This window comes from Schistocerca americana, chromosome 1 (assembly GCF_021461395.2).
Source record: "Schistocerca americana isolate TAMUIC-IGC-003095 chromosome 1, iqSchAmer2.1, whole genome shotgun sequence".
NCBI classification, from domain to species: domain Eukaryota; kingdom Metazoa; phylum Arthropoda; class Insecta; order Orthoptera; family Acrididae; genus Schistocerca; species Schistocerca americana.
Window position 1 is genome coordinate 548,025,378 of NC_060119.1, and position 144,179 is coordinate 548,169,556.

Below are 144,179 nucleotides of genomic sequence, written 5' to 3' on the forward strand. Positions count from 1 at the left end.
ATGAAAATCTTCTTTATAAAAATCAACATGGATTCCATAAACAGAGATTCTGCGAAACTCAGCTCTTTCCTTCCTCCATGAGATCCACAGCACTGTAGACAACGGCGCTTAGGACGATGCGATGTTCCTTGACTTCAGGAAGGTATCTGACACCGTCCCGCACTGCCATATAATGAAAAAAAAAGAGCGTGTTGAGTATCGGACCAGATTTGCGACTGGATTCAAGACTTCTTTCCATATAAGATTGAACACGTCGCTCTTAACGGAACAAAATCTGCAGATGCAAGGTAATTTGCCTAGTTCCCCAAAGAAGTGTGACAGGCCCTTTATTATTTACGATGTATGCAAATGATCTAGCAGAGAGCGTCGGATGCTCTTTAAGATTGTTCACAGATGATGCGGTTATCTGTAACAAAATAGCAACGCCAGAAGAAAGTATCGATTTACACAATGACTTGCACAGGATTGATGAATAGCGCTGGCTCTGGCAGTTGGCCCTCAACTTAACTAAAGTAACCTATTGCCCATACACAGGAAAAGAAAGCCACTTTACTTCCGTAGAACCCCAATGTTGATGGACACTGCTGTAAGCAGCATCTGAAGTAGAATATCCAGGAGTAACTATCCGGAGCGACCTTACATGGAATGACCACAGAAGACAAATAGCAGGAGAAGCAAATGCCAAACTGAGATTCTTAGAAAGAATCATAAGAAAATGTGTTTCATCCACGAAGGAAGTGATTATAAGGTGCTTGTTCGACCGATTATTGAGTATTATTCATCAATATGGAATCCTTACTATGTAGGACTGATATAAGAGATAGAGAAGATCCAACGAAGAGCGACGCGTTTCGTCAAGGGATTGTTTAGTTGGCGCGAGAGCGTTACAGTAATGCTCAACAAATTCCAGTCGGAATTTTTAGAAGAGAGGCGTTGTGCATCACTGATAGATTTGATACTGAAGTTTCGAGTGGGTGCTTTCCAGGAAGAGTTGGCCAACGTATTACTTCCTACCACATACATCTCGCGTGATGACTACGAAGAGAAAATAAGAGAAATTAGAACCAATACAAAGGTTAGCCGGCAGTCATTCTTCCCACGCGACACTGGCGAATGGAACAGGGTAGGGGCGATCAGTTAGTGATACTCGAACTACCCTCCACCACACACCACTAGATGGCTTGCTGAGTGTGATGTTTTACGGACAGGATAGAAGGAAGACAGTTTGGATAGGTAGGGGATGCCAACAGAATGGAAGAAAATAATGGCTAAAGAAAGCACTTTTATGGCAACCTCCTGGAAGCGAAGAGGAAGACCACGAAAAGGATGGTTAAGGGTAATCCAAGAAGCGAATTAGTAGTGAAGGGGATGTGGAAGAATGATGAGATCGAGTCGTTTGACGACAGACATGCGGGATGCGGCGACCGCTGTAGGATCCCAGCGACAAGAAGAAGCAACGATTTTTGGGATTCCATTGTTAACGAATCCATGAAAACCGTGATAGCGATTACCAGTTGCATAATCATTTCCACGATTTGCTCCAATCGAGTAAACCTGGACAAAACATGCAATACCATAGGAATGGAAGATGGCTGTGATGTGCCCCATAACCAAAAACAAAGATAAATTGAAGGACTTATTTCAATAATGGTACAAATCCATTTTTGTTCATTCTGAGATACAGAGTCCTAAAGTTAAAAGAGCGCTGAAAAATCTGCAGTTGAGATACCAGAAATATTCAAGTATATATACTTGAATATGGAATGAACAAAATTGGATTTGTACCACTATTGAAATAAGCCCTTCAATTAATGTGACAGCTATAAGGGCTACTCAACATCTGCTACAAGATGTTCTCCAACTATCTACTAGAACGAGTCAAATCCTTGGCAACAGAAATAATTGGAGGGTACAAGTAATTCTCAAAAAAGGATAATCAACCACTCACCAGAGCTTTGTCTTAAAAAAAAGGTACGTGAGAAAATGTACGAATACTGCAGAGAATTACATCTTCTCTTCGTACACTTGAAGATGGCTTGTGATAGTATCCACAGACAGTCTGATTAAAGCCATCACAGAATTTGGCATACCAAAGACATTGGTGAAACTTGTAGAGACACACGGAGGTTAGATATCTTGTGATAGCAATTGTACATACACAGATGGCGGTATCGCTTATATAAGGTATAAAAGGGCAGTGTATGGCGGAGCTGTCATTTGTACTCAAACAATTGTGGTCGCACGACGGGAATTAACAGACTTTGAACGTAGAATGGTAGTTGGAGCTAGAGCATGGTACAGTCCATTTCGGAAGTCGTGGGGGAATTCAGTTCCGGAATATACAACGTCAAGAGTGTGCAGAGAATACCACACCAGGCATTATCTTTCGGGCAACACAGTGGCCGACGGCCTTCACTTAACGATCTAGAGCAGCGGCGTTTGCGTAGAGTTATTAGGGCTAGCAGACAACCAACACTGCGTGAAATAACCGCAGAAATCAATGTGGAACGTACGGCGAACGTATCCTTTAGAACAGTGCTGCAAACTTTGTTGTTTATGGGCTATTTATATTATTTAATGGGTTATTTATATAAATGATATGCCCTCTAGTATTATGGGTAACTCTAAAATATTTCTCTTTGCTGATGACACTAGCTTGGTAGTAAAGGATGTTGTGTGCAACACTGATTCGGTTTCAAATAGTGCAGTACATGACCTCAGTTCATGGCTTGTAGAAAATAAACTAACGTCAAATCACAGTAAGACTCAGTTTTTACGGTTTCTAACACACAATTCAACAAAACCTGACGTTCTAATCTCACATAACGGGCATATGATTAGTGAAACTGAACAGTTCAAATTACTAGGTGTTCAGATAGATAAATGCTGTCGTGGAAAGCCCACGTTCAGGATCTTGTTCAAAGACTTAATACTGCCACTTTTACTATTCGAACGGTATCAAAAGTGAGTGATACTTCGACACGTAAATTAGTCTACTTTGCTTATTTTCATTCACTTATGTCGTATGCTATTATGTTTTGGGCTAACTCTTCCCATTCTAGAATGATATTTTTGGCTCAGAAACGGGCGGTTCGGGCAATAAGTGGTATGAGTTCACGAACCTCTTGTCGACCTCTGTTCACGAGTCTGGGTATTTTGACATTGGCCTCTCAATATGTATATTCCTTATTGTCTTTTTTGTTACCAATATTAGTTTATTCCCAAGAATAAGCAGCTTTCACTCGGTTAATACTCGGCAGAAATCAAACCTCCATTTGGATCGGACTTCCTTAACTCTAGTGCAAAAAGGTGTGCAGTATACTGCTGCATCCATTTTCAATAAACTGCCACTCGAATTCAAAAATCTTAGCAGTAATCCACGCGCTTTCAAATCCAAACTGAAGAATTTCCTCATGAGTCACTCCTTTTATTCTGTCGAGGAGTTTCTTGAAAAATTAAGCTGATTCTTATTGTATTGCTGATAGCGTTTACTTAAACTTATGAACAGCCTTTTTTTCAGGTTCATGAACATTTATTTTTATGTCTTATTACTTCTACGTTGTAAGTTCATGTACTGACACGTTCCATGACCTTGGAGATTTGCTCCTCAATTTGGTCCTACGGAACTTGACGTGTAAATAAATAAATAAATAAAACGACCGACGCGAATGCCCTGGCTAACAGCACGATACTGCCTGTAGTGCCTCTCCTTTGCTCGTGACCATATATAGGTTGGACCCTAGGCGACTGGAAAACCGTAGTCTGGTCACATAAGTCCCGATTTCAGTTGGTAAGTGCTGATGGTAGGTTTCGAATGTGGCACAGACCCAACGAAACCCAAATTGTCAACACAAGGCACTTTGCAAGCTAGTGGTGGCCTATAATGGTTGGGGGGGGGGGGGGGAGGGAGGGAGGGGTGTATTTACATGGAATGTACTGCGCTCTCTGGTCCAGCTGAGCATATCATTGACTATAAATGGTTATGGTCGGCTACTTGGACATTATTTTCAGCTATTCATGGACTTCATGTTCTCAAACAAAGATGGAATTTTTATGTTCGAGAACGCTCCACGTCACCGGGTCGGAACTATTAACGGTTTGATTGCAGAACATTCTGGACAATGCGAGCGAATGATTTGGGCACCCAGATCGCCCGACATGAATCCCGTCGATCATCTATGGGACATAATCGAGAGGTCACTTTGGCACAAAATCTTGCATCGGCAACACTTTCCCAGTTATGGGAGCTATAGATGTATAATGGCTCATTATTTCTGCAGGGGACTTCCGACGATTTGTTGAGTTCATGCCACGTTCAGTTGCTGCACTAGACTGGGCAAAAGAAGGTCCGACACGATATTAGGAGGTATCCAATGACTCTCTTCATCTCAATCTATGCTTAAACGACGCGAAAGCTAAGGTTAAAGTAGGCTATAAAATGACAAAGCTGGCTAGTGGATATAAGATTAAGACAAGGAGATGGATTATCACAAGTTCTTTTCAGTTTTGCACTCGAAAAGTTAATGCAAGTGTTCAACAGAGAGAACTATCAGAGTATTCAAACCAAAAACGAATAGATTACCTATCTGGCCCATGCAGATGCAAGCACACAAGAAGAACTAAAAAGAAGTATTCAGCCGCTGGAATCAGTGGTAGCGATGTTTGTACCTGAAGGATGAGTACATGATGATAGTAAGAAATCTCCATAACTCCCAAGTTTGCAAGTGTACCAGTTACAGACGTGTGAAAGAATCCATGCATCATGGAACGATTTTTACTGCAGCAACACCAACTGAATGAGAGAGTAAGACAAGACTGCAGGATGGAAACAGAAGCTATTAATCGCTAAATGCGGTGTTAAAACGCAGAAGCATATCACAACAACTGAAATTGAGACTATGCTGGAGCACACGAAAAGAAGACCTCAACCGACTGCTTACATATGAAGGCCTCACAGTACAAGTGGTACAACTGATATTTCACAATAAAAAGATCTAAGTGCATATTGTTTAAACTATAAGCCAATCCATGGACTGCATTTAGAATACAACAGGTATAAATGAAAGGGCGGACATGATGAGAATTGTTGATATCTTGAGTGAAGGATAGACTACTATGCACATATTTAAGAGCACTGATGTAATGTGTAATCCATGTTTAAATAGATCATGTTTTGGAACAGCTTTGGTATATCTTCAGGCAAAATCCATATATTGGCAGAATACATAATAGGATTTTTGAACCTAGCCATACAAATAAACACTTCAAACATGTATTTGTTCCCCAAGGCAGAATGGAAGCTGTGAAGCGGGTCAGATGAACGTTTTCCGTAGTGGAGATGAAAACAGAAAACTTTCTTTCAGATAAAGTAATGCATGCCATAACAAAGAATAAACTTACTAAATACACGTAAGGAAACAAAATACAACGGAGGAATGCCAGGTGGATCTAAATCAGTAAAGAAAACCCTTTGACAAAGCAGTTGAAGTATTCACTAAACCGTGATCTTGAGTTTATAGAAGCGGATTTTAGGGGACCCAATATCTGTCCCGCACCAACACCTCTTCTGCAACCTTTGCATCAAGATGAGTTTGAAATAAAATGTGAGAAATGGAAAAATCTCCAGGAAATGAAGACCTGCATCCCTTCACTTTATCATGAGATATGTAACAATATATCCCATTCCCAAACGGCAGTTACTCTGTGTATAAGAAGAGGGAGTGGAGAAAGAAGAGGATTTGGTCAAGGGACGAGGAAAACAGAAGAATGTACAAAACATCGAGAAAGATGCACAACAACGAGTATTGCCCAGGAAGGACATTCTTCAAAAGATACTACACAAGGAAATGATTATGATTCATAGACATTAACTGTGCAGGGGTTATGGGAAGTGACTATGAATAATCTCTCATAGTGTTGGACCAACACCAATATATTTTCGTTTTAGTATTTTAATTTTATTTGCTATTTGTCGCTTTTTTCAGCTTGTTGTCTTAACTTCACTTTAATTGCTCACATATCCTTGTTTTATAATGAACATTACTGTACTTTGTACGTCATATGTGTTGCACCAGAAAATCTCCAAAATAGAGCACAGTAAATAAAATGTTTTTGCATTTTCACCTATTTTACTCTAAATAGGTGTAGGCTCAAGACTATAAGTATATTTAATATACAGGGTGTATCAAAAAGAAGCATCCGATTTGGCACGTCTATATTTCTGAAACTAATAAACATATAGGCCTACGATAAATTTTGTTTTTTGGTGAACGGGATATTCAAAAAGTTTGTTTCATACATTTTCATATGTGTTTAATATGCCCCCCCCCCCCCTTCTGAGATGCATGGCAGATGTCAATGCGGTATTTAAATTGTTCCCATAATGCAGTGAGCGTGCCTTGAGTTACAGCTTCCATTACTGTTGTTATGCGATTTCTTAGTTCATTCATTATTATTGGTTATGGACGCACATAAACAGAGTCTTTTATAAACTATTAGAGGAAATAATCACGCACAGTCAGGTCCGGTGACCTTGGAGGCCAGTAATGTAAGGTTGAATGATTTCGTCCAGCGAGACCGATCCATCGTTCAGTAATTCTTTGACTTAAAAATTCCCGCACTTCCAGACGGCAGTGTGGCGGTGCCCCATCCTATTGGTAAATGAAGTCTTTCGAATTAGTCTCCAACTGTGGGAAAATAAAGTTCTCAGGCGGATCGAGATATGTGCATCCTGTAACAGTGTTCTCGGAAAAGGAAAATGGACCATATACCTTTCCCAGTGAAACTGCACAAAACATATTAAATTTTGGAGAGACCCTCTCATGTTGTACCATGTAAAACTCGAGAATTTTCTCTTTCCAATAGTAAGTTGTTCACGCACATATCTCAAATAACATAATAGTTGTGATTTTTTAAAATCAGATGATTCTTTTTGATGCACCCCGTATTATAAAAAATAATGCTTTGGCATTATAATCTTCAACCGTAGCTACAAACACAGGATAAGTGACAATTAGGAAAGAGTATCTAATGTTTCGACAGTTAATCGTATAAGTAATAAATAGCCATTTAATTTTGGCAGTCATTTGCTCTGTTTGTTTCAGCAAGTGCTTATGTCAATTGTACTCTCAGCCATTCATTTCAAGGAAAGATCCTCAAGAAAATATTTGGACCGGTCTAGAACCCAACTACTGGAGAATGGAAAAGGCACTGCAATACAGAAATAGAAGAACTATGTAACGAGCCTAACATAGTTGGAGTGATAAAAACCAAAAAGATTACAATGGCTGGACACGGAATGAGAAAGGGAGAGACGAGATGGCCCAAAATTGCAATGTGCTGGGTCCCATCAGGCAGCAGACCAGTGGGAAGACCTAGGAAGAGATGTACGGATGGGCTAAGACAAGACTTGGTGCAGCTGGAAGACTTGGAGAACTGGAGACAAGCAGCAGAAGACAAAAGCAGGCAGAGAGAGCCCTAATTGTTTCGTCACGCAGTCCTCTGGGTCTGTTGGCGCTAAGGAAGATCTAGACAACAGAGCACGTCCATGGCCGGAAACCCAGAGGATTGTTGAGTTCCGTAATCCCACAGTATAGTGTGGTCAGTCTGTCATCAAGTAAACTGCGGAACACGAGAAGTTTCTGTCAGACTTCGATGACTCACCTGAAGATGATTGGCACTTGCCCGGTCGAAGTACAAGGACGACCGCCTGCAAGCTCCAATTTTTTTTTTTTTTTTTTTTTTTTTTTTTTTTTTTTTTTTTTTTTGGGTAAGGTAATTATACACAATCAGTATTACACGGATCAGAGGTGTGGTCACTGAAGAGCAGTTGTCCACAAGAAATTACCCACAGTTTTATAGATGCATTAAGTGGATTCTGAAAAATCGTTACACCAGAAATTAGCCAGCCAACAATGTAAATAGTAGCTCTTTTTTGCGTATGTGCATGACTTTCTTCTGATAGATAAACACTGTTTCGATAGACAGGTGATTTAATTTTCTGGTCTAGTAGAGCATATAATTTTGACTTGTCTTCTGCTCCATATCCTCTAGAGATTCTCCGGCACTTAATCTCACATTTGTCTGCCATGAAACGTAGCGCCGATTTTCATAAAATGAGAAAGACGCGTGGTGCAGTAGCTGAGCTCATTAGTATGTCTATTTGATAGTGTGCTGTACGTTTGGAAAAAGGTGATTTCCATCTGCACGTACTTTAACAATGAACTGAGGAGGGAATACCGATGGGTGAGATATGAATTTCCTGTTATCTGCGACGGGTTCCCTCTCATACACCCTCCAAGTGTGAACCATGCGTAATGTTGAGGCTGAGAGGCGTCGGGCTTATCTGCGATAATGGCGCCTTCATATAGCCGTTCTAACCAGCACCCGCTATCATTGTCCGCGGATCGCCATTGCGTGGTACCACCCCCGCTTCCGTCTAAAGGTAAGTCAAAGAACGCCACACTGCTCTAACCGTTATGTTACTGTTGACCTAATCGAGGGCAGCCATTCTGAAAACTACGTTTTTCAGTTATGTTTCTCAAACTAGATGTGCGCAAATCGAATCCAGCGGCAAACCGACTCACGCCATATATAAAGGAACGTTCCCAGCCGTAAAAAGAAACGATCTTGATGAAATTTGGCAGGTATATAGACTGGTCAAAACAATGCTACGCATGTTTTTTGTTTTTCTTTTTTTGCTCAGTTTCATTTCTAAGCGGAAAAGCACATCCCGAAAGACAATTTGGCATATTAAGCTTAGAGGGAATTCTTCGAAACGATGATATATAAGTCATGTGTTTCATATAAAAGTTAAAATGTAATTAACTTTCTTGAAAACTATATAATCAATTTCTCGATAAATTTGAAATTTTGCAAAAATGTTTTTGAAAAATGAAAACTGTTCTGTTAGAACGTAAAGATGTTCCCAAACCAATCCATCCATGAGTAATATTGCTATTTCCTGAAATACCATTTTAGGTAAATAAGCTGTACACAATGTGGTCGGAGTAGTTTCAGCAGACCTAATTAAAATATCTTAAAGTTCATTATTATTCTCATTACTTGTTGTTCTTAGTCTTGCATTCCCGTCAGACTACCGAAGTGAAACGCTTTCGGGCTTGGCTAGCACTTGGATGGGTCACCGTCTGGGTCTGCCGAGTGCTATTGGCAAGTGGGGTGCACTCAGCCCTTAGGAGGCGAATTAAGGAGCTACTTGACAGAAGTAGTGACACCGATCACGAAAACTGGCAACGGCCAGGAGAGCGTTGTGCTGACCACATGCCCCTCCGTATACGCAAGGGGTGACACCTAAGGTCTGACGATGACACGGCGGCCGGTCGGTACCGTTGGGGCTTCAAGGTCTGTTCGGACGGTGTTATTGTTACTTAGTTTTGCATAATGTGGGCGTGTGAAGAAACTGTTTTGAGCGTCGCACCTAAGTACAAGGAGTTTGTTCATCTGATGGTCCCAAAAGGCTGAAAGCGATTGGTACATCCGTCGGAAGTACTGGGTTTCAGTGTTAGAAGAACTTTATGAGAAGACTTTCAGGAATAATAGCGAATGATTAGATAATTTAAATAGGTATATTGAAAATACTCTAACAGCACAATGCGTACAGGTTACTTTCCAAAAATGGTATTTCAAAAACCAGGATTATTACACATACTTGGACGTGGCGTTAAAGCTTCTTTACGTTGTAAGGAAAGTTTTTAACTGTCTAAGTTAATGGTGGTTGGGTATTCTGAAAAATTAAAAAGTATTGCAAAAATTTATTACACAGTTTTTAAAAAAGTAAATTACATTTCAACTTTTATATGAAACATATTTGTACATCACAGTTCCGAAGATATTCCCTGTAAACTTAATATGGCAAATTACTTTCAGGGGTGCGTTTTGCCCATTACAATTGAAATTGGGCAATAACGTAGAAATACGTAATGCGTTATTTTACTTCTATACATACCCGACAGGTTTGAAGTTCGTCTATTTACACCTGGGAATAGTCCCTTGTTATTGATTCGCTATTTTTGCGAGTCTTTTGTAATTTCTTCATAGACGTCATCATTTCCACCAAGATTGTGTAATTGAAAGAATATTTTTAAAGCACTGTTGATTGATTTCGACAGTATAGCCATTTTCAAGTTAATATTTCGTCTAGAAAGGACGCCATCATGAGGGATGCGGCTCTTGATAAACACAAATAAAACCGTTTTCCACGTCAGTCGCGTATTCATTTTACCTCTATGTGTTTCGATGGTTCACGTCATCATCTTCTGTCGGATAACTGCTCAGTTACAAGGCTGGCATTAGTGAACAGCACATACACCTTTCCATAGCAACAGACCAAGTACAAGACAAGCTACGTTGCGTCTTTTGAAGTGAAGTAGAGACGAAAACAGACTGCATGCCGCTGCCTGTTGCGTATACTCTCTACCGTACATTAAGCTTACATCGTAACTTCAAAGACATTTAAGGTTATTTTAATAGACAAAACACAACCTTCGTTGCACTTGGTCTGCTGCTGTGAAAGGAGTCTGTGTTCTTCCCTGACGCAAGTTATGTAGCCAAACAATTATCCACCCAAAGATGTTGTTATGAATCAGCGAAACGCGCAGTGGCAAAATAAATAAGTGACTGACACAAGAAACTGTTTGATTTCCGTTTTCAAATGACGCTGAAAACATCGTATGGAGTATAAATCAGTTTTTTCATTGAAACTTCCTGGCAGATTCAAACTGTGTGTCGGACCGAGACTCGAACTCGGGACCTTTGCCTTTCGCGGGCAAGTGCTCTACCGACACATATATAATTTTTTTTTTACGGTCGCATGTTCGAATCCTGCCTCGGGCATGGATTTCCCGCTTAGCACCAGCGGTCGCCTTACCATTCTTTTTTTAAATATAGAAATAAAAATATTAGAACCTAGATAAGTATTGAACTCACGACCCTGATAGCAACAGTCCAATATGATAACAACAATACCACAGTTTTTTTTTGTTTCTTTTTTTTTTGTTAAGACTGAGCTACCCAAGCACGACTCACGCCCCGTCCTCACAGCTTTAATTCCACCAGTAGCTCGTCTCCTACCTTCCAAACTTCACAGAAGCTCTCCTTGCCCGCGAAAGGCAAAGGTCCTGAGTTCGAGTCTCGGTTCGGCACACAGTTTTAATCTGCCAGGAAGTTTCATATCAGGGCACACTCCGCTGTAGAGTGAAAATTACATTCTAGTTTTTTCATTGCTTTATAGTCGTCAGGAATTTAAAAGTTAAAAGAAAATTACTTGAATTATAAATCAACGTCAGTTTCTAGGAACTTGTCACTCAAGTCGGATATGGTAAAATATAGTCTTGTTTTATACGAAACGGACTGCTCAGTCCCATTATCATGATTTCTGGAATTTGATGGATTTCTTCTTTAAACCTTTTAGTGTTTTCGTCTAATGGTTCCATCTTATGATTCAGTTCACTTACCATTGTCATTTTCTAATCAAATGAATCAGAAACAAAAATCGCAAAGGGACATATTCATGAGACAAGTACCATATCTTTTTTTTAATTTGTGCAAAGTAACGATGAATACAACATTCGATAGCCTAATATTTATGAAGGTTGGGAAGAATGCTGAAATCCATATCGGGTGCTTTGTCTGCATAAGGGGCAGAGAACCACACTTGGAGATGTACGTATATTGACTGGGTAAAAACGAATATCACAGATCGCTTTATCTTCTTGTGGTGATAATTTAAGTTCATCACGAAGCACAAACATTTGGAAGCGTAAATTTATTTTGCCATTCACACTGGGAGCTCAATAGCCCCCAAAAACACGAAAAGATACTTGGGAGTCATTGACGCTAGACGGCGTCTCTTTATTTTGATAGTGACGAAGGAATTTTTGAGACAGTGCTACGAACTGATGTTGTTCGAAATAAAGTAACTGCCATTCAGCACTACTTGAACTTGATGTCACTATTTCGGGAACACGGTCTGAGAAAAGTGATAGGAAATATCTGAACGGCAGCAACATAAACTATCGAAATGTAAGTAAAATTAATAGCACTGAATGAGTATTGGGTTTATCTTTTCTTTCATTTTCAAATGTTTCATGTAACATTTATGTTATGAATGTTTGCCGGGATTTTGGGTTTCATATCTTCGCCTTTTCCCAGCTACTTCTGCTCGTCTGGATATTCTTCTCTGGTAATCGGGTCCATGTTACCCACGCTGATCGTCCTTTCAGCCATTACCTAGTCAAAAATTTTTAATCTTCTTCAGCAGCAATGATACTTAGCACATTAACTTGTTCTGTGTCAAAAATGTCATCACATTTTTGAAAGAAATCTATTTCTTCTCGTTTATGGACGTCAGACGAAAATCCAGTAAGTTTTTGTTGTTGCTTCGATTGTTCATGGGGAAACTTTTAATTTTGGTACGCAATTTCTCAGTTCCTGTGCCGGAATTCATCCATTCTTCCCAGTACATCATTTATTCCTGGATATTGTAGGCGCCCTGGTGGTCCCGGTCGCCTACGGTGAACTGGATGGCCGAGCGGTGACCTCTCCAGTTGTCAGGATGCTAGGAAATGGCTGTAGAAGCGTCAGAAACGCCAAAGAAACATTATTAATTCATAACACCTTTATTCCTGCCGAGTACAATGTGGCTTGGTGATATCAACGACCTTCCCCGAGTCCTCGCTGACTCGTAGCGATGACACCAAATCCGGGCCGCACCAGTCTTGCTAGCGCAGCGCCGTATGCTGTGACGTAGCGGAGGGAATGTCCATACTTCGGCCGCGCGTGGATGGCGGCGTCCGGCTGGCCGGTCGGCTCGGCGGCGGACGGCAAGAGGCTCCGGGTTTGAGTCCCGACGCTGTAGGCACGAGAAGCGTTCTCGTAGTGCGGAGTGTACTCTATCCCACCCCGTCTTCTTCCCTGCTCCTCCTGGTGGCTCATCCGCGGTGGAAGGGCGGAACGGGCTGCAGTCCCCGAGCGTCGTCGGCTCACCCGGTTGTGACGGCGGATGCACAGGGCCTAGGCCCCGCACGATCTCGACAATGGCTCACTGATGTGGTTAGCATTGGCTGCGAACGAGTCTGCCGCGATGTCTGCTAATCCTAGGTTGATGATTGACAGCGGCAGCAGAAAGGACCAGATCTGGTACTGTCCCCTCAGGTCTGCTGCTGGATGGGCCGCCCTTACCGCAACATCTCATCAATAAAGATTAACATGTCGATCACCGAGCTGAGCGCTACGCAGCTCCCCAGTACACATCTAACTGCAAGTCTATCTGCGAGTGCGAGTGCCTTGTTGCTATCAAAGCTGGCGTATTTAAAGGAAGCACGAGCGACGTCCTGACGTCATGCTCGTTTGTAATGAACGCATTTGTGCCACTTATACTGCTGACTTATCTGTCGTACTCGCCCCTTAGGTGTTCTTGCGACAGAGTTAAGTGTTGTTACGACAGACTTACGCGAAGTCTGCAGTACAGCTGACGCTATACCTCTGTCTTGCACTCTACGAAAGTCTCCGTCTAACACAAACCCGCGTGCTAAGCAAATCTCTCTCGCCTGCTGTGTGTAACCAGGCCATTGCCCCTGCGTGACGACACATTCCGATATATGTGCAATCCTCTTAGCTCTTGGCTAACCTACTGCCTCTGGCTCTCGGCATAGGCAACGAAACATTGACAATATTCCACGTTTCCAACTCTTTACTATTCCGCGACACTAAAATATTCACAGGGCGGTTTGAAGCACAGTTAACAAACATGCCCACAAACTGTAAAAGAATATCTGTAACGTTTGTTTTTCAGATGACATGTTGCTTGAACTTACTTCATGGGAGTAACACCCTAGTACATGAATTTTATTGACTCATACTGCCACAGGAGGAAGCAACAAGTTCACCGGCGCCATGCGATCCTCAGGGTCGACGATGCTGCTCCTGGTGGCGGTCGGCACACTCCTCTTGGTTGGTGGCGGCAGTGCCGCCGGATGCGACAGAGCAGCCGTGCAGTCTTTCGACGCTAATAAGGTGAGTGCGCCGACCTTGCTTACCGTTTCGTAAGGTTCGTACTTTTACACAATATTCTACACTAACATACATTTTAATAGAAATATCAAATATGGTCACAGTACTGTAGGTTTAAAACATATTGCGAGGAATGAAGTTAAACTAAGCCATGCCCTCAGGATCTATATCTGGTCTTGAGATTCATAAGAACGAAAACACAAAACTTATTGCAAGCTGCGACACTGTAGCGAATAAAACTGTGACCCGTTTATAGAACAAATTTCCTTTAATTTACGTCTATGGTCACAAACTTTTTGTCCATTGATTACCTCGGTACTGATTTGCTGCTCTACTTTGTGAGACTAGTTCCATGCCTGGCCTACGACAGAGTCAAAAGGCTCTGTAACGTGAAGCAGCAAATCAGTACCGAGATAATCTGTGAACAAAAAGTTTGTGACCATAGACGTAAATTAAAGGAAATTTATTCTATAATACGGTTCACTGTTTTATTCGCGACAATGTCGCAGCTTCTGAAAAATTAAACTTTAGTAGTTTCAAACTGATAATAATAATTATAAACGAAAAATTCAAAATTGTGCAAGCTCTACAGTAGTACTTTATTTCTTTAAGTGGTTATCGGCTTGCATCGCCATCATCAGACTTTAGTTGGCTGTAATTGTTGAAGGGGTTGCAGGACTGGTAAACAACACTGCAAAAGATATTACACACGAAGAGGTACAGACCCAGATTAAATATCATTTTTGCGAGTGCGATAGTAACTTAATTCTAAACGTTAAACAAGAAATAAATATGTAGTAAAAAACGAGAAAGAACATTTTGTGAAAAGCTATGTACGCATGTATTTATGTGAGTGAGTGAGTGACTGACTAAGTGAATGAGTGTATGTGTGTGAAGACGTGCCTTTACAGAGAAAAACCTCGAAGTAGTGATAAGCGCCTGAAGGAAGGCAACTGGCACTGTTGGTGTACCAAGTGGTTGCGTACGTACAGGCATCCAGCACTACTTCTAAGGTTTTCTTTGTAAAGGCACATTCTTAAAATTCTCAATAAATGGAAGATGGTGCCACTGAGGTTATTGCCAAACTCGAAGGTCTTTGAGGGGCTCTTTGCTGTTTTATTCACGCACATGACAATGTAGCACTCCCTCCTCCCCCTCCCCCCCCCCCCACACTGCACCCCCTTCCTCCCCCCCTCTTCCCCCCCGTGATCACGCCACAGGAGGAGGCGAACAGAAGCGCTGAAAAACCTCCCTGGTGCTTTGGATCACGTTCATATTTCATCCAATTGTTTTGAACGGTATGTAGAGGTACAAGCCGGAGCAAAAATTGCAGTCACACAATCGTTCGAAGGGATTACGTTCAATGCAGTTGCTGCCTCATGTTGTCCTTAGAGTAGAGTTGAAACGCCTAGGAAGTGGCAGCAGCGTCTATAGTTGTCAAGTACGTCATCCCGTTGCACATCGCATCGCACTACCAAATGTGTGGGAATCAACGTCTCAGTGGAAGAAGTCGTTTCATTGACACTCTTTATGCCACTCCAGAGGCCTCTTCGTGCGATTATGATCGGAGATGCGTCCCGCGTGACTTCAATGCTGGGAGTCGCTGTTCTGACCTCCATCGCAGAGCCGTCAAACGAAAGGGGTAAATAAAATGTGGTTAAGAGGGGGCTGAGACGACCTTCCGATCGTGTGACACGACCACGGTGGCATTGGGCAGAACTGTGGTGATATTTGGTGCCGATGGGACATCATTAACCCACTTTACACGTCACATGAACTTCTGAGCTCTGGCCTTTTTTCCGGATGTGTCGACACCCAAGACCTTGCTGCTTAAAGCGTCGTCGAGCCTGATGGTGACGTCGAAGGGCGCCACACTATTGCACAGAGGAAGGCACACGTTTGGCCAAAATTCAAACTTCTCTTTCGCAGTGGTCCTTTCTAATGGACAAACCGATGGACATATAATGCGTGTGAAATACCGGCCCTACTTTGCCAACTACTCAGCTATCTAGGTTTGTTGTTCAGGAACATTCCGGCTGGCTGGCGTGTTCCAGGTAACAGTAGCGGTAGATGACGATATTCCACGATTCAAGATTCATCTCATCTTGTGTACTCATACGAGAAGACGACCTGGGAAATCTGCATCGTCAGTTGCTGGAAGCTTTCTTTTACCTAGTTAGTATGGTCTTTACAATAATAAAAGAATGGACAGTACACTAGACTCCAGCCCTGCAGGTCACAGATTCAATTGTAGGTAGATATGGGTATTTTTCTGTTTTAGATCTCCATCACGGTCCCAAGCCCACTCAGCCTGCTGTCAAATAAGTACTGGGGACTTTTACGTGGGGTTAAAAAGGTGACTGTAGCAATTGTTTCACCATCCTCCCACTCCTAGTGCCACGTGGAAGAAAGGCTGTACTCTTCTCATAGTCAGGCATGTTGCCCGGCCACGGGTTGTGCGCGACAGATTATTTTTCACAAGAAGAAAGGATACCATGTAGCGCCACCATGTTAAACTGACCTTTCCTCAGGAAGCGTAAACAGAAGAAAACTGAAATTTTTTTCACAGACACTTGCAAACTAGCAGATTTTTTTTTTCAGAGTAAAATTTGAAAAATATTTTATAACGACCCTTTTTCGGGTAAATTTCTACCATAAAAAGGGTCGCGTCGTCCACCATAATGTAGCTAGAAAGCTAAAAAAATGTACTTCATGCACGTGTAATAACACAACTGACTTACAATTTCAATGCTCTGGTGTAAATTTTTTCAGAGGAAAGGTACATCAGTCAGTCTAGAAAAACAAAAGTGCCGGGACATTGAGTTTATAGCGTTATTGTACTTACAGTGTTTGTAACGCTTTTGAAACGAAAGTCGAGTCTCACAAACACAACATTTTAATTTACTGCTTCTTTATTACCAGCTCTATACGCAACATATTTTGCAGACAGTATTCACATACACTACTGAATGTAACTGCAAAATTATTATCATTGTGTGAAACGTAGATCGGGAGATACGACGTCCACGGCTACCTGCCAGTCCCCGAGAGCAACTCGAGGCCGACTCGAAAGGGTTAATACGCTCCTGCTATATCCTCACTCTTTTCATCTCCATACTTCGCTTCTCGCCTCTAGAGATCTGTTTATCCTTCTTGTAGAGATCATCTGCCTCCAAATCAGACTTCACGATGCAGTACCGGTCCATTTCTCTGAAAATTTACAGCGTGTTACTTCCTTGATGAATTCCTAGACCTTTCATTCTGGAAGCATGTCAGCATGCATTCCTGCATTCCTGCCGATGTCTGTTGTAACTTTGGGACATCCTCAGTTTGCGTTCCATGTTGGATAGTCTTCATGTGGATCCCACGCTTGAATGAACACTGCCAGAAAAAAAAAAATAGTACACCCGTTTAGAGGTTTCCAATTCACTCAAGATTTATTGTTGCAACAGGAAGTACATGAAATGATTACACTTACAGAACAATAGCACAAGCGGTTCTGAGATACCAGGTGTCGATCCATTCCGAAGCTCACATATTAGTACGTGGTGTAGCCTCCAAGGATGGCAATGAAAGCGCTGACTCTAACACCCAGTCGATCATACAGCTAGCAGATTGCACTGCGATACGTTATGCCAAGTCTGCTCGACCTGTTTAGGTAGATCTGTAAGAGTTGATGGTTGATGAGTGGCACGAGTCCCTTCTCATCCATCACATCCCACACGCGCTCGATTGGAGAAAAGTCTGGAGACCGTGCTGGCCAGGGAAGTTGCTGCACATCTTTCAGAGCACTTTGATGGTTCAAATGGCTCTGAGCACTATGGGACTTAACTTCTGCGGTTATCAGTCCCCTAGAACTTAGAACTACTTAAACCTAACTAACCTAAGGACAGCACACACATCCACGCCCGAGGCAGGATTCGAACCCGCCACCGTAGCAGCAGAGCGGGTCCGGACTGAAGCGCCTAGCGGCCACAGCGGTCGGCTCCGAGCACGGTGAATTTCGCTGACAGTGTGTGGGCGAGAATTATCCTGTTAGAACAACGCATCACCTACTTGTTGCAAGAACGGCAAGAGAACGTGTCTAACAACATTATGCATGCACCGAGTGCTGGTTATCGTCTCCTCCAGAAACACCAAAGGTGAACGAGAATTGTAGCTTATCGCATCCCAGACCACAAAGGCTTGGGGTGGGCCAGTGTGTCTTGGACGAATCCTGATATATCCGCCGTCCGCGGATAGGAAAATCTCAGAGTGTGAGTTATAGCGGTTTTATTTAAACTAAAGTCTTTCTTCAAAATTTACAAAACAATATTCGTGAGGTAGGACTGATCCTCAAAGCCTACCAATAACTAAATCAGAGATTCTTCCAAACATAAACTGTCTGTAGTAACCATAAAACTTCACGAAACCAAGCCCCGGGCGTCTCGTGAAGAGCGGTGCAGAGTCCACGTTGCCGTCACCTGAGTCAGAAGACGAGTAGGGGCCCTGCGAGGATGGCTCCGGTACGCTGGCGGCGGTGGACGATGACGCGGCGGCTACGATGACACCAGTGGGCTCGCTCGATGCGAACTGCCTCTCCAGGCTCCTGCGCCAGCCTAAATACTGCTTGGTATGGATATGGCTGGCTCTATTTGTAGTCACGTGTCGAGCGGAAGGAAAGAGGTCCGCGGCTGTAGCGACCTCTTGCGGCGCCGTGGACGCCTCCTGGTGGTCTCTGGGAAGCGTCTGTGCTTCCGGGACGACCGGTCAGGCTGACCCCTACTTGGTCCGGGGCCCGCTGTACCGGTCTGCTTCGCGGGAAGCGAGAGTTGCAGGCGCTTAGTCTGGACACAGTCAATCCACTCTTCATTGCTGTAGACCACGTGCACCATTATAAGTGATACTCTGACGGCACAAATCGATCCGTGATACGTCCACGATGTGGCGTGAGTGGAGCACGGGCTACACACGTGCGTGCCCGTAGCCCTACTGTCCCACTGTTAATTACCGGTTCGCAACAGTTCGTGTTGACATGCGTGGGCCCATATGCCCTCTTATCTGTGCTGTGGTTGCTGTACGATGTACCACTGGTGCCCGTACAATATGACTATCGTGGCGGGCGCCTGTGCTGCGTGGATCTCGTCTACAGTTGTTAGAATGTTCACTTGACACGTGATACCAGCACGGTTGCACAACCGACACAGCACGTCAAACTTATGTGGCAGTTCTCCGAAAGGACCATTCTGTCACTCGGAAGGCCACAATTTTTCCCTTTCAAACAGGCTCAGTTGGCTGTAGGAAGCACGAGTGGGTCTCCATGGCATGGTTGCCTGCTCGCTTCTCACGTTGGATCACACTGAGCATTTTGGCTGTGAGCATTCTCTAATAAAGGGTAGACACAGATGGCGCTTTGGTAGCTCTACGAGTTGGCGGACGACGCTGAAACCATTATCAGTACACTTACTATCCTACGGGTGGCATACGCCACCATCGGATCAAAATCGACGTCGTCTATCCAGGTATGCTGATTTTTTTTCCAGCAGTAAGTAAGCTTCCCGCTGTGTTCCCGCTATATGACCTCCATTTCCACTTATAACTTGACGTCACATCTCTAGTCTAATTACTACAGACAACACACTCCGACTGCGCTTTGGAAGCCACCGAGCGGATGCTACTGTGCTTGGTGGACCGCCAGAGGTGGTTCTACCTGGAGACAAAGTACGCAGGAAGCGATGAACGAAATACACATTAAGTTACTCTGAGTGTGGAATGCAAAGCCATGGATACATGGAAACGTAGAGAAAAATTTACTAGCTATGAATCGAAGGTCACACAACACCAAACACAAGCGCCTAGGGACCAACTCATTTGTTGATCTCAACATTTCTTTGCTCAGAAATAAAAACGCACGTGGTACGTTACGTTATTGCTATTGGAAACAACGGAATGGAAGGCAAGGAACAGTGTACCCAACAGCTCTGAGCAACGGAAAAATGTCTCTAGCCTTATGAATTCAAATATCATAACAAGAGAAGTCAGGGAGCAAAAGGGGACCATACCTCACTCTGCAAACTGCCATTAAAAGTGACATTAAGAAACTTCAAATATGGATTTGCTCTAAAATTCCTTCATATTCGCACAAAACAGACTTCAAATCATCATAATATCCAATAAAAAATTCATATTTTCATCGCTTTCAAGGTACATTCTGCTCCAGCTTAGGGCATGTAATCACTATCGATAACATTGGGTACAATATCGTAATAATTCGCAGTTGATCACAGTGGAAGGGAACAACAAAATAAAGCTCCTGTGCAAGCGTGTAATACATAAACTTTGGTTTCATGAAATGTGTTTACGGCGAATGTATTCTCGAAACGTTCGAAATTACACGCGATTCTATGTTGGCTATTGTTTCTAATGCTTGAAAAACACTGTACAATATTGTACACAAAATCCTGAACAGTGTTATTATTTTCATTTTAAAACTGTTAACGGTTAATTTTCACCAGAAAAAATAGGCACCGCAACGTGGAGTCCCTCATTAGACAGGGCCTTTGTCATGGGCTACATGTGCTGTACAGATAAACAGTCTCCGGCTGTGTTATCAAGTAACTCGAGCAATACTAGGTACAGAGGGAAAATTCCAACCTTGCTGGTATAGTCAGATTTAAAGTATTTGGTATTTGACTGCTCCCGTCAGAAATTCCCCAATGGGAGTTGTATGGCATTGTCAACTCCCACAGTGTTGCCACTTCTGTTGCTCCAAATACTGTGCCTGCCAGTTTGCAAGTAGGAAACATTTCCAAAACCGAAAATTTCCCATATTTCAAGAAAAAAACGGAACATCAGCCCCAATTAAAATTGAAAACAGCTTTTGACACGCTCTGAGACACTAGTGAGACCTGTACCATATGTGAACATCAGAGATTATTTAGCGACTTTTGTAGGATGCAGAGACTGAGCTGTTTTCCGAAGCTTATATATACAACCAAAATGCGTTATACTACTTTTCCAATGCGTTAAACCACTTCCGAAAGATCGATTGTCGATCGGAGTAGCTTGGTAATTAACACAAAAGAAATTGTTTCAGTGAGTTCAGTTGTCTTCGAGATATGCCATGAGAAGCTTTTGGCAGAGAACATATCACCTGTTTCAAAAAATAACATAGCTCTAGTTCTAATTAAAACTATGAACACAGCTTTAGCATGTTTAGTTGGATGCCACACGTTTATTTATGTGATTCTGGAAGCGATTTTCTACTGATGCATAGAGCGGAGCACTCTGGTGGCTGTTTGCAGCTAGTACTTACTGTGGCAACGCCGCAACATTGAACCTTAAACGTCAAATCCAAAGTCATTTAAATCAGACAGTAAGGCTTTAACCACGCTTTATTTAAGACGCACTTTTCGAAGACCAGTATTACGTCGTCTCCATTGTGCGTATAGTGGAGGAGGAATGGATGCAGACGACGCGGCCCTCGGATGCCATAGCAAACGTAGAAAAAAAAATGGCTCTGAGCACTATGGGACTTAACTTCTGAGGTCATCAGTCCCCTAGAACTTAGAACTACTTAAACTTAACTAACCCAAGGACATCACACACATCCATGCCCGAGGCAGGATTCGAACCTGCGACCGTAGCGGTCACGTGGTTCCAGACTGTAGCGCCTAGAACCGCTCGGCCACCACGGCCGGCCAAACGTAGAAAACTACGTAGAGTAAAAAACACTCAAGGAAAAAGAAAAGAGTAAGAAAAAGCATATGGCTCTAAAACATCGTATTACATCTACAGCACCAATATGAGCAGTACTTGGTACCACAGTGACACAATGAACTGTTTCAAATTGGGTACTTCAAGGACAGCCCTGAGCTAGATGCCCTGTAGTGTGCATACCACTGCCTCCAAACCACCGCCATTTGCAACTTCAGTGGTGTGCTTATTAAGGGAAAGATGGAAGTCTGTTATGTTTTCTAATGAAAGCTGGTTTCTTTCTGCCTCGACGCCAGTGTTGCCCACGTGTTGGTTGTAAGGATGCCAGTTGAGTGCCTGCAACCAGCCTCTCTGCGTGCTAGACACGCTGGATCTACACCTGGAGTTATGGTCTGGGCTGCGGTTTCGTATGTCAGTAAGAGCACTCTCGTGGTTGTCCTACGCAGCCTGACTACAAATCCGCACATCGATCTGACAATTCGACCTGTTGTGCTGCCATTCATGAACAGTGTTTCACAACAGTATAACGCTCGCTCACATACCGCTGTTATAACTCAACATGCTTTACGGAATGTCGACACGTTGCCTAGACCTTCTCGATCACCAGATCTGTCTCCAATTTGAACGTCATCGGATGACAACTTCAGCGACGTCAACGAACAGCATTAAACGCCCCTGCATTGGCAACAGGCATGGAACTCCATCCCACAAACTGACATCCGGCACCTGTACAACACAGTGCATGCACGTTTGCATGCTTGCATTCAACATTCTGGCAGTTACACCGATTATTAATGTACCAGCATTTAACATTTGTAATGGCTTATCTCGTGCTTACATTAACCTGCCATATTACAATGTTAATCACTTAAGTATATTACCTAGACAAATGTATTTTCGAAATTTCGTTACTCTACAGTAATTATTTTTTGGTGTGCAGCGTTTCTCCGTTAGTGTATATCAGAGCTAAACATAGTATAGCAGATTACAAAATTAAAATTATTCATAGGTCAGAAAATGGGAATCCACATCTCTTATGATACTATAGCATCTACGAATAACTAGGGCAACTGAAAATGATTATAGAGATTAGAAACGGCTGCTGCCTTGTTAAAGTATGTAAATTTGAAAAAAATGTTTACTTACTTTACAGGTGTTCTGTTTGATTACCATTAGTCACAAGGAGACCACCTAATCGATAATCATTTTATTATCATACATACCAAAGCATACTTGGAGTCACTGCTGCGAACATCTTTAGAAATGCGCATTTTCAGTTCTGGAATATTTTTCGACAAAGTAGGCACATACACTAAACTCGACATAAAATCTGTCTATGGGTGTCAGGCCCAGAGCTCTCGGTGGCCAAGAACAGAATACAGAGTCGTTCAGAACGATCGATCAAGCGATTTGAAAGATGTTAATTAGAAATGTACCATCTCAGTGTGCGGGTTCTCCATCTTATTGAAAGATGTAAGCCTAATGAAGCTCGGGCATGAGCCATTGCTAAGACATGTCTGGATAAATTTTTGTTCAGACAATTAATGAAAAAAAATGGACTGTTCACTTTTTGTGGTCACATTGCACAGAACACATTAACTTTCGGTGATTCTCACCCCGATTCAGCTCCATAGGAAGTACCTTCTATTTTTAAGTTGTGCCGATAATCCCTGTCACTTGGCGCATCACTAAAGAAGAGAGGTGCAGCAAAGTTTCTCTCCATATGGGTTCCAGCATTACCGTAGCGTAATTCAGTTTTCCTATATCTGCGAGTCACCGGATACCGTTGCACAAGTCAGTGAACAGACGAAGAACGATGACGGCGCAAAGCGGGAACACCACCTGCGGTCTCAAGTCCAGGCCGGAGTCGAGCAACAGGGGAGACGAACGCAGACGCTAAACAACAGGAGCGAGGCAATCTAGGGTACAAAGAAGTGCGACGGACCTTCGACACAACGCTGTCAACAGATCAAGTACAACCACAATCCAAAACGAGACCAGAGAGAAAACCAAATCAAAGCGAAGTCGTCGGCGGGTAGTCAGTAGCACTATGGAGATAGAAAGTGAACGTTATCGGACGAAGTATTTTTTTTTTTTTTTTTTTTTTGTGGGGCGCTCAACTGCACGGTCATCAGCGCACGTACAAAGTCCCAACTTGTACACAGTCCAATTTTTACACACTCCAATCTAGCCAGTGTCACGAATGAGGATGATGATGACGATGAAGTGATGAGGACAACACAAACACCAAGACCCAAGGTAGAGAAAATACCCATCCCTGACGGAAATCGAACGCGGAACCCCGTGATCCAATAGGACGAAATGCACGACTGACTAAGCAATCGGGACACGGCGGTGTTTATGCCGGCCGCGAGCAGCAGCACCTAGACTACAGGCCTGCGCGCATAATTGTGACGTCACATACTGATGGCAGGGTCTGTATCGGAACGCTCCTGTTAAGCACTCTGCAGCTATACGAACTTTACAAGTTTCAGAGCTGAGACCACATAGCAATTCTCGTGCTTTCCTCTTCTACATGTCCTTGTAATGAATGTATGGAAATTTATATAATTGCGTAAAGTAACTGAACAAAACCGCCCTATGTTGTGTCAAGATGTAAAATTATTTTGACGATTTGTCTTAAATACGTGTTTCTAGGCTTGAATACAAACTGCACTTTTAAATTTTGTCTTTTACCTCAGGAGCTACGCTTTCTTGCAGTAAAAAATCGGCAATATGCAACAACAAGCAGACGTTTTCGGTTTTAAATAAAGCAGCTGGAGCTCCTACAGAATTTCAGAATTTATTTCCTTCGTTACTTTCGTAAATTTTCCTCTCCACTTCAAAATTTGCTGACCTCACACGAAACTCAAATCATTCGACGAAATGGGGTTCCTCCTGACATAATGTTTAATAAATAAAAAAAAGGAAAAAATATTTTATTTCCCTGTTTCTCCAGAACTTGAGAACCTTAAACATGAAAAGATTGTTTCTCCTATATCCTTGATTGAAATTCGTGTCAGAGACTGCTGTTAATTTAATCATAATGCACTTACCTCGAAATTCTGCTTTCTTTACTGCTTAATCTGTCGAACGCTGAATTCATTTAAGCAATTTTCTAAGGTAGTTTACTCAAATTGAAATTATTTCCGAATAGTTGTATATGTAAATGGCTCAAAATGGCTCTGAGCACTATGGGACTTAACATCTGAGGTCATCAGTCCCCTGGAACTTAGAACTAATTAAACCAAACTAACCTAAGGACATCACACACATCCATGCCCGAGGCAGGATTCGAACCTGCGACCGTAGCAGTCGCGCGGTTCCGGACTGAAGCGCTTAGAACCGCTTGGCCACAACGGTCGGCTGTATATGTAAAACTGAACAAAATCATTCTGTAGCTCTTCCAAATAAAAGTACTGGAAACTCAATAATCTGGTAGGAATGATAAGGAATACTAAACATTTTCGAGTCACACTAATTAATATAACTGTTCTGTGTGACAATAGCTGCAAATATGAGAGACATTTCACAGCCAGCTTGGTATTAACCTCGCAGCAATGGTCCAGAATTAAGAAACAAATGATACCGATACATGATACATAACTGCTTTTAAAAACAACTGGCAAATGTGGTGCAATGGAAACCAATAACACGCTACAATTTTTTTGTTATTTACTTACCCTTGAATGATGCGTAGACACAGATTCCTGTCTGGGAATAGCTGCAATACAGCGATTTCTCAACTTCACACATTTTGGAAATCGAAACACGTGCACTTTCATGCCTTTTTGGGATTTATAATTTCCCTGGCAAAAGGGAACGCAGCACTTGTATCCCATACTTCGCAGAACTGTAGGCGAATACTGTATGAAAAATATATCACTTTCACGCGTCCCACACTTCCAACAAAACATACACGCCAACAGGACTGCCGACCGAAGATAAGATGGCCAACAGTTTGTGACGTCACGTGCCAATATGGCCGCTGTGCGTAGGCCTTGTATCTAGAAGGCTTGGCCGCGATGGACACTCATGCCCGGTGTATTCGCGTGGCGAGACGGTAGTGCAGTCTCTAGCCGGGTGTAGCGCTGCGATGGCACTGCCCTCTATCGCCCATCGAGATCCATTTGTTCCGGCGGGCATTCAACTTTTGTGTGGCCCGAAATGAGAAGTTTTCGATTCACTCGTCATGAGTAATGTCGAAATTACGAACTTTCTCTAGCACTCTCTGTAATTATTATCGATGTATCGCTAAGCGAAAAAGATACAGTTATTTTTAATCACTATATTCATTTTGATTCGTCCTGTATTTTCAACGCAATACTAACCACAGACACCCCTCAGGATCAACAACAGTGCGTTTGCGTAGTCCACAGATGAGATAAGCCTGCTGTGACCGATTTTGACGCTTGTAACACCGATGTAGTTAAGGCAGTTGCGGCCGTGGGATTGTGGCTGCTGAGCTGCTACTGACCATTATACCTCCTGTGCGTCTGTACAGTATCAGGGCGTGTGGTACGAGATCGCCAGGTTGGGAGAGGCTCCGTTCGAGGAGGGGGGCCAGTGCATCACGGCGGAGTACACAGTGGCTGGCGACAACAACGTGACCGTACACAACAGACTGTTCAGCACGGCTGCGGGGGCCTTCAACGACATCATCGGATGGGCCGAGTGGGACGACCCTGAATCCGGAGAGGCCAAATTCACGGTGCACTTCCCAGGCGTAACAGGTCAGTAGGGCGACTTTTACTCTAAAGACACGACAATATGCAACGACATCAAATAAATGAAGTAATGAAGAAGATGAAATACTTCTTTGTAGAAGACATTTATAATTACAGTTATGATTTGATGTCTTTTTTGAAGTGTCAATGGCTATGTTAATTAGGAACTTTAAGAAATTATTAATGCCGCTATTTGGTGTGTTGCAGGAGAGACTATGAGCACATAATACTGTATATACGATGAAATAACTTAATAGATATTACTTCCAATAACCCTTCAATTTAAATTGGCGCCAATGAAGTTTATTTCAGTATTGTAAGTTGTAGGAAAAATATGTACCATTCAGTATTCACACGTGCTTGGTTCTTTGTTTGTTGACAGGAACGGGTCCGTATTGGGTCCTGGATACTGACTACGAAAGCTATTCAATTGTCTGGGCTTGCAGAGAGCCTGCAGACGGATCCTCTGACATTACGGGTAAGAAGATGCTTTGATACATTTCGCCGTTCAGTAAAGCGCTATCTGACCCTCATCGACGCTTCGAGGTTACGTATTTTCTAACATTAGAGACTGCACAGTTTACGAGATCATATCAGGAGCGGGATTCAATTGCACATACAACCGCCCTTGTATGGGATGTCCGTTAGCTCCTTAAATATTTTCAGAGAGGTATGCAAATAGTTCCTGATGCCGCACACCGCAGCTTATTTCCCCAGTAATGTCGAAATGTGTTACTGAGTCCATAATAAGCAACTTCAATGCTTTCCCTTTAAACTGTTGTAGGTGAGTAACCCTGCTCTTTTTCGGACATGAGTGCCACAGCGAAGTGCCCTGTGAATATAAACAAGCTGGGAGATGGGGTCAGCACCTGTTTCCAACTGTTTGCATGTGAGCGACCGTAGAATGGTGAAGAATTACTGTGAAACAATTTCTATTTTGCGCGCTGAATTGCTGCTTGCTCTAAAGGTGACATATGCACTGCCGGAAAAAAATTAGTACATCTGGAAAGAGTCGATTTCGATCGGATGACAGCATATGCCACCTGGGGGTTAGTAGACGTACTGATAATGGTTTCACCGTCGTCCCCCAACAGGTAGTTCAAATGGTTCAAATGGCTCTGAGCACTATGGGACTTAACATCTGTGGTCATCAGTCCCCTAGACTTAGAACTACTTAAACCTAACTAACCTAAGGACATCACACACATCCATGCCCGAGGCAGGATTCGAACCTGCGACCGTGGCAGCTGCAAGGTTCCGGACTGAGGCGCCTAGAACCGCTCGGCCACAGCGACCGGCCCAACAGGTAGCGTAGCGGCATAGCTACCAGAGTGCCATCTCTGTCAACCTTTTGATAGGGGAAGCTCACAGCCAGAAGGCCAGTGTGGTGCAAACGTGTGAAGCAAACAGGCAACTATGCTACAGAGTCGCTCTCGTGCTTCCTACGGCGAACTAAGTGAGTTTGAAAGGGGTGGGATGGTCCTTCCGGAGAACTGCCACACAAACTGGATGTGTTGCATCATTTGTGCAACGATACTGTTATCTACATCTATATCCATAGTCTGCAAGCCACCTGACGGTGTGTATCGGAGGGCACTTTGAGTACCTCTATCGGTTCTCCCTTCTATACCAGTCTCGTATTGTTCGAGGAAAGAAAGATTGTCGGTATCCCTCTGTGTGGGATCTAATCTCTCTGATTTTATCCTCATGGTCTCTTCGCGAGATATACGTAGGAGGGAGCAATATACTGCTTGATTCCTCGGTGAAGGTATGTTCTCGAAACTTCAACAAAAGCCCGTAGCGAGCTACTGAGCGTCTCTCCTGCAGAGTCTTCCACTGGAGTTTATCTGTCATCTCCGTAACGCAATCAGGATTACTAAATGATCCTGTAACGAAGCGCGCTGCTTTCCGTTGGATCTTCTCCATCTCTTCTACCAACCCTATCTGGTACGGATCCCACACTGGTGAGCGATATTCAAGCAGTGAGCGAACAAGTGTACTGTAACCTACTTTCATTGTTTTTGGATTGAATTTCCTTAGGATTCTTCCAATGAATTTCAGTCTGGCATCTGCTTTACCGACGATCAACTTTATATGATCATTCCATTTTAAATCACTCCTAATGTGTACTCCCAGATAATTTATGGAATCAACTGCTTCAAATTGCTGACCTGCTATATTGTAGCTAAATGATAAAGGATCTTTCTTTCTATGTATTCGAAGCACATTACACTTGTCTACATTGAGATTCAATTGCCATTCCCTGCACCATGCGTCAATTCGTTGCAGATCCTCCCGAATTTCAGTACAATTTTCCATTGTTACCTCGATATCATGTGCAAAAAGCCTCAGTGAACTTCCGATGTTATCCACAATGTCATTTATGTATATTGTGAATAGCAACGGTCCTACGACACTCCCCTGCGGCACACCTGAAATCAGTTATCAATTGTCAGTGGACATGTAAAAATTCTCACACCTGTATACACGATTATGGAAGTCCAAGAAGCACAGATCCCCGCCAGGATCGTCGTATTGTAATGGCAGCAGTGGCAGATCGTACAGATACCACATCACAGATCAGAAAGGTTGTGAGCCCAGACGTACCAACACAAATTGTTGCCAACCAGTTATTAGTAGTGGGGCTACGGGTATGCTCACCTCTAGTCCGTATTCCACTCACACCACATCATCGACGTGCACGGCCCTACTGGTGCCAAGATAGGATCACTTAGAAGATGGAATGGTGCGCCTTGGTCTTCAGCGATAAAAGCAGATTCTGGGGTGCGATAAGTTATAATTCTCGCTCATCTTTCCGGAGGGGACGATAAATTGAACGCGCTCTGCAAGACTTGCAGCAACTTCCCTGGCCAGCACGACCTGCAATCCAGCGCATGTGGGATATAATGGAACGAGGTGTGAATCTTGTGACTCGTCAGGCACCAACTCTTACAGAAGTACGTGAACAGGTGGAGCAGGCGTGGCATAACGTACCCCAGGACAATATTTACTATCTGTGCGAACGCTGGCTATCAGAGGCAGCGCCTGCATTGCTGTCCACCGAGGCAAAACCACTTACTAATACAGGTATTTCAACATGCTTCGATACCTAGTACCGCAGAACCGCTTGTGCTATTGATCTGCAAATATAATCATTTCATGCACTCCATATGCACTGTTGCAACAATAAATTTTGAGTGAATTGGAAACCTCTAAAAGGGAGTACCAACGTTTTTTCCCGGCAGAGTATAATTTAAGCCAGATGAATAAGAAAAGCAATCCCGTACTGTTCGAATACAGTATTAGTGGGTGCTGCTTGACTCAGTAATGTCGATTACATATTTAGGTGCAATGTTACAAAGCGACTTGCAATGTAACCGTGTTTCAGTTGGGAACTGTAAAGAACACTTTGTGGAGGACAATTGTGCAAATATTCTTGAGCACTGTGCGGGATTTGTGGGTCCCCAGTGGATCTGATCAAAGGAAAACTTTCGAGATATTCAAGGCCTTGTTGCTAGGTTTGTTACTAGTTCGATCGATCGACACCCAAGTGTTATGGAAATGCCCCGTGAACTCAAATAGGAACTGCTGAAAATCAGAAGACGTTCCTCTCTCAAAACACTATCAGCATGGACGCGGTTTGGCATGAAGCACCTCCGCAGGACAGTAGTGTATAGGTCATTCAAATGTTGCAGCTAAGAAAATATCTCCTAAATCTTTGAGGTCTTGAGTATAAGATTTGTTTTCTCTCCATTTCACCTTGTTATTGTTTTATAATAGGCTAAATTCTGGCTGCCACTTTTAGTATAAAATGAGTGACAGATTACAAATAACAATGATTTATTGTAAGCGTACCAATATCTGCTGGGGGCGTTTCATTGCTGAAAAGGCGACTTTTTGATTCTGACGTTCGTGTGCCTTTCGAATCAGGGGAGGTGAATGAAATTTAGCGAAACGAAGCTGTATTAAGGACTAGTGAACATTGGAAGTGAGACGAACGCCGAAGAGAGCGAAGAAGTTGATCTCGGCTAAAAGAAAGCATTTTGATTAAATAAATCAGGGAAAAAGAGAATTTTACCAAATAACTAAAAAAGTTTCGCTTGGATTTATTGTGTCAAGTACATAAGTTTAACAGTCACATGGTTTTGATGAACAACAGCAATTATTGTGCAGCGTCTTAACTTTGTTAATTTCTATAGCTCTGATATAATTAATTTTCTTTGAGACGTATGATCCTTAACTTTATTACCATATTGATGACAACTAAAGAAAAGAATTTAAATGTCGTATTCATGATCTATGGAACAAGGATTAATGTATATATGTACGTAATGAGTGCCATGGGAGGACTTGAATCCATGTCTCCTTGCTTACTAGGCAGGTATTCTAGCCATTACACCACCATAGCAGTATATATTACACAGCTCCACGGACTACCCTACTCCAGTGTCTTTCCTTACATAAACTTCAATTCATGACTTCAGCTTATTTTCCCTTTCTCAAGGAAAATTAATTATATCAGACCTATAGGTCACCTACGCCTGAAGTACGGGCAGGATTTCCCCATTACGTCCAAAGCTGGAGTGCTACTCCGACACGAGAGAACTTCGGCAATTGTGACGGTTTAAGAAGGGGATAATAAGCTGAAGACATGAGTTGAAGTTTGTGTAGAGGAAGGCATTGGACTAGGGTAGAAAATGCAAATCCGTTACCTACACTGCTATGGTAAAAAATGAAATTCGTGTGGCTAAGGCCTCCCGTCGGGTAGACCGTTCACCTGGTGCAGGTCTTTCGATTTGACGCCACTTTGGCGACCTGCGCGTCGATGGGAATGAAATGATGATGATTAGGACGACACAACACCCAGTCCCTAAGCGGAGAAAATCTACGACCCAGCCGGGAATCGAACCCGGGACCTTAAGATTGACATTCCATCACGCTGACCACGCAGCTACCGCGGCCGGACAACTGCTATGGTGGTGTAATGGCAAACACACCGGCCTAGTAAGCAAGGAGCCCCGGCCATGACAAAAATTTTAATTCATTCCTTTGGCTTCCATTATTTGTTAATTTTGTGGTAAGATTTCTAGAATGGCACCAACTAAATGAAACAGTATTGTAAGGGTAATGACGAGTGTGAGCAAGCATTGTTAGGTTGAAATTACTGTACAATAAAAGGTGACCACAACTACAAGTGTGCTTCTTCAAAGGGCATCCCCCCAAATCCAGCTGTTTTAAAACTGAAACAGAGATGCAGGATTGGTGCCAGACACACTGCCTCAGTTCCTTTGTTTATGTGAGTATGAGTTCTTTACTCCCACCTACATAATATCCGACTCTTTAGTTAAATTTGAGTCCACTGTTACCGTCATAATATAGCGAAACCGGGTTCAGGCTCACATTAACGCAGTACTGATCACTACTTGAGTATTGCTCGTCAACCTGGGATCCGTACTAAATAGGACTGAATGAAGAGCAGCATCTTTCGTTACAGGCCTACTCAGTAAGCGCGAAAGCGTCATGGACATGAAAAGTGGCAAACGCTACAAAAAAGTTGTTGTGCACCACCGTGTAGTTTACTGTTAACATTCCGAGAGCGCACTTTTCCAGTACAGTCAGTAACTACGTAGCTTCCTTCTACGTATATATCGCAAGATTAATAAGAGAGTAAAATCAGAGATATTAGACTTCACACACAATCTTATCAGCAATTGTTCTTTCCTCGCGCCATTCGCGCTGTTTCAATAGAAACAATAATCCGTCCCTCCGTTAATTCCAGCATTCATTGTGGAGATAGACAGTGGAGAACTGGGGACTGTTGGGTTCCACCTTCTTTTCGCGCAGTGACGATCCAATTCCCAGCGTTTCCTAAGCTCAGTGGGCCTACTACGACACACCAGTGTAAGCTGATAGCAAAATACCGCTACTGCACCAGTATTACTCTGAGAACTAACAGAGATAAACTTAAGGTGACCAGTAGTGGTCGTTATCGACTTAGCTAGTATTGTACAAATTTTTTGCAAATCAGACATTTTCTGGCCTATGCGAGAACGACAATACGGAGCCGACTGGCAGCCGAATTACTACGTTCATATTTCAGAATGTTAAACCACAATTCTAAACTTGACTTTCGTTTTTACATGTTTTCATTCTCATAAACACAAAAGAGTCTAAAAATAATGTCTCTGGGGTACATGTACTAAAATTGGAACGATACAGAGAAGATTAGCATCGCCCTGCGCAAGGACGACACGCAAAATCGTGACGTGAAAATTGGGACTTTGTACGGGCGCTGATGACTGCGCAGTTGAGCGCCCGACAAACCAAATATCATCATCATAATCTGACTCAATTTAGAAAATGAAAATTATCATGAATAATTTCCACATTGAAAGATAAAATTAATTATGCGGCTTAATAGATTTTAATTTGTGATTGCATCACTGTCAATAATTCTGACTGCAGATGTCCTTACTTTACGTTCATCTAGACACAAACTAAACTCTTGTAGTTTTATCTCTGCTTTTGTTCGCATCTGACTGGCATTTAGAAAAATTAAAAGTCTTGCGTGTCTACGAGACGTCATCACCTTCTCTCATCAAAAATGGTTCAAATGGCTCTGAGCACTATGGGACTCAACTGCTGTGGTCATCAGTCCCCTAGAACTTAGAACTACTTAAACCTAACTAACCTAAGGACATCACACACATCCATGCGCGAGGCAGGATTCGAACCTGCGACCGTAGCAGTCGCACGGTTCCGGACTGCGCGCCTAGAACCGCGAGACCACCGCGGCCGGCCACTTCTCTCATCCCTTGACGTTTGGTGCCTCTCCAAAATGTGTTTCAAGACTTTCATCTCGCTACCAGTTTAACGGATGTGATGTCGCAATACGAAGTACGAGGGCCCTTAGATAAGTAATGCCCCATATTTTTTTTAAAAAAGGACATTAACATACAGAGGCAATAGTACTTGTTGGTGCTTCACATTTGATGTTTGTTCTCTGCGCCTGTGAACTTTCGAACCGTTCTAGCAGGTGGCAGAGTCGTAGTAAAGCGCCAAAATGGCGTCTACATACGACTCACGTTACAAGGAGCGTGATATCATTGAATTCTTGCGTGCAGAAAAAGAAATCGTGTTGAACATCCACAAACGTTTGTGTCCAGTGTGTAGCGATGATGCAGTTGATAGGAGTACAGTTGCACGACGGGTAAAGAAAGTTACAGCCTCAGGAAATGCAAAAGCAGAGCTCCACGATCAGCCACGCTCGGGACGTCCAGTCACAGCCACTGCTCCGGACATGCTGAATGGTGCGGGTGCTATTATTCGTGTCCACCGGCGCATCCCAACCCGACAATTAGCTCTACAGTTGTCGGTCAGCATTAGAAGTGCGTCTGCAACGATCGAGACTCTCGGATGATCAAGGAGGTGCTCACGATTAGGTCCATGGATACTCACAGGGGGGGATTCAAAGAAAGGCCATTTCACCTGAATTATTGGAGCGTTTTTGAGACCGACGGAGAGGCCTTTCTGTGATGCGGGGGACGAAAGCTGGGTGCACCACTTTGCGCCGCAAACAAAAGTCAGTCCATGGAGTGGCATTATCCTCATTTACCACAAAAGAAGAAATTCAAAACAACCCACTCTGCCAAAAACGTCATGGTGACAGTCTTCTGGGAATAAGATGGCGTCATTCTCGTGTATGTGATGCCAAGAGGGTCAACCATCACTTCAGAGGCATACCTGAAGAGTCTGAATAAACTCAAGAACCGTTTCCGACGTGTTAGATCGGACAAGAATCCAGCAGAAATCTTTCTCCACCATGATAATGCACGCCCACACCCAAGTCTGAGAACCCAGGAACAAGTCGCCAAATTGGGTTGGACATCATTGCCTCAAAAAAATGGTTCAAATGGCTCTGAACACTATGGGACAACATCTGATGTCATTAGTCCCCTAGAACCTACAACTACTGAAACATAACTAACCTAAGGACATCACACACATCCATTCCCTAGGCAGGATTCGAGCCTGCGACCATAGCGGTCGCGCGGTTCCAGACTGAAGCGCCTAGAACCGCTCGTTCACACCGGCCGGCATCATTGCCTCATCCGCCCTACAGTCCAGACCTGGCACTCTCCGACTTCCATGTATTTGTGCCACTTAAAGATTCTCTGCAGGGAACACACTTTGAAGATGATGAGAGTGTCAGTCATGCAGTGAAAACATGGCTACGCCTACAGGACAAGAGCTTTTATCAGCAGCGAATACATGCTCTTCCGCAACGATGGCGTACAGCCATAGAAAGTGACAGAGGCTACGTAGAAAAATAGGACATGGACAAGACATGTTAATGTATATTGTCTCCAAATTCTGGCTCTTAGCAACAGATATGTTCAGAGAAAAAAATTGGGGCATTACTTATTAAATGACCCTCGTACAGACATAATGAGCTGCCTGAAAGCTAGTGCCGTTTTCATTTATATTACTACTAACTTAAACAGTCTTTCTGTTGCACACTAAACTTTTTTGAATATATATTAATGCTTGAGAGCACAAATCTGTATTCCATCTTAGTTAAATAAAATAATTGAAATTTGTGAGAAATCTAAAACGACTGACAGGTTATGTGTAATGTTCTCATTTTAAAGGAATTTTCGTATTGATTCCAAAACTTGTCTTAGATTTTGCGAATATGTTGTATTTCTGAAGTTGTTAAGAATTTACTATTACGATTTATATATTAGTAATATTAATTCAGTGGCTGCATTTCGGTTCTAATAGTATGTTTAAAAAGTAAACGTAAAGCATTTGGCTCTGAACTCGCGAACAGGAGTCAGGTCTGGCTAAGGATTAAGTGCAACTTTTCAGCTGCCACGACACTAGGAGGGGGAAGCGGAAAGTTGGCGATTCATCGCCCCGTCCCACTTGTAGCCCGGGAAACATACCCAGTACCTACTCAGTTAGATAGCGGGCTAACTGGACCTGGGACCATCCTGAAAGGACTGGAACGAAGGTAAATCCTATCTCCTATCCAGGAATTGAAACCGGGACCTCCAGTTTCTAAGTGTAGCCCTCTACCTGCCAGTAAAACATGAAGTTTTCTCATTCAGCACCCCCTGAGTACGTGTTAGTTTTCGAAACACTATTTCAATTCCATTCAAATGTTTCACAACATCTTCGTTTGTTCAGATGTGATACAATTTCTGAATTTACAACGTGAGCTGTATTATCCAACTAAAGTCTGATTGATTTTCAGTTCATGATAGAAAAATGTGGGATAAGGTACTGAAGTGGTTTCAACATAAGAAATATGTATTTTTACAGGATTACTAAAACAAAGTTTCAGAGGAATTAGATGGTATCAACTGAAACAGTGAGTGATCAGCAATGTTAGGCTTTTGTCATAAATGTGTGTTATGTGTAATAAAAAAATGGAATTCACTTGATGAGAATTTTGGTTATGACCAAAGATTTCAGGTACTGCGATCGTCTTAGCTTTAATAATCGATTATGAAGTTATTGAACACAGTCTAGTTTTTTTTCTGAAGTTAAAGTTGTGGTTTTTTCTTTAATTTTTTTCTTCTGCTCAACAATCTTTCGTGGGGATAATTAATTTGCATGTGACATGTTAAGTTTATGACGTATTCTCTCGAAGTACCATTTTAAATCATTGAGCTCATTTATGTTCAAAATGGCATGTGTGTTTCAAAATCACAGACTACTCCCAATAAGTAATGATTGTTAAGCACTGATACTGACAAGCAGAATGAATTATTCTAAAAAAAAATTATATATAAAACAATCACACATACCACACTTTCATAACTTCAGGAAAACAGAAGGACCTGAGGGCCTGGATATCTAGACGTTGCTGGTAGTACATGAATGGATTACTTCGTAAGTGATATTGAACACTTTGAGCTTGTGTTACCCTTTCGCTTGTAGGGTCTAGCTGTGCAATGGGGTAGTGCCCACAGCCGTGTGTACATAAATGTGGAATACAGAAAATAGTTAATTACTGTAGGCAAAAAATCCTTTAACAAAAGTCTACCTCCCCGATGCACTTATTACTGTAACAAATCAGCGAGGCAGCACAACAACAAGTATCGTAAGAACGCCCAGCATTAAATCACACGAAACCATACTACTCTCGGTTCCTGTAACATTAAATAACATGCATACAGTTTCTGTTTTCTACTATTGTGCCTCATGCATAGCGTAGTAGCCATAGAGTTAGCTATCACAGTGACGGTGACTACCACTGTTAGTTTACATAAGAGAAAACATAATTAGAGCCAACCAGCATCGCATGTTCCAATGGACGGGATACAAATAATTATATGGTTCTCGATAAAATTGAATGGTGAGAAATGTGTTTAATCAGCTTACATTTTCAACCCTTTAGAACCTGTAAGGATATTTCAACCTACAATTGCAGCTGTTGCTTTGACAATCACATGTGAGATAATTAATAAAATACCCAATTCTAACTCTTTAGGATAATTACCTCTACGCTTCTGAGGAGGGTAGCATCTTCCAATTTACCACACCAGGAAATGAATAAAGTAATATATAATGCTATCACAAGCTTCCAAGCAATCCTTAATTGGCAAAGCATCTGCACCTATTGAAGTAGCGAAAATACGCGATCGAATACCTACGCGCGGAACCACACCAAAAAGCCTTACCAAGTTAACCCCACCCGCAAAGTTAAACATCGTCATTGAACATAATTCGGGTTGATCTTACTTGAGTCCTTGTACACGATAATGTTTGATGAGCGGCTAGTATCTCCAACAGATAAAGGCCTTCTCAGTACTGCGTAGCCACGAATGTAATTCAGAACTGCAACCAAACTAGAATAGTTAACACTCTTAAACACAGAAAACCTTATGGCCTGCAATCTGCGAACGACTGCTATTGGTCGAGGGCAAACCGACTTTACAAAGAGCTAAAGTGATACCGTGACTTTGCCAAGGGGTTGCTAAAGGGCTTGTATCGATATATTGAAACTGGTTTAGAGCAACAACACACAGAAAATAGTAAAATATGTATCGCAATTCAAAAAGAGAAAGAATATACTGTAAATGCTGGGTAACAGACTCTCATCAATATTTCAAATATAATCATAATATCGTTAACTGCTCACGAACCACATGTTTTTTGGGGGCCTTGTAGTTTCAATGGCAGCACGAGATATTCGCTGGAAAAAAAAGTGAAATATAGAAGTAAAAACTTCAGTAACCGAGATCGATAATTACAATTTTAGTTTCGATTACCTGTTTCGGCAATTCTAAATTACTATCATCGGATCTTTAAAGCATATAGATCGCAAATTACAACATAACCATATCAGATACGATAAGGTGGGGCGCATATTTTCATAAAATTGATGTATGCTACATACCTCATACAAATACCTCTCAATATATTCCATCATATGTACAATATATCGTGTCAAGTCATGGCACGACATTCTACGAACATGCAGAAAGTGATGCATGGGCATGTAAATAATAATACAAGATTTACATTAAATATTAGGCATGTTGAGGTTTCAATTTCTGCATGTCCCTGTAATGACGTGTCATTGCCTGACAAGATATATTGTATATATGATGGAGTTGTATTGAGATGTATTTGCATAAGGCATGTAGTATACATCCATTTTGGGAGAATATGTATGATCCAATTATGGCAACTTAGAATTGCCGAAACTGGTAATCAAAAATAAAATTATAATTGGTGAACTTGGCTGTTAACGTTTTTACTTCTATTTTACATATTACTGTAAATAACCTCCACACTTGAACGATGTATAATTTATTGTAAATATCGCTTACACCTGTGGCATAGTCTCCGAGGTTCTAAATTGGAATACAATTACCTGCAACCTGTACATCGATGATTACCTTGAAAAGAATAATTAAAAGAACTCTATATGAACGGATTCTTTTGTCCTGTAGGACAAAAATTACGTTTAGTCCATTGCAGGTACGACCTGGCTGCTCTACTCCTTCTCCAGGCTACAGAACTCTTCTCTGCAGATAAATAACTCAGGCGCTATCTAGTCATCTTACGGGAAAAAGAACAGTTATTTTCGAAATTTTACTACAATAGAAACAAAATGGTGACTTGCATGTCCATGAAGTAATTTCAGATGTGTATATTCTATAGAAAATGTGAATAAGGGTCTGATTCGAAGATATTCCGCTAACACTCTGTTTGATTAGGGAGAACAGTGTTGCGTCGACCGAAGTTTTATGGAAAAACCACAAGGCAGAACTGATGCTCATCCTCAAGGGGCTTACAAGTGATTTTGATAAAACGGATAAAATATTGCTGTACGAACTGTTCTCTCATCGACCAACTGATGCAACATGCTCGCAATTCGGCTCTGGATTCGATACAAATAAGTTCCCTTCTAAAGATCTCATAAGACTGCCATACTACTCGTTGCAGAATTGCACGAGTCTCATCACACAAATCAAATACACGGTCCAGTAACCGTCGCCTATGTTCGAACTCAACGTGCAACAACCAAAGACAGGCGATAGGTGCCAGCATTATCTGTGATGGATATATAAAGTGTGTCAGCTGGGAGGGGGGAGCGGCAGAGGGGGGGGGGGGGGGGGCCTACTGTAAACAGTTCACGGGCCGCCATGGTGAATGTATACAGAGCATGGCAATATGGTGTTATCCAAAACCAGAACAGAGGCAACTGTGGTGCATCACTTGCCACAGATGACGAGAGTGAACTACGGCTCCGGAGATATGTACGAACGTATAAACGTGTAACTGTTGAACAACTAACCGCCCAGGTGAACCAGCCGACTACTAACAGTGTCTACTCAAAGATAGTGCGCAGAACGTTGCTGCGTGTGGGACTCCACAACAGGCGCCTGGTACCCTCTCTCATCAGCGACGAAGGCTGGAATCCGCACGCCCATATCGCAACTGGACGTCTATTGCGTCGTTGCAGTTGGCCTTTTCAGACGAATCACGTTTCATGTTCGATCGGGAAGATGGCAAACACCCTGCACCAACCATCGAAGGAAGGCGTCATGTCCAGAGGAGGGAGTGTTATGGTCTGGGGAACGTTTTCGTGGTGTACCCTGGAAGGTAAAATGGAACAATACAAGTATGCATCTGCCCTTGGGAACGATGTCCACCAGTACATGTATTGCGTTCTTCCTCGGTACGATACCATCCACCAGCAGGACAATGCAACGTGTCACACGGCCTGCAGTGTACGTCTGTGGTTTACTGTAGTCCTCTGCCACCAAACTCTCAGGATTTAAACCCAGCAAAAGATCTGTGGGACCACCTCTATGGAACAGTTCGCATCGTGGATCCTCAACCGAGAAACATAGTGCAGCTGGCGGCGGTTCTGCAGTCGGTTTATCTGCACCTCTCTCTTGGTACCTTCCACAACTCTAATGAAACTTCCTGCATGACTCACAGCAGTCTACTCTGCAAAATCTGCTCATTCCGGCTTTTGAGAGGTTGTCACGTTAACAATACATTAGACTATGTTTTAACTGAGTGGGTTAACAAAAAAATGATAGTATGCAAATATCCGATCATAAAATTCATTTTAACATGACGAACCAAGATAGTATTTCTGCCACATGTAGAATGGGTGTAATGCTAATTTCATTCCGGTCGTAAGATGAGTGAACCGAGCGTGCTAGAGCAATGTACTATTCGTCGTCTATTTAGCTGTAAGTCGCTCCTCCAGAACGAACGGATAGTAGAAATTGGCCATCTACATTTTCGATTCTGAACTGGAAATTTGCAAAAATGGCAAAATGCAAACATAGCCATATCGTTTGTTTTGTAGAGAACTCATGGATCCTGTCACGGAGTGCCCCGCTGACAGCAGAGCAGGAGCAGCAGGTGAATGACAAGCTGGAGGTCCTGGGTCTGACACGGAGTCGCTACACAGACACCCCACAGGACCCACAACAGTGCACTGTCAGAGTCAGCACATGCGACAAGGCCACTGTCACCGAATTTGACACTTCTAAGGTAACACCTAATGTAGTTACGGCAGCTGCAGGAGTGAACTTCTGATTGTAGAGCTGCTTCTGACCATCGTGTAAATGTGTGTGTGTAGTACCAGGGCGTGTGGTACGAGATCGCCAGGTTCGGAGAAGCTCCCTTCGAGGAAGGCGGGCAATGTACCACAGCGGAGTACACAGTGGCTGGTGACAACAACGTGACTGTACACAACAGACTGTTCAGCGCGGCTTCTGGGGCCTTCAACGACATCATCGGCTGGGCCGAATTTGATGACCCTGACTCCGGAGAGGCCAAACTCACGGTGCATTTCCCAGGCGTGCCAGGTCAGTGTGGCATATGTGCGTGTCACAATGGATATGTAGGTTAGGGACCTCAACAAAGTATTTATTCCATTATAGGATGTGTAACAGAAGTTACTATGAGTATATAATATTACATTAGTGATAAAATATCTTAAAATGCATTATTTATAAGGAACTCTCTACTTAGGTGTAATTCAAGAAATGTTTTTTTGGATTTTAAATTGTAGGAAACTTATATGTACATTTCAGTGCTCACACTAGCTTGTTTCTTTGTGTGTTGCCAGTGACGGGTCCCTATTGGGTCCTGGATACTGACTACGACAGCTACTCAATTGTCTGGGCCTGCAGGGAGCCTACAGATGAAACCTCCAACATTACAGGTAAGAGTTTCTCCTGTAGCATCTGTTGTTATGTGTCTGTGCGAGAACTTGTTCCTCTTCTGTTATCAGTGTATCGTAGGTCGCTGGACACAAGAAGCATTCCCAATGTTGGGGAAAAAATTCAGGTTCGTCATTCTGATCGATAAAAGTATTAAACTATTGGCCTGTATTCCTATGTCGGTCTGTTGTAGAATTTTGAATTTTTCTTGCTGTTGTACTCTGATATCTATAGTGACTGACAATCGCCTTTGTAGTGATCAACACGGAGTGCTGCAACAGTGATCGTGTAAAACCAATTCATTCTGTTTGTCCAAGAGATGTAGGAAGCAGTAGATACTGGAACCCTGGCTGTTCCGTGTTCCTGGAAGTACATAATGGTTTCGGTAGAGTTATTCACTGCCACCAAAACGTGAGAGATGCAAATATCAGACTAGCTGTATGATTGTACTGAAGATTTCCTAATTCACAGAACGTAACTTGAGATTGTTAATGGACAAAAATTTGTAGGCATAACAGCAACTTGAAGTGTATCACAAGTGAGCGTTATACCATCATTAATTTCACTGTGTATATATATACCATACGTTACACTGTTTCACCGTTACGCCACAGTTTAGGAGTACGCAGATCTGTCCTGCAATGCCATTCGGATGCATCGATCTTCTCAGTGGGTGGTGTTGGTGGTGCGACCTGACTACCTCTTCGTGTTCTACGCGGCCTTCCGCGAACCATTCTGCACACACCGGCTGCACTGCCGACACATTTCGTCCCACACGAGCAGCAGTTTCCCGGATCGATGCATCACTTTTTTCTCATGCCAATATTGCTCAGTCTTTCAAAGCCACTGGTTGGACAGTACAGTTCGTGCATACGTCTGCGAGGCATCCTGTGCGTCTTCTAACATTCCCACTGATCCATTACCTTCGGTTCATAACGACAAAGCCATGATATCAGTGTTGACCTTGAGCCCGAGAGCCGGCATGGTTCAGATGCTAATCATTTCTGCAAAACATACTAATGTACATTTCCTGTGAATATGAACGTCCTATCTCAAGTCGTTCATGGAGTTCTCTTTTTTTATGGACACACACACAACATATATAAGATCGACACTTGGTGCTGGAATTGGCCGTTGACTCTCAGCAGAAACAGTTGCAACGCATTATGCATGAATATGGAGAAAGAGCTATCTTGGTCAGATAAATCGATTCCAGAACAACCACCAGATGCAGCCGCATTCATAAAATGCTAGCGGCCTGCCCCGACTTCGGGGGGAAACCACTGAGTATCTACAGCCGGAACGCTTTTCTAGCACAGTGGTAACTACGTATCTATGGCCTGACGACTTGTCTGGTGTCACTGCAAAGCGTTGTGATTAAAGTATAGATAACATAGTTAAGTAACTGAAAATTAACTCCAGATTATAGTATACCTTAAGCGACTGATGAAGCACACGTCAGAAGAGTTCCCATGAGGCACAACTTGATCGATAAAGGTCAATAAATTAAAACATCTGCACGAAATATTGATGTTTATGTTTACGATATGTAGGCAGATATAAGATAGAATCAGTGGAGGAATTCACTTGTTTTGTAATCCATTCACAAAGGAGGTAACTTATGAAACTACCCTTCGATAAGCATTTCCATACTCGTCGCGAGTCTGGGACTTGTACCAAACAGGATTCATAGAGTACCAAACAGGAGCCGTATGTTCCGTTTCTGCAGTAAATGTGAAAGCGTCATAGAGATGCGAAGCCAACTACAGGTGCAGACGGTACAACAGAGGCGCTGTGCGTCGCAGAGTTGTTAAATGTTAAAATTCCGAGAGCGTGCGTTGTATTGTATTGTACTGTATGGAACTAGAGACCTAGAAACGACGGAGAGGATTCGTCCCCACTGTAGCCCTCAGTGGTTCACAACACCACAACAGACTACAGCAGTCCACTCACCCCACCGCCGCCCCACACCGAACCCAGGGTTCTTGTGCGGTTCGGCCCACAGTGGACCCCCCGGGAACGTCTCACACCAGACGAGTGTAACCACAATGTTTACGTGCTAAAGTAATTATGGTTCACGCGTACGTAGAGCAATCGCCGACATAGTGTAACTGAGGCGGAATTCGCCGAGGCAGATGGAAAACCGCCTTAAAAGCCATCCACAGACTGGCCGGCACACCGGACCTGGACACTAATCCGCCGGGCGGATTCGTGCGGGGGACCGGCACGCCTTCCCACCCGGAAAGTATTGCTTTTGACCGAACGGCTAACGGGGCGGGCGGCGTACGTTACTAGAAGAGTCAACCAATACATTGCAGTCTCGCAAAAAAAACCATGGACGTAAAATTAGAGAGATTCTAGTTCACAAGGAGGCTTACTAACAACCATTGTTCTTCCCGCACAATCATTCGCGCCTGAAACGGGAAAAGCGGTAAGCGATAGTACACAAAGAAACTTTTGCCACTCACTATCACGTGGCTTGCGGAGTACAATTTAGGAAGTAGTCCTTATTCATGCACGGAAGTGTTTGTTGTACGTACATACAAAGCTCCATTCAATTAATTCTTGTATTCGCCTTTTGCAGTTATAAGGGAAAAAACCAATCTGTACTTGGGTGAATTATACAACACAGTGGTGAAAGGCAGTGGGTAACGAGCGACTATTCGCTCCCACCTCCTTTTTGCGCAGTGACAATCCAACATAACAAAATACCGCTAAAGCACCAATATTACTCGCTGGGTTAACCATGGTAGGCTCAAAGTGAACAGTGTTAGTGATTGGTAATTTTACTTCTAGAGTTCTTCGTAGTTGTCGTAGCCAATAGGTATAAATTTGTTACGAAAGCCGACATTTCCGGCGTGCTTGCAAACGAGAACACTGAGCGTACTGGGAACGAAGTTACTACACCCCATACATTCCAGCAGACACCAAGAATACGCATCAGTTGTAATATAATACAGTATCAGTATGTCCTGACCGTACAGCGCCGAGCGGCCTGGGTCATTCGGTTATTGTTGACCGCCTTCGGTCACGTCTGCACGTAAACGAGGTTTGGTTCCGTGTTCTGCCATCGGCAATTGTAAAATAAACAGGTACTATGCAGTTCGTAAATCCAATGAATGTTCTCTAATTTATAATAAACATCAGATTATAATCTTAAATTTTTAAAACTAATATGAATAAATAAACAAACTCACTAGTCAGCAAAGTTTGCGTCTGGCTGTGACGGCAGGAAACTCGTTGATCATATCTTCATAGCTCAGACGGTTATCAGTTAGGAGGTCGGCTTCGATGTGAAGAATGGACAAGGCGTTCAATCTCTCCTCAGACAACGTAGAACGCAGGTACGATTTCAGTCTTTTAAGAACCGTAAACGAGCGTTCTGCTGAACAATTTGTAAGTGCCATACATAAAAATATCCTAAGAGCAATGTAAAAATTCGGAAACACAGATTGTAACATCTCATTTCGTAAAAATTTACTCATTTAGACTGGTATATCATTAATCCCAGAGGATTTAAGAAGTTCCGCGAAATGTACACATTCACTAGGGAAGGAAGGCTCTAAATGTGTGTCGAATGACACTTGGAGTTTTGCTGCACGTTCAGCAATGTCGTCAGGTGAACTGTTCTTAAGGTTACTGAAAACTGTGAAGGAGTCCAACAGTGTTCTATAGCTTTCCTTCCTCCTCACTAATTCGGCGTACAAGTTGTGGTGTATTGGGAGAAATGTTTCGACTCTAAATTTTTCTCTTCTAGTTAAAAAAACTTCTTCAGAGTCTTCTTCTTCATCATCAAGAAGTTTGCGTTTTCGTGATCTTTTATAGGTGCATTCATACTCTATATTACTCACAATCTCCATGAATTTATTTTCATAATAGTCGAACATGCCACGAATAGATGTAATAAATCCTACAAGTGATTCATATAATTCATGTACTATTTTAGTATCAATACTTACACTTCGCAATTTCAGATTTATACTATTAAATCTCTGGAGTATGTCCTTCCAAACTGTCATCATGAATACTGTTTCTAGTCTGCTGAGTTGATTCAATAAAGCTGAAGCCCCACTTCGCACAAGTGGTTTTTCAAACGTATTATTGGCAAAATGTGTGAGGGCATTGATAATGTCCTCCCAGTTTTCAAATAGTCTTACACACGCTTCCTCTCTTGCTGAACAACGTGTTTATGATAAACTTTCCACCGTTTTGCTCCTTGGTTTCATGAAAGAAAGAAGTTCATCCCAGCACCGTGTCGAAGCAGAGAAAAAATTATTAAGGTTTTGCACTACACTAAAAAATGAACTTGCTTCCCGACAACAGCTTGCAGCACTAGTGCTGCACAAGGCACATAATGCGTTTTCGGATTTCGTTCCTTAACGCGTGCCTACAAACCACTGTAGGTTCCTGAATATTGCTTGCATTGTCATACAGAGTGTTTCAAAAATGACCGGTATATTTGAAACGGCAATAAAAACTAAACGAGCAGCGATAGAATTACACCGTTTGTTGCAATATGCTTGGGACAACAGTACATTTTCAGGCGGACAAACGTTCGAAATTACAGTAGTTACAATTTTCAACAACAGATGGCGCTGCGAGTGATGTGAAAGATATAGAAGACAACGCAGTCTGTGGGTGCGCCATTCTGTACGTCGTCTTTCTGCTGTAAGCGTGTGCTGTTCACAACGTGCACGTGTGCTGTGGACAACATAGTTTATTCCTTAGAACAGAGGACTTTTCTGGTGTTGGAATTCCACCGCCTTGAACACAGTGTTGTTGCAACAAGACGAAGTTTTCAACGGAGGTTTAATGTAACCAAAGGACCGAAAAGCGATACAATAAAGGATCTGTTTGAAAAATTTCAACGGACTGGGAACGTGACGGATGAACGTGCTGGAAAGGTAGGGCGACCGTGTACGGCAACCACAGAGGGCAACGCGCAGCTAGTGCAGCAGGTGATCCAACAGCGGCCTCGGGTTTCCGTTCGCCGTGTTGCAGCTGCGGTCCAAATGACGCCAACGTCCACGTATCGTCTCATGCGCCAGAGTTTACACCTCTATCCATACAAAATTCAAACGCGGCAACCCCTCAGCGCCGCTACCATTGCTGCACGAGAGACATTCGCTAACGATATAGTGCACAGGATTGATGACGGCGATATGCATGTGGGCAGCATTTGGTTTACTGACGAAGCTTATTTTTACCTGGACGGCTTCGTCAATAAGCAGAACTGGCGCATATGGGGAACCGAAAAGCCCCATGTTGCAGTCCCATCGTCCCTGCATCCTCAAAAAGTACTGGTCTGGGCCGCCATTTCTTCCAAAGGAATCATTGGCCCATTTTTCAGATCCGAAACGATTACTGCATCACGCTATCTGGACATTCTTCGTGAATTTGTGGCGGTACAAACTGACTCAGACGACACTGCGAACACCTCGTGGTTTATGCAAGATGGTGCCCGGCCACATCGCACGGCCGACGTCTTTAATTTCCTGAATGAATATTTCGATGATCGTGTGATTGCTTTGGGCTATCCGAAACATACAGGAGGCGGCGTGGATTGGCCTCCCTATTCGCCAGACATGAACCCCTGTGACTTCCTTCTGTGGGGACACTTGAAAGACCAGGTGTACCGCCAGAATCCAGAAACAATTGAACAGCTGAAGCAGTACATCTCATCTGCATGTGAAGCCATTCCGCCAGACACGTTGTCAAAGGTTTCGGGTAATTTCATTCAGAGACTACGCCATATTATTGCTACGCATGGTGGATATGTGGAAAATATCGTACTATAGAGTTTCCCAGACCGCCGCGCCATCTGTTGTTGAAAATTGTAACTACTGTAATTTCGAAAGTTTGTCTGCCTGAAAATGTACTGTTGTCCCAAGCATATTGCAACAAACGGTGTATTTCTATCGCTGCTCGTTTAGTTTTTATTGCTGTTTCAAATATACCGGTCATTTTTGAAACACCCTGTATGACTAGCCTCTACAGTCACTAATATCAATGAAATTTGTAGACAGGACTTTTGGTACGACCTCAGAAAAGTTTTCGTACTTGTGGCCCGGGTTCGGTAAAAACAAATGGAAACATTCAACAGGTTCACCATTCTCGTTCACATACCTTTATATGAAAGATAATTGATCAATATGTGAAATATCCGCAGTAGAACCTACTATTACAGAGAAATACTTGGCCTGTTTTATTTCACTTATGATAATTCTTTTTATTCATTAAGAAAGAAGCCCCATTACTTCATCACAGATTGTTGAAGAAAGATAACATCATTCATGAAATGACGACCTCAGCTGTAACAAAATGGTAAGGGTCAAGTAGGGTGTTTTGAGAAATAGCGCAGTAAAATTTCAATAAAATCTCATAAAGAAGATATTTTAGTAAATGCAATATGATTTTTTATTCAGATGGGAATTGTTTTCTGATACTCCCAGAGTAATGACACGTTTTTAAAATCGTAAATTCTACCCAAAATTTGATTGTTACAAATACCCCATTCTTTACTTAACATCGTTTACCTGCAAACTCTGTCCACTTAACATCACTTACCATTTATTTACCACTGTTTATGCGCTGGGAGAATTAATGGAATGTTGCTATGAAGCCGTTCAGAAATGCAGATTTAAAAAATCTGAACTGTTCAGTTTATGATACTAAAACTTGAACATGCGATATTTTGAAACATTTAAGCATATCAACCTCAAAAGTTAATCTATGGTACAGTACAATATAAAATCAGTTTTGTTGTCGCCACGTAAACAGAGCTAAGGATGTTCATTAACATTTCTACCATCTCACTGCTACGATCACTCATGTAAGCAACGGTGATGGACACGCCTTACTTGCTTAAAAAATTCCTCATATTTACTTGATTAGCAACAACCTTTGACTCTTATTTGCGTTCAGGTACTTGTTTAAGAATTTTATCTAAATCATAGTTACCTACATCAACCATAGATTTGTGCAAATCATTCCTGAGAAGCATTTTCTTTGCCTGAACATCGCACATGTTACTGCTACTACCAGCCGTGTTTTTGGCACTCTCTACTCTTTACATGCACATTTCGTGATAAAGTTACCATTAGTGAGAATCTGAAATTAGAGCCAGTTCAGCGATATCTCACTTTATCGTGGAACTATCAACTAACGTGAGTAACGCTCACCAACTACCATGTTTTATAAGTAGCAGTCAAAGGAAAACCGAACACCCACCACAAAGGGACCATCGAATTGTTCTAAGCAAAAGTAATCACTATACGCGTGAAGACATTTGTGTGACCGGGAGACAAGACGATCAGTTCCTGTTTATGACACGATCGGCCGCGGACTCCTTCACTTCCACGTCCGACTGAAACCGGCGTCTACGAATACCTATGTTTATGTCGCCATGATGTGCAATTTCACACGGTGAAAGATTCGGGCGGTATAGAGGATCTTGCAGTGTTTCCCAACCAAATCGCCGAATCGTAGCCATCGTCCGATTGGCAGTATGGGGACGGGCGTTATCGTCCAAGAGGGTGTCTGAGTGTCTGTGTTGTCCTCATCATTTCATTATCATTCATGAAAGTGGCGTGATTGGATTGAGCAAAGGTTGGGAATTTGTCCGGCGCTGATAATCACGCAGTTGAGCTTCCCACAAACCAAACATCATCATCATCATTATCATCATCATCGTCACCCTCTTCGCATAGAGTTCCTCGAGCATGGAACCACTATCAATGCACAGCGATATCAATACACTTTGTAGAAACTGCGACGCACCATTAAGTCGAAACGCCCAGGAACGCTGTCGGACGGAATCATCCTGTTGCATGATAACGTACATCCGTTCACTTTCAGTCGGACGAAGGCTAAGCGACATCGTCTATGGAGCCGGATCTTTCACCGTACGTATTCACATCTTAGGCGACCTGATGAAAGACATGCCTTGACGTAAATTTCAATATGACGAGGAAGTGCAAGAGTATAGCTACTAATGCATCAGCGGACGACCGCCTTCTACGACACGGGAACGGATCGTCTAATCTCCCAGTAGTATAAATGTCCTAACGCATGTGGTGATTGCTTTTGAATGGTACCGTTTCATGGTCCCATTCTGGCGGGCCTTGGTTTTCACTTGACTATCTCTCATATATGCAATAGATTACCTTCCCAACCAGTGCCCCTTACCATTGCTTACAGCCGAGGACTTCAAACTTGCAATTATAATTGTTCAAGGAAATAAACCTACACATTTCAGAAGCGGGGTCACGTCTTTCAATTTATCATACCAGGAAGTGAATAAAGTAATATATCTTGCTATCACCATCTTCCAGACTACACTGAATTAGCAGCTTATCGGCACCCATTTAAATGCGCGGAAACACGTAACCGAATACCTGAGCGTGGAATCATACCAATAAACATTCCCAAGCTAATCTCGCCTGAAAAATTAAACTTGGTCACCGAACATAAGTTGGACTGATCTTACATGATTCCATTTACGTGATAATTTCTGCTTAACAGCACGTATCTCCAACACATGAAAGACATCTCAACATTGCCTAGTCTTGAATGTAACTCAGAACTGGAACGTACTAGAAACGCTAATACTTTTCAAAAATAGAGATCCACATGGTTTGTAACCAACGAACAATCACTGTTTGTCTAGAAAAAACCAACTCTTCAAAGAGTTCAGAATGACATAGTGGCTTAGCAAAGGGATTGCATAAAAGCTTTTATCGATATACGAGAACAGGTTTAGAGCAACAACTCCCAGTATAAAGTGAAATATGCATCGCAATTCATAAAAGAAAGAATTACTATCAAGTACTGCGTAACAGGCAACTACCAATATTTCAAGTGCAACACGGATATCGAAAATTGCTCATAAACTTTATGCTTTTTGGGGACTTCTGTCGAAATAAGGATTTTCTTTCAAAAAATGTGTAAGTTACTCTACATATCGCTTAGATCTATAGCATAGTAACCAAGGCTGTGAGTCGGAATGTTATTAAATCAAGTCGATGATTCCCTTCAAAACAATAATTAAAACAAATCTATCTGAATGCGTTTCTTTTTTCCCGCAAAAAAATAAAAATTGTCTGTAATCTGTTCCAGGCGCGACATGGCTACTCTGTTCCCATACCGAAGCTACACCACTCTACAAATTAAATAAATTAGATACTATATATTCAAATTACAGAAGGAAAAGAGCTGTTAAGAGATTTTCCTGCAATACAATCAAAATAATAGATTATATAAGCATGAAGAAATTACCGATGTGAATGCGGTACTGAAAAAGTGACAAAGAGCGTAATACGATATATTCCGGTAATAGTGCATTCGATTAGTGAGAACAGTGTTGCGACAAACTACAAGGCGAAACCGACGACCATCTACAACAGGCGTACAAGACGTCTTGACAAAATGTTACTGATCATAATCACTGTCCAAACGACCAACCAAAGCAGCAATGTCGTAATTTCGCTCTGGATTGGATAAAAATCTTCCTTCCTACAGCTATCACATTGTTGCTGCACTTCTCGGTGCAGAACGGCGTGGGTCAGTATCCATACTATGGCCACTATTCAATCTGGCAATTTCCCACTGTAAACCATCAAACAAACATACAACTAGATGTAAGTATCATAGCAGGGAAATAACCAATTATAAAATTAAATTTATCATGACGAACCATTTCCATATTTCGTCCACATGTGAAAAAGGTGCAGTGCAGTAACTATATACAGATGAGTGAACCAAATGTGCTGTAGCGCTGTAGAACTCAACGTGTCATCAGTTATATGTCGTTCCCATAGGAAGAATCGACGGTCGAGAGTGAATCACTGAATTCTGGACTAGAAAGTAGCAAAAATGGCAAATGCAAACACGGCCTTATCTTTTGTTTTTCAGAGAACTCATGGATCCTATCACGGAGTGCCCAGCTGACAGCAGAGCAGAAGCAGCAGGTGAATGACAAGCTGGAGGCCCTGGGTCTGCCTCGGAGCCGCTACACAGACACCCCACAGGACCCACAACAGTGCACTGTCAGAGTCAGCACATGCGACAAGGCCGTTGTCACCGAATTTGATGCTTCTCAGGTAACACTCGAAGTAGTTACGGCAGTTGCGATTGTGGCTGTGAACAGCTACTGACCATTATACCACCTGTGCGTCTGTACAGTATCAGGGCGTGTGGCACGAGATCGCCAGGTTGGGAGAGGCTCCCTTCGAGGAGGGCGGGCAGTGCATCACGGCAGAGTACACAGTGGCTGGCGAGAACAACGTCACCATACACAACAGACTGTTCAGCACGGCTGCGGGGGCCTTCAACGATATCATCGGATGGGCCGAGTGGGACGACCCTGACTCTGGAGAGGCCAAATTCACGGTGCATCTCCCAGGCGTACCAGGTCAGCAAGGAGTAATTTGCGTGTGACCTCAAGAAAGTATTGGCCCCACTATTTCATGTGTCAAATAACTGAATGCGAGCGTATATAATATTTAATAATCAACGAAATATCCTAAAGGATTTTATATCTAAGGCCCATTCTACATAAATATACTCCAAATACACAAAAAAAGGTTTGCATCACCGAGAGTTCCGGAACCTGTAAAGAAAATTGGACTATAGATCAAGATAAACTTCATTTTCGCCCTTTCCATTGCTCTTGAAAACCACACATTGCATGTCGTACCACCATACAGCGAAACCTTCAGAGGTGGTGGTCCACACTGCTGTACACACCGGTACCTCTAATACCCAGTAGCATGTAATCTTGCACTGATGCATGCACATCAAGGCACCGTTGGTCCAGATTCTCCCACTCCTCAACGGCGATTCGGCGTAGATCCCTCAGAGTGGTTGGTGGGTCACGTCATCCGTATACAGCCCTTTTAAATCCATCCTAGGCATGTTCGGTAGGGTTCATGTCAGGAGAACATGCTGACACTCTACTCGAACGATGTCGTTATCCTGAAGGAAGTCTTTCACAAGATGTACACCATGGGGGCGCGAATTGTCGTCCATGAAGAAGAATGCCTCGCCAATATCCTGCCAATATGTTTGCACTCTCGGTCGGAGGATGGCATTCACGTATCGTACAGCCGTTAAGGCGCTTTCCATGACCACCAACGGCGTACGCCCGCCTCACATAATGCCACCCCAAAACATCAGGGAACCTCCAACTTGCTGCACTCACTGGACAGCATGTCTAAGGCGTTCAGCCTCACCAGCTTGCCTCCAAACACGTTTTCGACGTTTGTCTGGTTGAAGGCATATCCGACACTCATCGGTGAAGAGAACGTCATGTCAATCCTGAGCGGTCCATTCGGCATGTTGTTTTGCTCATCTGTACCGCGCTGCGTGGTGTTGTGGTTGCAAAGATGGACCTCGCCTTGGACGTCGGGAGTGAAGTTGCTCAACATGCAGCCTATTGCACACAGTCTGAGTTGTAGAACGACGTCCTGTGGCTGCACGAAAAACATTATTCGACATGGTGGCGTTGCTGTCAGGGTTCCTCCGAGCCATGATCCGTAGGTAGCGGTCATCCACTGCAGTTGCAGCCCTTGGGAGGCCTGAGCGAGGCATGTCATAGGCAGTTCCTGTCTCCATGTATCTCTTCCATGTCCGGACAACACTGGAACTGATCAGACTCCTCTGTCTAATAGGTGCTGCTCATGCATGGTTGTTTACATGTTTGGGCGGGTTTAGTGACATCTCTGAACAGTCAAATGGACTGTGTCTGTGATACAATATCCATAGTCAACGTCTATCTTCAGGCATTCTGGTAACTGGGGTGATGCAAAACCTTTATTGATGTGTGTATATTTCTTTTGGTTTGTAAGTTGTAGGAAACTTACAAGTACATTTCCGTGTTGAAATATGCTTGTTTCTTTGTATGTTGACAGTGACGGGTCCGTATTGGGTCTTGGACACTGACTACGACAGCTACTCAATTGTCTGGGCCTGCAGGGAGCCTACAGATGAAACCTCCAACATTACGGGTAAATATTTCTATTTTAGCGTCCATTGCTGCATGTTTGTGAAACATCTTGCTCCTCTTCTAGCGTTATTGTACCGCAGGCCGCTAAAGATACAAAGCATTCCCAGGGATTCGGGAGAGGTTGAGATCTCTCCCGTTTACAACAAGGGTCGTCGGTTTGAAGCCTATGCATGTGTCGTTGAACTGTAGTAGAATTTTGGAAATTTCGATTTGGTGAATTATATCATTTCTAACGACCGATAGTCTCCTCTGTAGAGATCGATATGGATTCCGAAAACAGACAGTGTGAAAACATTTTGCGCTGCTTCTCCACGAGGTAGAGAAAGCAGTAGATGCTGGCACGCAGGTATACGTAATGTTCCTTGACGTCCAGAAAGCATTGCGTGATTATATTGAAAATACAGCATGTCATTCTTAAGGGAGAGCGAACTTTAGTGGTATAAGTAACGTCGTAACTTATAAGTAATGTAGTGTACTGTATTAGCTGCGCGGATCTCTCTCTGTCTCTTTTTTTCTTTGGCCGTATTTGTATGTATTTACGGAATTTCCGTCGGTTGTTGGAGGAACATAGACATCTTAATATTTTGAATACACGCTGTTGATGTTCCAAAGTTGTTGATACACCCACTGCTCATGTGAAAATCTACACAGGGTCCAAACAGTGTATCTAGTCTATGCAAACTAACTTGCACACAGGGTTTTTAAATTTAATAAAGCAAATTTTCGTATAACATTTCGACACATTTTTTAAGGTTTTAACTGATGTAGGGAGAATCACCTAAAACATGCACCGCAAATATTGCGGAAATGGGAAGTGCTATTGATGTATCGTTTTCACAGAATGGATTGGTAGTCAGGGGCTCGCATTGTCAGCGAATAAACAGTTGTAATAACAGTTTTAAAGTGTATTTTTTGTGCAACATAGACTTTTTAAAATGGTTAATGCCTATGAACATTAACAAATTAAAATTAGTGTAAATAAGTAGTCAGTAGTATTTGTTGCAGGATTCTAGTGCGAGTCGGTCACGAGATATCGTGTTATGAAGAGCTCCCACATCGACATTTGTTTGTGCCATTCAAGCTCCACAGTTGCTAGGTACGATGTTCTTATGTTTGCGAGTGGACGATAGAATTTACCAGTGTAGAAAAAGCCGACATGCTCATAGTGTATGGAGACTATAGGCAGAATGCAGTTCGTTCTTGAACGGTGTATGCGCATGATATCCCAATAGACGTCAACCACCACTGCAGTTATTTATCAAACTCTTTAACCAGTTACGTGAAGATGGTAGTGTAACACGTAGACAACGTAACAGAAGGAAATAAGTGACGAGAGAAGAGGAGGAAATTAATGTCCTTTCTGCTGCTGCAGTTGCTCCGCACGTTAGCTGCCGCGCAATCGCACAAGGAAGTGTCACGAGTCAGGCAAGTGTCCTACGCATTCTCCATCGACATAGGTTCCATCCCTGTCACATCTCTCTCCATCAAGAGGTGCATGGGAACGCCTATGAGAACTTCTGTACGTCTGCTTCTACATCATACTCCGCAAGACACCTAATGGTGTGTGGCGGAGGGTACTTTTTCTACTGCTAAACGATCTCTCCAATCCTGTTCCACCCGTGAACAACCCATGGGAAGAAAACCTGTCGTTAAGCCTCTGTATTGATTCTAATTTCTCGAGACGTATGCAGAGGGAATTAATATGTTGTCCGACTCTTCCCGGAAAGTGCTCTCTAGAATCCAATACTAAATCTTTCCATGATGCACAATGCCTCTCTTGTAATGTCTGCCACTGGAATTTGGTGAGCACCACCGTAACGGTCTCGTGCCGACTAAACGACCCCGTGACGAAATGTGCCACTCTTCATTGGATGTTCTCCATCACTTCTACATCTACATCTACATCCATACTCCGCAAGCCACCTGACGGTGTGTGGGGGAGGGTACTTTGAGTACCTCTATCGGTTCTCCCTTCTATTCCAGTATCGTATTGTTCGTGGAAAGAAAGATTCTCGGTATGCCTCTGTGTGGGCCCTAATCTCTCTGATTTTATCCTCATAGTCTCTTCGCGAGATATGCGTAGGAGGGAGCAATATACTGCTTGACTCCCCGGTGAAGGTATGTTCTCGAAACTTGAACAAAAGCCCGTACCGAGCTACTGAGCGTCTCTCTTGCAGAGTCTTCCACTGGAGTTTATATATCATCTCGGTAACGCTATCGCGATTACTAAATGATCCCGTAACGAAACGCGCTCCTCTCCGTTGGATCTTCTCTGTCTCTTCTATCAACCCTATCTGGTATCGATCCCACACCGGTCAGCAGTATTCAAGCAATAGACGAACAAGTGATCTGTAACCTTCTTCCTTTGTTTTCGGATTGCATTCCTTAGAATTCTTCCAATGAATCTCAGTCTGGCATCTGCTTTACCGACGATTAATTTTATATGGTCATTCCATTTAAAATCACTCGTAATGCGTACTCCCAGACAATTTATCGAATTAACTGCTTCCTGTTGCTGACCTGCCATATTGTAGCTAAATGATAAAGGATCTTTTTTTCTATGTTTTCGCAGCACGTTACACTTGTCTACATTGAGATTCAATTGCCATTCCCTGCACCATGCGTCAATTCGTTGCAGATCCTCCTGCATTTTAGTAAAATTTTCCATATTTACAACCTCTCGATATACTACACCATCATACGCAAATATCCTCAGTGAACTTACGATGTTATCCACAAGGTTATTTATATATACACTACTGGCCATTAAAATTTCTACATCAAGAAGAAATGCAGATGATAAACGGGTGTTAATTGGACAAATATATTATACTACAACTGACATGTGATTACATTTTCATGCAATTTGGGTGCATAGATCCTGAGAAATCAGTACCCAGGACAACCACCTCTGGCCGTAATAAGGGCCTTGATACGCCTGGGCATTCAGTCAAACAGAACTTGGAAGGCGTGTACAGGTACAGTTGCCCATGCAGCTTCAACACGATACCACAGTTCATCAAGAGTAGTGACTGGCGTATTGAGACGATCCAGTAGCTCGGCCACCATTGACCAGACCTTTTCATTTGGTGAGAGATCTGGAGAATGTGCTGGCCAGGGCAGCAGTCAAACATTTTCTGTATCCAGGAAGGCCCGTACAGGACCTGCAACATGCGGCCGTGCATTATCCTGCTGAAACGTAGGGTTTCGCAGGGATAGAATGAAGGGTAGAGCCACGGGTCGTAACACATCTGAAATGTAACTCCCACTGTTCAAAGTGCCGTCAATGCGAACAAGAGGTGACCGAGACGTGTAACCAATAGCACCGCATACCATCACGCTGGGTGATACGCCAGTACGGCGATGACGAATACACGCTTCCAATGTGCGTTCACCGCGATGTTGCCAAACACGGATGCGACCATCATGATGCTGTAAAGAGAACCTTGATTCATCCGAAAAAATGACGTTTTGCCATTCGTGCACCCAGGTTCGTCGTTGAGTACACCATCGCAGGCGCTCCTGTCTGTGATGCAGAGTCAAGGGTAACCGCAACCATGGTCTCCGAGCTGATAGTCCATGCTGCTGCAAACGTCGTCGAACTGTTCGTGCAGGTGGTTGTTGTCTTGCAAACGTCGCCATCTGTTGACTCAGGGATCGAGATGTGGCTGCACGATCCGTTACAGCCATGCGGATACGATGCCTATCATCTCGACTTCTAGTGATACGAGGCCGTTGGGATTCAGCACGACGTTCCTGAACCCACCGATTCCACATTCTACTAACAGTAATAGGATGTCGACCAACGTGAACAGCAATGTCGCGATACGATAAACCGCAATCGCGATAGGCTACAATCCGACCTTTATCAAAGTCGGAAACGTGATGATACGCATTTCTCCTCCTTACACGAGGCGTCACAACGTTTCACGTGTGTAGCACGTCACCTTCATGGTGTAGCAATTTTAATGCCCACTAGTGTATTTTGAATAGCAACGGTCCTACGACACTCCCCTGCGGCACGTCTGAAATCAGTCTTACTTCGGAAGACTTCTCTCCATTGAGAATGACATTCTGCGTTCTGTTATCTAGGAACTCTTCAATCCAATCACACAATTGGTCTGAGAGTCCATATGGTCCATATGCTTTTACTTTGTTCATTAAACTACTGTGGGGAACTGTATCAAATGCCTTGCGGCAGTCAAGAAACACGGCATTTACCTGGGACCCCGTGTCTATGGCCCTCTGAGTCTCGTGGACGAATAGCGCCAGCTGGGTTTTACACGATCGTCTTTTTCGAATCAGTGTCACGCACCACACATTTACACTCCATGGACGCTGACATTTCACCTAAGAAAGAGGTCCCTTCTGGAACGGCTCCCAAGCAGATGAACAATACTCAAAAATGGGTCGAACAAGCGCCTTGTAAGCCATTTCCTTCGTGGGTGAGTTACGTTTCCTTAAGATTCTTCCTAGGAATCTTCGTCTTGCACCTGCTTTTCTCATTATTTGTTTTATATTATCATCCAATTTACGGTCGCTCCGGATACTTACTCCCACATATTTTACGAAAAATACTGTTTCCAGAGTTTTGTCATCAATAGTGTAGCTGTACAGAAGTGGATTTCTTTTCCTATGTATACGAAATATGTTACATTATTTACGTTCAGGGTCAACTGCCAGAGCCAGTACCATTCATCATTTCTCTGGGGGTCATACTGCAAATAGTTACTATCTTCTGTCGTTGCTAATTTGGTATAGACAACCACATCATCATCTTAGAGAGCATCCGACACTTTCTACTAGACAATTTACATATAATGTAAACAGTAGCGGTCATATCACATTACCTTGGGGTACACCGTAAATTAACATCTGTCGATTTTGTTCCATTAAGAGCGACGTGTTGAATTCTGCCCCCCGGTAAGTCTTGAATCCAGTCGCAGATATGCTCCGATACTCTATAAGCTCGTATTTTTTTTCACTAAATGGCAGTGGGGTTTCCTGAAGTCAAGAAACATGGCATCAACCTAAGCGCCATTGTCTACGGAGAAACAGAGCGAGCTGTTTCGCAGGATCTCTGTCTGCGGAATCCATGTTGATTTTCACAGAGGAGATTTTCCTTCTCCAAAAACGTCATAATTCTTGAGTAGAAAATATGTTCCATAATTCTACAACAGATTGACGTCAACAGTATAGGTCTATAATTGTGTGCATCTGCCCTACGGCCCTTCTTAAAAACGGGAATGATATGCGCCTTCTTCCAGTCGCTAGGTAACCTTCGTTGCTCAAGCGTTCTTCAGTAAATTACTGCTATAGAGGGAACAAGTTCTTTCGAGTAATCTTTATAAAATTTTATAAGTATCTCATCTGGCCCTGACACCTTCCCACTACTAAGCGATTGTAGTGGGCGTTAAGACAATACTCCAGATGTATCATGTCTTTTGTTTAGTGATTGAACCACCTTTACCAAGCACGGGTAGGTAAACCACCGAAACATGTTCTATTGATCGTAGACAATCACCATTTGCTTTGTTAGGCGAAATGTCAGCGTCCATGGACTGTAAATGTGTGGTGCGTGACAATGAACCATCAGCTCATAGGCCCGTCTTTCATAGTTGCAACACTGAACACGCAGAGATATTGCAGCCTCGTAACAGGCTATCTTCCATGGATGCTAGAAGACATTCCTCTGCATACTAGGAGGAACCTGTGATATCAACATGATGGCTGCCCTGCTCATAGCGCACGAAATCCTACAGCTTGTGTTCATGAATCGTTTCCAAATCGGCGGACTGGACGCGGAAGATTTCTACCTTGGCGGCTCGTTCCCGTATCCGATGGCTGTAGACTTTTTTCTGTGGGGAAAGCTGACAGACGCTGTCTACAATGACACATCAACTGCATTAGATTATATGTAACGACGTATTACTATAGCCTACTCGGACATCTCCGCTTAAAAGTTTGCACGTGTGCAGTAGTCATTCCATACCAGACTGGAAGCGCGTGTTACCGCTGCCGGTGGTCATTTTGAACCCAATTGGTGCAAGCACTTCCCTTGTTCTTTAGTGTGCGCTACCAAAGCTGTAGTACAAGTGCAGGAACTTTTCAAAATGCGATATCTCGTAAACGACTCGCACTAGAATCCTGCAATAAACACCACTGACGTTCTAATTTACCCTACTTTTAGTTTGTTACTGTCAATAGGCATCGTTCCATTTAAAAAACCATATGTCTGAACAAAATATATAATTTTTGAATATCATTATAATCTGCTTATTGGCTAACAATACGAGCCCCTGACTACCAATCCGTTCTGTGGAAACTGCACTTCAGTAGCACTTACCGTTCGTGCAATAGCTGTGGCGCAAGTTTTAGGTGATTCACCTTGTATATTCTTACACACATTGATCACGTACATATGAACAATATAGAAACAGTGTACCTTGTCGTCTCAAAAGGATATGGAATCACATTTAAACGTGGTATCTATTTTATCATCAGTATTGATTGGTTTGCGTAGTAATCACAACAAAATTATTTTATTAACGCATATTATGCCTAGTAAATACTACTATATTTAAGATCCGTTTCTTTTTCCATGTACTTCTGACAAAGCATGGAATGTCAGATCCCTTAACTCAGTAGGTAGGTTAGAAATTTTAACAAGGGAAATGGATCGGTTAAAGTTATGTATAATGGGAATTAGTGAAGTTCGGTATCAAGAGGAACAAGACTTCTGGTCAGGTGAATACAGAGTTATAAATCCAAAATCAAATATGGGTAATGCAGGAGTAGGTTTAATAATGAATAAAAAAATAGGAGCAAGGGTAAGCTACTACAAACATCATAGTGAACGCATTATTGTCAGCTGTGCTGCGTTTTGGCCCTGGAAGATCATTCTCAATAAATTGAATATTCTTACCTCATTGAAGTCGCCGGATAACGCGTATATATCTGCTCCTATAAGAAATTTTTCTGGCACATCCCAGTGCAATGCTGGCCGCTAGATTTGTCATGTATAAAAAGAAACAAGTGATTTTTCTTTATGATAATCGGGATGACCATGGATTGCAGAAATTAGTAAATTCTTTAAATTCAGATGAATGATTGTCAAAAAGTTAATTTTGTAAAAAAGATTATTATTAAAAGATTTTTTAAAACACTTACATGGGACTTGATGTAACAATAGTACAAATTTAGTTGTAACAAATTAGATATGCGCGCGTCTGTTTTTACTTTATACTACATCTCTCAGGCACGACGGCCCAACCGCCCGACTGGGAGCTAACACCACTACTGCCGACACTGCTCTTACTGCAGCCGACACTGCTCTCGGGTCTGAGATTCTCTTATAGCTTAGATATCGCAGGCATCGCGTGAACAATCCATCGAAATTACATCTGCTCGAGTGCGCTAGCAATAAATTCCTTAGTCATGGACCTCTTACAGTATGAATATCAAGAGCTCAAATGGAAAACCAGTTCTATGCAAAGAAGGGATAGCAGAAAGGTGGAAGGAATATATAGAGGGTCTATACAAGGGCGATGTACTTGAGGGCAATATTAAGGAAATGGAAGAGGACGTAGATGAAGATGAAATAGGAAATACGATACTGCGTGAAGAATTTGGCACAGCACAGAAAGACCTAAGTCGAAACAAGGCCCCGGGAGTGCATAACATTCCATTAAAACTACTGATAGCCTTAGGAGAGCCAACCCTGACAAAATTCTATCATCTGGTGACCAAGATGTATGAGACAGGTGAAATACCCTCAGACTTCAAGAATATAATAATCCCAAAGAACACAGGTGTTGACAGGTGTGAAAATTACCAAACTATCAGTTTAATAAGTCACGGTTGCAAAATGCTAACACGAATTCTTTACAGACGAATGGGAAAACTGGCAGAAGTCGACCTCGGGAAGATCAGTTTGGATTCCGTAGAAATGTTGGAACACGTGAGGCAATACTGACCTCAGGAATTATTTTAGAAGATAGGTTAAGGAACGGCAAACCTACGTTTCTAGCATTTGTAGACTTAGAGAAAGCTTTTGAGAATGTTGATTGTAATATTCTCTTTCAAATTCTGAAGGTGGCAGGGACCAAGTACAGGGAGCGAAGGTTATTTACAATTTGTACAGAAACTAAGTGACAGTTATAAGAGTCGAGGGGCATGAAAGGGAAGCAGTGGTTGGGAAGGGAGTGAGACAGCGTTGTTGCCTATCCCCGATGATATTCAATCTGTATATTGAGCAAGTAGTAAGGGAAACAAAAGAGGAATTTTAAGTAGGAATTAAAATCCATGGAGACGAAATAAAAACTTTGAAGTTTGCCGTTGACACTGTTATTTTGTCGGAGACAGCAAAGGACCTGGAAGAGCAGTTGAACGGAATGGACAGTGTCTTGAAAGGAGGATATAAGATGAACATCAAAACGTGGATAATGGAATGTAGTCAAATTCCATTAGGTGATGCTGAGGGAATTAGATTAGGAAATGAGTCACTTAAAGCAGTAAATGAGTTTTGCTATTTGGGAAGCAAAATAACTGGTGATAGTCGAAGTAGAGAGGATATAAACTGTAGACTGGCGATGGCAAGGAAAGCTTTTCTGTAGAAGAGGAATTTGTTAACATCGAGTATTGATTTTAAATCTTTTCTGAAAGTATTTGTATGGAGTGCACCCATGTACGGAAGTGAAACATGGTCGATAAATAGTTTAGGCAAGAGGAGAATAGAAGCTTTCGAAATGTAGTGCTACAGAAGAATGCTGAAGATTATATGTGTAGATCATGTAACTAATGAGGAGATACTGAACAGAATTGGGGAGAAGAGGATTTTGTGGCGCAACTTGACTAGAAGAAGGGGTCGGTTGATAGGACATGATCTGAGGCATCAAGGGATCACAAATTTAGAACTCGAGGGCATCGTGATGGGTAAAAATGGTAGAGAGAGACCAAGAGATGAATACACTTAGCAGATTTAGAAGGATGTAGGTCGAAGTAGTTACCTGGAGATGAAGAAACTTCCACAGGATATAGTAGCATGGAGAGCTGCATCAAACCAGCCTCTGGACTGAAGGCCACAACAACAACAACAACAACAGCATTGGTTGAATTCCCGAAAATATTGAGAGAAGTATTTTTTTTATTGCTAACGGTGACGTATGGAAGTGAAACATGGACGATAAATACACTCCTGGAAATTGAAATAAGAACACCGTGAATTCATTGTCCCAGGAAGGGGAAACTTTATTGACACATTCCTGGGGTCAGATACATCACATGATCACACTGACAGAACCACAGGCACATAGACACAGGCAACAGAGCATGCACAATGTCGGCACTAGTACAGTGTATATCCACCTTTCGCAGCAATGCAGGCTGCTATTCTCCCATGGAGACGATCGTAGAGATGCTGGATGTAGTCCTGTGGAACGGCTTGCCATGCCATTTCCACCTGACGCCTCAGTTGGACCAGCGTTCGTGCTGGACGTGCAGACCGCGTGAGACGACGCTTCATCCAGTCCCAAACATGCTCCATGGGGGACAGATCCGGAGATCTTGCTGGCCAGGGTAGTTGACTTACACCTTCTAGAGCACGTTGGGTGGCACGGGATACATGCGGACGTGCATTGTCCTGTTGGAACACCACGTTCCCTTGCCGGTCTAGGAATGGTAGAACGATGGGTTCGATGACGGTTTGGATGTACCGTGCACTATTCAGTGGCCCCTCTACGATCACCAGTGGTGTACGGCCAGTATAGGAGATCGCTCCCCACACCATGATGCCGGGTGTTGGCCCTGTGTGCCTCGGTCGTATGCACTCCTGATTGTGGCGCTCACCTGCACGGTGCCAAACACGCATACGACCATCATTGGCACCAAGGCAGAAGCGACTCTCATCGCTGAAGACGACACGTCTCCATTCGTCCCTCCATTCACGCCTGTCGCGACACCACTGGAGGCGGGCTGCACGATGTTGGGGCGTGAGCGGAAGACGGCCTAACGGTGTGCGGGACCGTAGCGCAGCTTCATGGAGACGGTTGCGAATGGTCCTCGCCGATACCCCAGGAGCAACAGTGTCCCTAATTTGCTGGGAAGTGGCGGTGCGGTCCCCTACGGCACTGTGTAGGATCCTACGGTCTTGGCGTGCATCCGTGCGTCGCTGCGGTCCGGTCCCAGGTCGACGGGCACGTGCACCTTCCGCCGACCACTGGCGACAACATCGATGTACTGTGGAGACCTCACGCCCCACGTGTTGAGCAATTCGGCGGTACGTCCACCCGGCCTCCCGCATGCCCACTATACGCCCTCGCTCAAAGTCCGTCAACTGCACATACGGTTCACGTCCACGCTGTCGCGGCATGCTACCAGTGTTAAAGACTGCGACGGAGCTCCGTATGCCACGGCAAACTGGCTGACACTGACGGCGGCGGTGCACAAATGCTGCGCAGCTAGCGCCATTCGACGGCCAACACCGCGGTTCCTGGTGTGTCCGCTGTGCCGTGCGTGTGATCATTGCTTGTACAGCCCTCTCGCAGTGTCCGGAGCAAGTATGGTGGGTCTGACACACCGGTGTCAATGTGTTCTTTTTTCCATTTCCAGGAGTGTAGTTTGGACAAGAAGAGAATAGAAGCTTTCGAAATGTGGTGCTACAGAAGAATGCTGAATATTAGATGGGTAGATCACATAACTAATGAGGAGGTATTGAATAGAATTGGGGAGAAGAGGAGTCTGTGGCACAACTTGACAAGAAGAAGGGACCGGTTGGTAGGACATGTTCTGAGGCATTAGGGGATCACGAATTTAGCATTGGAGGGCCGTGTGGAGGGTAAAAATCGAAGAGGGAGACCAAGAGATGAATACACTAAGCAGATTCAGAAGGATGTAGGTTGCAGTAAGTACTGGGAGATGAAGAAGTTTGCACAGGATGAAGTAGCATGGAGAGCTGCATCAAACCAGTCTCAGGACTGAAGACAACAACAAACAACAGTGACGCCAAATACAAGTTTTGATGGATTTAGCTTTAAAAATTCTTTCGTAATAAAATATTTTCATAAAACGTTTCAGTACCTATTTCTCCCCCTTAGGGGTTGAATTTCCAAAAACAGTGAACATGTTTTTTTTGTTTCCCACCTAGAACTCAAATACCAATTTTCATAGATACGGCTTAAAATGCACTAGTAGTTCTTTAATAATAATTTTTTTTATAAAAGCTTTCTCCCACTGTCTCCAATTTACAATAACGCTGAAACATTTATTTTTTTATGTCTGATGGAGAAACCAAATACCAATCATCATTGTTCTAGTTTCGAAATTGCCTTAACAGTGACATTCTTTCAAAAAACGTTTCATCCCCTATTTGACAAGCTAAGTAGTCGAATTTCGAAAAATCCCCTCTTAAACGATGACAAGATCAACACCCTCTCCAGATTTCAAGTTTCCACCCTTAGCGGTTTTTTCTGGTCGATGATGAGTGTCTGAATCTGCCAGGACAGTTTTTTTTTATATATATAAGTGACCTGGTGGATCACGTTGGAAGTTCCATGAGACTCTTCACAGATGGTGCTGTTGTCTACAGAGAAGTCACAAAGCTGGAAAACTGTATGGAAATACAGGAAGACATGCGAACGATCGACGCTTGGTGCAGGAACTTGCAGTTCACTCTTAACATAAAAAATGTTATGTATTATGAGCGAATGGGGAAAAGGAGGCATTATTTTATGATTACACGATTCCAGAACAATCGTTACACGCATTCACTTTAATAAAACACAGGCGGCTTACTACGGCTTCACAGGCGAGGCAGTAAGTATCTATGGTTGGAGGTCTTCTCTGGCAATTTTGTTTACGAGTCACTGCATAGCGTTATGGTTCAGAGACGAACGTTGAGTAACTGATTATCCTAGCATAACTTTAATGATTGAAACAGTGCAGGACACGAAAGTTCTCAGGGGACATGACTTCATCAACAAACGTTAACATACTGTACGTGGACTATTGGTAAAGTCTGTCAGCAGGTGGTGTCGCTTTGTCATCACCACTGGTCTTCTCTTCATGTGAATAAGTTCCAGGGAGTTAAACCTCTTCCCCTGGCTTGGCTGACCTCCTCTTGGCCCTCTCGCCGCGAGGAGATCCTTTCAGCTAGGCTACGTATTGGCTACTGTCTTTTAGGCATTGCCGTTTGTTAAGTGGTGATCCCTCACTACTTTGTTCTCATTGTCATCAACCTTTGACGGTTCGCCATTTACTGACCATATGCCCCTTTCTTAACCACTTGCCGTCTGAGTTATCGGCCCTTTTAGCGAACGACACGCGGGCTGTTGACGGAGTTTTATATTTCATCCGTCGTAGCAATATGGTGAAGGAGATCTTAGTCTTTAGTTCAGGACCTCCATTGTCTCTACTGCGTATTTTGAGGACTTTTCTCCAAGAGGAAGTCTTAATTTTTACGTGTTTTTCCTTCCATCTATCGGGATTAAAGGGTAGCCACTTTTAATTCCTTTTTTGTCTTCGTGTTATAAGGTTCTGACATGAGCGCATATGATCTTAGTTTCTTCAGCGCCATAAAAAGCCCTTCAGCTACTTCTCTACGTAGTAGCCGCTCCGACTTATACGTTTGTCGTAGCTTTGCGCCAACTTTCCAGACCCTCGTCATAGAAGGCCACGGCATGTACTTTCCGCCAATTCTTTACGCTGGTCTACAACTCGTTGTCCGTGTCAGAATGTTGTATTCATAGGCAGTGGCTCATTAGCGCAGACATGAAACACAGGGGAGCCAATTACCGGCTGTATTGTGGGTGATCAAACACTTCGCATCAAAAACGCTGAAGGAGCATCTTCATTGCCCCTGCAGAGCGCGGCCGAGAAGTCTAATGAAGAAGGAAACGCATGGCAGTTGTGTTATGTGGGCTGCATGACAGCAGGCGAAATCTCTCACCACCTCCTCATACTTGGCGGGAGGGTATATTTATCCAGGCATCTTCAAGTGCTCACTGTGCGCCCAGAACTGAAAAGAGCAACTAGACACGATCGATGGGCCTACAAGAGACACTGTCCAACAGATCTGTGCAAGTCTTCATTGGATTTTCACTGTGGTTTCCATTTCGCGGCAAATCAGGCCCTACTTTGCGATGAGGCGTAGTAGTTCAGCCATTTTGTTTATAAAATATATACACAAACCTTCCTCATCACCCTTTACACACAAACAGAAAATTACAACATATTTACAACATGTGTCTGCCCCTGTAGCGGAGGCCACATTGCAGCTGACTGGCGTCCGGAAGACACAGGTTCGATTCCTCCAACTGTCAGGGATTTTTCCTTGGTGAAAGGCTTGAACGGGTTGTACTTAGGCTTCCAATGCCAATTGTGGAGGTAGTTAAGCAAGTAGTTGCGGCTCCAGGTCACGAGAACTGACAATGGACAGGTGAGTGGTGTGCTGACCCCACAGCCCTTCACACCGCATCTAATGACGCCATTGGCAAAGGATGACACGATAATCAGTCGGTACCGACGCGCCCGCCAAGGCCTGCGCACGGTATTTATATTTACAAGTCTGGAAATTTGCGTACGATATGATTTAATATGATACGACCACATATAACTTATGGAAGGTAAGGCAGATGCGAGATTGAGAGAATTGTCAGCACATGTAGTCCATCCATGGAGGAGGCAGCTTAGAAAACTCTCGTTGGACCAGTATTGTAATACTGCTCACCAGTCTGGAAGCGCACTTTGTGGAGACAGGATTGACTGGTTAATCAGAGAAGGTCCAAAGAACAGCAGAATGTTTCGTTACAGGGTTACTGTTCAGTCTTTCAATGTTTACGCTCCTTACACGAAGCGAGACGTCGTTTGGCATTTACCGGCGTGATGTGTGGCTTATGAGCAGCCGCTCGACCCTGTTTAATCTACTCCAGAGCCAGAAGCTGCAAGAGAGGCTTTTTGAATCATGGTGCAGTTTACGCTTAAAATTCGGAGAGCATACATTCCTAGAGGAGTCATCCAATGTATTGCCTCCTCCTATGTACAACACATAGCCCATGAAGGTAAAATTAGGGGGAATCGAAGGAAAGAAGATACGGTTCAATGTGCTGTCAACGTCAACGCTGGTAGAGACGGTGCAGAAGTTGGAATTGCTTTGTTTGAGACTGGGGGAGGGATGTCGTCCGTGCCCCTTCCAAGGAACCATCCGTACATTTGCCTGGAGCGGTGTAGCGAAATCGTGAAAAACTTAAATCTGGATATTTGGAAATTGATTTAAACTGCCGTCCTAAAGAATGCGAGTCAAGTGTGTTAGCCACTGCGCCACCAGAGAGATATGAGTCCACACTGAGGCTTACCACCAATAGTTCCTCGCCACGCGGAGTGGCCGCGCGGTTTGAGGCGCCATGTACGGATGGCGCGTCCCCTTCCGCCGGAGGTTCGAGTCCTCCCTCGGACATGGGTGTGTATGTTGTTCTTATCATAAGTTAGTTTAAGTTAGTTTAAGCAGTGTGTAAGTCTAGAGACCGATGACCTCAGCAGTTTGGTCCCTCAGGAATTCACACACATTTGAACATTTGGACAATAGTTCTTCCCGTGGACCATTCGCGGCTAGAAAAGCAAAGGGGGAAGTGACAGCGATGCAAAAAGTATGCTTTGCCACAGACCACGAAATAGCTTGCGGAGTATAGACATAGATGTAGTTGTTGTTCATCCACGAAAGTGTTGTATGCACATTTAAAGCTCTAATCAATATTTTCACCTTTTTAATTTTAGCAGTTGCAAGAGAAAAACCTGATTTGTACTTCCGTAAATTAAGTTTAATTGTGGTGAAAGGCAATGAAGAACTGGCAGCTGTTGGGTCACATCTTCTTGAGCAAAGACAATTCAACAAGCCGCGTTTCCTAAGCTCAGTAAGCTTAGTGAGAGAGACAGATTATCGGAAAATACTGCCAATACACGTAGACTGAGGTGACAAAAGCCATGGGATTGCACACATGCAGATGGCGGAGGTGTCGCGCACACAAGGTATAAAAGGGAAGTGCACAGGCGGAGATGTATTTTGTACTCAGGCGATTTGTGTGAAAAGGCTTTCGACGTCATTATGGCCGCACGACAGGAATCAAAAGATCTTGAACGCGGGATGGTTAGAATGGCTGTGAGCACTATGGGACTTAACATCTGAGGTCATCAGTCACCTAGAACTTCGAACTACTCAAACCTAACTAACCTAAGAACATTACACACATCCATGCCCGAGACAGGATTCGAACCTGCGACCGTGGCGATCGCGTGTTTCAAGACTGAAGCCCCTAGAACCGCTCGGTCACAGCGGCCGGCTACGAAATGGTAGTTGGAGCTAGAAGCATAGGATATTCCATTTCAGAAATCGTCAGGGAATGCAATATTCTGAGATTCACGGTGTCAATAGTGTGCCGAGAATACCACATTTCAGGCATTACCTCTCATCAAGGACAACGCAGTGGCCGAAGGGCTTCACTTAACGACCGAGAGCAGCGGCGTTTACGTGAAGTTGTCATTGTTAATAGCATAGAAACACTGCGTGAAATAACCGCAGAAGCCGATTTGGGACGTACGACGAATGTATCCGCTAAGACAGTGCGGCGAAATGTGACGTTAGCGGGCTATGGCGGCAGATGACCGACGGGAGTGTCTTTGCTAACAGCACGACATCGCTTGCAGCGCCTCTCCTTGGCTCGTCACCATGTCGGTTGGACGCTAGACGACTGGTTAGCCGTGACCTGGTCAAATGAGTCACGATTTCAGTTGGTAAGAGCTGATGGGAGCGCGCGGGTGTGGCGCTCATCCACGAAGCCATGGACCCAAGTTCTCAACAAGGCACTGTGCAAACTGGTGGTGGCTCCATAATAGTGTGCACTGTCTTTACTTGGATTAGAATGGGTCCTCTGGTTCAACTGAAACGACCATTGACTGGAAACAGTCATGTTAGGCTGCTTGGAAAACATTTCATGTCCTCCTTGCTCCGTCCGTCATTGGTTATCTTGCCGCCTAGGTTGCACGAATTCCTTAACTTCATTTGCTTTGTGATAATCAGTCTTGATGTTAAGTTGCTCGCTGTTCTAATTTCTGCTAGTTATCGTTACTTTCGTCTTTCTTCCTCTCAATCCATATTCTTTAGTCATTAGACTGTTCATTCCATTCAGCAGATCATATAATTCTTCTTCACTTTCACTCGGGATAGCAATGTCGTCAGCGAATCGTGTCACTGATATCCTTTCACTTTGAATTTTAATTCCACTCCTGAACATTACTTTTATTTCCATGATTGCTTCTTCGATGCACAGATTGAACAGCAGGGGTGAAAGACTGTATCCTCGTCTTACAACGTTTTTAATCTGGGCACCTCGTTCTTGATCGTCCACTCTTATTATTCCCTCTTGGCACTTTTAAATATTGTACATTACCCGCCTCCCCCTATAACTTATCCCTATTTTTCTCAGAATTTCGAACATATTTTACACTGTCGTACTCTTTTCCAGGTCGACAAATCCTATGAACGTGTCTTCATTTTCCTCTAGTCTTGCTTCCATTATCAACCGCATCGTCATAATTGCCTCTCTGGTGCCTGTACCTTTCCTAGAGCCAAATTGATCGTCATCTAATACGTCCTCAATTTTCTTTTCCATTCTTCCTGTCCGTAACTTGGGTGCATGAGGTGTTAAGCTGATTGTGCGATAACTCTCGCACTTGTCAGCTCTCGCAGTCTTTGGAATTGTGTGAATGTTATTTTTCCGAAAGTCAGATGATATGTCGCCAGAGCCATACATTCTACAACAAAGTGAATAGTCTTTTTGTTGCCACTTCCCCAATAATTTTAGAAATTATGATGGAATTTTATCCATCCCTTCTGCCTTATTTGATCTTAACTCCTTCAAAGCTCTCTTAAATTCTGATTCCAATACTGGATCCCTTATCTCCTCTAAATCGACCCCTGCTTCTTCTTCTATCACTCAGACAAACCTTTACCCTCATAGAGGCCTTCAGTGTTATCTTTCCACCTACTCGCTCTCTCCTCTGCATTTAACAGTGGAATTCCCACTGCACTATTAATGTTACCGCCCTTGCTTTTAATTTCACGAAAGTTGTTTTGACTCCCCTGTACGTTGAGTCAGTTCTTCCGACCATCATTTCTTTATCGATTACTTCACTTTTCATGCAGCCATTTCGGTCTTAGCTTCCTTGCTCTTCCTATTTATTTTATTCATCACCGACTTTTATTTCTATATACCTGAATTTCCCTGAACATTTTTGTACTTCCTTCTTTCACTGATCAGCTGAAATATTTCTTCTGTTGCCCATGGCTTCATCGCATTATCATCTTTGTACCAATGTTTTTCTTCGCAACTTCTGTGATTATCCGTTTTAGAAATATCCATTCATCTTGAACTGTAGTGCCTACTGAGCTATTCCTTATTGCTGCATCTATAGCCTTAGAGAACTTCAAGTGCATCTCGTCATTCCATAGTACTTCCACGTCGTACCTCTTTGCGTACTGATTCTTCCTGACTAATCTCTTAAACTTCAGCCTACTCTTCGTGCTACTACATTGTGATCTGTCCACATCTGCTCCTCGGTACACCTTACATTAAAGTATCTTTTGCAATCTCTGTCTGATCATAATGTAATCTAACTGAGATCCTCGCGCATCAGCCAGCCTTGTCCAAGTACGCCTCCTCCTCTTGTGATTCTTGAACAGAATGTTCGCTGAAATTTATTACAACACTCAATTAGTTTTTCTCCTCTCTCATTCCTTGTCCCAAGCTCATACTCTCCTGTAATCTTTTCTTGTACTCCTTCCCCTTAAACTGCATTCCAGTTCCCCATGTCTGTTAGATTTTCATCTCAGTTTACATACTGTATGTCTCTTTCAATATCCTCATATAATTTCTCTATCTCATCTTCAGCTTACGACGTCGGCATGTATATCTGAACTATTGTTGTCGTCGTTAGGTTGCTGTCGATTTGATAAGAATAACCCTGTCATTGATCTGTTCACAGTAGTACACTCTCTGCCCTACCTTTTTATTCATAACGAATCCTACTCCAGTTATACCATTTTCTGGAACTGTTGTTATTACTATTGACTCATCTGACCAGAAATTTTTGTCTTTTTTCCATCTCAGGTCGATGATCCCTACCATATCTAAATCGAGCCTTTTTATTTCCCTTTTCAGATTTTCTAGCTTCCATACCACGCTCAAACTTCTGACATTGCACGCCCCACCTCATAAAACGTTATTCTTTCGTTGGTTATTCAATCTTTTTCTTATGGTCACCCACCTTTTGGCATCCCCTTCCCAGAGATCCGAATGCGGGAATATTCCGGAATCTTTTGCAATGGAGGGATAATCACGACAGTTTTTCACTTGCAGACTACATGTCCTGTGGATACACGTTATATGACTTTAATGCGGTGCTTTCCGTTGCCTTTTACATCCTGATGCCGCAGATCATTGCTGACGCAGGCAGATATCATCATTAAATTTAACTTGATGGATAATCTTCGGTTTTTCTTACACACGTAAAACAGGCGTACTGCAATAACAATGTATACAGGTGGGCGAACCAAGTGTGTTAGAGCACTGTAGACTTCACCATGTCATTCCTCCAGAAAGAAAAGACAGTCTAAGGTGGCCATAGAAATTTCCGAATTTTGACCTAGCTGCTACCAAAGATTTCAAATTCTAACACAGCCATATCGAACGTTTTGCAGAGAACTCGTGGATCCTGTCGCGGAGTGCCCAGCTGACAACAGAGCAGGAGCAGCAGGTGAATGACAAGCTGGAGGCCCTGGGTCTGCCGAGGAGCCGCTACACAGACACCCCACAGGATCCACAACAGTGCACTGTCAGAGTCAGCACATGCGACAAGCCGGCTGCCAAGGAATTTGACATTTCTAAGGTTAACACCCAATGTAGTTATGGCAGCTGCAGCCGTGAACTTCTGACTGTTGAGCTACTGCTGACCACTGTGCCTCCTGTATGTTTGTGCAGTATCAGGGCGTGTGGTACGAGATCGCCAAGTTGGGAGAGGCTCCGTTCGAGGAGGGCGGCCAGTGCATCACGGCGGAGTACACAGTGGCTGGCGACAACAACGTGACCGTACACAACAGACTGTTCAGCACATCTACTGGGACCTTTAACGACATCATCGGCTGGGCCGAGTTGGACGACCCTGACTCCGGAGAGGCCAAATTCACAGTGCACTTCCCAGGCGTACCAGGTCGGTATCGTGTATACTGACTACATCCGTTAACTACCTCAACGAAGTATTGAATCCATTATTGGATGTGTAACAGAAGTAATTAAGAGCATATAATATTAATGATGAAATAGCTTAAAATACAATAATTCTAAGAATGTTTCTACTTACAAGGGAAACTTCCCATCCTAGGCCCCTCAGATTTACTCATAAAGTTGCCCAGTGGTTGGCCCATCAAGAACTGGGCATAGATCATGCATGAAAACAAGAAGGAAGTGTACTGAGTTTTGAAGAAAGAAACAAAATAGGAACAGTGAACAGTCCAAGCTCAAGATGTATAACTTCGAGCAAATTGCGAGAACCGCGGCTTCGTGGTTGTGTGGTCCTGGTGTTGGACTGCAAAGCGAGAGATCCGCGTTCAAATCACATGCATGCCCTTTTCTTCCACAAAAATTAGTACTCTCTGTTCAGTCATTGACGTATCTGTTCTCCTCCTACACTCTTGGCAGTTGTCATATACTGGTTATAAAAAACGAGTCATGTGGTAATAATTTTTTGCATCGCAGGTGAGTATGATGAATAGTGACAGCAGGCGAGACATCGCATAGACCTCCCACAGAAGTGGAAACAACAAATAAACGGTTGTGAACTGTGTTATAAGAAAGAACGTCAAGAGTCAAAACTTCCAAAACGGAACACATGGGTCATAACATACGATACTTGTGTAGAACAAATAGGAGAAACGGACGACTGCCGGTTCCTACCTTGTATTTCGCTTTTCCAAACGGGTGTGACACCACAGCACAGACACAAATTTGAATATAGCGAAATGACCGGGCGGAAAATTCATAATTTTCTGACAAAAAGCAAACATGTGGCAGGAGGGAGATTCGAACACAGAATCCCGTTCTAGTTCAGGACCATGACCACAGGACCACGACACTGAACCGCGCGGGGTAACCGCGCGGTCTAGGGCGCTTGCCACGAGTTGCGCGGCCTCCCCTTTTGGGGGTTCGAGTCCTCCTTCGGGCATGGATGTGTGTGTTGTCCTTAGGGTAAGTTAGTTTAATTTAGATTAAGTAGTGTGTAAGCCTAGGGACGGATGACCTCTGTAGTTTGGTCCCATAGGAACTTACCACAAATTTCCAAATTTTTCCACGACGCCGTGGCTACCGAAGTTAGCTCGATGTTGCGCATCCTGAACGTGGATCGTTCATTGTTTCTATTTTGCTTCTTCTTTCACAGTTCAGTACGCCTTCTTCCTGTTTTCATGTGTGATCTGTGTTCAGTTTTAGACGGGCTATCCAGTGGACCATCTTACCACTAAATATGATGGGGTTATGGTGTGGAGTTTCCCTATTTTGCTTCATCTTTCACAGTTCAGTACGCCTTCTTCCTGTTTTCATGTGTGATCTGTGTTCAGTTTTAGACGGGCTATTCAATGGACCATCTTACCACTAAATATGATGGGGCTGTGGTGTGGAGTTCCCCTTGTTAGATGTAATTCAAGATATGACTTTTTGGGTTGTAAGTTGTAGAAAACTGATATGCCTATTTCCGTGTTCACACATGACTGTTTCTTCGTGTGTTGACAGTGACGGGCCCCTATTGGGTCCTGGATACAGACTACGAGACCTATTCGGTTGTCTGGGCCTGCAGGGAGCCTACAGATGAAACCTCCAACATTACGGGTACGTATTTCCTCTTTAGTGTCCATTGCTGCATGTATCCGAAACAACTTGTTCCTCTTCTAACAGTATTGTATCATCGGTCGCTTGTGACATAAAGTACTTGGGAAACATTGAGATCTCTCAAGTTTTCAAGAAAGGTAGTCGATTTGATGCGCAAAACACTAGACTTACTGACCCGACGATGGATATTTGGATATTTCATGGTGATGTATTATAGCGTTTCTGAAGATCGATAGTCTCATCTGTAGCGATCTACATTGATTCCGAAAACAGTGACATATGAAAAAATTTCGCTCCGTCTATCCAAGAGATCGAAAAAGCAGCAGATCATGGTCTGTTCCCGGACCTCCGCAAAGCATTCGTTACAGTTCCGAACTGTGGCCTAATGAACAAAATGTAAAACTGTGTTATTAGATTGAAAATTTTCTATGAAACAAAATACAGCATGTCATTCTTTAGGGACAGAAATCTTTAGAGACGTAAGTAATTTCGTATACGAAGAACCGCTATATACACTATGTGATCGAATGTATCAGGACACCTGGCTAAAAATGGCTTACAAGTTCGTGGCGCCCTCCATCAGTAATGCTGGAATTCAATCTGGTGTTGGCCCACCCTTAGCCTTGCTTCCACACTCGCAGGCGTGCGTTCAAACAGGTGCTGGAAGGTTCCTTGGGGAATGGCAGCCCATTCTTCACGGAGTGTTGCACTGAGGAGAGGTATCGATGTCGGTCGGTGAGGCCTGGCACGAAGTCGGCGTTCTAAAACATCCCAAAGGTGTTCTATAGGACTCAGGTCAGGACTCTGTGCAGGCCAGTCCATTACAGGGACGATATTGTCGTGTAACCACTCAGCCATAGACCGGTCATTATGAACAGGTTATCGATCGTGTTGCAGGATACAGTCGCCATCTCCGAATTTCTCTTCAACAGTGGGAAGCAAGAAGGTGCTTAAAACATCAATGTAGGCCTGTGCTGTGATAGTGCCACGCAAAAAAACAAGGGGTGCAAGCCCCCTCCATGATAAACTACACACGCTGGCAGATGAAGTTCACCGGGAATTCGCCATAACCACACCCTGCCATGGGGTCGCCCACATTGTGTACCGTGATTCGTCACTCCACACAACGTTTTTCCATTGTTCAATCGTCCAATGCTTACGCTCCTTACACCAAGCGAAGTGTCGTTTGGCATTACCCAGCGTGATGTGTGGCTTATGAGCAGCCGCTCGACTATGAAATCCAAGTTTTCTCACCTCCCGCCTAAGTGTCATATTGCTTGCGGCGGATCCTGATGGATGTTATGGTCTGGATTGAACTGCCCATTACACATTACGACCCTCTTCAACTGTCGGCGGTCTCTGTCAGTCAACAGACTAGATTGGCCTGTACGCTTTTATGGTGTACTTGTCCCTTCACGTGTCTATTTCACTATGACATCGGAAACAGTGGACCTAGGAATGTTTACGAGTTGGAAACCCCGCATACAAAAGTGTAAATAAGTGACACCCAATCACCTGACGACGTTCGAAGTCTGTGAGTTCCGCCGAGAGCCACCTAATATGAAAAACGAATGTCTTTGGGAGTGTCAGGATACTTTTTATCACATAGTGTAATTAAATTTCACTACATATAAAAATCAGCTTAATGCCTGCTGCTTCGCTCGCGTAGATTGTGTGGACTCCACAGATTTATGTCGTTTTTCCTTAATCGAAATTGTGTATTGTTATATCCACAGATCACGTGTAAATCTACACACTGTGAAAACGATATATCTTGTCTGCGCAAACTAAGTTGCAGACAAAGTTTTTAGATTTAAGAAAGCATTTTTTCATACGAGATTTGCACTTTTTTGAAAATTTAATTGAATTTATATACTCTTATGCTTATTGTTTATGGCGAAATCGACAACCTAGGAACAGTGTGCCTAGTTAACTCAAAAGGATATTCCTTATCATTTAATTGCATTTAATTGTCGTATCTATTTCATTATCAGTGACGATTAGTTTCCGTAGTAATCACAGAAAAGTTATTTGATGAACATATATTAGGCCTACTGGAAACTTAATGTGTTAAAGATCCAATTCTTTTTTTATGGAATTCTGACAGCGCCCATTTGTCTTGGTGCCTTTTACATAGCTTTCTTTGATTTAGTTCACAAGTCGTAACACCTTCTAAACTTATTACGCTAATTAAGACCATAGGAGCATGGTCTTTTCCAAATGTATTTCTCACCAAAAGCGCTTCTGGCAGCCGGAGTCGAAGGTTTTTACTAATCCTGCCTGTTTCATTCTCGCGATGATATTTCCACAGAAACTATCATCTCCTAACACATTTCCTTATTTCTAACCGAGAAGTCAAATAGCAATTTTCATAGATTTAGATTCAAAATGTTTTAATGAAACACTTTCACAAAAATTTTCATCCTCCATTTCAGACCATTAGGGGTGGAATTTTCAAAACACTGAAACACGTATTTTTTTCTAATCGAGGAGCCAGATACAAATTTTAATAGATTTACGTTCAAAGAAGCATTCTTAGTGAAATATTTCCATAAAAACCTAATTGCTAGTTCACCATTGCTACGTGTCTGTGTAAAAGATAATCTTTCATCTTCCAGCATCTGCTAAATGCATGTTAATTTGCAAAACAGTCTCTTAGTTCAATATGAAATTGAAGCAACATCTATCTTTGTTCAATTTCAATAAAATTTTGGAAACCGCCAAATGAGTATGTCTCCCATGAAATCTATTATACCACTAATGTCTGCAGTAGTAACCAATCGTCATTCCATGATAACAAAATATGCCATATCATGTTATAGTGATATTAAGATATGAATATGGGTTGTTTACATTCATCGTATAGTACAATTTGAGAAGGTCTGGACAGTATCAATGTAATCAATGAGCGATTAGCTGTTTTGTTCTATTCTCATAATGGCGCCTTATGTATAACAAAAATATGGACTCTCTTAATGTAAATTTTGGTTGGGATTAACGTGTTTGGTGCTAGGCGTCCTAAAACAGTCGGTTTTGATAATCGATTAGAAAATTATATCACGCATTTGAGTAATATAGGGGTGGTTTCTTCATTTAGTCATTCATTCTGCTCAGTATTCATACATGGAGATAATAAATTTAACTACCACTTGTTTAGTTTATGAAAGTCTCTGGATAAAACATCTTAAAACATTCAACTCATTAATTGTTCAGACAGGTCCAGGATGTCGTCAAAAATCCACACATTTTATATTTTGTTGGGGGGGGGGGCTTCTAACTGCAATACCATCACGAGATTTGCTTCCAAAATATATATAACATTTTGTACTATCTGTTATACCTATGGCATAGTGTCAAAAGTACTAAGTTAGAAAATAATTACCTGCAACCTTTTTATCGATGGTTCCCTAACACACAATAATCAAAATAAATTTCATGAAATGCATTGCAGGCGCCACATCACTACATTAACCCATCTCAAAGCTACGCAACTCTTCTCTGTAAATTAAACATGTTTGACGCTACCCACTTAACTTAAAGAAAAAGGAGTGCTCTTATTCACGAAATTTGACCGCAGTACAAAAAACTCATAACCTCTGTAAGCATGAAGTAATTTCTGATGAGCATATTGTATTAAGAAAACTGTGTAAGTGCGTAATTCGGAGACACGTCACGAACAGTTCACTTGATTAGCGGGATCAGGGTTCAATAGATCTAATTTTTATAGCTTAACTACAAGGCGGCAACGATGATCATTTTCAGAAGATTTATATTGCAGCTTGATAAAACATTACCGCAAAGATTATCTGTCCCATCAACCAATTGATACAGCGAAGTCTTAATTCGGCTCTGGATTCCGTAAAAAATGTGTTCCCTCTTAAAGCTCTAACAAAACTGGTACGCTACTCAAAGCATAATGGCGAGAGATTTTATTCAAAATACAGCCACTATCCTATCTGAGAAGTATCTGTAAATTTAGTATACTGTATTGCAACTGAAGAGGTCTAGACGTAAATACGACCATTAAGTTTAACGTGATTAGCAATCTACGTATTTATTCTACACGTAAAAAAGAGTAATGCAGTAGCTGTTTATACAGATGAGTGAACCAGCGTGCTAGAGCAGTGTAGAATACTTCACGTCATCAGCTTTACGTCATTCCTTCAGAAAGAACGGAAAGCCTAAGGTGGCCGTCGAAATTTCCGAATTATGAACTAGGTGATATCAAAGATAGCAAACGCTAACGCAGCCATATTGAACGTTTTTCAGAGAACTCGTGGATTCTGTCGCGGAGTGCCCAGCTGACAACAGAGCAGGAGCAGCAGGTGAATGAAAGGCTGGAGGCCCTGGGTCTACCACGGAGCCGCTACACGGACACCCCACAGGACTCACAACAGTGCAATGTTACAGTCAGCACATGCGACAAGCCGGCTGTCACAGAATTTGACACTTCTAAGGTAAGACTCGGTGTGGCTACGGCAGCTGCAGCGAACTTCTGACTGTTGAGCTGCTGCTGACCATGATGTATGTGCGTCTGTGCAGTATCAGGGCGTGTGGTACGAGATCGCCAGGTTGGGAGAGGCTCCGTTCGAGGAGGGCGGCCAGTGCATCACGGCGGAGTACACAGTGGCTGGCGACAACAACGTGACCGTACACAACAGACTGTTCAGCACAGCTGCGGGGGCCTTCAACGACATCATCGGCTGGGCCGAGTTGGACGACCCTGACTCTGGAGAGGCCAAATTGACAGTGCACTTCCCAGGTGTACCAGGTCAGTATCGTGTATTTTGTACGTGTCAATGGCTACATACATCAACGATATCAACAAGGTATTTTTTGAAACCTAACGGAAGTGACTGTCAGCACAGGATCTTGGATAAGCGATGAAAAAACATAATCCACATTATTTCTGAGAATCTTTCTGTTGAAATATACACCAGAGAAACTGCATTTTACATTACATGTTGCAGGAAACCCATATGTTCATTTTAGTGTCACACATGCTTGTTTTTGTGTGTGTTGACAGTGACGGGTCCTTATTGGGTCCTGGATACTGACTACGACAGCTACTCAATTGTCTGGGCCTGCAGGGAGCCTACAGATCAAACCTCCAACATTACTGGCAAGTATTTCTCTTTTAGTGTCCATTGCTGAATGTGTGAGGAACAATTTACTGACATCTTCAGACGCGAAAGTAACTTAGAGCATAAAGAAAAGGAGAGTTTCTCTATTTACGTGTCCTAATGGATAACGTCGGAAGTTGAATTATATTTTCGCAGATGATGCTGAGGTGTATAGTGAAGTCACAATGCGAGAAAATTCCAGCGAAATGGAGGTTGATGTACGCAAGATCCACACTTGGTGTAGGCATTGGCAGCTGTCTCGAAGTATCCAAAGTTAATAGATTGCTCATGAATATGCAGAAAGAGCCGTTATTTTATGATTACAGGACTTCGTAGGCACATTTATGGAGTACCAGTGGTCTGCCTGCATTTGCACCGGCAGTACTACGTAGTCATAGCCGGAAAACTTGCATCGAATAACGGTAATTTTGTTTACGGGTTACTGTGTTGAGTTTGATTAAAATTCAGAGAAGAACCGTAAGTAATTGCATACTAACTCCAAATTCTCAGGAGGCACAATGATATCGACAAAGATCATAGAAATTCCGCCAAGTTGCACGGGATATTGATAAATTATAAGCACAAACCTTCCACGTAAATCAGCCTACCTATCACTGAAAACTGTATAATAAGCCTAAACTAGTACCTGTGGTTGAACTTACATAGAGGCAGAACATCATTACATATTTACAATCCAATACAGTATGTTGTGATCTAAGACTGTTTAGACAGATCAATCTAATGTGAGACGAGCACATAAAATTATCTCAGGTAAGGCCTATGAGAGACTGCGATTTCGTGAGAGAATTTTCGGGATGTGTTATCCATCAGCAAAGGAGGTAGTTTACAAAACCTCCTTCTATCAATGCTTAAATATAGCTCTTGAGCCTGAAACCCAAACTGGGGCCGGCCGCGGTGGTCTCGCGGTTAAGGCGCTCAGTCCGGAGCCGCGCGACTGCTACGGTCGCAGGTTCGAATCCTGCCTCGGGCATGGATGTGTGTGATGTCCTTAGGTTAGTTAGGTTTAAGTAGTTCTAAGTTCTAGGGGACTGATGACCACAGAAGTTAAGTCCCATAGTGCTCAGAGCCATTTGAACCATTTTGAACCAAACTGGGCAGGTTAGAGTAAACACGGAAGATACAAAGAAGAGCAGCATGGTTCAAATGGCTCTGAGCACTATGGGACTTAACATCTGTGGTCATCAGTCCCCTAGAACTTAGAACTACTTAAACCTAACTAACCTAAGGACATCACACACATCCATGCCCGAGGCAGGATTCGAACCTGCGACTGTAGCAGTCTCGCGGTTCCGGACTGCGCGCCTAGAACCGCTAGACCACCGCGGCCGGCTTGCAGCATGTGTTGTCATAAATTTATTCAGTAAATGTGAAAGGCCTCGAAGATGCGAAGCCAACTTCAGTGGCACACGCTGTAAGATAATCGTTGTGCACCGTGGTGTACTTTGCTATTAAATTTCCGAGAGCTTATGTTTCTGGGAGCGTCACCCAACATCTTGTTTCCTCTTATGTATTTTTTGAAAAAAGTCATGAAGATAAAACTAGACACATTGGAATTTACACGGACGCTTATCAACAAGTGTTCTTTCTGCATACCTTTCGCAACTGTAACAGGAAGACTTAGTTGTAATGGTTGTTCATCCGTGGATGAGTTGTGTCTACATTAAAGTTCTACTCAAATAATTACACTATTTTACTTTAGCAGTTACACGAAAAAAAACTAATACGGACTTGTGGAAGTTCAATTTCCGCAGTGATGATCCTAAGCTCAGGGGGTTTATTACGACATACCTATCTATGTAACCTAATAACAAAATACCGCTACTGCACCAATATTATCTTCCTTGTTAGCAGTTATAGACTCAAAGTAACCAGTATTTGTCATAAATTATTTTGGCTTCTACATTTCTTGACAGTCGTCGTAGCTAGTACAGCATAAATTTGTTACGAACCAGAATTCATCTGGCGAGCGGACAAACGAGAATTATTAAGCGGACTGGGATCAAATTGCTACACGCTACATACGTGTTTCAGAATGTTAAATCAGCAATCCCAAACCTGACTCTCCCTTTTTCGTGTACATATTTTCATAAACCCGAAAGAGTCTAAAAACAATGCATGTGACTGAATTTCGAGAATGAAAATTATCATGCAAACTTCCTGCTAAGGAAAACAAAAGTGTTTCTGGTAGAGTGCGTTACGTGGGGATACAAAAATAAAAGAAAAAAATTCGGAATAACATTGCCGTGGGAGAGCTTGTGTAGTGCGCATTTCTGACGCTAGGCGGGAGTACCGTAACTCATTGCCAGTTGAGAGCCGGCTGTGTTGTCGACTTGGCTTGTTCTGTTCATCTGCAATGATTGTTTTTGCTAGGGCTGTTTTGTTCTTGTTTCGTTTTTCATGACGGTAAGTTTAAGTGAACAACGTGCTGCTGTGAAGTTTTGTTTTCTATTCGTTAAAAATGCTGCTGATACTGTTTTAATGTTGAAAACAGCTTACCAAGATGACGCTATGGAAGAAACTCAAGTGTCCAAGTGTTTTGCTCGATTTAAAAGTGGCGACATGTAGATTGCTGACAAACATCATTCAGGACGTTCAGCAACTGCCCGAATCGACGAAAACATTGAAAAAATTTGAGAGCTTGTGCTCACAGACCAATGACAGACAACAACTGTCATACCAGAATGAGATTTTCACTCTGCAGCGGAGTGTGCGCTGATATGAAACTTCCTGGCAGATTAAAACTGTGTGCCCGACCGAGACTCGAACTCGGGACCTTTGCCTTTCGTGGGCAAGTGCTCTACCATCTGAGCTACCGAAGCACGACTCACGCCTGGTACTCACAGCTTTACTTCTGCCAGTATCTCGTCTCCTACCTTCCAAACTTTACAGAAGCTCTCCTGCGCAGGAGGCCAAATGGTTTGGTGTTAGGTGTCGTGAACGACGCTGCTTAGATAATCTGTTATGAAATTGCATCATACACTCAAATAACATATTTTTTCTGAATTTGAGGGGTGGTTTCTTTTTTTATTCTTTTCTCCTGCTCCTCATTTAATTTTCTTATTCATTCCTAGGAATAATTAATTTACATATCCTTTTTTAGCTAATGAAAACTGTCATTTAACCATTTTAAACCATTCAACTGACAATTTATTCAAATAGACCAAGAATTTCGTCAGTTGCTCACATATTTTGTTTTCTGGGGGTTTTATAACTAGAAATGGCAAAAAAATGTACGATTTATTGTAATACAGGCCCATTAAAAAATAAGGAACAGACTTCAAACATTTATTGCTTCCAAATTACAAAAGATAGAAACACAATTCCAACGTTCCTGGAAAGAGAAAAGTTATTATTTATGCATTCAATGTGAGCACCATGTGTTACACGACATATATCAAAACAGTGGCTCATTTCCTGACACACACCAAGCAGCTTCAACAATGCGAGGTCGCAAACTTTAAAGAGCGTCAGGCATGGGGGGGGGGGGGGGGGGGTAAATATGGGTTCGTCTACGTAACGCCACACACAAAAGTCACAAGGTGTGAGCTCTGGAGACATGGGGGGCGATGGGAGGCGGCCGGCGATGAAGTTCATTTTCTGCTCCTCCTCCTCCTCCAGTCTAAAGTTCCGGAAATATGTCATTCAGGTAACGTCGGACGCGCTTAGAGAAATGAAGCGCAGCACCATCTAGTATGAAAATGAAGTCATCTGAATCGTCTTTAAGTGAGGAAATAATCAGTTTTGAAGTGTGCCTAATAGGTTAGTTCTGTCACAGTTTTCTCCATGAAGACGAAAACGACAGCGCCAATGCGGCCAACACTGGAACGTCTACCAGCACTGTCCCAATTTTAAACAGTTATCTGTCCAGGAACATTGGAATTATGGTGCTACCTTTTGTAATTTGGAAGATTTAAATGTTTGAAATCTGTTCCCTCTTTTTGAATAGCCTGTATTTCTTACACATCTGGCACAGTCTCCGAGAATCTAAATTCGAATACAATTTCCTGCAACCTTTATGTCGATAATTTTAATTGGATGAATTTCATTTGGTATGTTTCAGTCGCGACCTGAGTACGCTAATCTATTTCTAAGCTACGCATCCCTTCTCAACAAATAACTCACGCGCTGTCCACTCAACTTAAGGAAGAAAAAGCGCCGTTATTCTAGAAATTTTTCCGCAGTAACAGCACTATCATAACAGTGAGAAACATGAAGTAATTAATGATGCATACATTGTTCTGAAGAAGAGTGAGCGAGTCCTTGAAGCTGAGATACTCCTATAACAGTCCATTTGACTAGCGAGAGAGAATAGCTTTACACCTATAAAATTTGTATAGCGGAATCACAAGGAGAAACCACTGATCTTCAACAGCTTCACAAAATATCTTGATAAAATGTTACAGCGCAAACAGTCCAACTGATGCTGCAAGGTTGTAATTCAGCTCTGGATTCGGAACAAAGGTGTTCAGTCCTAAAGCTCCCACAGGTATGGTATACTAATAACGGAGAGTGGTGAGGTTCGAGTCCTCCCTCGGGCATGGGTGTGTGTGTTTGTCCTTAGGATAATTTACCTTAAGTAGTGTGTAAGCTTAGGGACTGATGACCTTAGCAGTTAAGTCCCATAAGATTTCACACATATTTGAACATTTTGAGAATGTTGACACACTTTATTCAAACTATAGTCACCATACGACAAATCCCATTTGTAGCCATCACAAAAATTGCTGTATCGTCCGAACAAGACACAGCCAGAGAAATAGCATCACAGGTGCAGAGATGAGAGCTGGCGCCAGTGCCATAGAGACTCGCCACTTGCGCGAGTTCCACCAGCGCCAAGGGCGGCGCTAACAATGAAGATATCGACTTCGCCTCGGTCAATTGCCAGCCGAGTACAATGCGCCAACGACCGGACCGCAACGGACAGAAGCATACTCGTAAGATAGACGAGTAGCTCTCGCCCACTTGGTTATGGATCATCGTCCAGAGGTGACTGAGACTGGGAACGTGGTTTAGTGAACTGTTAGAAGTGAACAGACAGTTGTTGTAAATTGAAGTCTGCCTACGATTATTTGCACTAAAGCACTGAGAGCATTTATTTTGTTATATTACAAGCAGTGTTACAGACTTCATATTTCAACCAGTCACAAAAATAAGTAAACCTTCTAACTCATTTCTGTGACTTTGTTACTGATTGGTTGGAGTGTTGTAGAACCTTCGTTCTCCTATCCTGTTACCTGACCCTGGGACATAGGTGTGTAATAGTGGCAGAGAGAAATTGTCTTAGCTGTGTACTGAACCAGAAGCCGTTCAACGAACTCACAAACTCGACCTCCACAGCAGTAGCGACGAGGCCTTTACAAAACTGGCGATGAGAGCTTACAAACAGAAATATATTGCAACTGAGGGAACTAGATGTAAATATCATTGCAGGGTAATATCGATCACAAAATTAAATGTAACATGACGAACCGTTTTCGTATTTTTTCCATATGCGAAATGGGAGTAATGGAAAAACTTTACCTTCAGAATTTCATTCAGCTCGACAAACGAGCGAACCAAATGGGCTAGAACACTCTGGTATTCATCATGTCGTCAGATATATATCCTTCCACGAGAAAGAACAGATAGTCGATAGTGGCCGTCAAAATCTCCAAATTCTGAATTAGAAAGTAGCAAAATTGGCAAACGTTAACACAGCCCTTTCGTACGTTTTGCAGAGAACTCGTGGATCCTGTCACGGAGTGCCCAGCTGACAGATGAGTTGGAGCAGCAGGTGAATGACAAGCTGGAGGCACTGGGTCTGACACGGAGCCGCTACACAGACACCACACAGGACCCACAACAGTGCAGTGTCAGAGTCAGCACGTGCGACAAGGCTGTAGTCACCGAATTTGATACTTCTCAGGTAACACCGGATGTAGTTATGGCAGTTGTGATTGTGGCTGTGAACAGCTACAGACCATTATACCTCCTGTGCGTCTGTACAGTATCAGGGCGTGTGGTACGAGATCGCCAGGTTGGGAGAGGCTCCGTTCGAGGAGGGCGGCCAGTGCATCACGGCGGAGTACACAGTGGCTGGCGAGAACAACGTGACCGTACACAACAGACTGTTCAGCACGGCTGCGGGGGCCTTCAACGACATCATCGGCTGGGCCGAGTGGGACGACCCTGAATCCGGAGAGGCCAAATTCACTGTGCACTTCCCAGGCGTACCAGGTCAGTATGGCGTGGTTTTTAAGTTACAATGGCTACATCCATTAACCACCTGAACAAGCTATTGATTCCACTACTAGATCTGTAACAGAAGTAACTGTGAGCATATTGTATTGAATAACGCTGATAGGATCTAACATACATTATTTCTGAGGATCACTCTATTTAAATGTAAAGAACGAAATTAATTTTTTTTGTACAGTTACTTATATGCTCATTTCAGTGCTCAAAAATCGTTGCTTCTTCGTGTGTTGTCAGTGACGGGTCCATATTGGGTTCTGGATACTGATTACGAGAGCTACTCAATTGTCTGGGCCTGCAGGGAGCCTACAGATGAAACCTCAAACATTACGGGTAAGTATTTCTCTTTTGGTGTCCATTGCTATATGTAGGCGAAATAACTTACTCCTCTTCTAGCAGAAGTGTAGCTTTGGTCGCAGGAAACCTGCAGCATTCCTAGTGATAAGAAAAAAGTTCAGGCCAGTCCTTGCTTCAAGGATTTTTAGATTTGACAAAGAAAACCAAGCCTATTGAAGAATTTTTGAAGTTTCATGCTCGAGTAATATGGCACTTCTGCGGATCGATAATCTGCTCTGTAGGGATCAGTACGGATTCCGAAAACAGATCTATTTCTCCATGAGATCGAGAAAGCACTAAGTACTGCCGCCCAAATAGATTCCGTGATCCTGAAGTTAAATATTGCTCTTCCTTCCGAAATCCGTACTAGACCGAACTGATACACAAACTAAGAAAGATCTAAAGAAGAGCAGCGTGTGTCGTTACAAGTTTATTCAGTAAATACGAAGATTTCACGGAGATGCGGAGCCAACTTTAGAGGCAGACGCTAAAAGTAGGCGCTGTGCACTTTTCTATCAAATTTTCGAGAGATAATGTTATTGCAAGCGTAAATCAACATCTTGGATCGTCCTACGTTTTTCTAGGAAAGGGTTATGAATATGAAATTAGAAACGTTCTAGATCACACGGAAGGTGACCAACAAAATTTCTTTCCGCACACCATTCGCGACTGGAACGGGAAGTGTTGCAATTGTTTGTGGTGCACAAAGTACCCTCCATAAAGTGGCTTGCGGAGTACGTATGTAGATGTTCACTGAACCGCCAAAGAAACTGGTATAGGGATGTGCATTCAAATACAGAGATGTACAAACAGGCAGAATACGGCACTGTGGTCGGCAACGCCTATATACACTATGTGATAAAAATTATCCGGACACCCCCAAAAAACATACGTTTTTCATATTAGGTGCCTGGTGCTGCCACCTACTGCCAGGTACTCCGTATCAGCGACCTCAGTAGTCATTAGACATCGTGAGAGCAGAATGGGACGCTCCGCGGAACTAACAGACTTCGAACTTGGACAGGTGATCGGGTGTCACTTGTGTCATACGTCTGTACGCGAGATTTCCACACTCCTCAACATCCTTAGGCCGACTATTTCCGATGTGATAGTGAAGTGGAAACGTGAAGGGACACGTACAGCACAAAAGCGTACAGGCCGATCTCGTCTGTTGACTGACAGAGACCGCCGACAGTTGAAGAGGGTCGTGATGTCTAATAGGCAGACATCTATCCAGACTATCAAAAAGGAGTTCCAAACTGCACTAGGATCCACTGCAAGTACTATGACAGTTAGGCGGGAGGTGAGAAAATTTGGATTTCGTGGTCGAGTGGCTGCTCATAAGCCACACTTCACGCCGATAAGTGCCAAACGACGCCTCGCTTGGTGTAAGGAAAGTAAACATTGGACGATTGAACTGCGGAAAAGGGTTGGGTGGAGTGAAGAATCACGGTACACAATGTGGCGATCCGATCATAGGGTGTGTGTATGCCGAATGCCCTGTGAACGTCATCTGCCAGCGCGTGCAGTGTCAACAGTAAAATTCGGAGGCGATGGTGTTATGGTGTGGTCGTGTCTTTCATGAAGGGGGCTTGCACTCCTTGTTTCCCATCGCATAGTCTCAGCACAGGAGCAGTGCGGGGTAGCCGAGCGGTATTAGGCCCCTTGCCACTGTCCGCGCGGCTCACCCGTCGGAGGTTCGTGTGTGTGTTGTCCTTAGCGTAAGTTAGTTTACGTTATATTAAGTGGTTTGTAAGCTCAGGGACCGATGACCTCAGCAGTTTTGTCCCATAAGACCTTACCACAAATTTCCAAAAAAATTTCCACCACAGGCCTACATTGAGTTTTACTTAACTTCTTGCTTCCCACTGTTGAAGAGCAATTGGGGGATGGCGACTGCATCTTTCAACACGATAGAGCTGTTGTTCATAATGCACGTCAGTGGCGGAATGATTACACGACAATAGCATCCCTGTAATGGATTGGCCCGCACAGAGTCCTGACCTGAATCCCTGAATCCTATAGAACATCTTTGGAATGTTTTGGAACGCCGACTTGGTGCCAGGCCTCACCGACCGACATCGATACTTCTCGTCAGTGCAGCACTCTGTGAAGAATGGGCTGCCATTCTCCAACAAACCTTCCTGCACCTGATTGAACGTATGCCTGCGAGAGTGGAAGCTGTCATCAAGGCTAAGGGTGGGCCAAAACCATATTGAATTCCAGCATTACCGATGGAGGGCGCCACTTCACCACTTCCACTGGCTACCAAACTCCCCAGACATGGACATTATTGAGCATATCTGGGATGCCTTGCAACGTGCTCTTCAGAAGGGGTCTCCACCTCCTGGTACTCTTACGGATTTATCGACAGCCCTGCAGGATTCATGGTGTCAGTTCCCTCGAGCACTACTTCAGACATTACTTGAGTCCATGCCACGTCTTGTTGTGGCACTCGCGGGGGCCCTATATGATACTAGGCTGGCGTACCACTTTCTTTGGCTCTTCAGCGTAGTTGTTCAAGCAGGGAATGATTGTACGCACAATTGAAGTTCTTTTCAAATAATTCCACTATTTCACTTTAGGAGTTACATGTCTGCACTTGTGTAAGTTCAGTTTCATTGTGGTGAAAGACTGTGCAGAACATTTCGCGCAGTGACACTTCAACACGCCGCGTTTCCTAAGCTCAGCGGTCTTACTGTGATAGATTAATATAAACTGATAAGAAAATATCGTTACTGCACCAATATTCACTTCTGAGTTAAAAGTGACACGCTGTAGATCCCCATTGCTGATCATTAATGATTTTGCCTTTTAGGCTTCTTGACAGTCGTCGTAGCTAATAAAGTTACGTCCTTGTTTCAGAATGTTAAACCAATGTTCCTTAACTTGGCTTTTACGCATATTTATTTTCACAAACCCAAAAGAGTAAGAAATAACGCATTTGCTTTTTCAAGTCACTCCTGATGTCCCTGTATAATGTTTTTACAGAGATTCACCTCCCTACTACTTTAAGATATTTGATGTCAGAAAACACAATACAAACATTTATTTACCAATACAATTAAGGAGCCTAAGGGCTGCGACTATTTGAATTTACACTGAAGGGCCAAAGAAACTGGTACACTTGCCTAATCGTGTAGGGCCCCAGCGAACGTGCAGAAGTGCCGCAACACGCCGTGACATGGACTCGAACAATGTCTGAAGTAGTGTTTGAGGGATTGACACCACGAATCCTGAAAGGCTCCCCATAAATCCGGAGGCGACGAGGGGTTGGAGATCACTTCTGAACAGCACGTTGCAATGCATCGCAGATATGCTTTAATGTTCATGTCTGGGAAATTTGATGGTCATCGGAAGCATTTAAACTCAGAAGAATGTTGCTGCAGCCAGTCTGTAGCAATTCTGGACGTGTGGGGTTTCGCATTATTCTGCTGGAATTGTCCAAGTCCTTCGAAATGAACAATGGAGTTGAATGGATGCAGGTGATCAGACAGGATGCTTATGTACGTGTCACCTGCCAGAGCCGTATCTCGACGTATCAGGTGTCCCATATCATACCAACTGCACACGCCCTACGTCATTACAGAGCCTCCACTAGCTTGAACAGTTCCCTCATGACATGCAGGGTCCATGGATTCATGAGGTTGTGCAGAAATCTGCACAAATAAGGCTACACACAAAAATACCTGAGGTGCAGAAAATTTGAAATAATCGCACAAGCGACTACCGATACAAGTTTACCTCTCCTTAAAATTACTATTATTCAGAAGTGAAAATACCAGCGCCTGCTGATGCAATAACTCAAGCATACTCATCTACAATGGTTGCTTTGCCTCCCACACAGATTATGTTATAATGCAATTCCATCTGTGGACCTTATAACAGGGAACACTCATACACTTGCATGGCATATAGCCCGGAACACAAATTGCAATCAGTAACACTCACCAATGATCATGCACTCAGTCACTCATAGTTGTGTTTACATAACTGATCCAGTTCTACATAACACAGAATGAAATGATAATTAAATCAAGACCCTAAGCTGTCGACAGGCGTTGATATACATGAATGGGGGCTCTAATGGCTCTGAGCACTATGGGACTTAACATCTATGGTCATCAGTCCCCTAGAACTTAGAACTACTTAAACCTAGCTAACCTAAGGACATCACACAACACCCAGTCATCACGAGGCAGAGAAAATCCCTGACCCCGCCGGGAATCGAACCCGGGAACCCGGGCGTGGGAAGCGAGAACGCTACCGCACGACCACGAGCTGCGGACATACGTGAATGGGAACAGTTGGAAATGTGTACCCTGACCGGGAATCGACCCCAGGACCTCCTGCTTACATGGCGGATGCTCTATCAGTCTGAATCACCGAGGGTACAAAGGATAGTGCGACTGCAGGGATTTATCCCTTGCACGCTCCACGTGAAACCCACATTCCAACTTAATGTCCACACACTATATTCGTAGTGCCCCTGCCCATTACACTCATTACTCAAGGCAGACAATTTTACCGAGTCTCGTAAGAGTTCGGGCAATGTGTGTGCATCCAGCACAGAAGGAGAAGGTCAATGGCCTGTTAGCCTTAACTATATATGAAGAAGGTATCTGTTTCTTTCGAACATGTCCAAAAGAACAGATACCATCTTCATACATAACACAGACGTGGCCTTACAATATCAACTACTCAGAAATAAGAAAACAACACTTAACTTCACTCATGTTCGAAGGAGCCGTGACTTGGCAAGCGTCCAGCCAGGGTGTTATTGCCTCCAATAGGTACAGGTGGTCGTCGAGGTGCCATAACATTTGAGCTTGCAGAGTATGCCTGGAACTTACTGAACAGCTTGCGTGTGACGTCCGTAGGTCTTGCTACAGCTCACCGCTACCAATCCTCAAGCGGTCCGGCATGGCTTGTCCCTGACCAATTTAACCATTCGCCGCTTCCAAACACGTGCCCTTCAGCCAACTCCCTCTCCAGGCCCCACCAAACCAACAACATACACACTTCGACCAAAGACCTTAGCTCGCGGCACACGATCAAATCGACATTGGCAACCAAAGTCGTTAGTGGCGCCAGTGAAATTGCATGCCGCCAAGATAGAAATAGCCACGGCTCAGCTGTATGTGCATCTCTGCTTTCTCGTCCTCAGTTGGCTTGTGAACAATACCTGCCATTCCTATCCTGTTTCGTTACTGGTGACGAGGCGTGGTGTCTTTACGCCAACAGAAGGAAAAGAAAGGAATCGATGAGCCCAAGCAAAGCAGAAATTCCACTTACAAAGACCTTCGCACATCCACAAAAGATAACATGGAACGGCGACGGTGTGTTGTACTACGAATTGCTTCCCCGAGATGTAGCCATCGCTGCTGATACGTACTGTCAACCATTGAGACGTCTTGCAGACTCAGTCAAAGAACAATGACCAGGAAGCCTGCGTAAAGTCATGGTACTCCATGATAATGCCCACTTGCATTCTGCTAGACTGTCAAGAAAGACACTATACTGAAACTGCGTTGGGAAGTCGTTCCGCACCCACCTTATTCACCTAATCTTGCGCCATCAGATTTTCATCTTTTCCGCTCTTTGTCGAACAACCTCCAACGAACATCATGCCAGATGAAAATATGCTCCGAACATGACTGGATGAGTTCTTTGCCTGAAAACCACGTGATTCCTACGGTCGCGGAATCGAAGAGTTACCCTAGCGTTGACAAACTGTTGTAAATACTGAAGAAAAATAGATTATTCATGACCAGAGTACCTTTTTATTCGTATCTGTTGTGAACTTTTGGGAAAACGCAACGAATATACACACCAACCTGATAGAACGGTAACATGGGATTTTATTTTGAAGAAGTACAATTTATTGCTAACTCGCTTATGCCCTTTGCATACAGTCTGAGGATTTAGGTCGGAACATAAATATTGCAGCATTTATGTCAAGGACTCCCTACAAACGAATAATTGATATAAATCTATTAGAATGCCTGTTCTTGCTTGTCCTAGCAAATAAAAATTGTATGCAATCTATTTCAGACGCGACTTGACTACGCTATTACCATCTATATGCTATAGAATTCTTTTACACAAATTAAATAACTCAGGTAATATCCAGTCAACATACGTAAAAAGCGCTGTTATCAGCGAAATTTTTGCGCAGTACAAGAAAAATGATAACTTGTTTAAGCATTAAATAGCTTCTGACGCGTATATTTTATTTAAAAAAGTGAATAACTGCGTGATTTGGAGATACTTTGATAACACTTCTATTGATTAACGAGAATAGTGTTGGATCGACCAATTTCTACAGCAGAATCACAAGGCGGCACCGATCGTTAACGTCAACAGGGTTACAATATATATTGATAAAATATTACTACAATGACTGACCGTCACAACGACAGACTGATGGAGCACTGTCGTGATTCTGCACGGGATTCAGTACAAACGTGTTCCTCCTAAAGCTCTCACGAGACTGCTACACTACTCGGTGAGGAATGGCGAGAGCCTTTATCGAAGCTATATCCACATTTATATGTGCAAACCATGACTGTAAATCATCACACATTGTAATGTATTGCACTATGTTTCAACTGAAGGGGGCTGGACGTAAATATCATAGTAGGGAAATGTCCACTCAAGAAATTTATTTTCACTTAACGAACCATTTCGTACATCGTCCATATGTGAATCAAGTGTAATGCAATAACTATGTTTATTGAATTTCTCTCAGGGCCAGATGAGTGAACAAAATATGCTAGAGCACACAGTAGTCATCAATTAGTCAGCTATATGTCGTTCGTCAAGAAAGAATAGACAGTCGAAAGTGACTGTCGAAATCTGCGAATCTGAATTTGAAAGTAGCAAAATTGGCAAATGCTAACAAACCATACGGTATGTTTTGCAGAGAACTCCTGGATCCTGTCACGGAGAGCCCAGCTGACAGAAGAGCAGGAGCAGCAGGTGAATGACAGGCTGGAGGCGCTGGATCTGCCACGGAGCCGCTACACAGACACCCCACAGGATCCACAACAGTGCACTGTCAGAGTCAGCACATGCGACAAGCCGGCTGCCAAGGAATTTGACATTTCTAAGGTTAACACCCAATGTAGTTATGGCGGTTGCAGCTGTGAACTTCTGACTACTGACATGCTACTGACCACTTTGCCTCCTATATGTTTGCGCAGTATCAGGGTGTGTGGTACGAGATCGCCAGGTTGGGAGAGGCTCCGTTCGAGGAGGGCGGCCAGTGCATCACTGCGGAGTACACAGTGGCTGGCGAGAACAACGTGACCGTACACAACAGGCTGTTCAGCGCATCTACTGGGACCTTTAACGACATCATCGGCTGGGCCGAGTTGGACGACCCTGACTCCGGAGAGGCCAAATTCACGGTGCACTTCCCAGGTGTGACAGGTCAGTATCATGTAATTTGCATGTGACGTCTGCTACATACACCAGCAACCTCAAGAAGGTATTGATTCCACTAGTGGATGTATAACGGAAGTGGCAGTGAGCATATAATATTGTTTAAAAGATGAAATGGTGCACTATTTCTAAATACCATTCGATTAAAGTGTACATCAAAGAAATTTCTTTTTACACTGGAAGATGTAGAAAACTTACATGTTACAAAAAGGTGCGGCCAAACTTTCAGGAAACATTCCTCACACACAAAGAAAGAAAATATGTTATGTGGACATGTGTCCAGAAGCGCTTACTTTCCATGTTAGAGCTCATTTATTACTTCTCTTCAAACCACATTAATCATGGAATGGAACACACAGCAACAGAACGTACCAGAGTGACTTCAAACACTTTGTTACAGGAAATGTTCAAAATGTCCTCCGTTAGCGAGGATACATGCATCCACCCTCCGTCGCATGGAATCCTTGATGCGCTGATGCAGCCCTGGAGAATGGCGAAGTGTGTCACAGCCGTCCACAATACGAGCACGAACAGTCTCTACATTTGGTACCGAGGTTGCGTAGACAAGAGCTTACAAATGCCCCCCATAAATGAAAGTCAAGAGGGTTGAGGTCAGGAGAGCGTGGAGGCCATGGAAATGTGCAGGAGCTCCATCGTGCGTGAACCACATGTAACGGCACATGTTATAGCAGCACAGGTAGAGTATCCCGTATGAAATCATGATAACGTGCTCCATTGAGCGTAGGTGGAAGAATATGGGGCCCAATCAAGACATCACCTACAATGCCTGCCCAAACGTTCACAGAAAATCTGTGTTGATGACGTGATTGCACAATTGCGTGAGTATTCTCGTCAGCCCACACATGTTGATTGTGAAAATTTACAATTTGATCACATTGGAATGAAGCCTCATCCGTAAAGAGAACATTTGCACTGAAATGAGGATTGACACATTGTTGGATGAACCACTCGCAGAAGTGTACCCGCGGAGGCCAATCAGCTGCTGATAGTGCCTGCACACACTCTACATGGTACGGAAAGAACTGGTTCTCCCGTAGCACTCTCCATACAGTGACGTGGTCAGTGTTACCTTGTACAGCAGCAACTTCTCTGACGCTGACATCAGGGTTATCGTCAACTGCACGAAGAATTGCCTCGTCCATTTCAGGTGTCCTCGTCGTTCTAGGGCTTCCCCAGTCGCGAGTCATAGGCTGGAATGTTCCGGGCTCCCTAAGACGCCGATCAATTGCTTCGAACGTCTTCCTGTCGGGACACCTTCGTTCTGGAAATATGTCTCGATACAAACGTACCGCGCCACGGCTATTGCCCCGTGCTAATCCATACATCAAATGGGCATCTGCCAACTCCGCATTTGTAAACATTGCACTGACTACTAAACCACGTTCGTGATGAACACTAACCTGTTGATGCTACGTACTGATGTGCTTGATGCTGGTACTGTAGAGCAATGAGTCGCATGTCAGCACAAGCACCGAAGTCAACATTACCTTCCTTCAATTGGGCCAACTGGCGGTGAATCGAGGAAGTACAGCACATACTGACGAAACTAAAATGAGCTCTAACATGGAAATTAAGGATTTCCGGACACATGTCCACATAACATCTTTTCTTTATTTGTGTGTGAGGAATGTTTCCTGAAAGTTTGGTAGTACCTTTTTGTAACACCCTGTATTTTTGTGTCCAGACTTGCTTATTTCATGTGTGTTGACAGTGACAGGTCCGTATTGGGTACTGGATACTGACTACGACAGCTACTCAATTGTCTGGGCCTGCAGGGAGTCTACAGATGAAACATCCAACATAACGGGTAAGTGTTTATCCTTTATTATCCAGTGCTGTTTACATATGAAACAAATTGCTTCTCTTCTAGCAGTAGTGTCGAGTAGATCGCTGGAGACCCAAAGCATTCTCTGTGATAGGAAAAACAAATCAGTCCCGTTTTCAAGGATGGTGGTTGACTTCACGCCTACTGCTCTGACGTCGTTCTGCAGTAGAGTTTCGGATGTTTCATGCTGTTGTTTTATGACTTTTCTGAACACTGACTGTCTCCCCTGAAGGGATGAACATGCTTTCCGAAAACAGCGATAGTGTGAAATCAGATTGCCGTGTTTGTCTTCATGTTCCTGAAAACAGTATATACCGATGCTCTGGGAGATATCATGTCCCCGGAGTTTAATACAGTTGCGCATTGCTGCCAAATGAACAAAGTGCTAGCGCATCAAACTAGCTACGTGACTGCACTGATGACTTCATAGAAAACAGAGCAGAGTATGTCATTCTTAACGGATAGAAATCTTTAGACATAAAACTAACGTAGAGTATAACGCAACGGAATGTTAGAGGGTAGTTAATTTTCACAATATTGATATTCATGTTCCAGTCACATAAATAAGACCACCTGTAAAAAGCCTGAATAACCATATTTTGCAGTGCAGTTGAGCACAAAGAGAGTCAGTAAAGTTCTGGAAGGTATCGCTATGGATGTGGAGCCATGCCGACTCCAGCGCTGTGGCCAACTGCGATAGGTTTCTCGGTTCAGATAAGAAGCAGGAACAGCCCAATCGAGGTGGTCCCAAAGATTCTCCATTCGGTTTAAATCCGGGGAGTTTGGTGGTCATGGGAGTATACTAAATTCATCCCGGTGCTCTTAGACTCAAGTACGTACACTGCGAGCTGTGCAACATGCTACATTGTCCTGCTGGTCGATGCCATCATGCCGAGGACAAATCAAACTGCATGTACTGAATAGACGTGGTCCCCAAAGATAGATACATACTTATGTTGACCCACTGTGCCTTCCTGAATGACCAGATCATGCAGGGAATGCCATGGAAACGTTCCCCAGACCAGAATGCTCCCTCCTCTGGTCTGGACACTTCCGACGATTGTTACAGGGCCGTGTACACCAACGACTGACTATCTGTCTGATGAGCATAAAATGTGAATCATACGGAAAGGTCACCTGTGGCCACTCAGTGGCCGTCCATTTTCAGTACTGACGTACAAATTCCAGTCCTTGTCGCTGATGAACAGCAGTCAGTGTGGTTGCATGATCCCCTACAGTAAGGAGACCCATGCACAGTAATGTTCGCTGTACGGTCGTTGAGGAGACACTGTTGGTAGCCCATAGGTTCATCTGGGATTGCCCAACAGTTAACATCTATTCACTCTTACACATTTCTGCAGCCATTAGTCACCACTGTTATCTATTACCCGTGGCCCACCACAGTTGCCTCAGCGCCAGCTCTGGGTAGCACCATTTTGTCATGCAAGATATACCTTAATCATGGCGGCACACGAATAGTTTACTAACTTTTCCGCTTCCAAAACGATTCGACCCTTCGCCTCAAGGCCAATAACCATGCCCTTTTGGACGTCAGAGAAATGGCTCCATTTCCGCATTACGATAACTAATGCAGTGTTTTCTGCGTCCTTCCGACATTCCTTATATAGCCTCCACTGCTGTCACTGTCACATGTGTCTGTGATACCTTATTCCACGTTGACGTTAGGCTGTAGTCGCACTAATGTGACTGGATCGTGTATACACTAGCTGTATGCAGCCACGTGTTACTGTGACCCAGTCTAGCTTAATGGAAAATAAATAAAAGAGAAAATACGGGCTTCTAATATATATGAAAATTGTATATACATCCTGATCTCCTTCTCCGTCCTGTCTCTGTCTCCTCCTCCCTCTCTCTATGCTTGTCTCCTCCTTCTTCTTCCTCTCTCTCCATCATCTCCTCCTCATCTCTTTGATCATCTTCTCCAACCCCCTGCCCTCCCCCCCCCCTCTCTCTCTATCTCTTCAGGTCTTCAGGTCCATCTCCTTCTTTCCCCTCTCTATGTCCATTTCCTCCCACCCCTCTGTCGATCTGCTATACTCCCTCTTGGCCCTGAGTGGAGTTTATTTTTATTGTAAATTCATCTGTAGTAATAGTCTAATCACAAGCCAGAGACACAACTTTCCTGGACGGGATGGCATGACTTCAGAAACGTTAAAAGTAGGAGGACGTGACCTTATAAGAAGAATTTATGCACTCTTAAAAGAAATATGGAAAACTGAAACGATTGCAAAGGACTGGAAGGAAGCTATTATACATCCGTTTTATAAAAGAGGTGATAGGGCAGACACCAACAAGAGGCCTATCTCCTCTACCATTTAAGTAAAGGATTTTATCCAAAGCTCTCTGTAACATGGTTGAACAGCAAGCAGATAATTTGATTGGTGAATACCGAGCAAATTTCAGTGAAGGTAGATGGTGTGCTGAGCAGATTTGGTATCTGAAGACAATGTTATGGATATGTGGAAGTGCGACACGTTTGTCACCTTTGTGGGCTTTAAGAAGGCATATGGCTCTGTTGACGGACAAACCATTCTGCACACTTCAGAATAACTCAGAGTAGGCAGCAAGACTAGGCGAATGATGTGACGGACTCTCATGCACGCATCATCTCAAGTGAAGTTCCTTGGTGAAATACTTGAGGCTTTTGAAGTACGCACAAAAGTTCGACAAGAAGATTCCCTCTCACCACTTCTGTTTAATATAGTTTTAAATAAAGACATCAAAGAATGGGAGAAAGGAATTGGGAGCTTAGGACAGAGAATCAAAGTAAAGTGCCTAGCTTCTGCAGACGATCTCGCTATCTTCACTCAGACCAGTGAAAAGAAAATAACAAGAATTCCATGGAGAAGTTACTTGCGATAGCATCAAATGAGAACACTAGAACATGCCCTGTACTGATGTTAGTATATGCAATTTATAAATCACCCCAGGCTCACCAGATGGAGCAATGTTGAAGCCCCATTCTGAGAGTATGCACATCCTACAAAGCTCATTAAGGCACATTAGAAGGAGCACTTGATGATCCTCATGCCTAGATTGGTATTCACATTCCACCGTGTACATGCCCAATAACACACATGAGGTGGAGCCCTAGGCAGCCCATACGGACAGCATACAGTCTATAAATCTCAGTAAGGCACAGGGAACGCCATCCTAAGTGAAGTACGCACAGTGTACAAGCTCAGTAGCGGACATGGGTTATAGCAATGTGGGTGTCCATTCCGAGACTCGTACATACAGTCTATAAACATTAATAAGGTACATAATATGATGAAATGGTGTCTGCATGCTTGGAGTAGTGGGTATGCTCAGTAAGGCATACAGTTGAATGAATGAGTGACCACCATGCCAAGAGTAGTATGTAATGTGCATGAAAGGTGGTATGGGACAGTTTCACTAGTAGGCACCGCGCGACTGCTACGGTCGCAGGTTCGAATCCTGCCTCGGGCATGGATGTGTGTGATGTCCTTAGGTTAGGTGGGTTTAAGTAGTTCTAAGTTCTAGGGGACTAATGACCACAGATGTTAAGTCCCATAGTGTTCACCATTTTTGAACCACTAGTAGGCCTTGATGCTATGCAGTTTTCGGCCTTCAGGTGTGCCACGACAGTTCATCTGACCTGATACTACTTTTTGAGGCTATTTTTCGGAGTGCATCTCTGTCTTTAGTCGTTATTTACAACACATCAACACATAGTATTCCCCAAGACCTATTAGGCAGTAGGCCACGTCTCTAGCCTCCTCAAAAGCATGGTGATGCACTCTTTTTCATTTCTAGAAAGTGACCTGCTGTGAAGGTATAGGCAATCCATGAACTGTAGCCTGTTTGCTACATGTCCGCTAAGAGAGAAGGGAATTCACTGAAACCAGTGAACAGATATCATTCCTCTACGACTGGGCGTTATTTCTGAAGTAATTCAGGTTGAGCTTTTGAGTCCCCACAAAACTCATTTCCTGGCATGACTTACTGAGGTTCATAATCCACTCTCGACGTGGTAGGCCTCCATTGATTTATCTGGTGTATGTTGATGTGCTAGCCCTCTACATAACACGCTGAGTATGTATGAGGATCCCTGATTGCTCCCTTTAATGTGCCTCCTTATTAAGACTATGCACTGTGCTTACCACTGTTGGCTTAATGTAATTTACTGACCTTTCCGATCAATCCATGCTACTCTTGGGATGGACAGCCCCTATGTCTCCATTTAGTGTGCCTTACTCAGCCCCTGTGTATACCATTCTCACTATGGGCGCCCTCATTCCTCCATCTCAAATGTGTCACTAAGATTTCTGGATTGCGGATACCACTATCAGCATGAGGCTCCCCCATTGCTCCAACTGATGTGCCTTACTGAGGTTTCTAGACTGTACATACCAATGTCATCAACATGGAGTCCCCATTTCATTACCTAGTGTCTCTTAGTGACCCTTCTCTCCATGCACTGCTATGAATACAGGTATGTATGAAGGTTTCACATTACTCCCCATGATGTGCCTAACAGGACTTATACATTGCTCTTACCATAATTGGAATACGGCGATTTACTGTTCTTTTTAGACATCACAGACCAATTTCAGCGTTGGGGTACCCTGTTTCTCTGTCATTAGTGACTTATTGAGGTTTATAAACAGTACACACTATTCTGAGCATTATAGGCTTGGGAACCCCACACCCCCTTGCACAGCCCCTTACACAGGTTACTTCACAGCTATGCCACTGGTAATTACACACCTGATATGCTAAAGTTTTCAAGTGATTGTCGTAACGCCACCTCGTACACTTTTTCAGAAAACTCGTGGCTGCTCTCACGGACGAGTGACATGTCTGAGGAGCTGACGCAGCAAGTGGATGCGAAGCTGGAGGAACTAGGACTCCCTCGCAGCCGGTACACAGACACGCCTCAGGACTCCAACGGCTGCCAAGTTGAAGAGGACAGCGACGATGGCGCCGCTGCACTGGGCCCTGCGGTCGCACTCATGCTGGCCACCACCGTCGCACTGTTCTTCTCCCTGTGACGATCGTTCGTGACGGACTCCTGCTTGCCAACACGCTGTGTTCCCTGCACAGAACGAGCCAACTCCCCATGTATTACAAGGTTCCATACACCAGAGATTAAAAGTGGTCAGAGACGTTTTTCTGATCCTTATTTATTTAAGATACAATGAAAATATGCCTTTAATTAATTTGTACAGTTTCTTTAAACAAATAAAAATTTTGAATAAAATTCGTAAGTTTTTATTAACTTGTTGTCAAAGTCATCAGTCCGAAAGTCAGATTGATGCTCACCATACAAGTATATTCTGTGTAACCTTTCCCATGTCTATCATAACTACGATTCCCTGCAACCGTTGGAACCTACTTACTGTTTCCATACCTTGATTTCTCCCTTCTACTTCTTTATGTATTGGGATGTGTGCTGTCACTCTATCCCTTCTTTCAGTCACATTGCGCCATTAACCTCATATCTCCCCAGTGCGATTCGGTACATCCACGTTAATTACTCAGTTTACTCGTCTAATCTTCAGCTCTCTTCTCTAGTTGTCAAATTTTGAAACTATCTTTTCTCTCCTTGTCTGTATTGTTTATCTTTCACATTTCACTTTCTTATGAAACTGCGTTACACAAAGATACTTTCAGGAAAGGTTTCCTGTCACTAATATACCGGGTGGAGAAAAAAAACTACTAAGATAGGCTACGTTCGGAAATTCATCGCTGTGCAGCTGTAGCTGTAAAATGATGGCCAATCAGAGACGAGTGGGTGGAAGTTTGTATCGTCAGTGAACGTGTTTGGATGTGTCCAGGAGAGTGGTTTGTCCAGTTAATGTACTGCTGTGTTCGACAAAGTACTCCAGTCATTTCTTCCACGACGTCAACTTTGTAGCGATGATGGAGCAGGGGATTTCAAGTATCGCAGTAAAAAAATTGAGAGTTGAGAAACAATTTCTTTTTTTCACCATTGTCTTACTCCACACTGATTTAATATACTTGTTAGAATAAGAGTTCATTCGTGCTCTTCGTACATTGTGTTGTTGTTATTGTGATCTTCAGTCTGAAGACTTTCCTGATGCAGCTCTCAATACTACTGTATCTTCTGCAAGCCTCTCCATATCCGAAAAACCTACATCCTTCTGAATCTACTTAATGTATTCATCTCTTAGTCTTCCTCTATGATTTATATCCTCCACACTTTCCTTCAGTATTAAACTGGTGATCCCTCAATGTCTTAGAATGCATTCTATCAACCGATTCTACTCAGGTTGTGCCATAAATTTCTTTTCTCCCCATTTCTGTTCAGTTTCTCCTCGTTAGTTACATGATCTACCCATCTAATGTTCACCATTCTTATGTAGCACCACATTTCAAAAGTTTCTATTCTCTTTGTGTCTAAACCGTTTATAGTCCAAGTTGCATTCTCATTTTCATGCCTGGCCTCACTCCAGGCAAATACTTCCTAATACTTACATCTACATTCGATCGTCTTCAGAAACACTTCAGAAACTTTTCTTGCCATTGCTAGTTTACACTTCATATCCTTTCTACTTCGGCCATCAGTTATTTTGCTGCCCAAATAGCAAAACCCATAAACCACTTTACATGTGTCATTTTCTAATATAATCCCTTCAGTATCACTTTATTTAATTCGCCTACGTTCCATTATTCTTGATTTGTTTTTGTGATCTCTTTTTCTTTTATCTCACAGTAGCACTTGCAAACTATGTACTCAGTTATTTTCCGGATGTATACCAATCTCTGTCTTTCTCTACGTTTTGTACTCTCTATCTGCCGCTCTGATTCAATGGCTGTTATTTCCTGATGTCTTAACAGATACCCGATCTTCCTCTCACTTCTTATTGTCAGTGTTTTCCTATATTCCTTTTCTCTCCGATTCTACAGCGAACTTCCTCATTACTTACCTTATTAGCTCACACAATTATCAACATTTTTCTGTAGCACTACATCTAAAACTCTTCTATTCTCCTCTGTTCCAGTTTCCTCAAAGTCCATGTCTCCTTACCATACAATTCCGTGCACCAGATGTACATTCTCAGAAATTTCTTCCTCACAGTGAGGCCTACGTATGACACCAGTAGACTTCTCTTGGCCAGGAATGCGCTTTCTCCCAGTGTTAGTTTGCTATTCATATCCGCTTTGCTCCGTCCGTCATGGCTTATTTTGTTGCCTAGATAATAAAATTCCTTAACTTCATTTACTTCGTCATCACCGATGTTAAGATTCTCACTGTCGTTTTCCATTCTCCTTGCGTATTACTCTTGGCAGCAACTTGGATGGAAGAATTATTGAGTGATTCTGCCATAATTCTTGCAGTTGTTGGCTGTTGCTATCTTGGAAATTGTGTGGTTGTTTTTTTTCCGGAAGTCTGTTAGTATATCCCCAGAGTCGTATGAAGACGTGAGAGGAAAACGGGCTAAACTTGAAATATAAGAACTTAGAGGTAAGTATTGCCATCTGTTGCAGGATGTTGGAACTATCAAAATTGACGTTGGTCTCATCCCTAAATGATATTTTGGGGTGAGACCAACGTCAATTTTGATAGTTACCGTACCGACTAACAGCTGGAAACACTTATCTCTAAGCTTTTACATTAGCTCATTTTTCCGCGCATGTCTTCATTTATTCCACACGCCAACGCGGATAATCGTTCGTTTGCCACTTCCCCTGATGATATTCCGATGGAAAATTATCTATCCCTATTGTTTTATTTGATTTTAAGTCTTCCAAAGCTCTTCTAAATTTTGATTCTAATACTGAATTCCCTAGAACTTCCCTATCAAGTCTTGTTTCTTCTTTTATCACTTCATCAGCTAAGTGATCTCCTTCATACAGGCCCTCGTTGAATTCCATAACGCTCGTAATGTTACTGTTATGTTATGTTATGTTAACCGGGTACCTAGAAACGACGGAGAGGCTCCTACCCCGCCGCAGCCACAGTGGACCACAACCCCATGACGACTACCGCAATCCACTTCACCCCTGCATCGCCCCACAACGAACCCAGGGTTATTGTGCGGTTCGGCCCCCTGTGGACCACCCAGGGAACGTCTCACACCAGATGAGTGTAACCCCTATGTTTGGTTGGTACAGTAATGGTGGTGTGCCCGTACTTAGAGAACTTTGCACAGAAATCGCCGACGTAGTGTAGCTGAGGCGGAATAAGGGGAACCAGTCCGCATTCGCCGAGGCAGGTGGTAAACCGCCTAAAAACCATCCACAGACTGGCCAGCTCACTGGACCCCCACACAAATCCACCGGGGAGCGGCGCTTCCTCCCACCTGGATAATGTTACTGTCATTGCTTTTAAGTTCACTGAAGTCTGTGTTGACTGTCTATATGCTGAGACAGTGCTTCCGACAATCATTTCATTTTCATATTAACAGAATCTTCCGTCGGTTCTTGGTTGAACAACATTATAATAAATGAAAAGCACCAGTTTGCTTTTGTTCTACAATATTACTTTTATTGCTAACCGGTTTTCGGCTTACAAGGCCATCTTCAGACATTTACGTGTCTGAAGATGGCCTTGTAAGCCGAAAACCGGTTAGCAATAAAAGTAATATTGTAGAACAAAAGCAAACTGGTGCTTTTCATTTATCATTTCATTTTCGATTTTTTCACATTTTTCATGTAGCCATTTCGCCTCAGCTTCGCTGCACTTCTTTCCTAAGTAATTTGTATTTCTGTATTTCTAAATTTTCCTGAACTTTTTTGTACTTCTTTCTTTCGTCGATCAGCTGAAGTATTTCTTCTGTTACCCATGGGTTCTCCGCAATTACCTTCCTTGTACCTGTCTTTCTCTCCAACTGCAGAGACTTTTTTTTAGAGATATTCATCCCTCTTCAACTGCACTGCCTCTTCAACTGAAGGGCCTACTGAGTTACTTTTTATCTCAGTAACTTCATTCCCTAGTACTTCCATATCCCACTTTTTTGCATAGTGATTCTTCATGAGTCGTCCCTTAACTTTCAGCGTAATCTTCATCATTACCAAATTGTAATCCGAGTCAATATCTGCACCTGGGTACGCCTTACAATTCAATATCTAATTTCGGAATCTCTTTCTGACCATGTAGTAAGCTAACTGAAATCTTCCTGTCTCTCCCTGCCTTTTCCAAATATACCTCTTCCTCTTGTGATTCTTCGGCAGAGTATTTGCTATTACCATCTGAAATTTACCGCAGAACTCAATTAGTCTTTTTCCTCCCGCATTCCTACTACAGAGCCCTTACTCTCCTGTACCATTTCTCCTACTCTTTCACCTACAACCGCATTCCAGTTCCCCCATGACTATCAAATTTCCATCTCCCTTTAGTTACTGAAATACCCGTTCAACATCCTCATATGCTTTCTCTGTCTCTTCATTTTCTGCTTGAGACGACAGCATGTGTACATGAACTTCTGTTGTCATTGCTGTTTAACTGTCAATTTGGTGGAAACAAGGCAAACCCTGAACTGTTCACAGTAACTCACCCACTCTCTGTCCTACCTCCCTATTTACAACAGATCCTATTCCCTTTACAGCATTTTATACTGCTTCTGATATTACCCCATACTCGTCTGATCAGAAATCCTTTCACTTCACTGACGCCCACTGTACCTAGCGCGAGTCATAGCATGTCCCTTTCCAGAAGTTTTATCTTCCCTACAACGTTCAAACTTCTGACATTCCACGCCCTAACTCATAGAACTTGTACAGACTGAATAGCATTGGAGATAGGCTACAACCCTGTCTCACCCTCTTCTCAACTACTGCTTCCCTTTCCTGACCATCAACTGTTACAATCAGCATCTGATTACTTTACAACTTGTAAATAGCCTTTCGAGTCCTGTATTTTACCCTAGGTACCTATAGAATACCAAGGAGAATCTTTCATTTAACATCAACAAAAGCTTTCTCTAAGTCTACGAAGTCTACAAAGGGAGGTTTTCTTTTCTTTAGCCTATCTTCTAAGATTAGTATTAGGGATAGTATTGCCTTCAGTGTCTGTCCATTTCTCCGGAGCCCAAATTGACCTCCTTCAAAGGTCACCTTCTACAGGGTTTTCCATTCCTCTGTACAGAATTTCTGTTAGTGTTTCACATCAATGACTTGTTAAACCGATAGTTCGGTAGTATTCACATCTATCAGTACCTTTTTTCTTTGGAATTATAATTATTAGATTCTTCGTGAAGTCTGAGGGTATTTCGCCTGTCTCATACATCTCGCACACCAGATGAAAGAGTTTTGTCATGGCTGGTTGCACCATGATTATCAACAGTTCTAACGGAGTGTTATCTACTCCAGGGGTCTTGATTCGACTTAGGTCTTTTAGTACTCTGTCAAATTCTTCTCGCATTACCATATCTCCCTTATCACCTTCATCTACGTCCTCTTCTATATCTATAATGTTGACTTCGACTTCCTGTCCCGTGAATTGACCCTTATATAGAATGAATCACCTAAAACTTGCTCTGCGAATATTGTGAAATGGGGAAGTGCTATTTTGAAAAGTTCCCGCACTGATCCTTGTACAATATCTGTGGTAACACACAGTAAAGAACAACACAAGTACATACACAAGTTATGTGGATTCTGACTAGTAGTGAGACAAACTGACCATCACAGTTTGTATTCAAAATAACCACCAATAGCGGCAGTACGTGCTTCCATTCCGGTATGGAACGACTGCCGCAAATGTGGTAGTATTTCAGTGGAGATGTCCGAGCAGGCTGCAGTAACATGTCTTTGCATATCATCGAGCGTAATTGGTGTATGATTGTAGCCAGCGTCTTTCAGCTTTCCTCACAGGAAAAAGTCCACAGGTGTCCAATCCGGGGAACGAGCTGGCCAAGGTTGTACCTTCTGCAACCAATCCAACAATTTTGAAAAATTTCGGGAAGACATGCTATAATATTTCGTGCACTATGGGCTGGGCAGCCATCAAGTTGGTACCACAGGTTCCTCCTATTCTGCAGAGGCACGTCTTCTAGGATCTGTGGTAGATGGTCTGTTAGAACGGTGTGATACTTCCGCGTGTTCAGTGTTCCGTCTGCGTAAAATGGGCCTATGAGCTGATGCTTCGAAATCCCACACGACACGTTTAAGCTCCACGGATGCTGATGTTCCACCTGGCGAAGCCAAAGAGGATTGTCAACAGATCAGCAGTGTATGTTTCGGTGGTTTACTTGGTCATGGTTGGTAAATGTGGGTTGATCACTAAACAAGATATATGATCCATCTGGAGTATGCTGTCTTCATGCCCATGTACAGAAGCTAATACGATTTTCCAAACGGTTTGCATGTAGAGTTTGATGGAGAGAGATGTGATAGGGATATAACCTACGTCGATGGAGAGTGTGTACGTCGCTTGCCTGGCTCATGCGAGTTAACGTGCAGATCAACTGCAACAGCAGAAAGAGCATTAATTGCCCCCTCTTCTGTCGTCTCTTGTTTCCTTATGTTATATTGTCTAGGCATTACACTACCACTCTCACGCAACTTGCAGAAGAGGCTGATAAATAACTGCCGAGATAACTGCCGAGATGGTTGACGTCTGTTGGGATATCTCACCACTTACTCCACATTCTATGGAACTGTATTCGTCCTACACTCTCCATCCACCATGAGCATGGCGGCTTTTTCTGCGTTGGTAAATCCCATCGTCCATTCACGACTTACTGTTTGGACTGTCACATACTAAACTGACTACCAACTCGCAGTGCACTCAACGAACACACAAGCATACTGTAAGCAAATATAACAACAATGGCCAGCAATACAAGCCCCTGACTACCATTTCATTCTATGAAAACCTCAGGGGATCAATAATCCCTTACATTTCCGCAACATTTATGAGAAGATAAAATATCTAGGTTCTAGGTCCTGCTGATTTTATATGCTGTCGTAAAAATTTCATGTCTAACCCACTTATTTTCATTGAAAAACGCATATTTTATTATAAATACATACAAAATTAATAGTAATGAATGATTTTTCTTATTACGTTCACTTATTATAAAAAAAACATTTCCTGTTGAACACCTTCCACTATTTCCAAGTTTCAGGCCTCTAACCCAGTGTACACGACGTGTCACGAAGACTAAGTTCAGAATTAACTGAACCACTTCATTTTGTAGGTAGTTATCAAGTACACATGTGCGGATAGATAACACTTTGTCAAATGGCGAGCTCTTATCACATTTGAAGCACTTATGATTTCATCTGATCTATGATCACCGTCCTTCAGTCTAAGTAGTCCTGCAGAGTTCGACAGAACACATAGGTCAGTAATTTGTATGTATAGTTGGTATTCGGGCAATAAAGTCGACTCTAATTCACCCATTTTCATCTGTTTATTTCACATTTAAAATAAATTATTTTCTTCACAATATTACATTTATTTGGAGAGACGAGTTGTGAACAACACAAAAATATCAATGACAACAAATAATTTGTTATTCAAAGAGAATAACTTACGTTTCAAAGCGAAGTATGTTCCCATATTAAAGTCAATGGAACTTACATCAGAGCGATCTGTTATTCATTAAAGAAATGACACATGAGAGAGAGAGAGAGAGAGAGAGAGAGAGAGAGAGAAGAGAGAGATACATTTGTGTTCGCATGAGAGAGATGGAGTAAACAGGAAACTATGGTTTGATGAAGTACTGTAGAAAGAACTCACATTGAGCTCGGTCAACTCGCACTGTGCTTAGTATATCGTCAGTCTTTGTAGAAGCAGAGCTACTATCTTGCCTCACACAGCCTTGGCCTTGAGCCAACAGATGGGTTTTAACATCCTTTACTGCTCATGCTGAGGAAACTGCTAATTCATGCAATAACTAACTAACCGATTTTAAAAATTCAAAATGCTGTCATAAACTATTAAAAACTCTCAGTTAAAATTCTGTTCTTTACATCATAAATCAAATTATTTTCACAATACAGTACTATGTATGCAAGTGTATCATCGGAATTTAATCATTAAAAGGTGTATACATTACTATATATAGCCGGCCGATGTGGCCGAGCGGTTCTAGGCGCTTCAGTCTGGAACCGCGCGACCACTGCGGTCGCAGTCTCGAATCCAGCCTTGGGCATGGTTGTGTGTGATGTCCTTAGGTTAGTTAGGTTTAAGTAGTTCTATGTTCTAGGGGACTGATGACCTCAGATGTTAAGTCCCATAGTGCTCAGAGCCATTTGAACCATTTTTTTTACTATATATACAAGTGTGTCATTCGGAATTTTGTCATTAAAAGTTGTAAAATTTTCATAATTGTCTTCTGAGCTGTAACAACATTTTTATATGAGTCATGTTATGATATAGAATAGTTCGTTATGAAATTATGTGGAATTATGTCTGTATCTGCTTTAAGTAATGTAACTCATTTATAATCTGGAAATGCATCATAAGCTTTCAGAAAGTTATTTGGACGATTAGTATTACACATTTCCTATGGGAAAATTTCGTTTATTCCATTTTCAGGTATATATTCTGTAACTTAATCTGATTGAATAATGAAGAGTCAAGTGACTGATTATTTTTACAATTTATCTGAAATTTAGCAAATATGAAATATCAAAATCTGTAGAGTTACAGAAATTTGTATCTAACTCAATAATCTTCTTACCACTTAATCCTGCAGCTTTTACAGTTTGAAGTTCATAACAAGATATTAGAATTTCGGATTTTTCAGTATATTTTCTCGTTTTTCAATTCAGCTTGGTTGAAATCAGACCTTCGTAAAATAGCATTTCCAGCACTTGAACTCCAAATAAAAAATACAATCAAATCACCTTCCTACATAATTCCATTATAATCCTTAAAAAATCCTCAAGTATTCCAAGTGGATAAAGTATTTCATTTTTCTTACTATGTATTTTCCCATTACTAAGAATATCACCTACCATACTTATCAGTGACAATTGAAGTCAAATTCAAGAGAACTATGAAGAAATAAAATTATGTTCAATTCTAGATAAAATATAATTTCCTTTCTGTATGGTTATAATATAAGTTTTGCCATATGATTATCGATTAATTTTTATTGGATTTTTCAATGTTGGTCGATAATCTGTACCACTAACACCAGTAATACCGAAACTCATGTGTAACGTAACTGTGCATGGTGAGGATGTAACGTCCTATCACCTATATTTACATTAATTTCTGTATTCTTGTTGGTTATGTTGAAATTAATTTTACTTTTCTCATTCACAGGGAATGAGTGAAACTGATAACTCTCGATTTTGTTCATGATTTGTTAAGGAAATTAATATTAAAATTAATGATTTCTACATTTATTCTAAAAGTTTAGATCAACCAAAATGCTGAGAATTTATAAAAAATGTTTGAAAAGCTGAAGATAAATCTAACCAAAAATTGCTACTTTTATCAGAAACAATGAAGAAATTATTCTTGAGATAAGTGTCAAAATAATTCAGTTGTAGTTTTTGATGACTTCCTTCTATTTTTCTAGAGATAACTATAAAGCAATAGATTGTTTTTACTTAGCTCAACCCCATTCTAAAATACCAAACCAATTAATTTGAAAAAATCTTAATTTTTAAAATATTTTCAGACGAGGTGACACAAATTTAAATCATATTCATTGTGAGATTGTTGGTGGAGTATAATAGAAGTTAGACAAATTTAAAAAAAATATGTAGTAAATGCTGGAATGATCAGTTTGGATATTTTACAACAGGTATGACCAGGAAACCAAATGAAAGCAACTTCAGAAATAAAATACGACATTTCAAAAATATTGAACAAGAAGGTTAAAAGTAACATAAACGTTAAACAAGAATGGCAAACATTTAAAAATAATTTATTAATGCATAGTTATTGTTTACAAACTATGACCCAGAGGTTTTTGAAAAAGCCAGATGAAATAGAAGAGTAAAAGAACAATTAAAAGAAGAGTATAAAAAATGGAAAAAACAGCCAAGAACAGAATATGAAAAATATAAAGAAATAGGTCAACATGTTATCATTGCAATCGAACAAGAAATCAAAGGTTTAGGAGATAATATTCTGAAAGCTATTGAAGAACATAGAGAAGCTGATAAATAGATGATTTCCTGTTGTCATCATACACAAGATTTTGGAGGTTTATCACCAATCAAACAACTGTGCAATTGGTCTGAAGATGATATTGGTAAGTATGACTATAGATTAACTGAATCAGGAATACAAGATGCATTGAATAAGTATGAAGAAGAAAGAAAAAAGATGTACCAAACTCAGGATGCAGTGAAAAAATAAAGGAGAGTGATGTTTGGAAAATAAAGGATGATGATTATTCTAAAAGGATAAATATACACAAGATACTGTTATAATCTATCAACATTTCTGAAGATACAACTTTTGGATTAAGACTTGTTGACCAGTTTAAATCTGTTAGTAGTTTACTACTTTAATGGTAAATGGTAAAATAACTATTGGCCATAAATAACCTGAAGCTATAGATGGATTAATGAATGTTTTAACTAAAAAACATATTACTATGGACGATGCGGATGGAAAATTTGATGGTGCTGATTTACGTAAGTATGCAGATATTTTGTACAATGAGGAGCATTACATTCTGATAATAATTCTAATAAAGTAAAATCAAGTAGAGGTAAAAAAGTATAAAGATTTGATGAAAGGAAAATGTTTGATAAAATAAGAAATAATTCTTGATTTGTTGATGATAATATATGAAAAGCACAGTAAATTATTTATGAAAAAGGACTTATATTAGAACATTGAAAGCTACAAAATATCAACTAATTTATTTGTGGTCCTTTATGTTTATTTGTTTTATAACTGTTGTCCAATAAATCGAATGTTAATGATATTTTAAGTTTAAGAATTGGAGGTTCTTGGAAATAAACTACATCTGTCTAAACTTAGAAAACATAAAAAAGTAATTAGAAGAAAAAATTGATCCCAAAATAAACAGGTTCATAAGAAATTATGTAACTTCTTTAAACTAACTGAGGGATGTATTTATTTTAAATGTAGAAGATTAGTAGATCTATAAGATCCTATAAGTGGTTATGATGCAGTTACAGGAAATCAGATGACCAACCTTTTTACAAAACCTGAATACATAAGTAATCTAACATTTCTCAGTAACTATTTCAGTACATTACATTTTATTGAAAATATTAATCAGCTTAATATAACTAATCCAACTAAATACTTTACAAAAAAGGAGGTAGCTAAAGCTTTTTCATATTACTTCTGATAGGGAGAATAACCCAAACATCATTTGAACAATCTTCAGAAAAGAATGAATCTATACCAAAATCTATACTAGAATCTACACCAAAAGAAATTTTTCTCACCAGTTTATGTAATTCATTAATTATTTCTTTATAACCTTTACCTTTAAAATTATTTTAGTTAACTTGCTTTTTTAAATTTTACATTTGTACAAAGAACTTCGATTCTTTGTCTTCGATTTTTTGTTTCTACTCTGTGATGATTGTGTGTTTATGAAACTTTTTACCCTTCAAACAGTAGATAAGATTTTCCATTTATATAGATAAAAATTTGCATTCCATCACTCCTAACAAAATGAAGTTCCAGTTTTTGTTTGTCACATATTTTAAACCAAGTGCCTAAAGTTAATTAATACTACTTTTTCTGAATAAATTCAAAAATATTGACACAGTCTGAAGGCTGCTGAAGTGGATTTTGGTGCAACTGAGCAACTGTCATATTATAATTGTTAAATGAACAAACCACCATTTTACTGTATTGTTCTTTATTTAATTATAATCCAGGTTTCAGACTTTTATGCCATTTTCAAGTGATTGAATTTAAGTAATTAAATAAACAACAAAACAGTCAAATAGCAGTGTGTTCATTCAAAAAGGCTGCTGAAGCAGTCGCTTCATCAAAGGAGATTCAGCATTAGATGTACTTAAAATAGCCTTCATTTAAAGAAAATAATGTTTATTAGATTTTTTTAACTTAATTTAATTTTATAAAACTAGGTGTCAGTGATTGAACACATCATAATTTGCTGTATATTTTTATATCCTGTTTTACTATTTAATATACAGTCAGCTTGAAACTCGGTTTACACAGATTTTTGAATTTTCATTTTTTACAAATCTAATAAAAAATATTTGTAATAAATAGTTTGAAAGTAAACAAATTAAAATTTGGAGCAAAAGAATAAGGGCGTAAAGGCTATTTGAAACTAAGAAAACAACAACTTATTGATCTTATTGATAACCATAATATTAGCAAAGAAGTGATCAATAAGATTAACAAAAAAGTTAACAATAATATTAATGATGAACTGAGTGAATTAAAAACTAAACAACGACAAATTATTCAAATGATTCGTCTTATGTATAAAAAGTAAAGTTTTAATCAATTATATGATTTGTATTTAATGAAACATACAATGAAATTGTTCTTGATTATATAATAAAGGAAAATCTATTTGTTGAATATGAATGGAAACATTTAATTTCAATATATTATAATATATCTGACAAAATTATGAGTTTACTTCGTGATAAATTAAATTGGCAATATGTACTAAAAAGTCGTGAAATATCTAAAGATTTTATAGGTGAATTTCAGCATCCATTAACTTAGAATAATACATCAAGGTATCAAAAAATTATCTCAAGATGTTATGAGAGAATTCCAGGATAATGTAAACTGGTATTATATGTCTGTGTTCCAAAAATTATCTGAGGATTTTATAAGAGAATATAAGTATAAAGCAAGCTTGTATAGAATACCACATAGATAAAAATTGTCTGAAAATTTTAAAAAAGAATTCATCATCATCATCATCATCATTTAAGACTGATTATGCCTTTCAGCGTTCAGTCTGGAACATAGCCCCCCTTATACAGTTCCTCCATGATCCCCTATTCAGTGCTAACATTGGTGCCTCTTCTGATGTTAAATCTATTACTTCAAAATCATTCTTAACCGAATCCAGGTACCTTCTCCTCGGTCTGCCCCGACTCCTCCTACCCTCTACTGCTGAATCCATGAGTCTCTTGGGTAACCTTGCTTCTCCCATGCGTGTAACATGACCCCACCATCTAAGCCTGTTCGCCCTGACTGCTACATCTATAGAGTTCTTTCCCAATTTTTCTTTGATTTCCTCATTGTGGACACCCTCCTGCCATTGTTCCCATCTACTAGTACCTGCAATCATCCTAGCTACTTTCATATCTGTAATCTCAACCTTGTTGATAAGGTAACCTGAATCCACCCAGCTTTCGCTCCCATACAACAAAGTTGGTCGAAAGATTGAATGGTGCACAGATAACTTAGTCTTGGTACTGACTTCCTTCTTGCAGAAGAGAGTAGATCGTAGCTGAGCGCTCACTGCATTAGCTTTGCTACACCTCGCTTCCAGTTCTTTCACTATGTTTCCATCCTGTGAGAATATGCATCCTAAGTACTTGAAACCATCCTCCTGTTCTAACTTTGTTCCTCCTATTTGGCACTCAATCCGTTTATATTTCTTTCCCACTGACATTACTTTCGTTTTGGAGATGCTAATCTTCATACCATAGTCCTTACATTTCTGATCTAGCTCTGAAATATTACTCTGCAAACGTTCAATCGAATCTCCCATCAAATATTACTCTGCAAACGTTCAATCGAATCTCCCATCACAACTAAGTCATCCGCATATGCAAGACTGCTTATTTTGTGTTCACATATCTTAATCTCACCCAGCCAGTCTATTGTTTTCAACATATGATCCATAAATAATATGAACAACAGTGAAGACAGGTTGCAGCATTGTCTTACCCCTGAAACTACTCTGAACCATGAACTCAACTTACCGTCAACTCTAACTGCTGCCTGACTATCCATGTAAAGAACTTTAATTGCTTGCAAAAGTTTGCCTCCTATTCCATAATCTTGTAGAACAGACAATAACTTCCTCCTAGGAACCCGGTCATATGCCTTTTATAGATCTATAAAACATAGATACAATTCCCTGTTCCACTCACAACACTTCTCCATTATTTGCCATAAGCTAAAGATCTGGTCCTGACAACCTCTAAGAGGCCTAAACCCACACTGATTTTCATCCAATTGGTCCTCAACTAACACTCGCACTTTCCTTTCAACAATACCTGAGAAGATTTTACCCACAATGCTGATTAAAGAGATACCTCTGTAGTTGTTACAATCTTTTCTGTTTTTAAAGATTGGTGTGATTACTGCTTTTGTCCAGTCTGATGGATGAGTTCTGACTTAATTTCTTCCACCCCAGACGCTTTATTGCACTGCAATCTATTGACCATTTTTTCCACTTCCTCAAATGTGATCCTATTTCCATCATCATTCCTATCCCATTCTACCTCGAAATCTGAAACATTACTGATCGCATTTTCACCTACATTGAGCAACTCTTCAAAGTATTCCCTCCATCTGCCCAAGGCATCCACAGGATTCACCAGCAGTTTTCCTGACCTGTCCAAAATACTTGTCATTTCCTTCTTACCTCCCTTTCGAAGACTGCTAATTACACTCCAGAATGGTTCTCCAGCAGCTTGACCCATAGTCTCCAACCTGTTTCCAAAGTCTTCCCACGATTTCTTCTTGGATGCTGCAATTATCTGTTTGGCTTTGTTTCTTTCTTCAACATAATTTTCTCTGTCTACCTGGGTTCTGGTATGTAGCCATTTTTGATACGCCTTCTTTTTCCTTTTACAGGCTGCCTTGACTGTATCATTCCACCAAGCTGTTTGCTTCATCCTACTTTTACACACTACTGTTCCAAGACATTCTTTATCCACTTCTAGTACTGTGTCCCTGTACCTTGTCCATTCCTTTTCCAATGACTGTAATTGACTACATTCAACTAACTGGTACCTTTTTGAGATCGCTGTTATGTACTTGTGCCTGATTTCCTTATCCTGAAGTTTCTCCACTCTTATCCTCCTACATATGGACCTGACCTCCTGCACTTTCAGCCTCACAATCCCAATTTCACTGCAGATTAAATAATGATCAGTGTCATCAAAGAATCCCCTGAATACCCGTGTGTCCCTCACAGCCTTCCTGAATTCCTGATCTGTTATTATATAGTCAATGACAGATCTGGTTCCCCTGCCTTCCCAAGTATACCGGTGAATGGTTCAAATGGTTCTGAGCACTATGGGACTCAACTGCTGAGGTCATTAGTCCCCTAGAACTTAGAACTAGTTAAACCTAACTAACCTAAGGACATCACAAACATCCATGCCCGAGGCAGGATTCGAACCTGCGACCATAGCAGTCATGCGGTTCCAGACTGCAGCGCCTTTAACCGCACGGCCACTTCGGCCGGCATACCGGTGAATGTTCTTATGTTTAAAAAAGGAGTTTGTGATCACTAAGCCCATACTGGCACAGAAATCCAAGAGTTGTTTCCCGCTCCTGTTGGCCTCCATATCCTCTCCAAATTTACCCATAACATTTTCATACCCTTCTGTTCGATTTCCAATCCTGGCGTTAAAATCACCTATGAGCAGAACACTGTCCGTGTCCTTTACTCTAACAACTACATCACTGAGTGCCCCATAAAAACTATCCATCTTATCTTGATCTGTCCCTTCACAATGCGAATATACTGACACAATCCTAATTTTCTTGCTAGACACTGTCAATCTACCCACATCAGTCGTTCGTTTACATACCTTATTGCAACTACACTGGGTTCCATTTCTTTCCTGATGTAAAGCCCTACACCCCATTGAGCTATTCCTGCTTTGACTCCTGACAGGTAGACCTTGAATTCTCCCACTTCCTCTTCTTTCTCACCCCTTACCCGAATGTCACTAACAGCTAAAACGTCCAGCCCCATCTTACTTGCAGCCTCTGTCAGCTCTACCTTCTTCCCAGAGTAGCCCCCATTGACATTAATAACTCCCCATCTCTTTACCATTTGTTTGCCAAGTCGTATCTTAGGAGTCCCTGGTTTGTCAGTTAGAGGTGGGACTCCGTCACCTCCAAAGGTCCGAGGCATTTTGCTCTGATTGTTGCCAGCATCATATTTAAAGTACCGGGGAAGCAGGTTGCTAGCCTTACTTGCCCTGAGTCCCATTGGGCTTTACCCCTAATGGCTGAGGGACTAACTGGTGGATTTGGTAGTCTTTGCCGAATGAGCACAAAGGTGACCACGACTCAGAATATGTCCGAGATGCCCAGCCTTATTCCAAAGTAACTGGTATCCCGACTGTCGGGAGCACTTACTTGGCCGCTCATACGTTGCCTGTGGTTCATGAACTAGGACATGACTACAGGAACCCACACCATGACATGACTACAGGAACCCACACCATGAATCACTAAAAAAGAATTTCGAGACAAAATAGATTTCGAAGAAATATCAAGTTATCAAGAATTGACTGAATATATTATACGAGAATTTCGAGATAAAGTAGATTGGGATGGAATATCAAGTGATTAAGAATTGTCTGAATATTTTCTTAGAGAATTCAAAGATAATTAAATTGTGATCTTATTTCAATCTGTCTGAAATTATCTGAGGTTTTTATAAAAGAATTTGAAGATAAAGTTAGTTGGGATGGAATATCTAGTAATCAAAACTTATCCGAAGAATTTATTGGAGAATTTAAAAATAAAGTTCATTGGGAATGTATTTTAAGTTGTCAAAGTTTATCAGAATCCTTCATACAAGATGTAATGACATCTAATAGATCCCTCAGAATGTATTGGATGTTGTTCTATGTGTTTAAACAACGAAAATCATCAATTTATAAAAATGAAACGTAATCACTTTTTTCAAAGAGAATGTGTTGATGAATGGTTAGAGGAAAATAATGAAATATAAACTCAATTTTGGTGAAGAGTTATTACAGCATTAATCAATTGTTCTTGCATACAGTCATTTAAAATATTTAAATAATCATGCCAACAAATAATTCTTGAAGTTTCCTGCTTTCTTTTGTATAAATTTACTGTTTTAGAAATGTAATTAAGTCTTAACATTTCTTCACAAATTGGATCTCTATCTTCATTCTGTATAACTGTTTCTGTAAATTTTTTCTTTGTACCCTGAAACTTAGACTATGGACCAATGGAAAAAAATTGTTTGGTCAGATAAGTCTTGTTGCACACTGTTTCCAACTTCTGGCCGAGTTTACATCTCAAGAGTGAAACGTGGCAGGGGTTCAGTGATGATTTGGGCAGCCACATCATGGTATTCCTTGGATCCCATGGCTGCATTGTATGGTCGAGTTACTTTCAATATTATGTGACTATTTTGGCTATCAGGTCCATCTCATGGTACCACGTTTGCTCCCCAATGGTGATGCTGTGTTCTAAGACAACAGCGCCCCTGTTCACACAGCTCGCATCAGCCAGGCCTGCTTTTTGTGAGCATGAGGATGAATTGTCACATCTCCCCTTGGCACTGCAAACAGCACATCAGGATACTGTTGAACCTCAGTGGTCTACTTTCGAGAAAAGTGTGTGTGATAGCTGTCCAGGTAGAGTTGCACTCTACAAAAGCTGCGGTTCGGAAATTTTGGTTCGAGACATAAACGATTGGTAGAGAAAGAAACAGAAATCAATGTGTGAGAAAAACTTGGAGCTGGAGACTTCTATTAGAACTTCTTTTTTTTTGCTTTCTATGTTCTATATCCGCACAAAACTGAAATTGCATGTTATAACCAATGACAATTAGCTGATCATATAACTTCTGTGCTCTTATGTAATCAAAGAAATTAATTTCGATGCACATACAGTTTACATGGGCAGTTTATTGTTGTTGTCCTTAGAAAGTTCTTGATGATGACTGAAGGCAAGAGTTTCCAGTTATTACTGATGAGTGCAAAACTTGTTTATGAACATGAGAAACCTCTTTTATACAAAATGTTTTTATGTAAGCCCGACAAAGTACTGAAAAGGTGTTTGATTTTTTTATATTTCATGCTTTTTTGAGGTAATTGCATTTTCTAGCACTTTGTGACAAATCTGTTTTGGTTTTTTATTTGTGGTACAGCATTCTTGTCTTTCACATTGCAAGTTAATAACTTTCGAATAAAAGCTGAATTAAATATTGATAGTTTCAATTTTACTATAAACACTGTTCGTTTTTAAGCAACAGACAGGAGGATGACTATGTAGAACAAATATGGTCTGTTGGTTAAGCGGTGCTTCAAATACCTTCGCTCAGTTGCTAGACTGTTCACCGCTTCCGGTTTCTAGGGGAACCTAGTTAGACACTTAACCTAACCTAACCCAAACAGCGATGGAAATGATGTACCGCATAATAGGTATGCAACAAACCTAATGTACAGGTAATACGGTTATGATCTTAACTGACCAGATCTATTAGGGAAACTGCTGTAGTCTACGCTTACTTGTGATAATCTACGGTAGCCTACGGTATTTTTACAGGTCTATATTCAATTCAATCATCGTTACCTGAACTTCACAATATTTTGCGAAAGAATCGAATAAGATTCCCTCGAAAATCATACCGGATCTGTATTTATCCATTCTGAGACGACTGGAAATTGTTTTGAATGTCAACAGCTTGGGTACACCATGTTTCCATATTTTTGTCCAACGCATTTGCAGCTAAAGTCAGCTACCAAGAAAAGTTATTGATAACCTTTCGCTCCTATGTATTTTCGCAATTATAACTTCATAATTACAAATAATCCACTTTCGATATGTCAAATGCTTAGTGTGCTAAACACTTGACAGTTTTATTCTTTTTATTTTAAAGAGATTGTTTTGCACGAAATGTTCAAGTAAAGGCATCTACATAGACACGCAAGCACACGCGTTACAATAATCCCATCATCGTTACCAGGTGACTGCGTGTTACCGCTTCACACAACCAAGGTGCTGAAAGGCAGTAAATTACAGAAAAGTTTTACATTTAGAGTGTTACAATGTCAGTATAATACGGAACTTCCTTCAAAACAGCGTGCTTCAAAAAGATCCATACAATTTCATGAAACTATATGTTCTACATGAACGAAGATAGAAACTCGTCAAAAGTACAAGCTTAGATTAGCACCAGTTGTAACTTCTTGTTGCCGACAGGTGTCTGCCTGATGCACATAAGGTGCTCACTCGTTCATTATACGAAGTACGCGAATTCAGATGGCGATAACTCACCAACGTAATATGTTTTGGAATCTCCGTTTCAACAAATCCAATTCTTTTACAATTGTACTCGGTGATTTTCGGCTGGAATATGGCCCTGCGCTTACCACAGCTCAAAGCATTCGACGATGGCATCGGCGGTGTCAAGGCACTGGTTGTCTATATCGTGTGCTCTTTCAAGATGCAGGAGCGCATTCAACATCGTTTTGTGAGTAGTCCTCAGAAATAAACTGGTCGTGTCAGAAGAGAGATAGCTGTTCCTCATACGTCAGTCTCCCTTGTTGTGCAACGCCGTTTCTATCTCAAACCACACAGGGTTCAAACGCTGAAAGCCCTTTGTGAAGCCCTTTCTGTTGAATATTCATCCAATTTTTCTGAAACTGTAATCATTTGTTTGTCCGTATATATACATCACATCATTCCGACCTACGTGGTGCATATTTTTTTTCTTAGACTTGTGATATTATTGGATTTCAGACATTTTGCATATGAGAAAAGGACAGCCACCGAGCTGTAGTTTGTAGTGATACTAAGCATGACAACACGAGAGTAAAGAAACGAAATCTGTTTATAACGTGCGCCTACACCAAGACGCGCGGCCAGCGTTTAAAAGGTACTTTTAAACACTATGACTCGCTGGGCGCAGATATTCAAAATCATTGCCGCAGCGCTTGATAGCAAGAAGCTGCGAAACAGAAGAAAGAACAATTTATCATTTGTTAGGAAAATTCTAGAGTCTTTATAGTGAGTTGTACTTCTGGTCGCCGATATGTTAACATGTACTTCATTACCTTTGATGTTCGGTCGCCGACTTGTTAAGACGTGTTGTGTAGCACCGCTACAAGTTATATTTCATTTAGTGTGAAAAACCACGTTATCATCAAGAAAGAAAACGCTCTTGTAAACCTTGTGACGATAAAAAATACTTACGCGCACGCCAGGACATTTAATTTTTACAAAATATCACACATACAAAAGCAGCGATTGTTGGGCTGCTCCATGTATGAGAAAAACATAAAAAAGTAAGTTTTGTATTCATTGTAAATTTGTTAATGTTTGTAGTTTAAAGCCTTTGTTCTTTGAGAACATATTGATGCTTCACTGTACAGAAAATCTATGCTTATTCTTTTCTTTAAATTAACCACAAATAATGTTTATGTTTAAATGAACTTTGTTACAGGTTCGCTCTTTATCGCGGTGTCTCGATTGTATTTGGGAGACCATTAATGTGTTCAGTTTCCGATCTGACAACTTTTTTTTACAAAATTTCACTGTATTGCATTTTTTTTTTTATTATTCAAATAGGTCCCTTAGGTAATTTCATTGAAGAGTCTGATTGCGCGAAAGCAATCCGGGTTAAGAGGTCATTTGAGAAACTATTTTCACGCAGTCAATCTGTACGTCTCCTGAACACAATCGAGAACCGACGCATCGTCGATCATTCATTAATTTTTCTCTCTTTCCAAGTCGTACAAAAAAAAAACGGCCAAGGAGAACTGCCGTGAGTACGCAATCTACTGTTAAAAGGTTGCATTCTTTATCTTGTCGGCAAACATTGCCATAAATTATCATCATCAATGTTATATTTGGTTAAATACGAAAAGCCAAAAAACCTTTTAACGCTAGATGTGGCGCCCGAACAGGGACCTAACTAAAAAAACTAATTTGTTCTTTTTATTTTCATGCTACCATCTGGAGAAAATTGGAAGCCAAAACCAGGGATTAAAAAAAAAAAAAAGGGACGCATATGCAGAAAATCGCAGTAAGAATCCACAACAGCAATAAATAGCAGCGCGCAAGACAACTAATGTGAGTACGATTTTTCATTACGTTTGAAGCTTTGCGTACCGAGCATTCAGTCGGCTCGTGACATTCACTCTCTACGCTTTTTTTCCTTTTCCTCAAGCAATTTAATTTCCAAATTTCTGTTTCCTTTTGCTATTAGATCCGCCTCTATCTCATCATTTCGCTTACAATAGTTAGAAATAGTTAGCAAGAATTTCCATTGTTGTGCATTTTAGTGAATCACAATGGCCGCTATCTGTGCCAGTTTCAGTGCTCTATAAGTGTTTTTCATTTATTTTATCACTCCCGTTCAACTGTTTATTACGCGCAAGCAATATCTGTGAAATCAGGACGCGAAATCCTTGGCGCACCTGACAAGTGAAAATCGTAATGTAAAAAAAAAAAATTATCTTTTCTAGCTCGTGCAGTGTAACTACTTTAAATTTACGATGGCTCATGAGCAACCAAGGCAACTTAGACCGCGCGCGGGTATAAACAAACCTGAATCTCGTAGTGAGGGAACAACAGACGACGAAGCGACACGTGAGCTGTCGGCGCCACAGACCGCGTCGCAGTCACGTGACTGCTCGCTGTCAGATATACTAAAATTGTTTGCTGATATGAAAACCAGTTTTGAAGCAAACACGGCACAGTTAACAAACCAAAGTGACAATATTGAAACGCAAATCAGTCAGTTAACAAACAAAGTGACAATATTGAAACGCAAATCAGTCAGTTAGCAAATCAAAGTGACAGCAGGTTCAACAGTTTAGAATCAAAGATAGAGGACACTCAAGTGCGAATGAACAATATAAATTCTGTTATTACCGACATCCAAGCACAAATCAAAAATTCGAATGACACCATGGAGGAAAAAATTAAAGCCATTACCACTGCTTACGCAAGCGAGCTAAACTTAAGCGTACACGCAAATATTGATAGTGTTCTTTCGATGGTGGAATCCGCTGAGACCAATATTGGTAGCAAGTTCATAGATATGCAGGCCCAAATAGATGTGTGTAAATCAACTGCGAGTGACTCTTTGAAACATTACAGTGATGTTTCAAAGAGAGTAAGCCAATTGACAGAAAGTGTCAACCACGTTGGCGAGCGAGTCGAAGACCTTGCTCAGCAAATATCCGATGTCAATATTGACAAAAAGATCGCAGATGTCAACACCGGTATAAGCAATACACTTAGTAGGGAATTTGAAGAGTGGATGAAATCCAAAGAACAGTACATTGTCAGCAAGGTACACGCTGAACTAAAGGGTACGGTTAAATCTGCTACAGCAGAAATCTTAACCGCTCCCGGTACTTCTGGTGACACTTTAACCAGTGAATTAGGTGAAATCAGACGAGCATTTAGCCACGATCTTCCGGAATGGAAACGTCAGCTAAGCAATGATATACACTCCTGGAAATTGAAAAAAGAACACCGTGAATTCATTGTCCCAGGAAGGGGAAACTTTATTGACACATTCCTGGGGTCAGATACATCACATGATCACACTGACAGAACCACAGGCACATAGACACAGGCAACAGAGCATGCACAATGTCGGCACTAGTACAGTGTATATCCACCTTTCGCAGCAATGCAGGCTGCTATTCTCCCATGGAGACGATCGTAGAGATGCTGGATGTAGTCCTGTGGAACGGCTTGCCATGCCATTTCCACCTGGCGCCTCAGTTGGACCAGCGTTCGTGCTGGACGTGCAGACCGCGTGAGACGACGCTTCATCCAGTCCCAAACATGCTCAATGGGGGACAGATCCGGAGATCTTGCTGGCCAGGGTAGTTGACTTACACCTTCTAGAGCACGTTGGGTGGCACGGGATACATGCGGACGTGCATTGTCCTGTTGGAACAGCAAGTTCCCTTGCCGGTCTAGGAATGGTAGAACGATGGGTTCGATGACGGTTTGGATGTACCGTGCACTATTCAGTGTCCCCTCGACGATCACCAGTGTAGGAGATCGCTCCCCACACCATGATGCCGGGTGTTGGCCCTGTGTGCCTCGGTCGTATGCAGTCCTGATTGTGGCGTTCACCTGCACGGCGCCAAACACGCATACGACCATCATTGGCACCAAGGCAGAAGCGACTCTCATCGCTGAAGACGACACGTCTCCATTCGTCCCTCCATTCACGCCTGTCGCGACACCACTGGAGGCGGGCTGCACGATGTTGGGGCGTGAGCGGAAGACGGCCTAACGGTGTGCGGGACCGTAGCCCAGCTTCATGGAGACGGTTGCGAATGGTCCTCGCCGATACCCCAGGAGCAACAGTGTCCCTAATTTGCTGGGAAGTGGCGGTGCGGTCCCCTACGGCACTGCGTAGGATCCTACGGTCTTGGCGTGCATCCGTGCGTCGCTGCGGTCCGGTCCCAGGTCGACGGGCACGTGCACCTTCCGCCGACCACTGGCGACAACATCGATGTACTGTGGAGACCTCACGCCCCACGTGTTGAGCAATTCGGCGGTACGTCCACCCGGCCTCCCGCATGCCCACTATATGCCCTCGCTCAAAGTACGTCAACTGCACATACGGTTCACGTCCACGCTGTCGCGGCATGCTACCAGTGTTAAAGACTGCGATGGAGCTCCGTATGCCACGGCAAACTGGCTGACACTGACGGCGGCGGTGCACAAATGCTGCGCAGCTAGCGCCATTCGACGGCCAACACCGCGGTTCCTGGTGTGTCCGCTGTGCCGTGCGTGTGATCATTGCTTGTACAGCCCTCTCGCAGTGTCCGGAGCAAGTATGGTGGGTCTGACACACCGGTGTCAATGTGTTCTTTTTTCCATTTCCAGGAGTGTAGATCAACTGAAACGACAAGTTACGGAATTGCAAGGTGACAATCAAAGTGAGTATTCGCTACCGCCAGAACACGATAATCGTCAATATCCCGAGTGTCAGGTACAATTCTCACCAACAGTAAACAATACGCGTGGCGAAACTTCTACGTCACGTAGTCATGCCGATCAACTAACACTCGTTGAACTAATGCAAGACGAGAGTGTGCTAAAATACAGAGCTTTTCAAACTTTTATACCTGAAAAACGAAATATATATCCCATGGTATTTCTAAAATCATCCACAGGTGCTTTTCCAGAATCATGGAACGACAGGCAGCGGATACAGTTCATCTTAGGCTATGTACACGGTGAAGGATCAATTTGGGGTACAGAAATAATAGACAAATGTCACACCTATGCAGATTTTGAAAAGCATTTTTTGAATATATTCTGGAGTTCAGGTATACAACAAAGACTCCGAAAGGAGGTTTACAACGCCGAAACTTTCAACACCGAAGGAGGAGGTTTGAGACGTTATTTTGAAAAATATCTACGTAAAATTCAGTATTGGGACACGCCCATTTCAACCAAAGATGTAATTATGATCTTAAAGTCAAAACTTCCTGTGTCAATAAGAGAAAAACTAGTTATTGTGAGTGAAGAAGACCTAGAAGCCTTTCTTTCTGTTCTTGACAATTTGGATATGATCTATGAGGATGTGCGTGCGAGCGCGCGGAATAATTATAATAATGGACCGCCCGCTCCGCAGCAGTACATAACAAATTGCGTCAATGGAATGTCGTACCAACATAACACGGGACAACTAAACGCTCAGCCGTACGGCAATCATAACAGTTTCAACCGCCGTAGTGGAAAACAATATAACAAATATCCACACCAGAATATATACAATCCGATTTATCAAAACACACAGCAACAATACGGTAATTCACCGATAAATCACAACGGTAATTACCAGTACCAGAACAACAAGACGAATAATGGAAATCGTCACAAGGGAAAGAAATGGAACAATTATAACAGACCACAACAGTACAGTCAGCCGAGTCACTTCACTCCCTCTCAGCAAATAAATTTTTCACAGCCGAAAAATGCGACATTTTCTCACCAACCCAACCAACAGTTCAGGAACAATAGTCAGGGCAATTCGTCGGATGCTTTTCCTGACACCACCGGTCATAATAGCCAAGGAAATCCGACTATTTTCTACACACAGGCGAACCAAGCACCAAACACGATGTCAAACAACACGATATCAAGAGATGCACAAGTCGTACGGGACACGAACGCAAATTTTCGACCTGGTATGTCGCAAAATACTAGTCAAGTAAAAATATCTGACATTTCAGCTCCACCCCAGTCGGAAAACCATTAGCAGCTTATTTAGGCCTCCACGGGGAAGCTGAGGAACCGATAAGCTCTCATATCTTTAACCACTCATGCCAACCTAAGAAAAAAGGCGCATGACAAACACATTAGTAAAGTCTTATCGTATCGTATAAATGAACGAGTGCTATTAAAGACCCACTTCAAACCATCTTTGATTCATCATAAGAATCGCAAGTGGCAGCACTTGTATGAAGGACCATATACTATATTAAGAAAGCCGCACATTGGTTGCTATCTATTAGCTGACCCTGTATCTGGACGAATAAAAGGATTGTTTCATCACGCAGACTTGAAGAAATACAGAGTCAACCATTGAAAATATCTGTTAAGTTAAGCTACTAAAATAAAATATACACACACTGTAAGTTGCCATACTATGTGTGTAGTACCAACGTATGTAAGAGTAATGCACAGGACTAACACCCTGTTGACCTGCCACAGCAAGATAAGTAATTTATATGAGCACCTTAAGTAAAACACATTTATTGTAGGAGAGCAAGATTTGCCTTAGATGTAAGTTAGTTTTAAGTTAATTGAGCCATGAACGGCCACAGCCGAAAGAGCTGACAAATATTATAGTAGGGACGTGCTAAGTGTCACCTGCTATCACTAGTTTTAAGTATAGCAAAGCTCTCTCCTCTTGAATGAAATAAATTAAAATGATCATTCAGACCAGAATGATTGCTCGTAGGTTAAAAAAAAATATTTATTAAGGTCGCTTACTCTAATGAGGTAAATGTTATGTTATGCATAAGGAGTGTGTGACAACAAATTTTATGAGACCACCTATGAAACGCAGCAGGCAAAAAGCAGCAGCTTAGCATATAAGAATCAAGTAAGTCAATAACGATCCAGGTAGCAGGAATGAAGTGCGCAACTCAATTATTTTATTATAACACGGAGAAAACCGTATACTCTCATAACAATTTTACGGCACAGTGCAGCTGAAATACTTACAAAAATCATTTATAAATAAACTAATTTAGTACTAGAAATATCTATTTCAGGTCCTCGAGATACGATTTTTTTTTTAGAAAACCAATTTTACGATACATGGAACAGAAGATAGTTAACAGACACGGTTCACTGCTAATGCATGGTTTAAGTAATTTTAGAAATGCATAGAAAATTGTTTAGAGAGCTGGATCAGACGACACTGAAACTACTGTATCGATTTAATTATACTATTTGTTATGAAAAACTAAGGTGATAATAATTTATGTTAAGCTCATTATATCATACGTCATTAACACTGTGTCTTCAAATCTCTTCACTCCATAAAAGTCTTTTGTGTTTTCCTCTAACCAGTATCCTTACCATCCTACCTTATCCAGTAGAGAAGTGAATTTTACGGGCTGGTTGCATGATTGATACATACAGGCTATACGAATGGATAGTCGTGACACATTGGTTGTCGACGGGCTATGGTTATTCTCCGCAAATTACGAGTTCAGTTATGATTTGTTATGTGCAATTGCACGACAGGGAACACCAAGCTTCCCAGTTTCCCTAATGGTAGTTTGAACACGAACTGTTCATCACGTAAACGAAGCCACATTGACTATGTCTTCAAACTAACGACGTAATAGAGAGAAAATAAAAGAGCTGAACTTGAGAAAAGAGTAACTATTCTAAAAAGAAAAGAATAACAAGATTTCGAACAAAGTGTAATCCTAAAGTGCCTAGGAAGCACAAACTACGAACAAGAGACACGCTTTTCGTCAGGCCTTGTAGTCACAGAGACTAAATATTTCTTTGTAAATAATTTTTAGACATGATATATATACTAAATGTTAATTGTACTTTGTAGTAATAATGCAGTCAGTAGTAAATGGACACGTATATGCTGCTGCGTGTGAACCGACTATAGACAAGTAATTAATGGACACGTATAAAAGTGGTGCGTGTGAACCTTAACATGACGACCAAACAAATGTGAACACGAATTAACAATAACGTGTGAACTGAAAAGGTGATAACTCCAAGGACACGTGTGAAATACCGCGTGTGAAGTAAAGTTATAAGTACTTGTACCACGAAACCGCGATGTAGAAAGCCGAAGAGTGAAAGTGAATAAGTGTTGTACTTACCACAAACGGTACTGTACGCCTTTCCACGGACACATTCTTCGAAACAGCTGCGGGAGTCGCCGCATCTGGCTGCTTCCGTAATCCAGAGTCGACGAAAAACTGTGTAAAAACTGACACCACGGCTAGTACACACCAAACGCTCTGCTTCTCGCAGAATACTGCTGCTAGCGTTGTGGGACTGTCAAGTTATTATCACGTGATTGTGACCAACGGACGTAACACTGTGTACGCTGAGCGCTCAACAATCAATTTTTCTTTGCACAACGAGCGCGGATGCTAAATGTGTTTGAAATGCATTCAAAATAAAATATGATATAGCAATGAATTAAGCACTCATATACCTTGTGAAATTATAAAGACACTAATCGAATGAGTCTTAAGCTCGATTTTGACAATTGCTACCGAATTTACCGACCAGGCTGAGTAATGACGAAAACGTGTCGAACCAAATAAAACCAGAAAAATAGATAAATGTGAGAATTAAGCATTCCTAAGAGAATGAGACCTTATGTACATAAACAATTGTTATCCTTACCTAATCCAATTTTCTTATAGACTAAGTTATTAGTAAGTAAGCACATTCTAATACAGATTTTTTTCTGTATTTTTCATGTACGAAAACATAAATGGAAGCACGGACATGTGTCAAGTGAAATAGAGACCGCCACCATACGGCTCAACATGTTGCAGAACCAATCTTCCAGTTCCTGACCCACGACGTATTTCCAACGCAACATCACACCCCGACAACTACTCCAACTTCCACAGTGAAAGTGATGCCCTACTTTTCCTCCACTGTGAAAGTGTAATCAATTTCCCCACTCAAGTACAGTGCTATCATTTATACCCGAAGTTCTACCACTCCCAGTGCAACTCATACCGACCCAAGTGTAGTGAAACATTTTTTTTGCAGGTCATGAAAGCCACAAATAAGTAAAGTGCTACGTATTTACTGCAAGAAATCTTCGACGAAAAAACGACAAAAATATTCCTGTAATATGTCATTGAAAAACAAGAATGTCAATTTTTTGTAACATTTTTTCCATGAGTGCACACGGCACCCAGACTTCCTGCGAAGTCAAGTAATTTATTTCTTTGTTATTTTTTAATTTTATTATGCCATGTATAATGTATCTATGCATGTGTATCTTCATCTTAATTTCATTATCTTTTACCGAGAAATGAACATTTGTTATCCTTGTACAATACATTAGAAAGAGCACAGTTCAATTGTCATGTAGTTACTCTATGAACAAATTACTATCAATTTCAGTCGTACGAATATATTTACCTGATACTCTGTATGTTAACCACTTTGCCTGATGTAGTGTGTAAAATCTATTGTAAACAATTTTTGCAAGTAATACTAACTTGTTTCACGAAAGCAATATCACGACTACACGTGAGTCGCGATGATCCTGACGGAGTCATCGCTCCTCACGCGGGAAGCAATGTGATATTATTGGATTTCAGACATTTTGCATATGAGAAAAGGACAGCCACCGAGCTGTAGTTTGTAGTGATACTAAGCATGACAACACGAGAGTAAAGAAACGAAATCTGTTTATAACGTGCGCCTACACCAAGACGCGCGGCCAGCGTTTAAAAGGTACTTTTAAACACTATGACTCGCTGGGCGCAGATATTCAACATCATTGCCGCAGCGCTTGATAGCAAGAAGCTGCGAAACAGAAGAAAGAACAATTTATCATTTGTTAGGAAAATTCTAGAGTCTTTATAGTGAGTTGTACTTCTGGTCGCCGATATATTAACATGTACTTCATTACCTTTGATGTTTGGTCGCCGACTTGTTAAGACGTGTTGTGTAGCACCGCTACAAGTTATATTTCATTTAGTGTGAAAAACCACGTTATCATCAAGAAAGAAAACGCTCTTGTAAACCTTGTGACGATAAAAAATACTTACGCGCACGCCAGGACATTTAATTTTTACAAAATATCACACATACAAAAGCAGCGATTGTTGGACTGCTCCATGTATGAGGAAAACATAAAAAAGTAAGTTTTGTATTCATTGTAAATTTGTTAATGTTTATAGTTTAAAGTCTTTGTTCTTTGAGAATATATTGATGCTTCACTGTACAGAAAATCTATGCTTATTCTTTTCTTTAAATTAACCACAAATAATGTTTATGTTTAAATGAACTTTGTTACAGGTTCGCTCTTTATCGCGGTGTCTCGATTGTATTTGGGAGACCATTAATGTGTTTAGTTTCCGATCTGACAACTTTTTTTACAAAATTTCACTGTATTGCATTTTTTTTATTATTGAAATAGGTCCCTTAGGTAATTTCATTGAAGAGTCTGATTGCGTGAAAGCAATCAGGGTTAAGAGGTCATTTGAGAAACTATTTTCACGCAGTCAATCTGTACGTCTCCTGAACACAATCGGGAACCGACGCATCGTCGATCATTCATTAATTTTTCTCTCTTTCCAAGTCGTACCAAAAAAAAAAAACGGCCAAGGAGAACTGCCGTGAGTACGCAGTCTAGTGTTAAAAGGTTGCATTCTTTATCTTGTCGGCAAATATTGCCATAAATTATCATCATCAATGTTATATTTGGTTAAATACGAAAAGCCAAAAAACCTTTTAACGCTAGAGACTGTATTACTCAGTGAATATATAGAAAAAAAATATTTTTCAGTCCTGCTATCCTGGAACACACCTGTAATTCGCGCTTCCTGCTCGGTCCTGATTTATCCATTCTAGGTTTAATTTTAGACCCTCTCGAAGGGGCGGTAGTAAATCTCCGCAAAGGAGCCTATGAAGAGAGAAACAAAAATGTTCGTACCCAAACCTAAGTTACTGCAGAAAATTTTCTTATATGTTGTTGATCGATGATTGTGAAGTAAATGCTGTTTAACAGAGATACATGAAACTGTTTCTTACCTTCGTCGCAGAAAGTTCAACACACAAATTTGTAGGCTGATAAACTCACTGACGTAGGTTATGCACTGCAGAACACACAAAGCACTGACAACTATCAATATTGTTTCCTGCAGGCTGACACCCGGCTCTGGTTGCCGCGAGTGCATTATTGAGCAAGTGTGCAAGATCAAAAATAACGTGCCGTGACACAAGTTATTATTCCGCATTGGAATCACGCTACCCCAGTGCCCCAGTTATACTCGCGTGGGACGAAAGAACTAAGCTCTTCAAGGGAACGCCATCTCCTTTCCGGGAGGAAATGAAAAGACGAGCAAAAAAGAAAAAAAGGCGGCCCGCTATGAGATCAATGGCGTGACGCGGTCTTTGCATCCCTGATTTAGAAGATAGACCATCCGTTCAAAAAGTTGTGAGAATGCTTTTACTTTTCGCATACAAGCGACGTCAGCGCAAGTAATTACGTTGGCAGCTTGGACTAACAACTGTAGCCAACATATGTCCATTCGACCATTCACTTCTAAGGAGGCATTGCTAAGTAGTGGACTTGCTTTAAATGCAAAGCGCGCACATTTCTTTCCTTAAAAAAAATCGTTACGAGTGACTGTTGTCAATACCGACCTACCACAAAACGAGGGAGTGCTGCATCCACATAAATGGTCAAAGCTTTGACGTCGTAGCCCAAACTTAAACCAATGTGACGTACGAGTTGAACAGTACCCAGAAGGAGGACTTTGGAGCACTTTTCAGACGATTCTGAACGTTCTGTGCGTTATACTGAACTTAGGGGTGACTATGTTGAACACATGAAGCATTAAATACACCATCTTAACGTTTCTCTCTCTCTCTCTCTCTCTCTCTCTGTCTGTCTCTCTCTCTCTCTCTTTTTTAATTTTTTAAATTTTTTTTTTAAATCCAGTTTCAAAGCTGTTGGACTGAAGGGCTATAGTCTTACCGTACTGGATGAGTCGTTTTGAGTCACCGTATATTATCGCAGCCTCTACGTTCTAAGTAAGCTCCCACTAAGTTCATATAGAGGTCTCTTGTTATTTTCGACACTTCCTCCAGCAACTTAGATAGTCCTTTTGATGGTGGGACTGGCAGTCACACAGTACTACTGAAACACATATGAGTGATTGAGTGGCATTCTTTTTCGCAACGTATTACTTAACGTGCTTTGGAATGGCCCAGTGGCAGCCTCTGAGCTAAATGGAGATTTTCCTGCGTGTTGAGAAGTGACTGTGAAGCATTTGGTTGCTAATATGCCGTAACATGTAATGCACCTGTAATCAGTACTGTAGGTAACACAACACATCATTAATAAAAATTAGGAGGTCACAAATGATGGCGCGTAAGTTCTTCCCAACGATAGCGTGGACTATGGGATAGTCATCACACCCCCTCTTACCCACATTTCATCCTTTCTTTCGCCGCCTCTACGATGGAGATCAGAACTGTGACACGCAGCACTGAAATCACGAGGTTTTCTTGTGGGTATCCGAGGAAAACATTTCGGACTCACCGATGCTCAGAATCGACACGAAAGTGCCTAGTGGTGTGGCATAAATGGAGTAAATGAAACCACCCCTTCACTTGGTGTGTTGATTCCCACGCAATTCGTGGTGGAAAACGACTGTTCGCAGTGCGATGAGCAACAGAACAACGTTCTTGAAGACATATTGGGTATTAATAACCGCTTCAACTGTATTTTGGTCCTTTATTACTTACCACTACCGTTTTCGAGGCGTTAAAGCCACTTCTTCTGATGTTATATGATCAAAACATTAGGGCGGAATAGCTAGGAATCTTTTTTCCCAACATTCGTTGCCCATCAAATACAAGACACCGCTAAAAGACGGTATGTCATGGATTAAAAAGTGCCAAATTCCAATGTTTTAATCATATGTCACCTGAAGACGTGGCTTTAACGCCACGAAACCACTAGTGTTACGGTAATAAAAGACCAAAATACAGCTGGACCGGTTATTAATACTCAAGATGAATACTCATAGCTGTGGTTGCCCCCTCTACAAGGTTCTTGACGACGTTCGGGACTGCAGCCATCCCCTGGGTATGGGTATTTCAGCCTTACTCTAAGAACAACGTAGTGTAAGAACAGCACAGGGTTTCAAAGCCATTAAAAGTGATCTGACCCTTTGGGAGGGTTGTGCGACCGCAATCTTTGCTCTTGTATTCATGGTGGGAAAACTATGAGACGTTCAAAAGGATTCGACGAAAGGTATTGTGTCTTTTTAAGCGCTTCTTTTTCGCGCCCTCATGTGTTATGATCACGGGAAGGGGGAGGGGGGAAGTTGCAACGTTAACATGTGGGTGCATAAAACTGCAAATGAAGGGCAGAGATCCTTCTAAGACTCCCCACTTCACCAATAACCTAGGCAGTACCCGTCCCCATTTATTGAGATTGGGGCTGCGCAATGTAGTAAACAAACTTAGCATACTTAGCATATTTTTTTCAACTGTTCCTTCTGCCCAGATTTTTACAACAAATTCTTAGTCGTCAGCATCAAAACAGGAACGGGTTAATACCCAATAAGCAGTGACATAGTGCATGTTAGGTGGTACTTCTTGCACGAAAAAATGGAGGCAACGAAAAAAACAAACTGTAGCAAAATATGAGCTGTACTGCAAATGACAGGCTGACACATAAACATCGATATGTGGTACTAAGAAAATAAATGATCTCACTGTTATAAACTCTGCCGGCCGGTGTGGCCGTGCGGTTCTAGGCGCTTCAGTCAGGAACCGCGTGACCGCTACGGTCGCAGGTTCGAATCCTACCTCGGGCATGGATGTGTGTGATGTCCTTAGGTTAGTTAGGTTTAAGTAGTTCTAAGTTCTAGGGGACTGACGACCACAGATGTTAAGTCCCATAGTGCTCAGACCCATTTTGAACCATTTGTTATAAACTCTACCGAAATTTGTTTAGAAGTTGTTTGCTCAAAGTAGAACCGTATTTCGGGAACTATACATTTGAGAGCGAACACAGACTAAAAGTGAGCTTCAACCATAAGCAATACACAAGACTTACCAATTGGAAAGGAAAGTGAATCACTTTGGAAATGTTGACTATAAGACAGCAGCATGTACCTATAAAACGTAAGGTGCATTCATAAAGAAACGAGCCGGAGCCTGTAAAATTAAAACCGTTAAAGGGACCTTAATCCCATTGTCTACGAAAGAAGATGTGGTCCCTACAAAAGCGCTGAGGTAGCGAACTCGCCGCTAGAGAGACACGGGCGTACACCCACGTGACGACAGAGGGAGCACGTGGACATCTAGACCGTCCACTGCACTGCACGTGCTGAAAACAGAGAAATGGAGACTTCAGAAGAAGTGGAAAGGGATGTAGTGCATTTGCTTACAACCGAAGGAGTGCTGATAACGGAAATCCATCGAAGAATGGCACAAGTGTGCGGTGCGGAGAGCAGTGCATGTCCGTTGCAAGTCAGTGCGACCCATGGCTCACATTGTATCCCACCATTATTGAAGGCATCCACCTGTGGGACAATGATGTTGGTAATGCGGTGTGGTGCTCCAGATCGTGCATCATTATTAACGGCATCCGTCCTTCATTGAATCGCTTGTACCACGCCTTGGCCCCTAGCAACGGACACGAGTGCTCTTTGTACAGTTGTGTCAGTCTTTGATGAATTTCCGTTCCCAACACTTTTACGGCTCACTGGAAACCAACTACACCCGTTGGATCTTCTTCCGAAGCCCTCATTTTTCTGTTTCCAGCGCGACTGAGTGTAGTGGACTGTCGACGTGTGCAGGTGCTCACTCTGTGACCACGTGGGCGTGCGATCGTGGCCCTCTAGTGGTGAGTTTGGGGCCTCAACACTCTTACGGAACCCACATATTCTTCCATAGGCAATGGCGTTACGATCCCTTCACAGGTTTTCTTTTTCAATATGATACAAACAGCCACCTAAGTCTCGTGAACGCCTCTACCAGGAGCAGGAGGAATAGGTTGGTCATGTTTAGTTCTCCCAAGGACCATTATAATTCTGAGGCAATGTCGTCAACTTAGGTCTTTCACTGTTCTGAAATACATCTCAAAGTGTCGCATCCATTACCCCTCTTCATACACATCCTCTTCTCTAGTCGTTTATGGTGCCTTGCCAAAAATGGTTCAAATGGCTCTGAGCACTATGGGACTCAACTTCTGAGGTCATTAGTCCCCTAGAACTTAGAACTAGTTAAACCTAACCAACCTAAGGACATCACACACACCCATGCCCGAAGCAGGATTCGAACCTGCGACCGTAGCGGTCTCGCGGTTCCAGACTGCAGCGCCTAGAACCGCACGGCCACTTCGGCCGGCGGTGCCTTGCCACCTGAGCTCTTGATATTTGCGTAGCTGCCTCACTTTTATCCAAAGGTTCTTTAATTTTCTTAAATGTAGCAGCTTCCTTTCCTATACTCAAGCATGTTTTATGGCTTTTCATTTCACCTCTAGCCCTAGTCACTTTTCCCTTTTGCACTTTCTGTCAGTTTCGTTGCTTACACACTGATATTCGTCTATTACCTCTTTTCTTACTTCTTCTACTAATAATCGGGTGGTGATGTGCACGGTGATTGTGTGCACTCAACCCTGAGCTCATTATCATGTGCAATATGCATGTGTGTGATTAATGATGAACACTCGTTCACCCATACCAGTCTACTATCATCAAAATTACCTCTATGGATTAAGGATGAAGCACATACTAAGTTACACGAAATGTATGTATTAGAGTGAAACAGAATGTTTGGGTCTAGAATCTCACTTTTAGCATGGACAACTATTGTACATACCTGAAATTGAGCACCATTCATTTGTGACCAACAGTAAAATTTCTCCTGCCTAATACACTAACACAAAATGTCACGTGAATGATGTTTTGCCTAGATCATTTTAAATCAAATAGTTGCGTAACGGATCCATCTGCGAATCTATTCAGAGACATGTGCCTATCTGATAGCTGAGTATATATGAATCTTCAAATAAAAGAAAGGAGATGAAATAAGAGAAGTAGTTACTTTGGGAACCTGGAAGCACAGTAATCTCTGGTTAATGTTATACCAAAATCTGGCACTTTCTTTTAATAAGCGTATATTCAAAGAAAATCTTAGTGTACCGAGATATCCAACTAAAATGCATAAGACAAAATCCAAGTATGTGTAGTCAGCAGCTGACGACTCACATCAAACACAACGTGTTGGGGCCCTAAATCGACAACTAAATCAACTGAAAGTTCACTCGTTCAATCCCATAAACACATAAAACAAATATTAAACGTTTAAGAAATAGAAATGAAATTGTTACCAATGTAGGCAAAGCTGTTTGCGTCGCATGGGTTCTAACGCAAGATCGCTGTGACTCGGAGACTGCGGGTATTTCATCCAGATTACACAGTTCACAGCAACATAATCACAAGAAATATAAGGGGCAGTCAAACGAAAACGAAGACAGAACCTTGACGAATGTAGATGGGCATTACCCTCAAAAGAATTATGCCGTGCGTAAACATTCTTTCGGTTTAGACTTGATGGCTCCCTTCAATTCTTGCACGATTTCTACTTGCCGCTGTCCATAAACTGTGTCGCCGTGTTCCAGAAATTCAAAGAAAACGTCTTCCTGGAGCTGGCGTGCCTGTTGTTTCGACTAGGCTGCAGAAGTTTCGCTGGGAAGCCTTACACATCCTCCGCACAGTTTCCGACCTCTGCCCATGCGGTTTCCATATTCTTAGAGTCTCTAAGAGAGACATTTATGACCGTAGATTTGCTTTGAACGAAGAGGTGCACACCTGGATACAATCATGGTTCCGTAAGTACCGGTAAACATTTTTCCGTGAACATTTATCCCATAGTGGGATAAATGTATTGGCAGTTTTGAAATAATAAATAGTTTACTTGCTTTTTTTCATCCGTACTACTTTCATCTGATTGTCCCTTATACTATGAGTTGCAAGAATTATCGAACTTGCAAGTGGATACAGGCGATGGCATTTGACCAAATGTTGCTACTTTTAAGAAACACATCGCACGAGAAACCGTGTAAGGACAACCAACGCAATGAACTCGCGCACGTCGTGAGATGGCGTGGGTGTGAAAATCGCAATTTCTAGTCAAACTGCAACAAATGAAATCACCCCAATCAAGTGTGAAATGAGTTGAACTTAGTTCAAAGAGTTACATAGCTGAAACTGAGCGACGAAGATTACCGATCCAGCGACATGTGTTGTTTACTTCACACGACTGTCTGCAACTGGATCCGACAGAAGCTCACGCTAGAGTGGCCTGTATAAACGCTTTCTATTCATCCCTGTACGAAAAGTGGAAGTCCTCTGACGTAACGTCATGAGACGCACAGCGAAGCAAAGATGTTGTACTGAAGTGTATTACAGTACCAACGCTCCCTTTGTTTCAACCGAGGATGCATAAAACTCAGTTCATTACAGATTCTCGAAGATTTAGAATTATTATTTACGGATACTTGAAGACGTTTAATTGATGTATAGTGCAGCACGATGTTGTAGCTGGGGAGCTGAAAAATACAGAGAAAAGTTTCGAGACAGATATCACCTATGCAGAAAAAAAATATCATCGTGAATAGAAAGTTACTAGAAACTCGGTGTTTCAAGCCACAGACGTAAGACTAATATTCTCGATGAAACTGTTCACACAGAGGGATTCGAGGAGAAAATGTGGGGCGTGTGGTCGAAGATTCGTCAGTACGTATCCGTCAAATTCTCTACGGAGTGCATACTTCAAAGAATATTCGATGTCTGATCAAAAATATCCAGAACCCTTATGTAATGCGGAACTACTCACCAGAAGTCAAGAGAGGCGCACACATCAAACTCCCGGTTCCCGCCTGTGAGAGGCAGGCAAAGTCAGACATGTTCAGTATGGCCTATCGCTGCAGTGGGAGTAACATGCGAGGAACAATATGCGGCTTTGAAGTTCTGCTTTCGTCTCAACCAGTCTTCAGCTGAGGCCTATACAATGTTACAGGAGGCCTATGGAGAGTCTGTTCTGCCCTACAGCACAGCTCTAAGGTGGTTTAAAAAGTTTAAAGAGGGGAGACAACCAATTTCAAAGGAAGGTGGACCCGGTGCTCCAGTTACAACTCTTACGGAAGGAAACATCAACGCTGCTCCTGTCATTGTGAGGGAGGATTGACGAATTACCTTAAGATCACTTCCTGAAATACTGAACATTTCACTGGGTGCCAACCATACGTTGGTGAAGAAAAATTACACATGAACGTGTTTCTGCAGGATGGGTTCCAAGACTGTTGATTTCCGAACAAAAGGACATTCGCGTCCAGGTCTGCATGCAGTTTAAGTTGATGTTAGAGGAAGGTCTGGCGTTTCTTTCAAATTTAATCACTGCTGATGAAACTTGGCTACATCATTTTGATCCTGAGAGAAAACAGCAAAACTCAGTGTGGAAATCCCCTTCATCACCAACCCCCAAAACTGCAAAAGTGGTTGCTTCTGCTGGGAAAGTTATGGTTATCTCATTCTCTGATAGTCATGGAATGGTTCATCAGCATGTTGTACCTGGAGACACATCAGTAACTGGAAAATACTACAGGGATGTCCTGAAAGCATTGCAAGTCCATATCAGGCGCAAAAGACCACATTTCCGTGAAGCAAGCTGGATGCTGTACCACGATAATGCGCTGCCGCATATTGCCAATGTTGCCGCTGAATATCTTGCAAAAATAAACGTGAAGTGCATCCCTCACCATCCCTATAGTCCGGATTTAGCCCCATGTAACTTTTTTATATTCCCTAACACGAAGAAACACCTTTGTGGGAGGCATTATCAATCATCAGAAGCAGCGGTGATGGCTACGCAGGCGATTTTGAAGGACCTCTGAAAAAAATGGTTTCCAGCATATATTTGAAGACTGGCAGAAACGCTGGGACAAGTGCATCGCATTCATGGGAGACTACTTTGAGAAGGACCATCAAAATTATGAGGATGAGTAATGTTGTCAAAAAAATTATGATCATTCTTTATTGAACATCCCTCGTAAAGGGAGGCAGGGAGTATCGTGTTGTCTGTCGAGAAGCAGTGAAAGCAGAAAGGGTCTCTCAGGAGAGCTCAGGGATTTCGAACGTGGACTACTCATTGGAAGTCACCTGAGCACAAATCTAACAAATCAATGAGGGACATTTCAAAACTTCTACAGCTCTCTAAGTTCAATTTTTGCGATATGGTTGTGAAGTGAAAACCGGGAGGAACGATCACAATTAAGATCAGACCAAGAAGATCTCATGTACCGTTAGACAGGGACCGTCGAGCATGAAATCATCTGAAGGAACTGAGTTCCAAAGCGCTGCCAATAGATCAGCTAGCACGATAACTACGTCTAGGGAGTTCAAAATAATGGGGAACAATGGTTGAGCAGCTCGTCATAAGAAACATGTTTCTGTTTTTGTATGTCCATCCTTTTGACTGGAGGCCTGGGGCACCACGGCCATTCACTGTTGTAAGAAAATGAAACGCCTACAGCCGTCGTTATGATCTTGTTTACTGCGCAGCTACCAGATTCAGGGCTTCAATGCGTCATCTTCAGGCCTTAGTTCATGCTGAAGGGGCTATCACAACCCATATATGCGATGCACAAGCGACCAATATAACTGTTTACGCAGACTATCTGTAACTGAGATGTCGTCTCTCCAGCCATCAACTGTTGGTCAGTGATGCTTCATATTATGGCTCGTGATAACCCCTTCAACATCAAATAAAGCCTGAAAATGGTGCGTTGAAGCACTGAAACTGGTAGCTGCGCAATAAATAAGAGCATAAGGACGGCTATAGACGTTTTATTTTCTGTTGTCAGTGCTGAGCGACGTTTCAGGTGGTGCAAAGAGTGACGCCAGTGGCCAGTGGTTGAATTCAAACGAGTGGTTTGGAGTGAGCAATTACGCTGTACCCTGTGGCAACTGGATGGAAGGATCTGGGTTTGGCGGATGCCTCCAGAACGTTACCTGCTGTCATATGTAGTGCCAACAGTGAAGAGGATATTGTTATGGTGTCGGGATGTTTTTCATGGTTGGGCTGTGGTCATCTTATTGCTCCGGAGAAAACGCTAAATGTGAAAGGATATGAACACGTTCTATAGCATTGTGTACAGTCCAGACATGATGATAGTCGGTATCAGCTCTGCAGTGCACCTTATCATGAAGCAACATCTGTGAGGCAATGCTTTGTAGACAGTAGCATTCCTGTGAGATGGACTGGCCTCTCCATAGTCCACACTGAATCCACTTTTATGATGAGATAGAACACCGATTTCGCACCAGTCTTCTGCGCCTAACATCACTAACGTCTCTGGTTTTGGCTTTTGAGGAATAATAGGCTGCCATGCTCAGGCATATCACTGAAAGTGCCCCAGCAGAATTCAAGCTGACAGAGAGGAGAAGGGTAGATGCACTGCATATTAATGTCCACAAATAGTTGTCCGGATACTTTTGACCAGATAGTCTAATGTGGAGGTAAGTGGTGCAGCTGCAGTGACAGCTGTGACATCTACATCTACATCTACTTTCACATCTACATCTACATGGATACTCTGCAAATCACATTTAGGTGCCTGGCAGAGGGTTCATCGAACCACCGTCACAATTCTCTATTATTACAATATAGCACGCGAAAAGAATGAACACCTATATCTATCCGTAGGAGCTCTGATTTCCCTTATTTAATCGTGGTGATCGTTCCTCCCTATGTAGGTCGGTGTCAACAAAATATTTTCGCATTCGGAGGAGAAAGTTGGTGATTGGAATTTCGTGAGAAGATTCCGTCGCAAAGAAAAACGCCTTTCATTTAATTATGTCCAGCCCAAATCCTGTACCATTTCTGTGACATTCTCTCCCATATTTCGCGATAATACAAAACGTGTTGCCTTTCTTTAAACTTTTTCGATGTACTCCGTCAGTCCTATCTGGTGAGGAACCCACACCGCGCAGCAGTATTCTAAATGAGGACGGACAAGTGTATTGTAGGCAATCTCCTTAGTAGGACTGTTACATTTTCTAAGTGTTCTGCTTATAAAACGCAGTCTTTGGTTAGCCTTCCCCACAACATTTTCTATGTGTTCCTTCCAATTTAACTTGTTCGTAATTGTAATACCTAGGTGTTCAGCTGAATTTACGGCTTTTAGTTAGACTGATTTATCGTCTAACCGAAGTTTAACGAGTTCCTTTTAGCAATCATGTGGATGACCTCACAATTTTCGTTATTTAGGGTCAACTGTCACTTTTCGCACCATTCAGATATCTTTTCTAAATCGTTTTGCAGTTTGTTATGATCTGATGGCTTTATTAGTCGATAAACGACAGCGTCATCTGCAAACAACTGAGGACGGCTGCTCAGATTGTCTCCCAAATCGTTTATATAGATAAGGAACACTACCTCGGGGAACGACAGAAATCACTTCTAGAATGAGATTTTCACTCTGCAGCGGAGTGTGCGCTGATATGAAACTTCCTGGCAGATTAAAACTATGTGCCGGACCGAGACTCGAACTCGGGACCTTCGCCTTTCGCGGGCAAGTGCTCTAGCAACTGAGCTACCCAAGCACGACTCACGCCCCGTCCTCACAGCTTTACTTCTGCCAGTACCTCGTCTCCTACCTTACAAACTTTCTAGCACTCCTGAAAGAAAGGATATTGCGGAGACATGGCTTAGCCACAGCCTGGGGGATGTTTACAGAATGAGATTTTCACTCTGCAGCGGAGTGTGCGCTGATATGAAACTTCCTGGCAGATTAAAACTGTGTGCCGGACCGAGACTCGAACTCGGGACCTTGCCTTTGGCGGGCAAGTGCTCTACCATCGAGTCTCGATCCGGCACACAGTTTTAATCTGCCAGGAAGTTTCAGAAATCACTTCTGTTTTACTCGATGACTTTCCATCAATTACTACGAACTGTGACCTCTCTGACAGGAAATCACAAATCCAGTCACATAACTGAGACGATATTTCATAAGCACGCAATTTCACTACGAGCGGCTTGTTTGGTAAAATGTCAGAAGACTTCCGGAAATCCAGAAATACGGAATCTATTTGAAATCCTTTGTCAATAGCACTCAACACTTCATGTGAATAAAGAGCTAGTTGTGTTTTACAGAAACGATGTTTTCTGAACCCATGTTGACTGTGTGTCAATAGACCGTTTTCTTCGATGGAATTCATAATGTTCGAACACAATAAATCCTGCTGCATATCAACGTTAACAATATGGGCCTGTAATTTAGTGGATTACTACTACTACCTTTCTTGAATATTGATGTGACCTGTGCAACTTTCCAGACTTTGGGTACGGATATTTCGTCGAACGAACGGTTGTATATGATTCTTAAGTATGGAGCTAATGCATCACCATACTCCGAATGTTGTGCAAGCAAACGGGGCGAATGATTTTGAACGCATAATTTATTTCTGCCGATGGATAACGACTTCACTGAGAGGGGAGGTGGTCAATTTGAATAGTTTCTATGTATTCAAGTGGTTGTTACAAGGTGTAACTTATTTATGTCAATAAATCTTGTAGTACTCAGTTCAGGGTTCTAACCACTTGCATAGTTTTGAATCTAAAGCATAGAATATTCAGTGTTAGCAGGCGGCTTGTGTGAGACACTCTTTCACCATGTCAAAGTAATTGTGGCCTTAGTGTCCTGGTGCTCGACGTATCAGCGTTCCGGTTGTTATGTAGGGCAACGGTAGAGCTGTTTATCGGCACTTCTATTGATTGAGTAGGTGTCACAACAGCCCGACAGCCTAGTTTCCTGGGCGGGCAACATTTTTTTCAATTAGCTGAGTGCCCCACTCACGTTGACGTGAGCGACTGTTGTCGCTTGAACTCGCAGCGAAGACGTAAGCCTCTAATTAATTTGCGTTCGACAGCACTGTAGCTTAGGAATAACAGGGAAATATATTTCACCAAGAGAAGTAAGAACGCCATTTTTTTTATTGTTCCATCGAAACTGCAACTTTCAACGGGCGATATTCTAACGTCAGAGAAGGTGGCGAACAGAAAGTACCTCCTACACTTTTACGCGAACTTTCTGGTTAAGAAACTAGTGGTAGTATGCATACTACTTTAAGAGGGACATTGCTTGTGTATTTTTCTGATATAAAAGTGAAACAAATGGTAGTTGCAAATTTGTAAAAAAAAATGAAAAATATAACGCAAGTAGCACTTACGTTGGCGAGTACATTGGTAATAATTTATTAGAGTCTCGCTAGGTGTCGGTATAGTGCAGTATAGCATCAAACATCAAACGGACAGTCAATGATGACATTATATAGAAACGAACATCTCGATCAACTGATGAGTGAATTACAGTTGCATTTTCATTATGTAATAAATCTTAAATTTAGTTTGTAGCAGTGTTTTCAGCCAATATGTTTTACGTACTAACTAATTCTTGGGAAGCGGTAGCTTTAACGTAAAAAAAAGAACAGATCCACATCTAAGGTTATGCTAAAAATACAGTTTTTTAAAACATGTTTCGAATGAAGTTACTAAACATTAGCCGGAAACTAAAGAGTGGGAGCATTATCGAGAGTATGTGAATGTATTTTTATTTATTTAAGAGTATTTCTTTCCTTATAAATGGTACTAATATATCAAAATGATCATTATTGGTCGGTCTCACAAAAATACGTGAGGAAAATTGGTAAATGATAGTCACGTTCAGCTTAGTTTTATTTTCGCATAACCCTTTAGGAGTGTACGATAAATCAACATTGTTTTTGCTTCTTTGTACTCAACTACGTACTCCTTTGCGGCCACACTTCGTCATTCTTCGAGATTTTTGCTTCTTCTCTTCTCGTGTCCACTTTCTTCCCGTTCTTCATTTTATTCTGTCCAGGAAACCAGGCTTTTCTATTGCTTCTTTAAAAAGTACTCTTTCTCTATTACGTATAAGTTGACTCTTACATTATCGATATCTCTCCCAATTTCTCTCAGCCTTGTAACTTTGTATTTCTAATAGTCATTACTCTTTCTGCTTGTGTGTCCATAGTATTTGAATCGCCTGTTTCTCATTGCCATTGTTACCTTTTTAATTGTAAGATATAGTTCTCTATTAGATATTAACAAGCATCCCGATCCAGTGCTGCTTTTTGGCAGTTCTTAGGATTTTCTTTCTTTTTTTTCTAATTTTTTCGAGCTCTCCGTTCGAAGTCAATTTAAGAGTTTCTACTGTGAAAAGTATTTCTGATCTGACCACTGTTTCACTGTGTTTTAGTTTCGTGTTCCAGGATAAAGCCTTTTTAGTACGGATTTCTCTTGTTATTTGAATGGCCCTCTCCATTTAACGTGCTGTTTTTCATTGCTGTGTTTTTCTTCATGTTGTTCAAGTTGTCGTTTTATTTTTTCATGTCCACAGTACGAACTTTGTAACTACTTGTTACATAACTATCAATAACAGGATAGTCATAAATTATTGTCATTTGTCACTATAAATCTGGGTTTTTGCGTCAGTTCTTCTCTACGTATCCACGCTTTCTTTCGACGCACTTTTACTAGTGATGAATGACTTTTTAGAGATCTTTGATGAAGAAGTGTGAATAATGGCTGTCCTACAAACGCTCCACCTCGAAAAACAGCTCCTCATTGCCTGCCACACACTGTTTTCTTCATGGGCGAAAAGTCGGGAAGTCACTGGGGGTAATACCAGAAGGCTCTCACGTAACCTCATCAGGAGATTTCTTAACTTATCAGTCCACTTAAGTTTCAGCTTACTTCCATGGCAACACATCGCAAACGCTTCATTTCAAACGGTCTTCTCCAGTCATACGTTCTCAAAAATTTAATCCTCAGTCGAAGGCCGATGTTAAATACCAATAGTCTCCTCTTTACCTCCGTTAGTCTGCGTTTTTTATGTCCTCCTTGCTTTGACTGCCATACACTAAGTGATCTAAAGTATCTAGACAC

At 42.2% G+C, this 144,179-nt stretch overlaps 1 protein-coding gene and 1 non-coding gene across 2 annotated transcripts; both read left to right on the forward strand.

The window, feature by feature from the left end:
• The first annotated feature begins 13,911 nt into the window (after window positions 1-13,911).
• On the forward strand, window positions 13,912-100,128 carry LOC124575954. The gene is made up of 19 exons (XM_047131199.1): window positions 13,912-14,031; window positions 26,228-26,456; window positions 40,297-40,484; window positions 40,573-40,801; window positions 41,065-41,160; window positions 51,071-51,258; window positions 51,341-51,569; window positions 71,908-72,095; window positions 72,188-72,416; window positions 73,991-74,086; window positions 78,356-78,543; window positions 78,629-78,857; window positions 79,113-79,208; window positions 84,948-85,135; window positions 85,218-85,446; window positions 92,726-92,913; window positions 93,006-93,234; window positions 94,952-95,074; window positions 99,902-100,128. Exons 1-19 carry the CDS (start codon window positions 13,912-13,914, stop codon window positions 100,126-100,128), a joined length of 3,489 nt encoding a protein of 1,162 aa, XP_046987155.1.
• Window positions 32,630-32,731, forward strand: LOC124554902. Its single transcript, XR_006968487.1, has one exon. It is a non-coding gene; the product is annotated as a U6 spliceosomal RNA (small nuclear RNA).
• Window positions 100,129-144,179: the final 44,051 nt, after the last annotated feature.

Bases quoted from the DNA above. Each gene is read 5' to 3' on its own strand.
- LOC124575954 (XM_047131199.1), top strand. From the start codon at position 13,912: ATGCGATCCTCAGGGTCGACGATGCTGCTCCTGGTGGCGGTCGGCACA. The intron at 72,417-73,990 runs GTCGGTATCGTG...GTGTGTTGACAG, and splicing joins GCACTTCCCAGGCGTACCAG to TGACGGGCCCCTATTGGGTC. The intron at 78,544-78,628 runs GTAAGACTCGGT...GCGTCTGTGCAG, and splicing joins CAGAATTTGACACTTCTAAG to TATCAGGGCGTGTGGTACGA.